We start from the raw sequence: 144,179 nt of genomic DNA, 5'->3' as shown, positions 1-144,179 counted from the left end.
GGACCTACATGTGCAGTCAGGACAGAACTGTCACAGCTAACAAGGAAGCATTGGATGGAGTTGACCTTACCTCCAGAGGTTGTTTTGATTTTTTTCTCCATCTGGAGAGCAATGCTGGGATCTAATATTTATCTGAACATTCAGGGAACACTCAATGCTTTGTCAGGACTTGGTATGAATACTGAATTCTGAAAAACTTTGAGTGTACCATGAAACTGGAAAAATTCAGTTGCATGCTGAGAGGGGTGCCTGGGATGGAGGGTAAAGTTATAACCAGGAGTCATAGAAACCATAAATCTTGAAAAATTGTTGTTTGACCAACAAATATTCTTCCCTTGATGTCCATTAAATTCTACAGTGCAGGCAGTGCTCGAAAACTCAGAAGTAAATGTGTTACATGCAGACCAACCTTGATGGTAAGTACTTGAAGAGGAAAAAACCCTTCAAAGAAGATGATTAAAGGCTTAAATCTAAACTGAGATGTTTCTTACTTAAAATTAGGCAGATTCAGAAGGAACCAGCCACTGTTGAAGAGAAGGAAAATTTCTCTAGAGGAAAAATGCCAAAGCTTCTTTGTCCGAGTCTGGCTCACACTGGGAACACAAAACTGTCTGGAAGATTTCACTGGCCACACTGTGGTTTGTACCCCACTCTGACGGAGAAGAGGTGGAGATATTATAAAGCTTTTAAATATCTCACTGAGGGAAGGAAGGCTTTTGATTTCCCATAAAGGCCCTATGCTTAAGAAACAATCACTTCACTCAGACAATCCAAATTTCCACTGTCCACAGAAGGAGCTCTGATGAGATAACTCTCACAGGGCCTGATTGACCACATGCTATTGAACTGAATAGGGTAGGAGATTGATATGATATGTGATGATATGATTATATGACCTATTGACATCTATCCTCTTTCATCTCTCCAAGGCTGTGAGTGAAAGCATAGTGCTGCGTCACAAATTTCTCCTGAGAGCTGCACTGCTGTTAGGCAGGTTACAAACACAGGGAAAATTGTGAAGGTCTGTTCCTTTTCCAAAGCCAGCCATAGGCAATTGTTGTGCTTACTGTTGAGGACCTCATGTCAGACAGGTTTTGTCTCAGGCTCTTCATCCACAGGTCCTCTGAAGGGGTCAGGGAGCAACTCTGCTTTCACACAATGTGTGTGCAGTAAGCAGATGGTACCACTTAATTTCCCTTCCTCCTTCCACTCTGCATTGATTGTGTTAGTGACACGGGTGGGAGCTAACAAATAAGACTCAGTATTGTTAAACCTGAGCCAATTTCAGCTGGAGAGAAGAAAGCAACTAGAACACAGTTCAATTTTGTAGTCTTTGACTACTTCTAGCATCTACAACTGTTAGCAACCTGTGGGGGTTTATATCCCCACCTGCTGCCCAAAGTCTATGTAGCACCAGCTACCTTTTCCTTTTCTGTTACTGTGCCTTAGCTGTGGTCCTTTCTTTCATAAATAAATGTAGACCATTGACTAATTTATGGCCTACAAACATAACTGAGGGAAAGCAGAGGGGAAAGTCTCACTGGATAGGTAAAGATGAATGCCAGTCCGACAACAGGAAGTCATTAATCAGCTAAAGGACATAAGTTAACACATCGCTTGCCAAAAGCATTTGAGATTTCCATTTGTCTCTAAACAATAAAAGGCTTCACACAGTTCCCTGTGCCATCACAACTATGTAAGTAGATTTCTGCAAAGATTTTCATGTTGTTATAAACTCATCTACTCAATTATGTCAACAAGCATACAGCAGATAAAGGAAGCCCACTGTACTTGGAACCCTACAGATACACAGGGATAGACCTGCCACTTAGATCCACCCAGAAACTGAGTAAGGTGTGTTAGTTCTTAGAAATGGCACTTGAGCGGCAGTCCAGGAATTGTGCTGACTACTTACCTGTTTGCAGAGGGAGCCAAGGTGTAAATGTTGATGGGTAAAGCCCCACGAGACTCATATTTGTCCCTTTGTCACATTACTGGAGCTGTTGATGGCAGAAATAACTCAAAATGAAGTCTTACTCCATATAAAAGAAAGTTTATCTAGTCAGAGGGACATCCTTTATTTGCTTCTTGCCCTTGGACCAATATATCAGTCCTTTCACTGGGAAGAGACTGTGATCTTACAGTGACTTTGTAACCATGAACAGCAGAGAAAGGTGCAAAAAACTAGGACTCATGTCTCTTTCTCGGTGATGTTCTGTCACAATTTTCCAAGTAGGACTCAGATTTCTAGGTTTCTCTTGGATTACATGTCCCTGAAAAAAAATCTCAGAAGCAAGAACAAGCAGAAAATTGGCTGCAGTCTGAGAAGTAAAAGGGAGGAACTTTTATAGCCCTCTTCAGTTAAGGTGCAGACAGCAGTTAACCCTAAGTTTCTCTCCCCTTGCACATAAGGGGTCATGGGTAATCACTTATGACTAATTGCACACTTGTGTCAGAGAGATGCCTTTTCACATCTGGTTCAGATAATCCCACAGTCCTGAAATGTTCCACCAAACGTTGCAAAAAAATACAACCTGTGCAGTGTAACAGCTGGCGGATGACCTGAGCCTGCAGACTGACACCTAATAACACATTTGTACCCTGCAAGAAGATCTTATTACAGCATGGTCATTTTACATGATGAAGGATTATCATCTTCAGGATGAGAATTCCACCTTTAAAGTAGAGCCATAAACATTTGAGGAAATGCTGACTACAAACAGACCAATGTGCTATAAAGCCAAATGCCAAACTTGGCAAGGGAGGTCAGGACAAGGAAAAAGATCCTCATTATGAAGCTTGAGTAGCAGCTTCCCAGTCAGGGGTCTGAACTTTCTGACACATCCACAGCTTCAACCTGCCCCATGATTCTTTTTTGTAAAGCATCTCTTACCCACCTCAAATGCCTCCTTCCTAATCTCTCTACAAAAAGGTTAAGAACAGTTAGATATGACATTCCACATACATGAAAATAGTGATTTTTTTTTTTATTCCCAAGGAACTTGTGTTGCAGATTTTCAAATGGCTTAACCAAGATGTCCTATACTTCATTCACAAGCGCTGACCACACTTTGCCAGTCCACTGTCTGTGTTTTTAATTATTCATTAATAGTGAACTAATTAGCTCTCTTTAAAGTTTATGACTTTAGTGTTTCAGAAGTTTGATCCATGTATAACTTCTGTGGGTATAACACAAGCAGTATGCAACATGTTTTGTGCCCAATCTCAGACTGCTGAGTGTCAGTTCGTAGCACAACCCTGCACACATGACATTGAGGAAAAGTGCCTCTCTGCACCACGAGCACTCTTCCAGGACACTGAATTACTAATGCAGATGTACCCTTTGAGAAAAGATAAAAAGACTTCCCTAATCTCCAAAGACACAAGCAAATAGCCTTCTCAGTTTTAGAATACCTGTCTTCCAAGATAAAACTATGTTTCTACAGATAGTATATTCAAACATATATAAAGATTTTGTAGTGTGTCAAAAAGAAAAGTGACAAAACTGATGGAATGTTTGACAACTGTGAGGTTTTTTTAGCTCCGAGGTCTCAAATGTTCAGTTTAATGATGTGGGATTTGTATGTTCAGTGGACTCAGTGAACTATGATCACAGTGGATGTCTAGAGCTACAGAAGTAGCTCCAGAAATTTTAGTATATGTGGTTCTGTATTGCAGAGACATAGTGAGCCACACAGCTCAAAGCTACTTCTCCTTTGTGTGTTCTGAGAGTAAATTCAAGCTGACTTACATAATTAATTCTTGTCAATTCTGCAGCCAGGACTCCCATTCTAAGCCTCAGTGTTTTAAATACTTTAAAAAGATAATATAACAGCAGATATATAAAATTCTGTACTGGTCAATAATCATGAATTTTGTGAAAGTGAGAGGAAATCATGTGCAAAGACTCTTGCACATTAATAAGTTAATAATAATAATAATAATAATAATGAGTTTTAATAGTGTTGAAAATAGGGAAAGGCAAAAACTACATCCAATTCCAGAGAAAAGGTATAGCAGAGAGGAAATAGAAATTAAATAAATCACCAAAAGTGAGAAATGAGAAGATGTACTGTAGCCTTCAGTTCCCTCTACTCTTCCTTTCACAAAACAGTCCTGCTGGTTATACAGATTTTGCTTGTGTTACAGATTAAGAAGGCACATATATAAAAATACACTAAATCCTGAAAGACGACCTCGTCTGACTTTAAGTACCCAAATTGTCAACCTGTTCGTCAGAGTACTACATCCTTTAAGCTATAAGGTCAGCCTTGACATGTTAGCTAAATAACCCATTTAACTCCCTGGTGTTCTTGTAGAAGCATCCCACATTTAATTTATCTACCTGACATAGAGACATATGAGAGCACCACAGGAGAGCTCTGACTGCAATGCACCTGGCAGGTCCTTCCTCCAGAGAGGGGCAAACTCCGGTCTGTACTGACACCTGTCATAGTCCCAGGATGCCTGATCTGGCATGCACTGAGGCTGACTTCAGGCCACCCCAATTCATGGGCTTACATTCACACAATTTGGAAAAAAAGACATATTTGGGTTTGAGTCCAAAATAAAAAATCAATACAGTCAGCAAGACTGAGCATTGGAATAAGGTAAGATGTTCTACTCAAAGTTGGTTTTATTACTTAAAGTTAAAAAAAAAAAAAAAACCACATAAAAAACCCACACACACCAAACAGAGGCAAGATTCAGTCTTTTCTAGTAAAAAGTATGGAATAAAGGTACAAATTTTTGGTACTATTTTCTGTTTTCATGAGAGGCCAATTACATTTAAATGCAAAATGTTTCTGTTTGCTGTGCCAGATACTGTTTCATGGAAGTGGAAGGCCAGTCCTTCTAACCAGAGGAGAGGGATCAATATCTGGTGAATGATGCTTCCTTTACAAGACCAATAATATGACTCTTGGAAAAAAAAAAGTGCTTTTTTTTATTAGTATAATCAGGAATAAATTCCGCTATTTAAAAGACTTAATGCTAGAAGAGCCAAAGTCATTGCAAAAACATTGCACAACATGGACAAAAGTAGATCTCCAACGCATAAATAGAAACCTACATTAATGTAACCAGCTGGGAGTTCCATACATCCTCCAGCACATGGGCTGTATGTTCCACAAATCATGAACTGCAGATGTAGGATAAGTCCTAAAAAGTTTATGTTAGGTGAGAGTCCACTTTATGGGTAGCACTGGCAAGACTCCACAAACCAAGTCAGTTTTGCATAGTGAAATACACTCCTAGAAACAAAACCCAGCCCTAAACCATAAACCATTTTGTCAGAGCTACACACCATAGACTAAGCTGGAGAGCAACACCTTGTGCATTTAACTAACTTAAAAATATAACAAAAAAAACATTTAGAAAACAGTAAGAAAAATTAGGAAAAAAACCCCTATGTAGTAGTTATATAATGTAACAAAAATTCCTGCAGTTGGGACCCTGTTCATAATCCTATCCCTTCAGCAGTCCTGCTAAGGCAGAACATGCTGGCAGTTCCAAAGAGCGCACATGTTTATTCACATCATATTGTGCACTCTACCTCTTATTCATGCTGGAATATTTTATGTCTGGAAAATAGAACCTAAAAGGCCATGAAGGGGGCAGCTCTTAAGGCTTTGTATAGCAGAAGGCTGCATGCAAACACATGAGACACATTATCAGCACCTAGCTAATTCAAAGTTCTTTTGCTTACAAATTCTAAAAACACAACATATCCCAAGACATACTAAGATTTAAAACACTATTTCTTTGACTGTTGTAAAATATGATTTTCCTTTTCTTCTGATCCTGGAAAGGCAATGCAAGGGGAAAAAAATAGCATAAAATCACAGAAAGGTTTGTGTGTGAAGGGACCTTAAAAAGCACCCAGTTCCAACTTTCTATATATATGGACACCTTCCACTAGATCAGGTTGATCAAAGCTCCATCCAGCCTGGTCTTGAACACTTCCAGGGATGCAGCATCCACAGCTTTTCTGCATAGCTTGTTCCAGTGTCTCACCATCACAGTAAAGAATTTCTTCCTAATATCCAATCAAAGCTTGTCCTCTGTCAGTTTAAAGCCATTACTTCTTGTCCTATCACTAGGTGCCCTTGTGAAGAGCCCCTCTCCAGCCTTCTTACAAGCTCACCTCAGGTATTAGAAGGGGCTCTAAGGTCTTCTTTGGAGCCTTCTCTTCTCCAGGCTGATCAGCCTCAAGTCTCTCAGCCTGTCATAGGAGAGGTGCTCCAGCCCTCTGATCATCTCCATGGCCTCCTCTATACTTACTTCAACAGGTGTCCTTCCTGTGCTGGGGACTCCAGACCTCAGTGCAGCACTGCAGGTAGGGTCTCACAGAGCAGAGGGGCAGAATCACTTCCCTTGCCCTGCTAGTTGCACATCTTTTAATACCTGGGATATGCTTGGCTTTCTGGGCTGAGTCATGTTGAGCTTCAGCCAACACCCCTGAATCAGTCTCCTCAGAGCTGCTGCCTATCCATTCTCCACCCAGCCTTTATTTGTGCTTGGGATTGCCCTGACTCAGGTGCAGGACATCACACTTGGCCTTATTGAACTTCATGAGGTTCACATGAGTCCAACTCTCAAGCCTGTCAAGGTCCCTCTGGATGGCATCCCTACAGTCCAGTGTGTCAATTCCACCACACAGACTGGTATCACTGGCAAACCTGCTAAGGGTGCACTCAATCCCACTGCCCATGCTGACAACAACAAAACAAAAAAAAATAATGAAAAAGCTAATGATGGCTTAATACAAAATTATTACAAAACTGGGTGTCCTTTTCTGGAACTATACAAGTAAATAATTCCATCGTCCATTATGGCCTTTTTATGCTGTGCTAATAGCAAAGGCAGCATAAATTTGCCTCAAGAAATTCCTAGATTTCAGGAGTGGCAGAGAAGCAGCACAGACAGAGCCATGGTGCCCTGTTGCACTGGCAAGCTGGGAGGATGCTGGTGCAAGTTGTCATTTCCTCAAACTACTCTAATTTATGCCCTGGACTAGTCCCAACTCCAGTTCTGGCCCAAGGTGGTTTTTTTTTGTCATGCTTGTCTCCCTGGAAGTGGAGATCTTGAGCCCTTAACCAGCATTACCAGCATTTTAGTTGGAACTAGGAGCAACTTCTTGATCTCATCCATGTTTTCCCAATTTGGATTCACAAAAGGAAATTTTAAAAACCTTTATGAAAACCAGAGACAGGCTGGAAAACTTTAAAAAATGTATGTTAGTCCCAGTGTGTCACCAGATGACACAAGCAAAAACGACGCACCACAGCCTTGGTCACGATGAAGAGACTAATTTATTTTTTCTGACTCCAATCTTTTATAGTTCTCAAAAGATGCCAGTGGATTGGAGGGTGAACGTGCCACCTCTCCAACGACACTGGACAAACTACCTGTACATCAAATTTCTCCGCCTCTATGAAAGAATGCAAAACAATAGGTTGTTTACAAAAAGTTGTGTGAGAAAGTTCTCTACAAGAATGTAAACTCAGAAGGCTTTGGAAAACTCTTGATAACCAGGGCAACACCAGTGGGTGTTCACTTGTTTTGTCTACAACCACAATATATAACAACATAAATAGTAAACTCCAGATTGACATACCTCTCAGCCATAGGCGTCCTTGCTGAAGTAATCAGATAAAATATGGATCCAGGTTCATGCTCATCCTTCAAGTTTTGTTTAGAGGTATTCTTAAATAGGTTTTACATTGTTTCCCCACCCTTTGCCCTAAATTTTGGGTACTCTTGGCAGGTAGATTGGGTTGCTGTGGGAATATTTGCAGTGGAAGGCAGAATTTTTTCCTATATATTCCTGTTGAGACCTTCAATAAATTAAATTGGTGGTTTTGAAGTTTTTCTGCCTACTTGCTACCATAAGTCTCTAAATAGAGCCTCTATAGTTTTTTCTGTATAACCCATCTTAGTGTTTATAAGGTGGTAGAAGTTGTGGAACTTACCTGCAGGCTTGCCAAGGTCAGTGTATGAGCATAGCTCTGCTTTATTAGACTTTGGAAACATTCCCATTTGGAGGTTCATTTTCAAATGTATAAATCTCAGTTGGTAAAATACCATGACCTTCTAGCAGCTTCTAAGCAAATACCTACACTCACCTCATACATCAGCATAAATTTAACTCATATCACCTTTTATTCCTCCTCCTTCCACAGCTGGTCCAGGGTTCAGTGGGAAACTGCTGAGTTTCACATCTCAAGGGAGTACTTTGCTTTGCAGTGGTTGCCACTGTACCAGTGTGGCAAGAGCCATTTTTATCTCTGTGGGCTCTTGCCAGAAAAGAAAAAGATCCTAAAATTACTCTGAACTCCCAAAAACAATTGCTATAGCAAATTATTCTGAACTATAGAAAATGTGGAAAAGAATTGCTCTGCTTCTTCTCCTTACAACCGAAGGCAATGAGATTAATTTTTCTTATGTGATTTCTGCAGAGCTGCTACCCATACATTCAAAGAAACTTTGGGGGGAAAAAAAATCTAAGACCCGTTTTATTTCAGCAGGTGAAGAAGAACAGTCTGCACCTTCATGCGTGATCAAGGACTACTGCCCTCTGTGATGGCTCTTCTCTCTACCCCAAGAAAATCACACTACACTTCCCTTCTCCCCAGACTTTAAAACTCCCTCGAACTCAGAATCATCCCCAGAGAAGCTCCAGAGCTACCCATAAATCTTCTTGGAGGATGTACAATACAAGCCTTGTCTACTGGTACCAGCTAGTTTGGCTGAGGTGATCCTTATCTGAGCCAATTCCACTAACTCCTTGGATGGTGGCAGTCTCCAGAGGAAGAAAGACTGCAGGCATCTGCATACTTACTCAGAAATTCACATTATGTAAAGGTCCATGTTGGTGGGTGTTCTTGTCAGGATCACACTCAGCTAGTTCATATCAAGTGTGACTGAAAATGTGAAAATTCTACCACATTGCCTCTTGAGCTTGGAATTCTTCCTCCTAAATCTTGAAGATGAGGTTAGATCTTACCTCCAATGATGGATAATTTTATACAATCAGTTAAAAAATGGAATGCTTGCACCTTTTTCACTTCCAGAAACAAACAAAAATAGAAAGAAAGAACAAAAGAAAGGCTCAAAAAAAAATGGTAGCTAAGCAATACAACTAAAATGTTGCATTTACAATCTCTTTATTGCCACCTATAACCCAACACCCAAAGCCCTCCAGTCCTTGGGACTGAACCTGCTCATGATATACCATGGGCTACCTCCAATCATAGTGTTGTTCAGTGCAAAATACATGCTTTTATGATCAATACAACTGTGAAAGAGGGACAAAGGACAAATGCATCTATTAATTCTCCAATGTAGAAACCATTTTTATTCTATTTTTCAACAGCATTCTAGTAGAATGTCTGCTTATAATAGCAATTAAAAAATGTTGGGAAATAAAAGAGAGAGATAGGAATAGAAATTTTTTTATAAAGGAGGTAAAGTAAGAAAAAATAAAAGAAATTGGAAGTGCAGAAACCTACAAAACACAGGAAACCAAAGAAAGGAAAGCAAGAGGGAAAGGGGGCAAGCATTGCACAGGAACACTCACAGCCAGTGTAAAGACTGGTCAGTAAAAGTGTATGCAAAGATACTTCTAAACCTTTGCATGTGCAGGGAGAGTAACGCTAAAAGTGCTGATGAGCTGAGAGAAGGTGATTCTATCAGCAAGAGCTCTTGCTCCTCAGACTGTGAAGTTTGGAGTGGGAGCTCCTCCACCTCCTCACTGCAGCCTGGAACCCACAACCAGCTACCCCAGCCCACCAGCCCCACACAGCACAGTCACTGCTGGGGGACCAGAGCCCTGTGCACAGTCCCACACACGCAAGCAGAGAGGGAAACTTGTGGTCAAAGCTGTTCAAAGCATTCTTTTCTGAAAAGCTTTTATTTTTAAAAAGTCCCAGAAATCCAAGTCCCCTGCACTATTCTATTTCTTCTGCCTCCTATAAACACCAGCATACACTCAGTGTTGTGCTGAGAAGTGCACTCCTACTATTTTGAAAAGATTAATTTAAAGCCTTCCAGAATTCCTTAAAATCAAAATACTCTCTGACCATTACCCTGTCGGAAACATTACAGTCAATTGCCTAACAGCAGTATTATGGATATAAAGCAAGCAATAGCATACTCTATTAATTAGTTTACAAAATGCCATGTACATTCTAGATGTTAAAAAAAGATAATTTCCTACCCAAAGAAAATACTTCATGGCATAATGACAGCACACTGGGTGAAAGTAAAGAAAATGAAAGTAAACTGAGAAAGCAAACAGCAAGAGAGGCACCATTAAAACACAAGCCAGACATTCTACATTGGCTGGGGATAAAGTGGGAGACAGAATAATAGGCCTTCTACTGAATCTACACAGCTCTTACAAGAAAGTTTTTAATTTAAAGCCAGTTCAATTCACCATAGTTAAATCTCACTGAATTACGGATTCATACAAGCCAGATATTTGTGCGCGTGCTGCTGCTTTTGTAATTTACACTCCAGCCCTAAGTGATCACTGGATCAGCCAGCTGACATATGGGAAATATTTGCACAGAGCTGTGACACGGGGAAGTTTGTGGTTTAAAAAAAAAAAGGAGGGGGACACACACACACACACAAAAAAAAAAGGTGCTGTTAGTACAGAGCCTGTACCACTCCAGCTGAGTGAAGCCAAAGTTTCACTTGGAAGTTTTCCCACCAGAACTTCCATCCTCTCAACAGTGTTAGTTAGAAAAGTCGTTTGCATTCATAATGCTTTGCTTTCACAGGAAGAGAGACCTATTGCAGCAGAGCAGCAACTGCATCTCTCTCTAAAAACCTACGTATTCAAAGAAGTATTACCAACTGAAATATTACTTAAATGAAAATAAGAGTTGTCAGGGGAACTCAGATGTTGAGCTCTACTTATGTTTGCGAGGTCTATCTAAGAGGAGAAATCTCAGCTGCTCTCACTAGCAGTGCTGGCAACATATTCAAGTTTCTTTTCCTTTCCTGCTAACAGTGCTACTCTGCCACGCTGCAGTGCCAGGGAGTGCCAAAGAATAGCAGCGCTGCCTCCTTAGCCAGGCTCAGATTCCAGCTCATCCCAGTCACCCATCATTAACCACTCCAGGTAAGTTTTGCCACAAGTCACCTTGAGCTGCAAGTAGTCTCTGAGTACGCACTGTGCAATCGCATTTCTCCCTCCTGCTGCTCTCTGGGCATCTTCAGATGGAAATGTTTGCTGTGTTCAGTGCCTGCCATGCTGCAGTTTGCTGCTACACACTGTTGAACTCATGCCACAATTCAGGCCAGAGGTGGCTGGCTTTCAGTGGTGGGAGAATTAACACATTGTATAAACAAGCGAGGCTGTAAAGCCCTTTTAAATCCACCTGAATGATAACTGATTATGTAGCAAAGGAGAGAGAGTTCACATTCAGTTTTTCTTTTCTGGTGCCGGGTTATGTTGCAGAAAAGGCACAATTCTGTACCATGGAATACCAGCTCATTTACATGCTTTGGGCCTCATCCTGTCTCATTTATTCATATTACCTCAGGAGGACAGGCACAGAGAGAGGGGCTGCAAGCCCTTCAGGCTACATCTTTGCCAAATAGGTTTTTGCCACTACTGAATTACTTCTAAGATACAGCTTCTACTCATAGAACTAGCTTTTAGTAGGGAGAAAACTGCTCAAAATTCTTCCAATGCTCTTCATGCTTTAAAAAAAAAAAAAAAGATTTGACACTTTATGCACGAGATGAACCAAACCAATTCATGGAAATGTACATCCCATAACTAGGGAAAGTATTTTGTTACCATTGGTGTTAGTAGCTTATGAGAACTGACAAGATCACAGCCCACAGTGGTGTGGCTAAATGCCTGCAGAAAGAAAAAGGCTTTTGTAAGTTTGCTGGAAAGAACCTACTTGCAGCCCTGACTTCTGGCTGAAATGGAAGAAATGTTCTACTTTCAAATGTGAATCAAAAAAATATTGCTAGCATATTTCTCTTCATCAGCCAAATGATTTGTCTAATAAATACATTTTTTTGCTAATTCCTCAGAGGATGACAGCTGGGTGGTAGATTTATACAGCTAAGAAAAAATTTTGAGAGGAATCCAGGCATTTTGAGGCATCTGAACTTTTCCAAACTTCCAGACCTTTAGAGCTTCATTCCTCACTGTTAAACACACAGTAGATCCTCTAACCATGTCATTACAACGTACCATGAATAAAACCACCCAAACCCTACACATTTAGGAATGTAAATCAATAATATCTTGCAATTGTATCTGAGGTAAGAGTCTAAAATGAATTACTTCTGAACATTCAATGGTTATTATCAAGGATATTCTTTCAGGATTCAGGGAAAATATGGGAGAGGGGGGAAAATGGCATAGTCTTTGGCACTCTCATTCCCTTAATTTTTTTAAAAATAAGAACACAGTAAATTTTTTTAACATTTTCCATTGGTTTCCTATAGGTAAAGGAGGAGTAAATGGATAGCATGCTGGTGTGAGGCAAAGCTCAGTACTAGAAATCATTAAATACTCAAATTAAAATTTTTCATGCTGGGTTCAGAACTTAGGAAAAGCTATAAGGTAGTATTGGCAAGAGAATTTTCAAAAAACAAACTAGGACATCCTCCTATAAACTGAACAACTGGGATAGAGATGCCCACATTTACATGTGAGAAAGAGAAATAAAAACCAAGGAAAAGATCACGACACCTCTGGCCTCACTGAAAGAAATATTATAGATGTGGAAGAACCAAAAGGCACCAGGATTTTCAAGTAAGAACCACCTGCGTTTAATCTGAACAAATGCAAGCAAATACATTTGGATCACAGGCAGAGTAAATAAAGCCTTTTAAGTTGTAGCTCCAAGTTTTTTTGTGAAGGGCTGACAGCCTGCAGAAGCATCTGTAGAGGAGTTCCAAACCATCTCAGGAGGGCTGTGTTGAACAGTGTGCTCACAAGCATGATCATGTCAGAAAGGGGTGATTAGGTAACTCCTACCTTAGGTACCAAGAGCAGCTGAGCTCTGGAAGCACAGACTCCAGTGCAGGCTGTTCAAGCACAGCTGAGGATCAGCTCTTCTCTGGGGTGTTTGGTGTTCACTCTTTGTTGGCTACTGGTATCCAAACAGATTGATAAAATGAACAGATTTTGCCAACAGTGCTACAATTGCTTCTTCAGGTTTGCTCAAGTTCAACTACTGGTATGGATTACACTGCAGGTATGCACAATGAAAGTAGTTCAGCACCAAAAATTAAAATAATAATAATAATAATAAGCCAACCACGGAAAAGCAAGAGAAGTCCCTTGGCTAAGTGACTAAGGATTGATAACAGAACCATTTTCTGCAAAAATTTTTCCTAGCTCTGAAGTCAAACAGCAAGGACAGACATACATCTAAAAAGACATAACCCACATTCCATAACGCTTATGTTTTGCATCCTTAAAAATATCCTGTCGTTTTTACCGCAAATATTAATTCCTGTCCTAAACACTCTGTAATCTTGCTCTGTGCTTTTAAACAGCAGCCATGTTTTGACACAGGATCGCTGTATTCCAAGGGTGAGAAAAATCAATGCACTACTGTTTAAGTGGTCTGTAGACTGCTTTGAGAACCAACCAGCAAAAGTGCCCTGCATTTATTTCATTATTTATTGTTATTGTGCAGAGGTGGCTATAAAGTCTGCTGGAATTCAGTCCCCATGTGTATTTGATTGCTGGGCTCTGTGCATGGACAGAGGGCACCTCTGTCCAATTAGGGGCTTTCCAAGGGAACATGGCATAGGTATCCACTCCAGGGATTGGGTTTTATTTACTTTGCTTCTTAAACAGAAATATCAACCGGTTTTCCATTGCAGGACCAGACCTGGCGATCCTCATTCACTTTGGAAGGCAAAAGAAATCTTTTTTTTTTTTTTTAAATATCTGCTACACAAAGAAGTAAAATACACAAAAGTTCCTCTTTGTCAATATCAGTAATACGCATACTAAGAAGTACATAAAGCTTGCACATTTCATAAGAACAACTAATACTTGGTTTCCTTAACAAATACATATCTTTCATATAAATCTGGCCAGGGATACATGATGCTGAGAACATCTCAGATCTCATGGATTTATTAATAAGTTATATATTCTAACTACTACATTCTACACCATGAGTTTTGAGTAACTTGTTGAAAATCCCACTTATATCTGTACTAGAGCTAGAAAATTAGCTTGTTTGTCCAAATTAAAGACCTGATCAGCTTTCTTTTACAGTGATAAACATTTGGAAAAGCAGATTGGATTCCATGTCATTCCATTCAATTTCATTACAGAAATCAAATCTGTAAATCTTTATTTTTCTATTTGCAAAGTGCAGCTGACAAAGAACATTTCATACAACCATGTTTTTTCATGGTCTAATACTCCAGAGAGTAGACACAACTCTAGTGACAAAGTGCTGTCATCTGACTGTCATCGCCATCCTCTAGCATCTAAATATTAGCAAACTGCCTAGGAACTCACCAAGAGATAGGCCACAAGTCAGCAGTAACTACTGGAATTAAGGATTCTAAGATTGCCTGCTTGCTATGTAGGGGCTCTTTTAAAACACAGGATTTCTGGAAAGAACTCCTGGACTCTCACCTTTAGGCCAGATAAACTTGTAAACCCTCTGACAGAAAGGGAGAAGCATCAAGAGATAAAAAGGGGTATGAAATTTCAAGACATTTTAAATTATTTTCTGTTATTTTTTTCCTCAAGAAAGACTTATGTTCACGGATAGAGATTTTAAAAATAGCTGAGTGACTTCCTGGCTGAGGCAAACAGAAAGATACAATTCAGGGTTATTGGCTGCCTAGCAGACATTATATTCTGGTTTTCTCTGTGCATTCGCACAAGTATTTGCCTGTATGTACACAGTCATAGAATCAGAGAATATGCTGAGTTGGAAGGGACCCATCAGGATTGTCAAGTACAACTCCTGGCCCAGCACAGGACACCACCAAGAATCACACCATGTACCCAAGAGTATTGTCCAAACACTTCTTGAATTCTGCCAGGCTTGGTGTTGTGACACTTCCCTGAGGAGCCTGTTCCAGTGCTAAACCACCCTCCAGGTGAAAAGCTTTTTCCTGATATCCAACCTAAAGCTCCCCCAACTCACTTTCATGCATGTCACTGGGCATGAGCATGAAGAGATCAGTGTCTTCTCCTCTGCTTCAGTCCAAGTTGTGAAAGTTGTGACAGTCTTACATCAGTTAATAATGACAGTTATTTTGGTGCCCAGCGGTTTAAGGAAGCCACTGCTTATTTCATCAAATCCTACCCAGCTCTTCAGATAAATCACAACTTTAAATATTCAGGTACTTTGCCACTCAGAGGCTGAATCCGCTGATTTCTATTTCATTAGTATCCATTTATTGCTGCAGCATATATTACAGTTGTAGCGAAAACAGTGGCTTTTCTTGTGGTTTTTTTTTTTTTTTTTTTTTTTTTTTTTTTTTTTTTTTTTTTTATTTCAGAATACCATTACCAGAGGACTTGGGAAACTGCTGAGTTCAATCCCATACAATACTATGCAAAAGAAATTAATGCACCTTCCATGGGTGTTGGAAGAACACAACTGTAGAAAAACCAGAAGAGCAGACTATTTGAAACAGGCTGAAAAGGAGAAACCTGCATGGCTTCATGTTTTTCTTAAGGCTACATTTGCATGTCAAGATTACTCTACTAGATGTGGCTACTGCTGATATTTGAGACACAATGCAGAATCCATGCGAAATCCCACTAGGAAAAGGGACCAAAGCTGTTTTCTCTTTTCTGTGCTGCTTAGGCATATTCACTTGGCTTGAAATAATCAAGTAAATTAAACAGATTCTTCATCTCTGCCTCTGCCTTAGCTCTTCACTCCCAAAGCTATTCCCAAAGCCAATTATATAGAATCTTATAAGGTAAATATCCCTAGTTGTATAAAAACAAACTCACTACATGCTGTTTATTTTTATGAACTGCTAAGAATCACAAGAAAAGTCATCTTCTCAAAACACACTCAAGAACAAAAAATGGTCATATGAACGTATCGGCAAAAAGCTGATACAAAAAATTAGAATTTAAATCAGTCACAGCACTCATAAAGAAACAGATTTGACTAAAAACATTACTTAGTCAATGCTTCCCAGACTTACATTCTCAAAGTAGCACTATAATTAGTAGAATGTAATGCTAACAAGGAACATTCATCAAAAGAAAACACTGTAAACTGAAGTTCTTTTGGTCACTCACAGTTAAATATCCTATTTGAACTCCTAATTCCTCAATTTTTACTCAGACAAAAGAAAGGATATACCTCACTCTCTGAACCAATTTTGTCAGGGATTATTCAATAAATGTTTATGCAATGGACATTAAGGGTTTTGAGGGAACTTTCACAACCCTTGTTTCCTTCTTTTACCTTTGAAGGGAGGCACCTCAAGTCAGATCCCATAGGCAGGGAATACCAGAACCTAGGCTGCAAAGATTTCACTTTGTTGTAGTAAAGCTGTAATGTTACGTGAATTTCCTCAGAGCAGGGCTCACAGGGAAAGCATGTGTGGGGTCCCCCACTACAAAGGAAAAAAATAGAAAATCTCCAGTTTGAAGGCTCTTGTGGACTCCAGGATTTCACATCCCACTGAACGTGTCCAAGTGACCAAACTCACAGCTAGAAGCAGTAACTTAATCCCCTCTTCCAAACACATTTTGGCAACATATGGAAGCCACTAAGTGGGTTGCAACAGATAAGTGACCACACATAACAAAATGAGACTCTTCAAAATAGATGTAACAGACTGAGAAAAACAACAAAAACCAGAGCAAATAAAAGAAATTAACAGAATGAAAAGAAGGCATATTAGACCAGGCCTGGAAGGTCTGACTGGAATCCAGTTCACCTTATTTATATAAAATTTTGTTTGAAAAAGGATGTCTGATTTCAGCAGACCCATCAGCTTTTACATGAGCATGAAAAGGGTTTATAGGAAACTAGTGTCAGTGTCCAGAGCTGGTATCAGAAAGTCCAGTATCAGAGCAGAAAACTTTCAGCTGGCAGGGAGACTGAAGGAAGTGAGTTCTTGAATGAATAAATCCCTGAATAAGTAATCTACCTACTTAGTACTAATCGGAGTTAGTACAAGAAAGGAGAGAATCAAATCCATGCCTTTCTGAATCTAAATGGCTTTCAATAGAAGCACACTGCACAAACATTTATAGAAGTGACTCACTGCTTGCTCAAAAGTTTGTTTAGGAAATTATTGTCTTACTTGCAGAGTTACATTTTAAGTAGGTGGTCTCCCATTTTTGAATTAATATTTTTTTCCTTTTTTTAAAGGCAGCTACACAGCCCATAAAATGTTAAGGCTAGTCTCAAAATCTTGCTATTCTGTGCTGTTTAAATAGCACAGCTCTAGAAACCAACACATTTTGAACACATTACCCACCCACATTACTAGTCATTAAAGGAGCAGCTGTGTCCCAAAGTCTCATGCAGACTGGAGGAGTTTGGAGATCCCAAAGTCAGTGTGGGATCAACTGACCCACATTGCTCCTCATCTGGTGCACTTACATGAGAGATGAGGCCACTGTTTCAAGCACACCTCACCACCTCCCTTTGCTTCATTCTTTGTGATTTTCACAGGGTGACCTTTTCAGTCACCTGCACATTTTAGTTTAGAAGTCTTTGTTTGTTTTCTGAATAGCTCATATTTGTGGCTCTCAAGCATGTGCCCTTTGACTCCATCTCCCCAAAGGACAGTCATTTTGGTCATACCTACTTGCTTTTCCTAAACCACAAAACAACACTCTGAGTCTTATCATCAGATGGTTACTTCTGCTGCTAATCTCCAGACACACACCTCTCTACATCTGTTGCTATTCTGTCAGATCTCTTTGGAGTTGTTTGATCATTTTCTTTGATCATAACCAAGATAGATTTCTTTCAGATTTGGTCAAATCAAAAGGACTTTTTGCTTTTTCCTCTTCTTAAAAATTGTTTTAACTGTTGGAAACTGCATAATTAATAAATGTCTGCTTGCATGATTTTGAAAAAAGAGGGTAACAGTGCTGAGTGCCACCAGAGATACCTTTGGGTATCCACTGGTCTACAATAGGAGAGCCATGTCTTCCCAGGGACACGAGACCTTCAAAACTTCTGTATGATGCCTGAGAGTGCCACAGAACTGTCACACCCACACCCTACGGAATCCTTATAACGTGGGTACATGTGGCTGGGCAGCAGAACCAACCTCTATCACATACATCAGGCTTTCAATATGCCATGCAAACAAAATAGACTCAGAGCTCTCATCCCAAAGAGTGTACAGCACAAGAATTTATGGCTGCAAGACTAAGGTGTAACATAATGTCTATTTACACCTTGAAGATTTGTGAAGGTGTAAACGGGCCAGGAAACAGCAGTTAGTACAAACATTCAGAGAATAGGGACAGCAGGCTCTAAACCAGAGGGGAAGACAGTTCTTGACAGGGAGTGTGAATCTAAGGGAAACATAAAGGAAACTTTCAGAGGGGTTGGATGGACAGATTTTTAATAATTCAGAGGAAAGGCAATAATCATCTGTGGTTAAATTAAGAGTTTGTCAAAGCAACCTCCAGATTTAGAAATCTCCCTGCAATTTGTGGATACTTCAGATTGAAAGATTGATTAACACAGATGTATGTTTTATGTTGTTATGTGTAAACACACATATACAGAATGTCTTTTTTTCCTTTCCCTTCAGGTTCTTAAAAATCTCAAGAGACAGAGAAATATAAACAAATAGCTTTTACAAGTTAGTTTTACTTTGAATAAACCTATAGTGGAACACAAAACTGAACCCAAAAGCCTAAGTACATGGTCAGCAGAATTTCTAAACCCTAAGCTAGAATAACCCATCTCCCTAATATTGTTTTGTGCATAAACTCACACACATATGTTTAAGAAATAGGATTGAAATATCAGGACTCTGTTCTTAGCTATACCAAAGCTTTTCTACCTGACACTAAACATTAGTTCCAGTTAGCTTAAATCATCACAGCCACATTGAAATCATTACTCCTAGTTAGCAATTATGTGTACAATCTTCAGACATGAAATTTATAGTAAGCATACTAAGCTGAACTAAAAAAAAAAAAAATTCATATTCTGTGTCTGCATTTGACATAAGATGCAGTAATTTTTTTGCATTAAATAACACCCATAGGAAATTTTAAATTATTAAGTTAAAGACTGTCGCCTATCACCCTTGGTTTTTCAAACAAGCTGACCATCTTTTGCTTGCACTGATTTCAGCCAGAGCTGCACTCCCTTAGTTTGTATGAAAACTTCACACCCATGTAAACACAGGAGTAACAGAGAAAATAAAGACAAAGCAAAACACATGAAAGGACAGAGCTGAAATAGCTATATATTACAGGAATCTAAATTTGATCTTCTTTGTATTCAAATTGACATTGAGAAGGAAATCTTGTCATGTTTTTGAAAATAGCTCTAATGGTAGCTGTAGAAAAGCTGTCAGAGGTACCTGGCCTTCTGCTGCTGGGTCACTCTTGCAGAAGATTTTTGAGCCAGTTCAGCCTCCCACTAATAACAAACAGATGTACTTAATGCTACTGAATGTAAATATTATTCTAACACACTTTTGCCTAGTTTTCCATGAGGCCTTATTTTGAACTGCACATGCTTGTGAATCCCCCTGACCAAGGGTTCTGCAGGTGGCCTATCTCACAGTGCCATTAGAAAGTTAATTACCTACAAGGGAAGTTTAAACAAGTTGTTCCAAAAGCAGTGGAACTAATAAAGCCTGGTTTCCTAGAGATTTGTGGCTTGCATCATTCCCTGCTCTGTAATGCTACAGTCCAAGCCCCTTTTCCATACTCCTTTGATAAATTCCCCTCTCTGTGATCCACAGTGCTCTCCTCCACCCCTCCTGTATCCATCAGCTTCAGGTCAAGCAAGAGGCACTGCTTGTTTCTGAACACTGTGCATTCCAGTGGCTTGGTAAGACTATGTCTGCTGAAATTTTTCCGTCCATCCATGTATAAATGTCTTTCTTAGCTCTAGTTGTCTCATAATAAAGAGGAACTTCACAATTTTGAGAAAACATTGGCACTTAAATCCAGTAAAAATGGCCAACAAGTTAAAAAAATTCTTTAGAATAACAAACAAGTCAAAACAACTGTACAGAACAAAAATATCTAATCATACACAATGAATTTTATTAGATATACTCCTTTAGAAATTTAGCTGAAACTGCCCCTTCCTCTCATATCATCTGTGTATATTTTCACATTGGTTAAAAGGACATTTTATCTTTTATCTTCTAAATAGTATCAAATCTTTAAGACCATTCCAATCACTGTCTTCATCTTAAAGATAATTAGGCCTACAGAAAGATAACTGCACACCTTCCAAAACTTACCAAGTAACATGTAGTACTAAAATTAAAATGAGAATTTTAATTTTTTACTGCTGCAGGGAATGAGATTACAGACCAAACCATTCTCAGATACCTGAACTCTTCAAGGACCGAAGTGTTTTATTTCCTTTTGATAAGCCTGTCCCACAGCTCTCATAGCATCTTTTCTTCACTAAGCAATGGTCTAAAAGTGTAATTTTCTTGGACTTTCTACTCAGTCCTCCTTATGACTGTTGTGAATACCATGGGTCTGTAATCTATACAGTGCAGGTTTCCTAGCCCCTCACTCACAGAGAGATTAGACTTTTACAAGAGAGACCTTTCTTAATAGCAAAAATAATAAATGCACCTCCTAAAATAACATCTGTGAATCTGGACCAACTCACCCAAAGATATTTTTCTATCACCCAGTAACTATAACATGCATACATATTACTATCCCTGAGCTCTGTGGGCCCATTTTGATTAATCTTTCCCCAGGACACAGAGCCTTCCAAACTATGAATCACTTTGCTTGATTTTGTCTGCACTTTTCCATGTCAGCAGTTTTCCTTCCCCACCACATGATGACAAGAGCAGCATGCAGCATTTGTTGACTGCCAAGTGTTACACTCACTGTCACACAAGTAGAAAAGGCAGTGGAAACAGATCAGCTTTGTTTCGGGATGTGCAGGGACTTTGTAGGCATCTCTAGCTTTATCTAGCAAAATACAAAACGTCTCTTTCCAAACATTCCCCAAGATTCCCCACAGACTGTATGAACATTTGAAGCAAAATCGTTTTGTCACAGGTTGGTATGACACAGCTCACAGGAGCTCAAGTGGTCACTGCGCACTTGCAACACCCTAGGGTAACACCCATTTCTGTAGGCTGATTCCATCTGGAGAGCCTGACCAGGAGCACACCTGACCTCCCAGCACTCTTACATCACTCTCTTTAATGAGCATACAGCTGCCCAGCTTCTTTCCAATGCCTACCAGTTTCATATCAGCTTTCCCCTTTGAATCTTTCCTTGCCCCCATTTTGATGTGCTGCTGACTCTGCAGCAAAGCTACACCCTTTTTTTGGTGGAGAATATGTTAAACACTTTTTCATTACAATAGTCATTAAAGATCTATCATGAGTCAAGCCTTTGGTCAGGACTTTGTTTGTTCTGCATGAGAGTTTCAATGGAACTTGTTCCAACTGTGTGCATTCATCTTACAGCTGATGAGAGACACAGGGAGAATTTTGTTTTGACCTACCCAAAATAAACATTTTTAAGAAAAGAGATACAAAGTAAATAGCAAAAAGACTATAAAATATTGAGGAAACTTGGAATATCTTCGAAGATTACATAGTGCCTTCCCATGTAAAGAGATTACTTTCTTTTCAAAATCCTCTTTAAACCGTAAATTATCAAATAAACATCTATTTCAGTCATTATTTAGAAATTTAAAAACAGAAGGATAAAATTACTACAGAGAACTATTAAAGGAAGAGGAGATTAAGGTTCTAATTAATTTTAAAATTCATTCTAGCTGAAATTTCTGGTAGGATATTGTACAGAAACAGGCAGCAGCAAAAGTATCTAACCCTCTGCTCAGGGTCTGGCAGAAGACAAGTCCTGGGATGCGCTGCAAGCCCCAGCCAGAGACACATTTACCCTACATATCACAGTGTCCTACTCTTCCCCATGTTCAGGCAGATCATCTGGTTCTGCCCTGGTGGCTTGTGATCCAGCAAGGACAGGGAGGGAAGGTGTTTTCCCTTGCAGTTTTTCCCATTTCTTCAAGGAAAAAAGAGAGGCCAGGGCAAGGAGAAGGTGGGAAGAGAAATGAACGCCTAGTTGTTCTCTGCAAGGGCGGCTATGAAGAAATAAACAACTCACATTACTCACAGGAGGGGGTGAAAGGAAAGTGGAGCCAGTCTGCAGGAGCTGGATTTTCCTGGCTCCAGCAAACCCCTCCTGGAGTAATATATTGAACCACCTCACATCCTTTGCTCCCTTATCTGAATCAAACTGTCCACTTGCAAGAAGCATTTTGCCTTCCCTCGGAGATCTGTCCCCAGCTGCTTCACACAGGTCAAGGAACAGAGGAACCAAGAAGTCCAAGGCATAGACAGACACTCCTCAGAGAAGGAAAATAGCCACAGGAGTCACAGGAGTGGGAAATTGCAGTACCATCCAGGAAAGAGATGGGAATAGGCTACGCTGTTTGCAGAGAGGTGTCCTAGCTGTAAAGTTGCCAACTTTCCTTTTGACCTGCAACAGAGTTAGTGCTGTGGCTAGCACACGACAGGGAAACTGTGCAGGGACTGAGGAAAGTAAAAACACCACTTCTATTTACAGCACCAGATTTGAGATTTGAACGGCAGCATGGCAAACTGGAACACACAGTGCATCAGCTGTAGTTTCTGCAGACACAGATTGTTTGAACATGCTTAATCCAAAACTTTTTACCAATTTTGAGAGGAAACTAAGAGAGGCAAAATACACATCTTCTTAGAGGCTTACATTTTAAATATACAATTTCAAGCACACAGAATGTTCAGAACTCTACATATTTGCTTTGAAACCCATAGGTTAGATGATGCCCAGGCTAGAGCTCTTTTCTTTAAAAAAAAAAAAAAAAAATTCCAACTCACAGTTTATTTTACATTCTTCTGCACTCAGTATAACTCTCCCATTTTTTTTTTAGAAAGATTGCACACTACCATCTATTTCTTTATGCTTGCAGTAACTAACAAAATGGGATTGCAACCAAACTCACAAATTGGCATAACCCCCCAAAATTATGGAACATACTGTGAGTAGTGGAAACTTCTGGGAAACACTGCTCTAATATGCAACCACCAGATGACTACACAACACATTTATAACTGTATTAGGAGAGTAACTTAAAATCTGAATATAAGCATTGTGATGAATGATGGTATTTGAATTGTCTTAGAAGACAGATCTCTCTTCCACTGAAGATACATCATAGGTGAAGGATTTATGGAATTCACTTTTCATTCAACCCCAGTTTTTCTTAAAGCAATACAGAGGCACACACAAACTCCAGGTCAGCCCTGAAGAATTGCAGCCCAATGGAAAGCAGTGGCAATGCAAACTGAACAGAGGACCTGCTGGGAGGAATGTTGGGAGCATTTTGCAAGGGCAAAACTCTGTGTGACCCACCTGCTCTCAGGTCACCTTGGCCTCGTGAGTACCTCTAACACCAGCCTCTCACCCATGACCTCATTAGAGATTGTCAAACTAGGAATCCCACATCCAGCTCTCAGGCAGGAGCCAAATTACAGCCTGGTAGGCAAATGGACAAACTCATCTCTCAGTCAGTTTCTTCAAACCCATTGTTTGGCACCTTTATTCAGTGTCTGGGGTGGCTTCTGGCCCCTACCTTGAATTTGGGAATTTCTCTTCCAAAGAGTAGAGCCCAGAAATCAGGCACAGATAATGCACAGGAACACTGAATTACCTCTTTACATTTGCTTACCAGTAGATAGATGACTTTGGTGTCCAGCTCCATTTTTTTCAGACATAAATTAGGCATCAAGAACCTCAAGATTCACTGTTCTGCAATAAAGTTAGATCTAACCACCACTGAGACTTTGAAAAACATGATAAGTTTCTTATCTCTGAGTTGACTTTTGTAATTTGTTTCCTTCAAGCCATTTTGGAGACAGGCATGTCAGAGTACCAAGCTGAATGAATTTGCATCAGCTGTGTGTCTCTCTGCAGAGCAGCATAAAGCAAACCCTCACTCTGTCAGAGATACAGAGATTCCAGATCTCCTTTCCTGCATGATCCATTATCTCTGCTAGTTACATTACAGCATTGTCAGATATCCCAATAATGACCAAGGCTCTTTGTCTAACATTAGGATCCCATGCAGGAGCTTCCCACTTGTTGGCCAAAATTTACAAGAGTGGGCTTTGACCCAATTCAGTCTTACATCATCCACTGCCTAGCAAATTTATAGACTTTATTAGTAGGCTCCCAGTCTTTAATCACAATATTGCTGTGCTTCAGCTAACCAGAGTCCATGCTACGATCATCAACATTGTACTTTCCAGAAAGAAAATTTTCTGGGAGTCATTTTGCAGTCTAGGGCCAGGAATGAGGCAACTTGCAGTAGTAAAAAAGAAAAGTTGAAATGTAGCTCCACTGGAGCTGGCCAGTGACCGAAAACCTGAACATTCACATACAAAATCCTGGCCCTGTTAAAGGCAATGAGCAATTCTCACTGATTTCAGCAAGATCTGGATTTCTCACAGATGCATTCAGAAAAATGTTTAAAAAACTCAGCCTCGACACTGAGTCAAATATTCACATTCCTGCTTCTGTAAAGAACCAAAATTCTCTCAATCCCCAGAGCATGAAAACCACCCCCATACCTAATGTAATTGCTTTTATCTTCAAAAGCGTGGCAACTAGTCCAGAAAATGGATCAAGAGGCTTGTTAAATGTTAAACAAGTTACACTCTTCTCTCTCTCCCCTATGTTTCCTCCTGTTTATTTTAAAAGGGAGCTTTATAATCCAAGAACCTAATTCCCATCCTGCAATGTTTCCAGCAAATGAGTTATGGGGATTACTAGGCTGATAAAATACTTACAGGATTTCAGAATTAGTTTTACCTTTTCTAAAATCATCAATTCTTAAAATAAAGTAAGAGGATTATCCGGTGGAAATGTGTTTTATCAAAAGGAAAAAGACTGCACCTATATTTAGTCCCATTCAATACATACAGTATCAAAGGAGTACTGTAAGTAAAACTCTTAGACAACACTATATAAACACATTATTTAAGCTACATTCTGGATCTGATTAATTGTAACAGGAGATGAAATGTTAACAACTTAAGAATCTTCACTCCCATTGACACATATAGAGTATTTTAAAAAGTACTATAATTTTAGAGTAATAAATAAGAGCTCTTGCCTATATTATGTGGACATTATCTTTTGATTGCTTTAAGGTGAATGCACAATACAGAATTTTTATTGCAGGCTCATTTGGTAAAAGTTGCCCATATATGGCAGCTGAGAGAACCAAAGAGGAAAATTATGTCCTTTGTAAGAACATTTAATTCACAATGCTGCTCTGTTTTTTGTATAACAGTTATGCTTATGACAGGTATGCATTCCTGCAGTACTTACAATGTGGTTTTATATGAAAAAGACATTCATATTCATCCTTAGCTGAGAACATGTCTTGCGTTGCTCTGAGTGTTACAGTAATCCTGTTTCTTAAGAGAATAAGCCAGGCCAACTTTCTCAGTATTTAAAGTCCAAATTCAATTTGTATCCTTACCATTTTGCTTCCAGCTATTTTCTCAAATACTGGAAAATTTCCACTAAGCTCTACTTCTTACAAAAATATATTGAATGTTTATTGCCTGATAACAATTACAGCAATTTTCAGTATGATTAGAACTGCCACATCCTGTAGTCACCAATTTAAGTGAAAGGAAAAAACCAGCTCCAGTCCAAACCATAACACAGATAGTCCACACTCACTCCAGATGAGAGAGAGCAGAAACACAAGCATGTGATCCCAAGCTACCAATACAGGCTTTTATATATGCCACATATCACCTTATAAAATTCAGTAATGGAAGTGAATCCTTTATTTGAGGTTTCAGCTATTTTCTTTTTTCCTTCCCTTTTTCAGAAGCAGACATATTGGCCCAGAGTTTCATTCTGAATTAACAGTCAAAGTAGTCAACCTTTAAGATGGAAGACTTACAAGGAAAGCAAGCCCAGCATTTTGGAAAAATTACATCTGTAAACTATGGCTGAAATCTATTTCTATGAGTTTTCATGGTGCACAATCAGACTTTTAGGAGAAACACCTTTTGCTTAACATATATGAGTCTGGCATCAACCAGCAACCTACCCCTGTTGCAAGAGTTCAGCAGTACCCAGACCCTGAATTTGGGTGACTTCAGGTCATGAAACATGGAAGGAACAGAGGAACAGACACACAGCCTTGCTTTTACTCTTGCTTCAGTGTCACATTTGAATCAGGAGGAGGCAGAATTTGTACCAAGTTACCATAGCATTCTGGTAGCTACAAAGATAAGTCATCTTTATATGTCACTGTATCCACGCTTCATTTAAAAATGGATATCAGAAACCAAATTTGGTCTTATGTGTTCTGATGGCTGTAATAAAGAACAAAGGATGTTCCAAATTCAAAATGTCCACTTCCCTATAATACCTATCCCACTTTATCCCACTTGAGTTACCACAGGTAACTCAAATACAAGGTTTAACTTTTTCATTTGCTTTTCTTCAGAAAGCAGCAATTGAATGGTTCATACTGTTTGTTGTTTGACTTGTTAAATATAAAAATTTTTTCACCTCAGAACTAAAGTTTCAAAACAAACTTACTTTCTGTTGGAAACATGGGGGAAACAGCAAAAAAAAAAAAAAAAAAAAAAAAAAAAAAAAAAAGAAGACACAATGTTTTATCTTGAAACTGGTTACAGAAGAAAAATAAAAGCATATTTCTTTAAAATTGCACTACTCAAAGTAACCTTATTCTTTAGATAAGTTCATTTGTTTTCCATTATATGTTGCTGTTTTCCAACAATAAATGGGTAAGCAGAATATATCTAAGGAGATGTAATTGTCATTTCCAGAACTGACAAGGGAATAATTTAGATATTTGATTGGTGTCTGAGCTCAAACGAGCAGTGACTCAACCAACTTCTATCTCCTGAAATGAGCCTGAAGACATCAGCCCTGTGCTATTGCCCCAACCTCTCCTCTACCCTCCCCAAAACCATCCCATAGCACAGTGACATCACCAGGAAATCACCCCCTCTGAAACATGACCTTTCATTTCAGCCCCTCCATTATCTTCTTTGCTTCCTGAAGTTTCCATTCCTCGCCAATTCCCTTTTGGTCCATGGGCATGCACCATGTTTTCTTTAGACATTAACCTCATGTGTTGCATCCCGGAGTTTGGGTTTAGATTAGGGTTTTTAATTTATGTTAAAATAAGTCAAGTTCTGTAATCCCACGTTTCCCCCGCGTTGTTCCCCCCCGCGGTTTCTGGCCCCATGCCCCCTGCTGCCGGCTCTTACCCCTGTGCCGCTCCTGTAACCACCCTGCCGTCCGGCCCCGGGAAACCCCGTGCTGGCCACACGATCCCGCTCAGCCCGCGGCTCGGTGCCCGCCCCTGCGGGGTTCTCTGGTTGGTCGCTGTTGCTGGCGTCACCGCCACGGCAGCCGCCCCTATTGGCCGGCAGGCCGTGGATCCTCTCGCCCCGCCCCTCTATAGAGCCCTATCCCGCCGGCAGTCAGACGCCATTTTCTCCCATGCGAGTGCCGGGAGCGGTCGCGTCTTTCCATCGAACTGCGCCACGTGACCAATAAACCGTTCCTGCCAAGCACGGAGTAAATGGACAAATTCCTTCCTCTTTGCCGGGTCCCTAGCGCACGGTAACAGAGGCTGGCCAGCCCACGCACCCGAGACACGGAGCCGTGTCCGGGAACCCGCGGCAGCAAACCCCGGCAGCACGTGGAAGCTACGCCACAGCCGGGCTCCCAAGAGCCGCGTGCAGCCGGGGAGAGCAAAAACCCACGCCGCACTCATGTTTCCTCAAAAACATGCAATTCAGAGAAACCTTCAGAAAGAAAGGCAGATAATATGGTAAAACTCAGGAATCTGGGGTATTTTGCATTCTTTGTCTTACTGCTGGGGAAGGCAATTTGCTGTAGGTCTGAAGAGGCACTGTATTATTCATTGGCCTTGACCAGCTAGATGCATATAAATATTTCTGTATGGTACCATTTCAGTCTAGATTATGCTTAATATTTCAAATGTATATCACACGGTTAGGATGGTTTGTGTAGAAAATGGATATGAAATGCTACAATGATGATGGCAGCATTAACTGCATGGAAAACTATCAGTTAATTTTTCTACATTAATTTTAATATTTTTCAATACTGTGTCAGAATGATTTACCACTTCAAAACAGCAAGTTGTAAATACAAAAAATATAACTCCTGTGAATAAGCAATTTTTAGATTTCAACTGCATTAACTTTGTAAGAAAAAGGCAGTAAACCTTCCAAAATGTTAGGTGATGTTTCTAAAAACATCTTTGTTGCTAAGGAGCTTAAACATATATCTTTTGAACTTGCACTTAAGCAATTATGAAAAATATCAAAGCAAATATGCAGAAATGTAAAGTGTTGGAGTCTAACACCTGAACTAAGTTCAAGCCCTGTGGAATATGTTCATTCTTTTAAACTTAGCTCAGGATTAACAAGTAACACAAGTGAGAGCCAGGGTAAAATATGGAAACTGTCTTATTGAGAGATGAATGCATAGTACAAGCTTACAGAAATAGGTCTGGACTTTTTGCTTATATAATGGGTCAACCAGACAAAAGCTGTAACTCCAGGTTAAAGGTACAGATTTATGAAACAGGTGCCACCTTCCTTCTTTTCCTCTGGTCCCAGAGCATTTCTAACACAGTGGAGTTTTGTCTGCTGCTGATTTTGACTGCTATGTCACTGTAGTGACTCAAAGGATGGAGCTCTAATTCTTTAACGTGATGCAGAAACCTTTGGGAGAGAACTAGCCCTCCAGCTTTTTTACATACTCCATATGTGACTCATAGCTAATAGCAGTCCCCTGTTTTATTCTCCTTTCTCAATAATGCTCAGAAAAAAAAGAGAGCATATTTCCTGTCCAGCTAAGCCCAAAAGAATTATGATCTCTTTGGCCTTCTTAAAAGCAGGACAGGGCAAGGAGTCCTTTGACTTTGCAGGTTTGTGAGTCCTGTCACAAAGACAACAAATCAGCTCAGAAGGCGTAAGCAGTGGTGCTCCATTTGCTGTGCAGTTTATCCAAGACTGGCGTGCCTGGCCCTGAGACACTGGAACATGTGGCTGGACCGTGGTCCAGGACAGCCTCAGAGTGCTGGGCTCACAGGCTGGAAGCCCTTGTTCTGCCAGCTGCTGCACAGCCTCACCCCAGGAGGCAGGATCCCAGGAAAAGCAGGATCCCAGCCACTGTCAGCAGAAACAGGTTCACCCTGTTCATTTCAGCTACAGCACATTGCCACAAATCCCACTCACTGTGTGCAGGTGGCCAAGTGCCTCCGAATGCACAACCTGCTGCAGCAAAAGGTAGAGCCCTGTCTGTAACTGGAAATGGTTCTCCACATGGCACAACTCAGCAACGCTGAGTGCAAGAACACTTGGATTAGGTGAGACGAGTCTCCACCTTGGAGCACTTGCTGCTGTCAGTGTACATGAAGTGGTTGGGTGATGTTCTTAGACAAACAGTTTAAGTTCAAGATTGCTCTGTGTGAAGACTGGATTTGGACTCACTGATCCTAAGGGGTCCCTTCAAACTCAGGTTATTATTAATCCAAGGAGCTGGGACTGGGGTGACTTTGTGGTGATGGAAGATGTCTTATTCAATGTTCTAGTCCAGTAAATGAGCTTCATATGATCCTTTCATGACAGATATGATTGACATAAACCCTGCAAGGTCTGTAATTTTTAAAGGCTGCTTTTAAAGGGAACAAACTGCTGAGAAGTAGAATCAGTTGGGACAATTGTGTCCCAGTATAAATATTTTGCTATTATATGTGGACTGTCATTAACTTCTATACAAATGAAAGTTTCACAAACAGAGGTTCCACCTCCTTCAAAAAAATAAAAATAAACAACTATGGGTGAGCCAGGGTAAAATTCACATTGTAAGCAACAGAGTTCAATGTGCTAAAAACCATTAATCATGCTGAGGTCAACCAGTGCTTCACATATTTCCTCCCCAAACTCTGTCTTGTGGGTGTCTGTCTCCTAACAGATTTTGTATTGCTGAGTTGTAAAGCGTTCCTGATGAATTGTTTTTGGCACTCAGTCCAAAGTCTTGAAAGCCCAAGTCCTTGAAAATAAAAAGCAGAACCTTTCTTTAACATCACTGTTGGACACCGCATTGGAACACACTCTACATTGTGTGCATAACAGGAGAGGAGTCTATTGCCTGTGCATTGGTTTGTCTGTGATACCAGGGAGGCACGAGGCTATCAGCAGTGTTATAAAGCAAAGCCACTAGAGAAATGAAAGCACATTTGAAAGAAAGGCTATTGATATTAAATTTATTCCTCCTTTACCCCACTAACTCTGGGACTTGTTGCTGCCTCTTTTAACTCCCACCATCAGACAGTGATCCAGTACATTCTTCCTGCTATCCTGTTATTCTCCCTGCCTTTGCTTAACCTCTCACTCTCATTAGTTTCCTGACACTTCTGACAGAAATGTGCCTTACTCTCCCTCACTGTTTTGAAGAAGAAATGTACAAAACCCATTCTGGCTTCCATCCTTTTATCCTGCCTTTTCAGCAGTTGCCATGAACAGTCACCCTGAATTCTTCCTCACTGACCTCATTCTTTACCAAGTCCAGTCTGACTTCTCCCTTGAAATTTCATCCTTCCAGATACAGTGAAGCACACCTCCTACCTGAATGAGATGTTCTTATTCTACCTTTACTGTCCCTCAATATTCATCTCTTTCTCATGCTTCTTCTTACATCCAGCCTTCCTTTGCTAATTGTGTTTTGATTTGGCATTCAACACATCTTCCTTTTCTTTCCAACTTTCAACAAAGAATCCAAACACTCCATCTTCTGCTTATGCCCCTTCTCTTTCAGTTTCCATACCTTCCATACTACCTTAAAATTGCAAGTCACACAAATTTTTTGAGCAGAATAATTTTATCAGCTGTGTAGTAAAGAGTCAAATTCATTACATTCAAATTCTGTTTTGTATAGTACTGAATTCTGTTATTCTGTAAACAGCAATGTTCCTAGACTGCAGAGAAAGCAGAGCCCCTCTTTTTCTTTTTTTTTTTTTTTTTCTCTTTCTATCATATAAAATTATTGTCTGAGAACTGCTATGGTATTTTTAAGCAATAAGTATCAAAGCAATATATAATTCACTGTCATATGGCACTGTTATGATACACTATACAGTTATACCTCATCTACACATACTCTGTCATAATTTATTTTGTCCTTCAGAAGACCACACAGAACTTTCTAAGTTGTCCATAATAAATAACATAAAGGACAATTCTTCTATTCTCAGAAAAATAAAACTTCAATTTATATTCCCTTTCAGATGTAAAAATTATAGTATTAATGTGCCTCGTGGCTGGGGGTTTCAGTGTGTTTAACTACGCAAGCTAATTTTTCTTAAAGCTTGCAACTGGATTTGAAAGATCATTTCTCTTTTTGTTTTTACAAAGGTCAATAGGAATCTATTCCTGGATTTCAGCAGAAGCTTGATCAGACACCTGTTTTCTGTGATACTCAGCTTCATTCATCACTGTTATCTACTATTTATTCTTCACCACTTGACTAGGGTTGTGATTAAAACACAACTAAATTAAACAAGTCAAAGAAAGTTAAGAGACTTTAAAAATCATGGCAGCTTTAATTAAATAATAAATGCAAATAACCGTTTATAACATAATAAAAATATAGTCTGCCTAAGAATTAACAAATTGTAATGAAGAAAAATGTAATGGAATTCTGCAGTCTTCATTCCAGCAGGAATTTGTTTAAATACAGCATACAATCATTTAAAAAAACCGGTTATGGATTGTTCAATGGGATTACAATTTCAGCTATGAGTGTAAAAGCATGTTAATGTGAAGATCATCTACTTCATTCATGCAATTACATTCACTTAGTTATTCCACTTTTTGTTGGATTATTTCTCCATGTCATGTCTTGTCCTTTTTCACCATTAAATTCTCAAAATTGGAATATTCTATTCCATGTTTATAAATAAGCTAGCACAACAGGACCTCAGTCCTGGTTATGAGATTCAGAAACAATTCAACTTCTAATTATAGTGATTTCATCATTACTCATGGCCAGCCACAAGAACAGTCCCATTAGCTCTAGTTAAATATGTCTGTAAACAGTATTGCTGTCATCCCCTTGTTTTCTTGTGATAAAAACTATACAATAAATGGATGCTTTGAGCATTTTAATTTTATCTCTCATGTACAAGAGAGTATGTTTTTATATAGCCTCTTCTGTCAGTAAACTGAATGTACCATTTATTTCTTCATGGAAATCGCTGATCGATGCTCCACCTGGAAATTGCTGAGAAGGGCTGTGTTGGCCTCTAACCTCAGCTGCCCCAGTATCTGCTGGGGGTAAGTGGATGCAGCAAAAAAATTTCTTGGTCCTTCAAGCTTGCCCGTGGTCTGATTTAAAGCAACCCACGCCACATCTGACTGGCTGTGACCCCAGAGGGCTGCCTGCCAGCTGGGATCTGCCAGAACATCGTGTGCTTTGGACATTCCCCTGTTCCCACAGTAACGTTTTTGTCGGGGGCTGCAGGGAATGTGCTAAGCAATGAGAATACCCAGCTGAGGAGACGCAGCAGTTTTCCAGACATCTACAATGTAGAATAAAGGAGCTCAGACTGACACACTCCAAAGTTGTTTGCAAAAGCAAACTCTCTTATTCCAGTATTGAAAGATCATACCATGCTACACCAGCTGTGGCTCTGAAGGAGAGAAGGGTCAGAATGTTGCCTATGAAGGCATTTCTATTTTGATTTATAGGATAGCTAAGATGAACAACGCAAAATTGCAATTGTATTCAGACACAGAGCACTGAAATAAATCCAGATAAAGAGATCTGTGGTTTCAGGGCACCATTCTTTTTCGAAGCAGTACTATCTATCTTGTCCACAATTTTATATGTACATTTAAAACTGTCCATTCATGGAAAAAAATCATTTTTATAAAATCAATGTATATAAGTAAGTGAGATATATTAATGAAATATTTTTGCACACCAACTATCTTTGCAAGGTAAGATATATACTTGGGATGGGCCTGAACCAATATCCATCAGCACGTGAAATTACATGTTTCTTAAAAATAACTTTTTTTTAATGAGTCTTAAAAGTGAGGCTCTGACTGCCCAGAGCACTTAAAAGTCCCAACCCATTTTCTGCGAGGAAAACTACCTTGGCTCATCATCTGCTCGTTCACTTCCTGTCCCAATCGACTACCCAGAATTGCTCAGCAGCATTGGGTGGTTATTGAATTCTTCTCCCATCGAGCATGGTGCTCCGGTGCTGGGTTTCTGAAGCTGTGAATAGTTTTGCAAATCCCTGATGAAATGCAAAAAGCACTTTGGGGGAAAGTTGATAAATGAAAGCTCCATAGAACTTTTTTGTTTAGCACAAGAGCTTAATGGAGCATGATCGTGGTGGGTGGTGTGTACCTTCCATGGGGGGCGAGGAGCAAGCCAGAAAACAATCTTGCTGAGAAGAAGGAGAAGGCAGAAACAGTAAACATGCAGCCACAGGTTTTGTAAGAGATGATTTTTGAAACAAGCATATTCCAGTATGCAACACATATTTTCTATTGCTTTGAAATTGCATCTGCTTTTTGTAAGATTATTATGTAAGAAAAGCCTATTGAGTGTGTGGTTACACATTTTCTACTGACTTTACAAATTGTTCAAATTTCAGTATTTGTTGGCTTCATTATAGACCAGTGTTATTACTGGCAGCTACTATAAGGTATTATAAAAACTTTTTTTATTGTTACTATGGTGTGGCATTAAGGATCAGAAACTCATCTGAAATAAGTGGAAGCTGAAAGGGCAGGAGTCAATTTACATTGTATTACATTTTAAAATCTTACTAAAATAAATTATATTTTCCCAAAAGGTCAAGGTACAAACAGATCTCCCAGATGTGTGATGGCTTCTGAGGTGTCCCAAATAAGAGCCTTCTGTTTCAAACCAAATCCTACCTGATTATTCTGCTCAGTTGAAGAGGCTCCCTTTGACTGGCCTTTGTGCTTCAGCTCACTTCCTATCCAAGGCACTTTCTGGACTCATTTAGAGTTGATCTTCCCCCCATACTTTCATATTTTCTATTGGTTTTGATCTCGCACTAACTGAACACAGATTTTTCCACCACAATCACCCATAAACATACACAGTAAGGAGGAAGCCACAGTGTGATGAGCCATGCACACAGAAGCTGAAGGGTTGGCCTAGGTCAAATCAACAATAACCAGCCCTATTCTAGACAAATTGCTCACTGCTGGGTGAGATGTTTCGTGTCACATTTCTGCCAGTGTGGCACACTCTGACAGGCAGAGGAACCAACAGATTTCAACCAATTGCTTATCTAAGTGGCTGCTAATCTAATTTAATTGCTCAACTAATTGCCCATCTGAATGGCCGAGCACCAGGCAATCCTGTGTCAGAAATGCTGGCTTCTTTGTAGCATCAGAGAGGGAACACAGAGAGCATTTTGAGGAAACTAGATAATCAGAAAAAAACTCCATTCCCAAATGAGATGGGTTAAATCTGTTTATGGCTTATGTTTTTACTTTGTTTCATCAGTAAACTCAAACACAAAAAATTGCTTTATAAAATCTCCAATTGTACACTCAGGTAAGTGTTTTCCTTCAAAATACTAAACTAGAATTGTAGAAGCATGTGGACAGCATGTGGAGTTTTAGGGCAGCAAACCTGTGCCTACATTCATCCTGATAAACTGAGACCACAGAATGCCCCTATATTAATTAACAAGCAGGAAAATTTCAGGCTAAAAAGAACGAACACATACGAGAATGCTACACAAGCTCTCAATTTGGAAACCTCTACAAAAACATCAATTTTTCTGTCTTTGAAAGAAAGGTGGTCAAAGAACATGAGAATTGTTTATAATCCAAATGTTCTGAGTATGTGCAGGGCTTCCCTAACTTTTCAGTGACACACCAAATGCAGGGGCTGAACTATTTCACTTCACAGAGTTGCGTTAAGTGCTTATGTCAGCAAAAGCCACCGCACACCCCTGAGGGCAAAACTCATCAGGTCTGCTCTCAGGTCAAGACATTCAGAAAAATCAGGTTTAAGGTCAAATGTGGTGGGACAAAAGGACAGAAAACAAAGCCAAGAAGCCAGCAAAATGAAGCTTTCATCTCAATTTATGGCAGCACTATATGCAGACTACTAGAAAGTATACATCCAGTTTGCTGTGTTTTACTGGAGGAAAGGGAAGGTCAGTCAGAGGAGTGCATGGCTTTCTGCAGCATTACTAGCCTGAGTAAATGTCCAGTATAGACTGGTTTCACTAGATTTGACATAGCATCTGTAATACAATCACTTAACAGCATTGCCATTCTCTTAATAAATTGCCACAACATCAGCTCCATTCTTGGGTAAGGACACAAGACCCTCGCTGAGCCCACTCTTCATAAACACTACACAAGAGAAAAGATGATCTCTCACCCCTCTGTGTCACACTGCAGTGGTACAAATAACAGGTTATTTTGACACCTACTGGCCAACTCCACGTACAGCATTGTTAAATTCCCAAATTCCCAGGCTTCGACAGTGCCAAGAGAAGGCAGATGTTTAAGCCAGATCCAGTACAGTAAAAACTATTTTTCTTTCCTTTTAGGTTTTTTTTCTACTGGAAGTCAATGTATGATTGGAAACTGTAAAGATAAGACTGGCTGCTAAATATCCTAGGCCAGTCTGAATCACAGGTTTACTTTAAAATAATTTGAGAAGATAAGGACAGGAAGAGGATAGGAAGGAAGAAGAACACAGGGACTGGGAAGCAGGATGCTTCTTGGAGAATGTAACATTTACTTTGTAAGCACCAGTGTGGTTAATGGCTCTAAAATAGCTCTTAGGCATTGAGGCATGAAATCCATTGCCAGGTCCAGGTGTTGAAAAAGGACTTGACTGATAAGAAAAGGCTGGCCAGAATTGAGAGCACTACCAATGATATAAACAGCTGTCATTTGGGGGAAAAAAGGATTAATCACCACTGGAAGCTAATCAGAACACCATTGCCCCTGAACACTGTTAGAGGATTATAGTATCAGGATCCATACAGAGAGAGGGTGCTGTTATATTACAAGTCAGTTAAAATACATCATGAAAGTAAAACCTGTGGATTCAGGAGGAAAAGATTAATGAACCTTCCAAGATTTTGACACTGGGAGTCAAAAAGCATGGTTACTGTCAATCTGTCCTGACAGGCTGACATAGGTAGAGAAGCAGTAGGTGCAGACACAAAGTGATGATTCTGCTTAGTTGGATCTACAAAATGGAGAAATCGTTAATTATCAATACTCTTTGAGAGAGGAACTGAGTGTGTTCATTTAAGCACCGATCCCTGGATTCTGCAATCTTCTTTGCAAGAGCTTCCACACTCCACATTTCTCTGGCTGTGCAGCTAAACAGAAAAGGGATCCCACGGAGCAAAACAAAGCAAAGTTCAGAGAAATACTCAGTTGAAAGAGAACAAATTTTGCATCTTTCTGCTTTTCCCAGCCAGTCCTTTGGATTTAGCTACACTGTAGAAAGCTCAAGCAACAAGTCATACCATATTTTTTGCAAGTAAGTAATACAAGCAACATATTGCAAGAAAACAATAAAAACATACTTTCCAATTATTTTTTTTACCTATGAAATTTAACAATCAGCACCATATATCACATTATGCACAAAGGAGAGGTGAGAAATGGGCAAAATAATAGATTCTAAAGTGTTGAGATCTAGTACTACCCCACCTTAGTCAGCCAGACCTGGACATGCAGCAGCTGTTCAGTTGGAACACTGAAGAAGTAAATTTATGATAAGAGATGGAAGAGTTTTTCCAAGCTGAAAAATCTTCATGGTGAACATTTGTAGTAAGAGGGATCAAAGTCTTAAAAAGTTTTCTTTCTTCCCTCTCTTATTATGCTACGGGCAATTTAGTTTCATTGTGCCATTAAATGGAAACTTGTCCTCCATGGATAAGGAAACTGGTTTGGACTCAGCATGGTGATTGCCCATATAATACAGAGTACAGAGATTTTCATACAAAATTCTGCCCTTCCCAGTCCTATTTTTTATCACTCTCAACCTCTATTTTTTTTTTTTTTTTTAGAGAGAAGCACTCCGTTACCTTTTTTTTGCTTTTTTTTTCACTAATTTTTTCCCCGCCCTTTTACCATACTCTTGAAATAAAACATGAACTTTGTAATGTTGAAGACTGAGCTGAACCTTGAAAGTGATGATATCTGAACAGGTTTCAAATTAGACAAAATAAATTCTTCATTCGGTTGCTTAGGAAAAGATATCAACCTGTTTAGAGAGATGTGGGGACTGACTTATGTTTTCAAACAGCACAGAATGTCTTTACAAGAATTCTGTGCAGCATTTGGGATACTGAATCATTGCAGAAGGATTTTGTACCCCACAACACAGAGGGGTCCAGTGTTGAGAGCGCTCATACAGAGTTCATATTTTACATGGGACTCAGAGGATATAGTCATTTTTGAGGCAATCCGTTTATCAGTTAATATCACCTCTGCATGGTTGCTACAAAAAAAAAAGCAAAGCAAAGCCAAAAATGAAATACTATTAGAACATTTTTAAAGTTTGTCCTTATCTGGAAAAATGTGTCTCTTCGGGCTGTTTATCCCACTGAGACAGGGAACATTTTTTTGCTCTCCTCTGAAAATTATAGTCCCAGTAATGTAAAGCATTGTGGTGAGAGTGATATGAGCATAAGTACGGATATAAGAGGAATTCCAGCAAGAGGATTTAGCCTGTGCCTGTAAGCAAGGGCAATTGTTGGCATCTTCAGAGTAAGAGATACTGACTGCAGTCCCTCAAGTGTTGTTAAACACATTTTTCTTCGCATTTGACTTTGCTGCAGGGAAAAAAAGGGCTGGGCATGGACATCAGTGTGTTAGGTGTAGCCTGACCCTGAGCAGAAGAACGACCTCCATGACAGAAACATTGCAATTCCAGTACCAGACAAGAAGGTACGGAAACTGCAGATGCTCAGGGAAAGTGTAAAGAAAACTGAACAAGTCATCTTGAAGGACAGCAATCTCAGTGGCCAGGCTAATACTCTTTTTGTAGGCTTCTTGGGAAAACAGAATTTTAAGAACTGATATTTAAAATTAATCTGTATGTAAAGCCAATGGCAGTCTCTCCTACCCAATAAAACAATAAGAAAAATTCTTGAGTTTATGCCCTCCAGCTAATTCAGCTAAAGAGCTAGAGGGAGCATCCATTGCATCTTGTTTTAGCAGTGCAGAATCAGGGTTCTTGAAACTTTATACCAACAAATGATGAAGCTAAAAGTCCCTGGTAGCCATTGAGCCTGAGGTCAGATATTCCACAGCTGCACTCCAAACACAGAAAGAACTTTTATCTTAAGCTTCCCATGATACTTCAGATGCCTTAAGCAAAATTCTCCCCTTTCACATGCACACTGGGTTTCATCTCTACTAGGTTTTTGCTCTCCTCCTGTGGGCAGTTAGGGGGATTCCCACTTGAGCAGAGCAGGCAGACAAGATCTCTTGATTCCTCAGGGAAAGAAGTTTTATTTTAACAAGGCTGCCCAGGAAGATCAGAAGGGATATTATTAGTATTAGTATTATTGACACATTCAGCTCCCTCCAGCATCAAGAATGCATGTAGCCATTCCTGTTACATACATGGACGAACAGGAAGATTGTGAAAAAAATTTGTGGTTTCATTCCCCTACCTCACCAAGATTTTATCTCCTCATTGTATCATTAACAAACACACTACACTTTTACTGGAAAAGGAAAGATACTGTGCTGTATGTTAACACATACCTGAGTGTAATAGCTTACACCCAAAAGCACTTAATAAAGCCTTTACTTCCAGTGATGAAGGCTACATGCAGGTACTGAAGAGAATGAGTACAGGGATAACAAGGCTGGAGTAACACTAGCATTAGTGTTGCGTGCTACTTGCTGTGCAGCTGTAGTTTGTATAAATAGAAAGAAGCCATGTGTCAAGAGAGGGGAGAGAAGAGGGAGTCAGTAGTTGGCCAAACTAAGGCGATTTTGCATCTGTATGGATTGCAGATATGTATATGGGTAAAACGAAGGAAACCCCAGAGCCCACTTTTCTTTCCACTAACTATCTGGCCTCTGAACTCTGATCATCTGCTCCCCCTATAGCTATAGTTCTCCTGCCTTGTTTGAGGATTTAATTTCAAATTATACATGTGCAAAACCAGACTGAAATCCCATTTTACCACTGGTTTGATCACTACTGCCTGAACTATAATTCTAAAATATAGTGACTGTAATGTAGTTATGCTTCTTGTTTGCTCTTTGTAGTATAATAAGATACAGAAGCCAGGAACCCACTGTGTCAAGCACTGTGCAAACATATCCCTGTACAATTCTTCCTCCATGAGTTTACAATTTAAATACACAAGGGTTGAACTATGTTAGCAATACTGCTACTGCAGCGTTGCATTATTTTTCCCAGTCCCAGGCAGCTCCGGAGAGCCCGGCTCAGGTGCTGCTTCTCGGCAGGACCGGTGCTTGCCACAATTCCCGGGCGGTTCTGCTGCCGCGCGCCGGGGTAGGGCTGGCTGCGTTCTGCCATCGGCGCGAGGGGCGAGATGAAGAGGGAAGGAATTGTCCACTTCATCTGCCTGGTTGGCTGGAAAGCTTTAATGGCCGCAGGGAGCTGCAGTGGAGAAGCCGTGGCTTGCTCTCAGTGCCACGTGGACGAAAATGGCCCCAAACAAAGGAAAGAATGAGGTTTTATAGGGGGCAGGCCGAGAGAGGCGGAAGCCCCCCTCGCCCAGTGGGGGCAGGCCATGGGGGAGTGACGTGGACCAGGGTGACCAACGGGGACGCGGCAGGGGCGGACACGGGACTCCGGGGCAAATGGGGTTGCGGGAACGGGGAAACAGATACTGAACTCTCCGGAGTGGACAGGGAAGTGGTTACAGGACTGGCACGGTGAGCTCCAATGGTGAGTGACCAGAACGGACCATCACAGGGGGGGAACACGGGGGGTGCACGGGGGTACACAGAACCGGCTAACTAAGATATAGCAGAACCCCTAATCTGAACCCAAACCCAAACCGGATGCAACATGCTACTTCCCTTTTTTTTTACTAGGCTCTGAAAGACCTAAGCACTAAGTTGACTGTATATGTTATAAATATTTTCTAAACATTATTTACCCAAAAGGCAGGATAGCAAAGTACAATGTAGAGTCACTTAAAGCACACATAACTTTCCCATTACTCTCCCTTGCAATCCATTTAACACAAACACCCACTATTGTTTTCACCTAACATATTTATGTTAAGTATTTCCACCAGAAACAGAGCTTCCCTTTAACTTCAAGGCACCATTTGACAATCACCTCATCCCTTTCCCCAGACAGCAATATCTTCTAACTGCCTCATTTCAGACTGTGTTTTTTTTCCACACCATCATAAGTTCAGCTGAACTTCCAACTAGACATGGCAGAATCCACTTAAAAATATTTCTGTTGCAAACTAATTTCTCCTTGCTACATTTAATAGAGAGCAGTTTCTGTACTGTGCTAAATTACCTTTTTTGTCTTAGATGATGCCCAAAGGTGGCAGGTCCTGTAGGGCCTACAACCGAAATGGCTCCAATGGACAGCGTGACATGGAAACAAAGCTGAAGTTTATGATAAATATAATGCCACCTTCACTTCTGAATTAATTCCATCTTCTTCTTCCCAAATATGTAAAACACACAAATATGTGTGTTTCCCAGTGCATATTCTCTTTCCACCTTTAAGCACTACACTTGAATGAGCAAGGGACTGGTTCTGTTTTGTATCTCCCACGGAACTGAGCAGTTCTGTGATTTGTGATGAATATGTGAAAGTGAACAAGGCAACGTACCACCTGGAGTTTCCATTGCAGACCACTGACTAAATTCATACCCAGACATTAAGTATTGACTTCCAGAGCAGACTGGAATAGTTTCTCCTTTGTGACCCACTAAGAGACCTCTTGTAATTTAGCTTTTTTCTTTCAGGAATCATATTTAGACTTAAGGTTTAACTAGTTGATTGAAGTTGTGTAAATTTATCTCTTGATGGAGATTCTCACTTATTGTAAAAATATATATTTCTTGCCCTGTTAGGGAAGCTATTGCAGTTACAAATTATTTAGAAGTAATTATAATGAAAGAATACCCCAGAATCATCTTTCTGTCATATGTGCATTGCTCAGAAAAATTTTCTACATTTTAAGCAGTTTACCCTTATTGCCATCAGTGGCTTCATCTTCATGTATTGAATATTAAATAACTGATTCTGGTGATTAAAAAGATCCAGACATTTATTTAATGGACTTCTATTTGCTGAAGAGGCTACCATTTTAAAGCTATTCATCATGTGTTAAGTAGTTTATTACATGTAACTAGCTCATTCAGAATTCAAGGAGCTTTGATTTCACTAATATTAATATTTGTCCTAAGTTACTATTAATGATGGATACCAGTTTGAAACATTCTCTTTTCCTTTATATATATGACCTGCAACCACCCAAGCTGCGAGCCCACTGCAGATGCACCGAAGTATCCATTTTCTAGTTACAGTCATGTCTAGGTTTTCCTCTTTGCTCTATACCTTATCAAAACAGCTGTAAGAGTTTGGTGAGAAAAGAGCAATCTGATTTTATTGTGTATTCTAAATAGTTGACTACTCAGCCAAAATAAACTTTGGCCTTCTAGTAGCTTAAAGGCAGTATTGGCACATGTAAAACAAAACACACAACAATACATACCATGATGAGTGCCAGATGTTCATGGCGAAAACACACAGCTGTTGGGCTTAGATCACCTGAACTCATTTTAAAGCCAAAGACAGCAGTCACCTTTGTTGAGCTGTCAGATTAACAGCAGGACTGCAAAGACTGGAAGCAAGGGTGGGTCGTCTCAGTTACACTGAAGAATGCCAATTTATGCCTCATCAGCCAGCTGTCATGTAAAATTCCTTATGATAGACAGAACTAAAAATAACCAGTTTGTCTTAAATGCAGTTGTGTACTTTGAAATAATCTAGTTGTAGGTACTCTTCTATCAGAAGTTGAATGTTTCTCAAGTTAACTTGAGAGAAAAAAAAAAAACAAAACACCACAATTCTTCTGTTCTTCTATCCAGAAATATCATTGAGCAGTTCAGAGAGAATTTATTCGGGAAGACTAAATATCACCATGCCATGAACCACAAGCAAATGGACTGCCAAACCCCGAATTCTATATAATAACAAAATAATAGTTAGGAATTATTATTATTATCATCCTACATACTCAAGAACAAGATAAATATTGGGTGTTACATATCTCTGATATGGAGCTTCAATAAAGATTAATAGATTACAACAAACAATTAGACTATTAAAGGTGGAGTTACCCTATTGCTGAAAGAAACTCTGGCAAAACAAGTCCCCAGAAGAGCACTTCCCTTAAAAGGTTATAACTACAGGATTTTAAGTCATTTTGATGAAAACCAGTTGTAAGACTAAACACAATATTCCATTCCCAGCTCTGAATTACAGTAAAAGTAATAAATATTCTCCTCAGTTTTCTGAGCTTTTAAACAGCAGGATTGTGTATTTTGTAAGGATTCAGGAAGTACAGTGTTTGGATCAGTGATCTAAAACTCTGCTAGTTTGCACAGACACAAACATAAGCAAACTATTTGTAAATGACAATAACCAAATGAATAATCTATTTTTAAACCTATTTGTTTTGATATTTATCCTATGAATGTATTCTGTGGAAGGCACCTAAAAATCGCTTGTGTTTACACTTGTTTTAGTTCTTTCTCTGAAATTCAGTTGGGGCCAATTCCACAAGAATGTTTATCTGTGTGTTTTATTTTCTCATCTTCTTACTATTTGACAAAATCATCTTTTGCCCTTTTTAGTTACCTTAATACATAAAATAAAAGTCCTTTTGGCAAGATATTCTTGCCCATAGTCAGTAAACTTAAAGATGCACTTCTGATTACATAAAGAAGCAAAGCTTGAACAAAAGCAATCTTAACTGGCAGCCATCATGCTACTTAAGACACGAGAGTGCATTTGGGATGTTTTCTCTTACTGAAAACAAAAGTAAAATTCACATGGTGCTAGTTCACAAAAGATTTGGCTTCCAGGGTCCACACCTTAAATTTCTTCTCAGTGTCCACGTGCACGTCCATGATGAATTTCCCCAGGACAACTCTGTAAATGGTAAAATTATACACTTAAGTTTTTAAATTTTGTGTCTCTTACTTAAGTGGACTTATTCTGGCCTCACTTAGAACCAATATGCTGCAATATATGTCTGATATGCAAATTAGGTCATGCTAAAAAGTTCAGGATGTATTAAACATTTTCTGAAAAATTTAAATCAGTCTTTATGGCAAGACTTTATGCAAAGAATCTATGAGGCCCATCTGCTTTGCATAGGGTATGAGAGCCCATGAGATTCTTATAGTCTCATATTCTGCTATTAGTTAAGGACTTTATTGCTTCCTAAATAAATACAGCAATTCAATCCATAAACTTACCACTGTATAACATATTTGGTAAGACAGGCCTGACATTCTCCATCTGAACATGTGATCACCAGAGACAGGTGAACAATTCTTCCTTCAAAGCACTGTATTTCTACATGTGCTGAAAGAAACATCAAGAAAAAAAAATGAAACTATCATAAGGAAACATAACAAATATCTTAAATATTTTCATTGCTGTAAAATCTCACAGGTGGTCTCATGGAAATACCCCCTTTTTATTAAGTCTAATAAATTCAATGCTTCCTAAAGTTGTAGCCTCAACTGAAGAATTTAATTGCTAAAATAGCACAAAACATTTATTCACACATCTGGTTGGAATTCCTTTTCTCTGACAAATTTAATCAGTGTAATTATCTCTTTGACAGACACATAGACAAGGAGAAACCTCAACAAGATACATGCTTCAATTAATCTTTCCAAAAATTTGTATAATCTAACAGATGGATCAAACTTTATGCAAGTATTTAACCAAAGGCTACAAATCAACAGTGACATGTTTTCTTTCAGGCAAAGAAATTAATGTTGTTTCACAAAGTCAGACAAAGGAATTATTAATCTTAGAATAGTCCCCTTCCTCATAAAACTATCTACTACATAGAGAATATTAATGATACAGCATTCTTATCTGTGGCAAAGAAAGGATAGGCTTAATATGTTGTTAAGTAATTTTCTTTTATTAATGTAAAGAATGTCATAGCTTTGTACTGCAGCAAATTGATTCACAGTAACACTGATGAACAAACAGTAAAACTCCCCAGGAGGCAGACCCCACAGTTACCATCTAATCTCACAGCATCCTGTCAAAGTGACAGAGTGACAGCACTCCGTCAAAGTGACACTGCTCTGGTTTCATATTTTTCATTGCATTTTTAAAAATGCAAAAAAATGTGATATGAAAATAAAATTTTACCAGGGAAGGTGGCAGTGTTCTAGGAAAAGCTCCAAAAGATGATTTGTGCTGTACAGGAGAGAGGCCTATGTCACTGCTGACCCTCCCTGTCACAGATGTCACCACAGTACTGCCTGTCCCTGGCCAGGGAGCTTCTGCTGCTCCAGCATCCGGAGCATTGGCACCAGTGGGGCTGGGCACACCTGCAGGCGGCTCTCTGAGAGCTGCTCCGGGTGTATCGGCTGAAAGCCTCTCAGTTTAGATCACTCTGGACCTCCCAAGCTGCCCTCAGAAGGAAAAGTAAACTCACAGCTTCTCCCCCACTAACCAAAACACACAGCAGCTGAGGAGCCGTGGTCTGCAGCAGGTCACCGTGTCACCCCCCTCTCACTCTCCGTGCCCCCGTGCACCCACCTGGCCATGCTGACAGCAGCACTCGAAGCCTCAGCAGCCACGGGAGCTCCTGCCACCCCCCTTGAGGAGTGACACCGGCAGATCTCATCAGGAAAGGTGTCTTCTTGCAGCTGAGTGCCTGCAGGCCCTGTAAAGATGATCAGAACTGCTGCTGCCTTGTACACAGTTGTTGCTGTTCAGCTGGGTGCTGGCATCTTCCTACAGACCAGCTCAAGCAGCTTCAAACAAAGGGAAGAATTAAACTTGCAACTCTCTTCTGCTGTGGGAGTGAGCACCATAGCTAAGAGGAATGCCAAATCCATTCATTATTTAGGCAACCTTCAAAATGAAGCCTTATTCCTCAGCAGAGCATGCTACCATGCTGCTGTCACAATATGCCTTAAGATTGGTACCTTGGAGTGCCAATACTTCTTACTCTTTTAAGCACAAGTGAGAAACCACAGGAAGAAATTTTGTATGGCATAAAAATATAGTATCTTGGTTGTGACCTTCAGCATTCTGCTCTGTGAGAAGTAATAGGAGCTTTGACAGCAATTAAGGAGCTGGCAACATGCAGAGCAATCCAGACAGTGTAATGTAGAATTGGGTGGGAGCAAGAATTTCATTTAAATCTTCCACTTGTTAAATACATCTTTCCATCTGTCTCTGAGTCAGCAGCATCCCCCTCAAGGATGACACAAAGCTCAAGAGGAAACGAAACTGCTCCAAAATATTTTTGAACTTAACCTATCAAGCCAAAATTTAAAACCATCTGAGGTTCACTCACTCTGAAAGAGAGGGTGGGGGTATTCCTTTCTGAACCATGAGTGGACTTCAAAGGTATACTCTTTTCACTTCAATGTGAAAAGCAGACCTAGTCCTCTAAAGCTACAAAGCCCTAATGCCCTTGATGTCTTAAAGATTATTTCAAATCAAATCAAAATTAATACCAGATGGGGAGGGGCAAGAAGGCCAGAAGAAGTAGAAAAAAAAAAAAAAAACACTGTTTTATCTGCAGTTATTTTTGGCATTTCATAGAGGTACTTTAATTTCTTTACTCTTTAGTCTGCTATGACTAACAAATTCCAAGCTTAACTGGTAGTGACTATTGGCAATTTTGCTCGCTTGTCAGATAATCACAGCAGTTAATTTTTCCAGATTTTTTTATTTCATAGTGCTAGGCAAATACATAAAAATTTATTTGCAAATACTATTCCCTTGTCAATTATGTCTTTTGCTTTTTCACTGCACTGCTATTTGCAACCTGCTTCTTTACTTAGGCCCTGGATCCTGCTGGAGCTTGTGGACAGAACTTGCAGCTCACATGGAGCCAGGCAGTGGGATTGTGCATAAATCAAAAGCTATCTCATGTAGACCATGAATACATGTGGTCAAACTGCATTTAGAGGAAAAAAAAAAACAACTCTTACTTCACAGTGTAGAAATAGCTATTACAAATTCAACTTGGAAACTGAGAGCAAGATAGCACATTTTTCAGTCTTATGCTTTCCATAAGGAAACAAAAAGAATAATGTGCAAAACCAACAAATGATCCTATGGCATGAAAAACTTGCAGTAACCAGCATAAGAAAAAAACCCCATAGACTAAAATTAATTTGCACGGATTACTGATGGAACTTTAAGAACATGAACTCATTCCCAACACAACCTGTTTGTGGTAACTTGGAATAATCTTGAGGGATATATTTTAAGAAGATGAAAAGGTCCCTTTTTACAATGTTGCTAGTTCAATCTAACTGAAAACCCAACAAAAATATAGGATAATTTGCTTTAAAGTCTACTAAACTTCTCTTGGCAGCCTTGGCTTCACCATAGCTTATTTACTTATGCATGTATATTATATCCAATATATATATTATACTATATTATATCTATAATCTAATCTAATATTAATATAATATAATATAATATAATATAATATAATATAATATAATATAATATAATAATCAAGAAAGCCAATGGAAAAGCATTAAGGCTCCAAAACCAGAAACAGGAAAGTTAACAATAAAGGCAAAGTTGCCTGTTCCACCACAGTGCTCTCTGCTCATGCCTGTACATTTTGACACCATCTCCCATTACACAACCACTTACTCTTTCCCCTAGAAAAACTCTCACCCAGATACTGGATATTTTCTCCCTCCCTCACCCAGAAAGGTGTGGCACATTCTGTTACTTACTGCCTGAAAGCCTTGCTGTGAGGGCAGGATTCATTTCCTCAGTGGTGGATGTGGTGTTGCACATCCCCATAGTAACTGACTGTTGCAACCACGAGTGTATTTTCACAACACCCCTGTCTCCATCCTCCATCACTCTGCTTGCTCTCAATCCCTTTGGCAGCCCATCACCTTCCACAGTTTCATGCCCCAGTCACCCAGTTCCTCAAACAATCTTGGTCTCAGCCACACCTAGAGAATAAGGTTTCCATCCAAGTCATAACTCCAGCAAAACCAAAATTTAGAAAAGTTGGGGTTTAACTCAGACTTCCTTGAATTCCTTCTGATGAGCTCCTCTTCAACTCCTGAAGACCCACTCGAGAGGAGAAACAATTCCAACAACCAAAATTTAGCAAAAATTTTAAAAACCCTGTGCAGAAAATTGGAAGGGATAATTTAACGTGGTGAATCATTACAGAAGAAGTTGCAGCAGCTCTGCCAATAACTTTTATACAAGAAGACACCAGTTTCTAGGAAAAATAAATTTGAACTGAGAAAAAAAAAGAGCACGTAGGGTTAAAAACACCCCCTGGAGTAGAGGGAAGCATTCACAAAAACCACTTTCAAGGTTAGGTATACTTGATTCTGCACCACTTTAAGGACCAGTTCTCAGCAAAACATGCCAAGGAGAGAAAAGTAATTTTATAGAAAGCAGGCAACATTAACAGTTGTAGTGAGAAGTGTTGTTTATATGTATTTTCTAGTTCAAAAAGCAAAATATATTACATATTCTGATTTGACTCTTGCTATCTTTTCAGATTTGAGTTTTTTTTAAAAAAAAAAAGTAATATGAAATGACACTTCATTACTGGATTTTTCAGGGGGCAGGAGTAATGTTTAAACACAATGTTAAAACTTCTTGTCTCTACAGTAACTGAAAAAAATATTTTTGTAAACTTTCTCCCATTTGATGAGTTGGTCACTCACAAACACAAATCCAGATTCTCATTACTAAGGCCGTGTTCCTCTGCATCCCTGCCTGCAGGCTCTCCTGGAACTGACAAACAAAGCTGCATTACAGGATGTGATCTGGATAATTCAGGCAAACCAGATGTGGGTGCACATCTGGGACCAAATATATCTCTTCTGACTATTCCAAGGTTGAACTCAATGATCTTGGAGGTCTTTTCCAACCTTAATGATTCTATGATTCTATGATCATTAAGCACCAGCTCCTAAGAGGAGACCATAGAGCTGCATGGGGAACATTACACTAATTTAAAACTTTTCTGTCGTAAAACCTAATGGTCTGTCCTCTGTCAGCCTCTGAACAGCTGCCTCTCCAACCCTCAGAGTATGGCACTGTCTCTGCCTCTCAGAGTTCACACTCTGAGTGCAGATGCTTGGGGCCAAGACTGGTGGCCTTGGATCCAAGTGCTCGAGGCTGGAGGCCTCTCTGCGCTCCCTCAGCCACCGCTGTCCCCTGGAGCTCCCCTGCTGAGGACAGCATTGCAGCTGAGCTCCTCGGATGTGCTCCCACAGCCAACACCAAAACATTTTCATTTATGTAGACTGAAAAATGCCATGGCAACATAGACATACCCAGCCTTTCACTCTGCAGTTTCAGTTCTGGTAGCAAATCTCTGTTACAGGCATGAACAAAACTAACCTTTTATCAAAAAATGTATACGAAAATCCCACCTGCAATGTCAGCTTCCAGAGAACTCACAGCAGTCAGGAGCATTCAGACTCTACAGGAAGCCTCCCCACCTTCAAACATCATAGAACAAGCCAGATAAATCTTTTCTACTTGCAGCTTTAAGGGCAAGTACAATATGTCAAGTAAAAAAAAAAAAAAAAATTAGCCACGTGTTGAAAAAAAAATGGACTGGGGTTTATTTCAGTTTTATCAAATCCCAGTAAATTTCTGGAACATTTATTCAGCTGTTCTGGATAAAAAGTAATATCTTAAATATTTTGAAGTATCATCAGATATAAGACTCTCTCATAAATTACAAATTGAAAGGTCAGTGACTCTGTGAGTGTAAATGGTAACCAATTAGAAATCAAAGGCAGCAGTCCAACTATTATGAAATCCATCTCCTGACTCTACTAAGAAGGAGATTAAGTAATGTGTAGCTCCATGGATAAACTCTTAGTCCTTTAAGCATCTATTATTGATTAAAATTTAACAAATGTTTTGAATGCCACATCACCTTAGTATAGGAACAACCTTGAATCAAGGACCCTCTGCTTCTTGTCCATAATTACTTTATAATTAATACTTTATAATTGCTTGTAGTTTTAACACTTTCTAAAAGAGGAATTCTGCAGGTGAGGGACATAAACCCTCCTTAGGGTAGTACCAGGCATCTCCTTGGGTTGTGATGTGTTGATCTGAAGGAATAGAAAACTTGTAATCTCACAACACAACAGGTACAGATTTCCTGAGCTGTTGCTGTGTGTCTGTAACAGAACCAGGGAGAAGTCAAGATCTCCTGGCCCTGATCTAAGAGCTCTGTCCATGGCCCTCTTTTTAAGTGCCTGATGAACAGCATTTAACCAGAATTCCTTTCTGATGGGGATCTGCCTAGGTGCCACCATTTAGCACTGAAGTAGGGATTTTTTAGGCAATAACACAATAGTTCCTGTACAGTCAAGGCATCCTCTGATCCTAGCAGTGATGGCTCAGGCAATGCCACCAAACATGACAGTCATGTCCCTAGCTCTTGCCTCCTACTAAGACAGTGTTGCAATGCCACCATGTAACTTCTTCATGTTGTACATATATTGTGGGCATTACTATCCACACTGCACATGAATGTAGCATTTTGAAAAGCAGGAATTTATGGACAGACTCCTTTTGCTTTCCCTGGGAACCCAGGAAGCCTTGTTTGGCCTCCACTTTGAGAGATGGAAACAGAAGGGCTACTCAGCCTTTACCATCTGAATAAGTAATTTTAATGATCAAATCCAATGTCAACAAGCATCACAGATCACAGAAGAGTGGATTGCCTTTGTCAAAATCCAACCAGCTTTTTATTTCCACCTCTAATGGTGCATCTGAACCTCTCTTCGCCCTTATCTCTCTGCATCCATGTTTGGCTCCTGAGTCCTACCTGTAAGGTGAACTCTTTGTGACAAGGACATCATTTTTTTCTGCATTTGAACAGCATCAAGTTTTGCTAATTCCAGGACAATGCTGGTGTTTTAGCACTTTTTGATAAAGATAACAAATAGGTATTTTTCTGTTTCCCCTAGCAAAGAAACAAAACCATCCGAATCACAAAGAGGAATGTCTAGATTTGATTGATTTGACCAAATGTATATAATTTACATGGCATCTTCACTTATGTGACATAAACATTTACATACATGACATACTCACATGGCAAATACAAATTAACAGGCTATTCCTAAGGAGTGTAGTTTCCATACATACAAGCAGGCAACTTCAGCATTGGTGCAGGTGGGCATACTGACATTAGTCAGTGACAGCCATATGCTAAACACATGATTCTCCCACATGGCTGTTCTTGATCCAGGAACAAAACTATACAAGAAAGTTTCTAACCAGCATGTCATACATGCCATAAAGTTACACTCCCTTCCTCAAGTCACTTTTTCACCTTCAGAAGGAAGAAGAGAATAGAAAGGTACACTGGAAACTGCAACTGTTCCTTTTGTGAAAAAAGTTTCCAGAAAACACAGGGAGGAATGTAAAGTGTTTCTTTGCAATGGATGTCAGATAGGCTGAATGGGGACTCTGTGCATGTCCTCTCTCTTTTTTCTCTGCTGTGGTTTGTACACTAAAGAGGTACAGAAAATGGGTAGGTCATTTTGTGCTTAAGGTAATCATCTTTTTTCATTGAAATTTATATTTAAAAATAAAACACAAATTATTTTATATAAAAAGAAGTTAAAGATATAAATTTTCAAAAGCTGAGGTAACCCTAGCCCTGGAATCAGATGCTCAAGTACTCATCTCATTTTAGGCATCTGAAATGTCTCCTATATCGAACACAGTCAGACCTGTCTTTTCATGCTAGATGAGGCAGCTGATAAAAAAAAAATCTTGAAAATCAATCTGTTGTGTTTATGCCATTAACAGCAACATGAAAGGAAAAACAAATGATGGTATGAATATCTAGGAGCCTAGGAAAGGATGTGTTTGCAGACTGGCTTTCTGCAGGTGGAAGTGATGTCAAGAGGAGGTCATACAGTTGTGAGGAGGATGAGTAAAAGGTCGCTTGTCTTTATAACTTTTGGATGGCCTAAGGACTGCAGGTTATAAAAGGGTATACATTTTCCCAGTTCTGTGATTCCATGAGTTGTATTCACTAAACACTGACCACTGGTGCCTCTGTGCTCCAGATGTCACCTCAACCATGCTTAAAGAAGGCATGCCAGGCCACATTGATCCTGTCTTCTAATGATCCTCCTTCCACATTTTTTGAGCTGGATCATTTTCCCAGTTTATATTATAACATAAATAATTGTACTGCCTTAATGACAGTGAAGTGGAGGGAGGATTTGAAATACTGTAGTCTGATACTGCTGTGAACATCCAAGTGCTTTGGTGAAATGACAATAAGAGTTGGTTTGCATTCCTATTCTCCAATCATCTTTCCATTGCCCTATTTCCCACTGCAGGTCTTATTGCACCACGTAAATAAAAGAAGGTGAGTTCTGGTCAGGCATGCCATTTTTGCTCCTACAGCAAGCAACAACATTCCAGTGTTCTGCAAGGCTCCTTGGACCTGCTTTATTTACTGAATCAATGTAGTCAATATAGCTTAAGAGAGAGTTATAGATAATATATTGCAGGTATTTCCAGGTTTTAGCCACGTAGTCTAATATGTGCTTCTAGCAGTACTGAAACACTTGGCTTAAAACAGTAAATAGAGATTGGTGAAGAGAGAACCCAACACCTAAAACTTTGCTAGCACCAACTACCAAGACACTCGTTATGTGCCAAAGTGTATGGAGGCTCCCATATATTTATATACACAGAGATGTACGTGTGTGTGAGCAGTACAGTGTCCTGCTAAAGCACAAAGGGATAGAAGAAACAGCTCAGAATGATTGCTGCTGAGGGTGGCTGCAGATGTGAAGGGCACAACAGAAACCACTGCTCCAATGAGTGGAAAGTAAAAGAAAAAAATAAAACGTGGTTTTGGTAACTTTTTGGTTTTTACAAAAATAATTAGGGAAAGGAAAAGACTAGAAAAAAGACTAATTTTTATCATTGATTTAAAGGAATCCCAAGACTGACTAAAGTGATTAAGGCACACTTAAGCAAAGAATTCAGCTATTCCCAGGCTTTGCCAGAATGCCTCAGTGATCACTTGCATTAGCCTTCAGCTGCCAGTTGTGTGTCTTCAGAGCAGAAATAGACATCTTTTAATGTTTATGGCTTCCACGATGTAAACAGTCAACTAACCTTGCTGGATAACTTTCATAAACTTGGGCCTATTTGTTACCTGAAATACACCTTGTCCAGGTCGTCCCAAATATTTGGCTACATGAGGGATACCATCAGACTGTACACTTGCACAATGGAAGCATTGACAAGAATCCTAGAAAATATTGCTTGATGCCTCCCATGTCTAAACAAGGAACCAGTCAAAGCTACCACTCCAGCACAGTACACAAGCAAGGACATTCCCACAAATGTCCACAGCAGCCCACTGGATGGAGTACTGTGGTCAGCCTGCAAAGAGTTCCAAGACACAGACAGCTTAAGTGGTTTGTACAAATGCACACAGGGAGCATTTGCAGCTTCTCCAATTCAGAGCCAAAGATTCTGCCAATTTCCATTGAAAATGCTGGTCTGGAATGTCCAGTTCCCAATAAATTCAAAGACATTGTCATCTGAATTTCTTGGTGAATAGGCACCAATTAGACTAGTAAGATCCTATAAACAGGCAAAATAAGCCAATTCACCAATCACCAATTTTCATTGCCTAGAACTTCTACCACACTAGGGAGTTAGGAGTAGAGCAACAATCACAAAGACCAGAATTATCGTGAGCTGCTTATAGCACCCCCTTTGAATGGATACTACAGCACCGTACTGAATGTTCCTCAGAGAGTCAGCTAATGAAGTGCCTGCACAAGGATCCGGATTCAGACTTTCTCAAAACTGCATCAGAAACTGTGTCCAACCTGAATCAGTATGCTTAGTGAGTCTGCACTGCAACAAGCTTCTCAACCAGAGAGGAAAAGACTGCCCACAGAAGGAGGATGCAGAAACATCCAACCTGTTGTCACAACTAGAACAACTACAGTAAGTTTACACCCACCTGAAAAAAATAATAATCGTAAATTTAAAAAAATCAGTTGGTGTCTTCCCCAAAAGACAGTGGAAGACATTCAACTGCTGCTGACATGTACAAATCAAACTAATTGTATCTCAGTCAATTAACTTACACTTTCCTAACTGCAGTATCTGGCTGAAGCTTCTCCAAACCTGCTCAGCTGCACTTCAGTGTCACCACTGTCACCTCAGTCTCCGCTGCTGGGGACCTGGCTGGCACCAGGTGCCCTTGACAGAGGAGATTGGGAAGCCACCTCATCACCTCAGCAGCTGACCATATTGAAACAGAGTTAGACTCTGAACTTTCAAAGGTTGGTTGTTTAGTCAGAAAGATTAGCAGAACCACAGTGAAAATAAAAATTTTAGAGAACACCCTCTTTAAGACTCTTGATTATATTTAAGCTTAATTGGCACAAACACAAGTTACACTTTTAACCAGATGAATACAGGCTTTTTTGCATCCCTGAATTTCTGCATGATAAAACCAGTGAAGAGGTTCAACTGAAAAACTTCCATTTCCTTTCTTACATCAGTGTGTGATTCCTGGGGGATATTATTCGTTTTCTTGTAGTTTATGCTTGGTTGTGAGCTCACTCCCTGTTATAAATGGGTTGTCTGTATAATTGTTACCAATTACATGCAAATTGCTCCTAAATGGCACAGACAGACCATTTGTGCCAAATGTTGGTTTACACTTTGCTCTCTTTCCAAGACAGTGGAGAGATAAAAAAGCAATTGGATTGATGAGTGGGATGTCAAGATTTCTCTCCAGTTTCCATTATGCAGTTAAACATTGCCTCACCATTCTTTGACAAATACTGGAATATTTCCAGAAATCACTTAATTTTTTCCAAGATGGTGATCAAATACCTCCCCAAATCTGAGTAAGAAGTACCAGCTCTTGTTTATCCTCCATGTCAGATCTGTAATTCAGACACTACAAATGGGAACTTGATATGTTTTCCTGCACAATCAGTTGGAATTCAGTTTGCAATGAGACTTGTCAAGGGCCTCCAGATTCTTTTGTTTCTGATTCATTATGGATCTGAGAAGCATTTGTTCCAAAAACAGCAACTTGCCCAATGTCAAGTAAATGTTCTGCTCACAAAACTGAATCACATTTCAACTTCTATTTTTTCAATTTCCCTATCATTCATGCTAGAGAAAATATCAGAAAAACAATTGATCATATGAGAAACATATTTTTTCCTTTTTTCTTTTTTTTTCTTTGGGAGTGGGTTTGGTTTTAGTGGCTTTAGTGGCTTTATACCCTTCACAATGGGTAGAAAATTTAAGAAACAACACTGAAATTCCTGAAAGAATTTTATCCTCAAAGGCATTTATTTCAATGGAGCCAGAATTTCTGTGTCAGCAAAGTATGACAGAATGTATTTAGCTTCAAGTGTGTACTTAAACAGCATAGACTTCAAGGGAACTTAAATACATGCTTAATTTTGAGCATATGCTTAAGTGTTTTTGGTGAATAGTATTGAACCACAGCATTCACCTCTTTTTTAAAGGAGAGAATGCCTTCCAAAGCAACATTTACTTTTCAGGGCACAGTGTGTGTTTTTTAAATCCTCCTTTGATGTTTCTTGGTCTACTTTGTTTTTAAAAGCTCACCAGAAATCAAAAAGGATTAGTAGGTCATGATCCTCCAAGCTACCTGGTATAGATCAGCCCAGGAAAGGACAGAAATGGAGTTTAGCTAGCAAAGAAAAAATGCTTGCCTGAAGCAGTTTGAAGGACTTTTTCTGAGGCACGAATAAATTAAAACTGCTTTGGTATTTTGTTTTCTATTTATAATCATTATCATTTAAAGAATACTTTAAATAAGAACAGTAGAAAGCAGAATATAGGATATTTAACAAATCATAACAACCAAATATGAATATTAATGTGTATTAAATATCTTCAACTATGCCAGTGATATTTCATACAACAAGCAGTTTTTTCCACTCATCCTTAAAAGAAAAACTTTCCTGAACCAAAGTATACTTACCAGTTTTCCTTTTTAAATGGGGACTTGAATTAATATTTTTTTAAAGCCTTGATTGCTAGTATGACATTACAGAGTAGAAGTAGAGGAAGTCTTGAAAGTGATATTAAAAAAAGATCTGGATTCCTACTTCCTCCAGAATTCAGTGCTCTAAATGTGGTATCTGAGCAAACACCAGCTCTTGACCTCAAATCTATATTCTTTGCTGAGGTTTGTCCACTAGGATAAGGACCACTGTGTAGCAGTTAAATACAAAACAAACCTGAAATTTGTACCTTCTGAGGTTTGGTTCTGACCAGCCTTTGAAACAAGATTGCTTTCAGTCCATCGGTTATTTCAGCACTTGACATCACCCCCACATAAAACAAGGCAAATGGCCAATTAGCTAACTGGAAGTTTTCCAGTTCAAAATGGTGCCAAAATGAATGAAGATGAAGTGGAGTAGAAAAAAAAAAAGAGTTTAAATTGGCTGAACAGTCAGCTCTCTATGGGAAGCTGAAAATAGAAATCAGTTCATGGAACTCAGGAGCTTCACTATCTTCTATTTGGGGAAGATCAAACTTCGGCATTTGCAAGTTAAACAGGGATCCCCAAGGCTTCTAGAGTACTTTATAAAAAGAGGTTTTATACAGGACCTGTGTATTTTGCAAATAAAACTGCAGCAAATTAAATTCTAATCACATTCTATTCATAGCATCTGAAATCAGAGTATAAATTTGCTTCCTACAGATAATTATCTGGACTGGAGTTTTAATCTTATACATATGCCATTACCCCTATGCAAACATGGATAACTTTTGGCTTTTTCTTTTCAGCAACATTCAGCTATTTTGACATTTTAAGTGGTTATGAGTTAGTTTTAAATAAAGACAGCCTAAAGAAATCAGATTATATGTTAAGAAGTAGTATTTGAACTGAGAAAGAAAAGAATACAGCATTATAGAATAACATCTTTGCTTGGGAAATAATGTGCAAATTCCAGCAAGAAAAGTAGTTAATCATGCCTGCTTTGTAAATATAACTTCTATAGAAGTCAATGCATCTATCAGGCCCCTCATACAAACTGTTAAGCTACATCATAAATGCATGTAAGTATTCTAAATAGGAAAAATTCCCCTGCAGAAAATTTCCCATTATTATAAACTTGTTAGTTATGTTACACAACAGCACATCAATTTTCTGTCAAAATATTAGCAGCACAGTACAGTCCAAGTTAGATATACCAATGTTTACCTACTAAACAGTACTCTCTACTATGACTTTGTAAAAATGTCAAGAAGATCATGAAGCAAAGATTATAAATTTCTGTGGAAAAGAAACCATATTCCTGATATAAAATAAATGTAAAAAGGAAAAATACAAATGCAATTTATCTAAATTGCCATTCTCAAACAAAAGCAGAATAACCAACTTCAAATATTACTGATATTTTTCTTTAAAAATTATTATAAAATTTTGGATATCAGGCTATCAGCTGTACCTGCTGACAAGCAAATTAGCTTTGCATTTAAAAGAAGCTGCCCTATGCAAAAGTCCTTTTCTTCTAGTGAAAATCAAGCAGTGGTTTAAAGAAATGGAGGTTTTCAGATGCCTAATGATGCAGATAGATAACTGACAATTGTCAAATTCCTCAAACGAGCATATTTCACATAATTTGGTAGTCACCTTGTATGTGTCTAAACATAAAAATAAAAGTCCAGTTAAAAAGCAGCTTCATGTGTTTTTATGACTTTTATGAATTGTCAAAAGAACAACGTATTCAGAGAGATCGTGAACTCATCACAGGTTCTGGCACTCACAGCATCTGGTTGAAAGGAAAAATAATTTCACGCTGTTGTTTGTGAAATAGATTCAATTTGATCCAAACTTTAGAACCACAAAACACAAGAAGTCTAATAATGCTTCAGATCTATGTTTTAAAAGCACTGATACTCGACCATGCAGCCAGACACAATAAACCTACTGGTATCCACCACATCACAGAGACTGACCTTAGCAAGGAGCTGAACTTAGCAACAACCTTTAACTGCAGAGCTGTTACTGAAATGATTAGTTAACAACAGCTCTGAGCAGGCAGATCACTTCACCAGTGCGCATCTGTGTAAGATCAGGGCCTGAACTTGTTTCATCCCTTCATCTGGCCTCAGCTTCAGGAAAAAAACATGTTTCACTTGTCCCAGCCAACTCCCCATGTCAGTGGACATTAAGCACATGTCACCTCACTTTTGGAGAGCATTGCATTTTTTTACTTCATAACTGTTTGCTGAATTGCCCTCCACCAGTTCTCACCTTGGAAAAAACTTTTTAAGTGCATTAATATGGCACAATTCAACTCTACTATACATGAATCACATGAATCAGTAGTGGTGAGACATTACTTACAGAAGGCAACCGGACCCAGAGCCCTTACACAGCCCTTCTCTGAACAGATTTGTGTCTATCCCTCCAGTCACCAGAGCCCTTGCCTTCCCTGCAGGACAGTGTCTATTCCCTCTCTCCATACTGCTTAGTCCTCCAGAATCATCTCTAACCTTTCTGCTCTGCCTGGAGGAACTTGTGCTGTAGCACCAGCAACAGCAGCATTGACTCTTCAACCATAGCTGCTGCAGCACTTCAAAGGCAGCTACCACAGCCAAGGATTTAGACTGCAGCTGGAATTTGAAGGCTCAAGGTGGGGTCCCCAGGGCTGAGCAAAAAGAGCAAAGCTCATTTGTAAGGATTAAAAGGTGGACAGGTAATGGATCTCTATGGGGCAGGAAGGAGAGGGAAAAGCAGAGAGAGTGGAAGTCAGTATACAATACAAAAAGCTGAGGAGGTTAAGAGGGGCAGCAAAAGGAGGGGCTGAGGGCACAGAAGAGAGATTCCTGGTTAGCGTAAATAATATACACGTATGCTAGGGAGGAAGAATGAGGGCAGTCTAGAAATATAAACAAAAATATATTTAACATAGCAGTTGGTGAAGAGATCAAGAGGAATAAAATACAAAAGGATGTACAAGTCAAAGACAACTAGTAAAACAGGCACTGAGAATAAAAAAACTGTGATGAGACCAAGACATAAAATCCATCTATAAAACAGCTTGTACTGGGATACATATAACATTTTTCATACTACAGGATACCCAAAATGTAAAAGCAAATTTTTTTTATTATTCAAGGTGATAATAGACTCTGCATATGAAGTTATCAAAAAACATTTTCTTTTGAAAAGTAAAATTACAGAAATTTTTAAAAGAAAAAACCTAAACAACCCAAGAAGTTGGATGTTTAAGACCATGCTACATATTACTTGGGAAGCAGGACCATGAAAATTATACACATGGACTAGAGAAAGACCACAGCCACCTGCCTGAGCTATGTTGTGCTCAGCTTCTCAAAGGGGGCAGCTCTTGTCAATATTTGAACATACGAGCAGAGCTGAGGCCACAAACACACCAAGAAATGTAAGGATTTAAAAAAACTTTCCACCTGCCTGGGAGGCCATAGACTTGTGAACTGAATATTAAGAAAAACTCCTTGAAGAGAAGTTCTCATCTGGTGGTGGTGGAAGTGAGTTCTCCTTACAGTTGCAGTTAACTATACAGTAAAGCGATGTAGTGGGATACGAACCCCATGGGAAAGAGCAAGAATTCACACTAGAATAAATAATTTACTGCAAATCACACCTACCTTAGTGTAGCATAATTTCTCAGTATCTCAGCTTCTTAGAATTTCCCACACCTGAATGCTAAACAATACACACTAAGTCATATCACAGAGTTATACAATTATGTGTTAAGCTAATAAATAGGATTTTTTGCCATCTGCAATCTTTTTTTAACATAGTTAAAACAGATTAGCTGTTTTGTTAAACTACTAATTGTTTAATTGTTCCAACTAATAAGCACTTGCTTGAACAGCTTAAAAGTAACATTCACTTGAAGAACCTCATAATTTTCACTTGTGATATACAAGCCTCCTTCATAGCCTCATTACTTTCTGAATCTCCAAATGTTTCCTTGTAGTTATTAGAAAGCACATTCTAGAGTTTAAACAGGAAAAGATTTCTATTTTGGGAATTGAGACGGCTTAACTTTTTTTCTCTCCTTAGCTTTCTGTTCAGATGTGCCGGCAGAGAACTGTGTGCACTGCTAGAAAAGCATCAGGGGAGAAATGTGAAGATCACAGAGCACACAGCTTTTTATTTGTCATTTATTCTAAATTCAAAAGAAAAGAGTACCAGGCCAAAAGTCATTCTGTTAGTTATTCAAAGTGACTGATGCTAATTGATCTGTCAACAGTTTCTAATGCATGTTGAATATATCACTCATCATTTACAGAGCAAACTGTTGACTGAGATTCATCCATAAAGACATATAAGTCTATCTATTAGTGCAAGAAGTAATGCTGATGTGGTAATAAAAATACACAAAAACACTAGCATTTTTCAGAGCATCCATGGAGACAATTTGAGACTTCAGAGAAGTAACTATTTTTATAATAACAGCTTTATTTCAAGCACTGTTTCTCACTGGATACAACTTACATTTTGTGCTAAGTGTATATATATTAATGGAACATTTTCAAAATTATCCCTAGATAAAATATATATTATGTTTTAAAATTATTCCAACAACAGCTTTTCCAAGTAACATTTTGCTGAGTGTTAGTTCAAATAACTTGAGAAAAAAAAATTTAAAATGCTTTGGCAAAATACCCTTCCATGGTGATGTCTTTAAAAGCATTTTGAATGCAGGGCTTCCTCATCCATTTTTATTCTGGTATCAGTCAAATAGAGAGGAGGAAACATAAACACCGTTATACAGGTTCATTTAAATATAATTTTAAAGAATATAGACTGAAATTTTTCAAGTGTGTGGTTTGAATTTGAGCCAGTCAAAAAACGGCCTGTTGCTTCTTAATGGACAATGGTTCAACGTGTTTCTGAAACCCCTAATGGCATTGTTGTGCTGGTCCCTGTTGAAACAAAGTTCCTGGCATCCCAGAGCCTGTGTCAAGGCAGGAGGGCTGCAAAGGTACCAGGCCAGAGAAGAACAGTGTGGTCACTGAACTGCACACATTGCGCTTCTGGAAGGATTCACGGTTCTTGTCACAGGCTCCTGACTGTAGTTGACAATATCTGCCTTCACCACTCTCTGTCATAAAAGAAAAGAAAACACAGTAACAATCAGAAAATACAAACTTCATACTGGCAAAGCATTCAATGGGATTTTTATGAAACACAAAGGGAAAAATAACAAAAAAACAAGTATTTTTTTTTCACTACCTTACAGGAAACCTTATCAGGTGCTAATTCTCATTGTAATTCTAAGTTTATTCATGCTAAGCAGAAGCAGAAGATAACCTTGGTAGGTTATCACAACACTACAAAAGGAGTAGAACTTTCTTGCTAAAGCAGTGAATACAGTTTTATTTCCGTGAAAACTTTATTGTGTGAGAGTAATAAAACAGAATTTATTTGCAAAAGTTGTGCCATTCATTCTTTAATAATAACTGCCTAAATTTTAACTGGAAATTGTACCTAAGTTTTTTGTAACTGGAAATTGTACCTAAGTCTTTTTGTCTTTACTCCAAGCATTTCATCAGAAAATATGGACAGAATTCAAAGCAAATTTCAAATACAGCCACATTTTAAAAAAGCTTTGATAGGCATACTGGCTAAAGATTACATTAACATAAAAAGAAGCTCTGCTTACTATATTTATTCTCTAATACAGATCTAACAGATCTTACGCATTCTATTTACAAAGCATTTGAATAAGACTGATGCTCTCTCCTACATTAGGAGACAGAAATGTATCATTTTGCATCCATTTCCATCTGAGACAGCTATGTAATATTTTGAATGTACAGCACTGAATACAGTAACATGAAGAACTTCAAAGTTTCTACAAACTATCTGATTCTTAGAAACACTATGTAATTAATTGTACACAAAGTTCCACAACAATATGTTGAATATTACATGTACTTACACATACAAAACACAATCTTCCAAAAGAACTTACTTTAACAGTTGTTACTTCATGTAAAAGCAATGCAGCTTATAAAAAAGAAACAAACCAAGTTTTCCATCAATACCTGAACTACTGCATTGAGCAGACTTTGCTCTGGCAGTTGGAAGTGTGATGTTGGTTATCTTCTTCAGGATATTTCACTAGTTCTGCCCTGACAACATTCTGTTAACCATGTATCAACATGATGGATAGAGGGCAAGGAGAAGAATGTAAAAAGAAAAGAGAAGGAAAACAATGAAGAGATTAATCAGTAGTTGAAAAGAATGAATGGATAACAGAAGATTATGCAGAAGCAAAATGAAAGTGCATTTTCAGGCCTTAGGTAGATATAAGAGCAACACCTCTGGCTGGAAGCAGCACTCAGCACCAGGGATGCTTCTCGAGCTTTTTCCAGAACATGCCCTCTCAAAGCACCAAAGTGAAAGGCTCATACATGCAATCAGCAAAAGTGTATTAAGGCTAGAGAAGGGACAGATTAAAAAGGCAGGGAATTCAGTGGAAGAAAAGATGACAGTGGCCTATTGCTCCTTTAAGTCAAAGATACTTAAATACTACGTTATCAGCTCATAACAAGTGCATTAGCCATGCACATGCTTCTTTTCCATCACATAACTATCACATTACGCCTAAATATATAATCCAAAAGCAGTGACCAAATTAACAACCTCATATCAAAATGCTCTAAGTTTTGATAAAAGGTTCCCATTTTTCCCCTTAAAGACAAACAAAACTGTTTTCTTATTATTAATACAGGTAATGGATACAGAGTTCTCATTATTAATACAGGGTCAACACAGGGTTCATGCAAAGGGAAGTAAAATTCATGGGAAAATTTCATTCAACATTAACAGAAGAAGCAGCAAAGGAGGTAAGTCTGCTATGAAAGATACCCTAAACCAGTTTAACATTTTGTCTTAAATACTTCAACTTTCCTACAATATATTTTCAAGGTTAAAATGAATTAATAAATAATTAAATTATATTATTTTAAAGGAAACAATATATAAATTGGATTAGGAATATATAAACAGTATACATTAAAGATTACCTCTGTAAATAAAACCTGTATGTCAAACAAGCAACAATAATTGAACAGGCTGGTAAAGGACTTGGATTTATTAGCTGCTTGAAGTACTCTTCTTGAGCTTAATTCATCACTTTCATATTATCTTATCTAGTGGACAACACTCATGATTTACTGGACTCCTGGCCTGATGTTATCAAGAGAAAGGTTGCCAAATCCCATGTAGGGCAGTAGTAGGAGTTTTAGCATTAAACAGCATTATCTGACCTCACAGGACCTAGTTTCTTCATACCAATCTTTTGACTAGAGCTGAGGGGCAAAAAAAAACCAAAAAAAAGGTCTTGCAATCATTAGGCAATTAATTGTTCCTCAAACATTGGTCTAAATCCCATCCTGTAAACATAGGCAGGTTAGTGACCTATGCTTAGGTACACTGTAGCAAAAAAACTGATGATCATAAATGACTTGGATTATCTAATGGAATTTCATCCAAATAAGAGTTTAAAAATATCATTGCAACATTTCTTTCATTAATTTTTTGGTAATTAAAAACTTGGGCCTCTTTGCATCGGATTCTACATCATTGCCATGGTTCAAATCACTGTCAATAATGAGAAATAACCTTTCTTGGTCAAGGTGCTCTGTATTCCAGATCTGACTTATCTGCCAAACACTTTATTGTACAAAGCTGGCACACACACACTGGTCTGCTGAGCCGGTATTTAGCTAGAGAGAAAACTACACATCACTTACAAAAATGCTAGCTCTTGCCACTGCCAAGGAACAAAGCTGTACCCCATGCAGTTTTTACACTACGGTTGAAAATAAAAGCTACAGAAAGAAAAACATTTCATTAATAAAGGAGTTATTTCCTCACATTTCATCAGACCCTTGCAATTTAAAAGGGAAAGTATTTTGAGGACTGAAAACAAGTCAGAATCTACAATTTTCTTATTTTGGAACTGTTCTATTTCAACTTTCAAGTCATGCATGGAGAGTAATCTAGTTCTTTGTTTCACTACAGTTTTGTCCAAATAAAGGTCTGATTAACAGTCATCTCAGCATGTTAACAGACAAGGTTTAGTAACTCTAGCTGAGATAGTTTAAAAACTTACCACCCCCAAATGTCTGTCCTATTCCTCTGCTGGAGATCATTGCTGCCAAAGGAGAGCTGGTGGAATGTAACGTGTACTTGCACCTCATCCACTTCAGCACAGTCTGGCAGCTTGTCTTTAAAACAGCTTTCAGCAGCAGTTTAAGCTAAGCTGCTCAACTTCACCCTGATGTGGCCAAAGCACACAATCACCTTCCATTTTCTGATTCTGATGTGGGAGCAATACATTCCAACAAAAGGGCAGCAGCAAATAGGTTGGGCTGCATCAATATCTTAAACTGCTACAGCTGTTTTCTGAAACAATGCAGAGTAAATATAACTCAATCTCTAGGGCTTGTTCTTGCAGTTAATTAACAGAAGTTGTGCTGCTAATTTGAAGGTGACCAAGAACCTCATATACTTTTCACAAGAGCATCTGCAGTTCTGCTAGTCATAAAAGCTCAAAAGTCATGAGCCAAACCCCACAAATTCATACAAGTTAAAATAATGTGTTTGGGATTCCTAATACTTATTTGTATCCACCTATGAGTCACATCTAAGATCTTCCTAGACTGTAACAATCATAACTGACTCTAAACACAAGAAATAAGATCTTCAGTCACAAAATCAAGTGCTAGAAATAATTTTAAAGCATATTCTCAATACTAGACAATAAAAAATACACATATAGCATTTGACTGTTGGCATTTTACACAAATTAAAAGTATTTACTCTTATATTTTGCTACTGCCTAGATTGAATGAATGTATCTGATGTTCTCTGACAAAAAGATTGAAGCAAGAACCATCTCAGTTTTCAAAATAAGGAAATTTCACACTAAACAAAATATGGAAAACTCAAATATATAATCCAGTGTGTAAATAGTGCACATTTCTAAAAACCAAAATCCTTATGTAAAGATTAAATCCAAGTCAACACTTGTATAATTTACAAATGAGTCACATTTACTATTGTCTTGTATTTATTAGATTCTTTATACCATTTACTAGCATCTGTCTGTCCACTGAATTTTATAGCCCAGTAGCTAGAGTATTCAATGTCTAAAAACTTTAAGAAACACACATCATATAATTGTCCCACGAGTTAAGCAAGACACGTGCCCATTTTAGAAATGGAAGAGGGAAAAACTCCCACCACCACCACACTGGAGAGACCTACATCTATCATACATGTCTGTGGTAAAACAGAAACCTAATTATGGCATTGTCCTGTAACATCACCTCCTTCCAGCCAAGAGACCAGCTCCATGCTTTTGGCAAACAGCACCTACACATCACTTTAATTAGGCTTTTCTACAGCAGACAAATGAATTTCTCTAAAGAGAATTTATCTTCCCAAGGATATGAAAGTTCAAGTTTTCACTCTCCAGATTATGTAGAGGCTTTCCCCTTTCTAGTCTTATGAAGTAATGGGGGTATTTGGTTCCATACAACAATGAGCCTAACAGACATTCCAATACAATTCTCATTGGGGAAACTCTTACCATCCCTTCAAAATAACCCTCTCAAAAGGAGCAAAGGTTTTGCTGATAACAAAGAGCTATTACTTGTTTGGAGTAGATTGAAATTATGCTTCACTAACAGAATTTTGCAAATTAAGCATCTCACAGTCTTTAGCTACACACACACTGTTGCACTACGTAGTGACTTCTGCTGTACCTGAAAGGCAACATGAAGTTTCTTTTCTGTTCAAATTAATTTACTGGCTTTGTTTCTTCTTTTGTTGTTTTTTTGTCAGTGGTGATTCTTCAGAGATATTTTTTTACTTTTTTTTTTTTTTTTTTGATAATCAGAGCCTGGATTCACATCAATAGTAATATATACCACAGTATTTAATTTATGCAAATTAACTATTTACAGGCGCTAATACAACTTGTGTAATATCAACTTTGACTCATATATTGCCTATTCCATTGATCTACTCAACAAAATTAAAAGCTAATTACAATACAAAAGTAGAAGGAAGCCTACTTAAATCTGATACCAGTTTGACATAATTATGTACTGTTGAACTGGGGCTATATGGAGCTTCCTACTTTAAAAACAACCTAAAAACATATCCTTTCTTTAGAATGATACAGTTTTCCATATAACCCTATTATCAGTTTCCTTTAAATTTAAGGTATTTGCACACCTTTCTACAATCTTACACCTGAGTTACAGGACACCACTTACAGCACAGAGAGGTCTAGGACTGATATTCCAGTGCCTAACTAAACAACCAAAGAAAAATTGAAGAGCTCTATGTGCTCAATTATTTAGAGGCAAATAATCACAAAGCTCAAAATAATAGATGGATGGTACCTTAGTAGTAAAAGAACATTTAAAAGACACACTTAGTATTTCTCTGCCTATAAATTACAGCTTTTTAAAATTAATCTGCTTGTTAAGTATGCTCTGTAAGTTTATTTTACAATTTTACTGTTTGCAATACAGTTTTCTAGTTAACCACTTCAACACAGATTGCAAACATTGCTGTGGCAAAGCACTTTCAGAAATTACATAATTATTGTATATTTCAAAAAGAAGGAGACCAAGCTGTACATAAGAAATGCTTTGCCATTTATTTTAAATAAACTTTTTGACTTATTTTGTGGTACTGGTTTAACACTGCTATTGAAAAGCAGATCCAGGATATTACACCACTAAAATAGCAACATTTGGGTTTGCTAAGTAAATTTAAATAATTGTAATCTCAAATGTCATTACACAGGGTTGCCTCAGTAGTATAATCTTTCTTTTTGAGGTTTCTGAAACTGGGTTGTAGAAAAATTTTTCAGTTTAAACCCGTGCATATAATATCATTAATATCTTTAACTATGCATACATATTTAATCTCTAAACTAATCTTAAGTGCTATTTCTAAACAAATATTCTTAGAACTAAAGCTTTTTCTTCATTTTTGAACATGTTTTTTCTTGTTTCAGAGAGTTGATCATGGTGGATAAGTAAGAAATTATCATATTTCAAAAAGCTGTTGTGAAATTGAGTAATTACCTTCAGAAAAATAGATGAAGATTTATTTAAAGAACAGTTACAAATCCACAACAAGATCACTTTTAATACTAAATAAAATACTAAAAAAATCCATGTATTTGTGGAAAATCACCTGTGATTGTTCCAATTCTGCTTTGTTTAATTTGATGCCGAGTATGTCAGCAGCAATTCTCTGAAAACACAGGAAGACCTATGGAAAGAAAATAAATTGCATTTCGATGATTAAAAACAGACATCCTTGAGGTTCTTTCAAATATATCAAACCATTCCTGAACAGTAAACAATTATATACAAAATTATGACCTGTGCAAAACAGATCTGAAAAAAACCTCATCTGGTACGTTCGATTTTGTTTAAAAATTTGAGAAAATAACTCAACAATGGTACAAGGAATGAACAGTATGCTGGATTGTTAAGCAAGACTTCTACTTTGCCTCCAGAGACCTAAGTTTAAACAAGCTTTACACTACCCACCTCTCAAATACTGCTCTCAGTGCTATAAAATATGAATAAGGGTATTCACTAATGTTTAGCTCAAAAATGTATTACCAGTGTATTGTGAAATAAGAGATGTAGGTTTCTGAAACTGAGAATAACAGAACTGTGCATCAACATTACCAAAATCTCTACTACATACGTCCAAAAAATAGGAGTATGAAAGCGTTCTGAAGAGTCTTACAAAACATACACTGAACAGAAGTATCTAGGATCAAGCAGGATGTTGTACAGCCTGCAGCAGCAGCCTGGCAGAGTTAGACTTTGAACATGGTTTAACACATAATACTGGGTAGCAATGCTGTTTTAAATAATTGCTTTAATTCATCTTAAGACAGTCCACCTACCTCACTGTTTAGGTAAAACTGCATTTTAAATGTGATTAAAGAATATGACACATGCAAGAGGAGCAGCTTAAGTGTGCGCTGCTGCTAAACACTGTATTGCGAAGCTACAAGTTATATTTTATCTGCAGGGCCATTAACGAACATCTGAGCTCACCATCTAAATACCTAACAAACATTGGTTTGCATCATGCAGCTGCCACCCAAAAAAAAAAAAAAGATCTATGTACATGCTCACCACCACTGTCAGTGAAAATTAAGAAAAATACTATTTACACAATCTCTTCTAACACCCAAGATGGAAACTAGAAATAAATTAGTGGCACAACCAATGAAGTGTGGTTGCTTCCAAAAAAATTGCTCTTTCTCTAAACTCCTTGGTGTAGTACTGGTCTGTTCTACGAACATCTACACAACAAGGAAGGGCACACTGAACAGAGATTCTGAGGCTCAGAGACCTAGTTCAACCCACACCAAGCTCTCAGGTGCTCTGAGCTACATCATCTGCCCTGAGGACACCCTGCGCAAAAAAAACATCAAGCACATGTGCAATGCTTCAGCTATGTGATTTGGTGGACAGTAAGACAGTAATAATAAATCTTCCATTAATTTTTTTTGCCCTTGAGATGACTTTCAGAATTTTCTATACACACAAAATCATCTTTTTCAAACAAGTCTGTTGAAAAGATCTGATGTAAACAAAACAAATTTAACTGAGTAAGACTGTTCTAGTCTATATTCACAGTAGCAACGGATGCCTCTTCTTAAATCTTAAGTCTAGGATAAACACTCCATCTTCTGAATGATCAGTGTGCAGCAGCAGTGAAAAGGATAATTCAAATTTCTATTGAAACTAAAAAAGAACAATTGAAACTACTTCTTTTGTTAGTAGATATTTAGGCAGAGATTTCCTGTTAATGTTTCCTAGGCATGTTCAGATTTACTTTTGTTTTTAAACACTAAGCTATGAAAAGTACAATCACTATATATAGTGGAATGCCGATGTAATTAATGACTTAATTAAAAAGCTGAAATAAAGATTCTGTCATAATTAGCAATGATAAATGTATCAATTATAAAAATGAACTGATTTTGGTGGTCTCCTTGAGAGAAGAATACATTTTATCAGATGCACATTTTACTAAATGTAGTATTATGATTTCTTTCTTCTGTTTCTAGCATTAAAAGCCTGTATTTTCACACTTAAAACAAAAAATATGCCAAGGTTTTAAAACAAACTATAAAGAGAATCAGGACTCACTGCATTTGTAACAGCAGTATTGTTATACTTTACAGAAAAACTATTATCTTACAAAATTGGGCAGTTCACTGCACAAGATTCATCAAAGACCTTAAGAAGTGATTCCATTTGTGGACTATACTTCCATGTACTTGACCATGGCCTTGCTATTCAATAACATTAAAATAAAGTAAGCTTTCTTGTCAACAGTAATATTAAGGAGACAAATACAAGATTGTTTTATGGGAATGACAAACTCATTAGGCATGAGACAGAAATCAAGCAAAACAATACAATATGATTTAATTTGACTGATAGTGTCAACTGAAAAAGAATGCTTTCTTTCATATGCTTCCAACTAAAACAAATAACCCAGTTAGCTCAGAGTCAAAAGATTGTTCAAAAATGTACTCTGCAAAGCATCTGGTACAAATGCCAGAATGTTCAAATTTCAATGGAGCTGCAAAGGGAATATCTCTCATGGCTCAGGATTCATATTAAAATCTTTTATTGCAACAGGGTCTTGTCACATTATTTACCAATTGTTGGAAAATTCTATATTGATTGTCTATAGATGGGACTCCACCTGGAATGAAGAAATATACTTAACTACAGGCTGACAGCAAACAGAGATTTAGCTGGTCTCAGTTTTCATGTTGATGTATAAGCCAGACCATTTCCATTAAAATCTGCATCTCAAACTGAAAATCAGATGAGAAACCACTGTAATTTAATAAGAATAATACGCACTCATACAAAATCTACTTTTCATTCAACTAAGGAAGTTGAAAAAGGGCCTGCAGCACTCTGAGTTCTCAACAGTTTATTATGTGAAGTATAATAAAACTGCTGCATCTCGAAAAAAAACAACAGACATCCACAAGTTTGGGGTTTTCTCTTACTTACAGAATCTCCTGTCTTGGCTGACACAAAATGGCTACTGAAGTTGTTCTCCTGACAAAATCGCTGGTGCTTGTCAGCTTTCACTGTGCGAATATGCTCCAAGTCAACTAAAAATAAGTTGAAGAAATGAAAAATTATTACACTGGCGCCCATTTAGTTACTCACCTTAGAAATTATTCATTGGACACAGATCAGATATAATACCTTCTTTTACAGGTATATGCAAATGCAAGTTTCTTTCTCTCTATAATAATTTGCTAAAATGAAAGCAATTAATTATATCAGACTAATTTTATTTGCAAAACTAAAATGAAATTACAATTAAAATTTTATGGCCAAATGCAACAAATTCATATCTCAAAGTACAAATTTATTTCTGGATACAGTCATATACCTTGCAATAACTCTGCTGCTAGCTACATACTAAAACAAGACAGAACTAATATTCCATACTCTGCTTGCAACCAAGATGTATATTGGCGATTCCAGTGTAACCTGAAGACTTTTACAAAATAAATTCACCAAGCACATCTGAAGCAACGTATTTTTCCAAAGTAAAAATGTAAATAAGTTATAAAGAATTTTATTGCAGAACATGGCAAAGCAAAAATGTTCACTATAATAAAAAAATTGAAATTGACTGAGTAAAAGCAATGATGCTTAGTTACTCATATACGAGGCTTTCAATTCCACAAAGGTGTGGTTCAGAAAATTTTAAAAAGTAAAATGCACATTTCAAGACACACACATATTTTCATTTTTATCACTTTACAACCATTGGAAGCAGAGTAAAGCTTTCAAATGGTATTTTATGCTGAAAAGCACTGGTTGCTCCCAAAATCTCACAGAACTCAAGTCTTGTGCAGGTTTTATTGTGTACATTCCAGTTTCTCCAATCTGATCCTGAGGTAATTCGAAACTATATTGAATAGTTTCTCTTTTTTTTTTTATTGCATTACGGTTCCTATAAGGGTGTTGACTCAATGTAGTCAAATTATAAGGCAAATATATTCAGAAGGATTTAAAGACAAGCAGGCTCTTTGAGTTAATACAGGAAAAAAAAACTTCAACTGATTTCCTGAGGAAGGGACCCAACTGACTTGTAAAAACTTGTAAATTTGCAAATCTAGTAAGCCTGTATAATAGTGTTATTTGATTATCAGCTGAAAAAATGCTCTCCTACTACATAAAAGGCTTTATTTTTAAATGATATTGGAGGTCTTTAATTTGTAGGCTCTGGAGATTTTCTCTTGGAGATTTTTAGCCTAACAGAGGATTCCTACACCCCATTTATACTGCTTAGCTTGGTTAATGTGGAGTTTTTGACACGTATTACTGTTCCTTGCACATCAGTAAGGCCTTGTTTGTAAGAACAGGCCTAAAATCATCCAGTTACCACAGACATTAATTTGTGAAGGACTAAAATACTAAGCTATTAACACTAATGTTTCTAGTATAGTTTTTCCATAATACTAAACATCCACTATATAATAAAGTTTCATAAAAAAAGGGAAGAACAAATACATTTACTAAAATAAAGCCCGAAGTCAATAACAATTTTGTTAAAAACTCATGCATTTAATTTTTTTTCTCTGAAAAATAACTACCAAGATAAAAGATTGACTCTTTTGAAATGCCTTTAAGAATAAAATAGAGTATACTGCCTAAAACATTTCATTATTAACTATTATTTTTATGCTTAACATATTAGTTTTAAATGCAGCTTGGTAAAAACAACAGTAAGAGTACTCTTTCGGGAAAAATAAAAAATGTATTTTCTTTATTTTCATTTCATTAACTTTTAAAGGAACTTTAACCCCACCTCCAGATTTCACTCATTATATTTCTCTGATTACACCTGAACTCAAAAAACCTACACACAATTACAATACAACTAAATAAATAGATTGATAGACAGCATTTACACCATATTCCTTTAAAATACCACGGCATGTTTACATAAATACATAAAAACAAGTTCACTAGTTACAATCTCTCTCAAACTCTCTTTCCCAGGAAGGAAAGAATAGAGAGTGTACAAAGAAAAGAACAGGCTAAAAGGTAGATGAATTGCCAGGGAAAAAATGCCACAGCCATATTGGAAATCACCTTCAAATGCCTCTTACTTCCTATAAAGAAACATCTATAATAATATATGGTCAGAGTATATACTTTACTACAGAAGAGAAATTAAAGCACATGAGATCATAGAAACAGACTGAAAGTGAAAAATAAAGGTGTAATTATGTTTTTGAACTTTGTGTGCTTCTCAGTCCTTCTCCCCAGTCACAAATATTTCACTTTCTGCCTCCTAAATTTCAGGCTGTCTGCTCTCAACTGTACAGGCATTGTCATGCCAGGGAACTGCCAGGTGACAGTCCATGTATGCATTCAGAGCCCACAGAAAATGCCACGTGATTCATGTTACGTTAGTTCTTGGTGAAAAACGGCACATTTTTAGCACAAGAAGAGTTTCAAGTGTTAATAAACATTTAACTACCCAAAACTTCAGTTGGAAGTCAATGAAGGCCAATGGTCCTAAGTCCTATTCCTTTGCATTGTCCACAGGCTAGGGGCATAATCATAGAGTCACTGAAGATCAGCTAAAGACAGTGAACAGTTATCCTCCAGTCCTTTTTCTTTAATATCTGACATTGGTCAGCTCAACAGGCAGAATTCTTAGCACACCAGGAGATAAGTCTTGTCCAGCTTTTATTTAGACATCACAGCAAAAAAACTTTAGAGAGAGCTTTGGAGGAGAAAAATGATTTTCTGAAAAAGATGTTTATAAGGAATGCAGGGACTTTATAGACAGAAAACTAACAGCTGGCCAATGTGGGCTCATATGATGAGCCAATTAACAGCAGGAATAGGTATCTTGGGATGAAGAATGATATGAGAATGCACTTAAGCCATGAAAAGTTTAACAGCAAAGACAAATAAGTTTTGGATAGAAAGAAAGCGAGTAAGATACATAAATACTGTTTGATTTTATAAACCAGGAAAATGATCTTGCAGAATATTCTAAATGACTAGATAACATAGCAATGGCCAAGAAAAAGGAATTATTGAAATTTAGATACAAAATGAGAACATTTTAATTCTGGTAATGGCTATGCTAGGCCATATCTAACAAAGGTCTCAAAGAAGGAATCTGCAAGATTTGGCCACATATCAAACACAAACATTTAGAGAAAGGCCCAAAGTGAAGTTTACGTGCCAGATGGTACAGTCATCCTCTTCATCTTTAGGGAATGAGAAAGAGGGTAACAGCAGGGCAAATTTAATAGCTTCATTTTTACCAAGCAGAATATAAACTGATGGCTAGAGATTCACGATGGGATGGATAAAGGAGACAAAAGACACAAGTTTGAAAAGTAGAAAGAGATTTAACTATTTGCAAACAGTGACACTCTACAGAACACAAATGTTACAAACCAGTATTTTTGGTTGAGGGCTTGAATACAAACTCTCCTATCTGCATTAAAGTATGTTTTCTGATCATGAAAAGCTAATGAAAGCCCAAGATGTGTAAATGTTGGAGAATGCAGTGAGGATATTTCTTTGATCTATCATTCCAAAAATTCTAAATGTCTTAAAAATGGGATCAACAGGCAGAAAGGACAGTAAAAAGTATACATTATGAAAGCAATACTTAAAATGTCAAAGGAGTGCACTGCTAATTCCCTAGCTGGAATGGAACTACTTAATATATTTGCATTAAATTGAATACTTACATGAAAACTTGTATCAAGAGGAGCAGAGAGACATCATAAGCAATGGGGGAAAGAGAGGGAGATAGTATTGTTCCCCCAACTAGCCTGGCGAGGACAGAAAAAGGGGGCTCATCAGCCTCCAAAGTATATTCAAAGTCCCTTTCAAAGAAAAGGCATCCACAATATAGGCTGTTGCAGTTTTGCTCATTTTTATGCCTGAATACACACTAAAAGCCTTAAGTGACAACTACAAAAAAATATATGGCTAGCAGATACTCTCCAAAATTTATTTCCATTGCCTTGCTTATCCTCTAAATAGCCCATCTTGTTGGTTCTCTAAAATAAGACTAAACATTCATCTTTAAGCTTTTCTAGTATGAAGAGTCATTTCAATTACACTAGCAAGATAAACTGCTGTTCCACAGTTGATACACACCTGTATGTACAGGTATCTCATAAAGATACCAGAACATCAAAAACAGATTAGAAACTTTGGGAATTCAGATGCAGCTCTCAGCAAGGCAAACAGATCCAATGAAAATCTCCCCTTAAACACTGAGCAAGCATAGATCAGCATCTGCTGTTGCAAAAGTAGGTAAGACTAAAATGCTTGCTTCTCGTGAATTCCAGGGAGTTCAATTTTGATTTATAGGTGAGATTAAACAGAGATCTAGTGAGGTGAAAAAAGAAAACAGAATCTAGGAGGAAAATATTGAACTCCCACAGAAATCCCAAGGATACTCCCTCTAAGGCATTCCTGAAGACTTCTTGGAAGAAAATGAACTCTATCCCAGCCCAAACCAGCAGAGAAGAAAAAAAAAAAAAAATCCACCTGTAAAAAGAACACTGCAAGTGACATTTCAAAGTAAGTTTCAGTTATAACCGGAGAGACTTGATTAGGTTCTATCTTCAGGTGATCTATAAAAGAATTTTCAATAACTACCCTTCAAACTGCTATTATACACCAACTATTTGCAGTGAAAATCTCATAGACAATGGTAAATCAAAATGGAAAAGGAAACCATACTCAAATACTGCAAGGCAAGATATCTATCCTATGATTAAAATTTCTGAGGAAATACTTGAGACAGCATAAATTCTTCTTCAAAGTCAAAAGTCTATATGAATTTACTTGAGAAATTAAGTCACTGAAATTTTAGTTTATTGGGCTATGACAAGGGAATGGAAAAACCTTAAAAAGTACTAGATAAAACACAAATGAGTGCTTTACAATCTACCCACAACCAGCCATTCAACAGCAATTCCATCCTGATTGAATAGTTCTGCTGCTTTTGGCTCTGAAACCGTTAGTGGTAAATAAATTAATGTCAAAATTGTTTCTCTTCCACTATTTAGATGCTTGTGTTATTCCATAAGTTAAAAATGGCCTGCAATGAACCACACAGCACTACCATGCACAGACTATCATTTCCATTCCACTACACCATATCTGGTGTAGCAGATATGCTTAAAAACTACTTTAACTCAACTGCTTCTCTAAAATCCAGGAGCTAGGACCAGTATAATTAGCTCACCAGTTTGCTGCAAGAAGTGTGATATCTAATCCCAGAATTGTATTGCCTTAAAATTAAGGCAATAATACATGTAACAATTTACCCAATACAACTGGTACAAAAACAAAGCCAAGAAGTACTTTAAAATATGTAACATCAGTCGGAAGAATGATGAATGTTCTGCTTTTATCATCTTTCAAAAACATGTAAGTAAATAACTGCACATACTCTAAAAAGACAACAGAGCATCATTTGTGCAGAATGTAAAGGCTGCTACTCCTTTTATTTTTCTCTCTTTCCCCCAGGACTGCCAGTCTCTTCTTTCATAACATCACAGCAGAAGAGCTCCATGTAAAATTACAGGGATTTTTAAGTAGGAAAACATCAATTTTGCATGAATCTTCCTTTCAGGTAATTTTGGAAGAAACACAAAAATTGTCTGTAACTCATACAGGTACTTCCAAGCAGCTGAGAAACTAGTGACAGTACTTGCTGAGGACGTATGGACAACTGAGTATAATGCACGTGAAGCAAGTCTGAGTGTTTAATAGTTTGTTGGGACTTCCCCTGGATCATGAGATTACACTTGCAAACCGTAAGCTGTTTTCAGTGATTATACCAGTGATAACTAACCTATCCACTTTTTAAACCACATGCATGGAAAGAAATGAGAGACAGTTTAGAGTCTCAGTAAAGGGATGCCTCTTCACCCAAATCTGACAATCTTCTGCTTTCAGACCCTGAATTGTAAAAACTGCAAGGGATTCTCTTGCAAAGGGGCAGTTCTCTTTAAGATTAACTCTTTTTTAATTGATAACGGTATTTTCCATTAAAACTGGTAGTAACACATAAATGAAATTACAACTCTCTGGTTTTTTACTTATCTTACATATTATAGCTATTTCATATTTCAATATAACTAAGAGTAGTTTTAAAGTTATGAGTAAACATCTTTATTAATCTATGGTACCACACAAAAGTATGTTCTTTTATAGTATGCTGTGAAAAATGAAATATAAATCTTTCTGCAAAGTATTTGCAGCTGTGCACACAAGGTATACAATTACATAATGTTTAAATAATGAGCTATCACGATTAGCCCACACAGACATGACAAGTAAAATGCTTTAATAATTTATTAATTTGATTTACATGTGCTTAAAATTATGTACACATTTTCTCTTCTGAAAATACTCCAGGGTCATTAAAAAAGGGGTCTGTATATGACAATGTCTTTTTCATCCTATTTGTCCGTATAATTTCTGACTGATTTCTTAAGAACAAAGCTAGCTGAAAACCTAGCAGTCTGAGGACAACAACACTGTCATATAGCACTGTCCTCATGCAGTGCATGCTGCTCAACAAGTACTGTCAGTTTAATTCCAGAATGCGACGGTTCTGCTTCCTCCATGCGTAAGCAAACATGTATGAAAAAGGGAATTAAAAGAGGGAATTCTCCATGAGGTGCCAAATATTCACTATTCTAAAAAATAAACCAGAAATCAAGCTGAACACTGACAACAACATTCTAGGCAACAGGACTTACTTTCCAGTTTATCAGACCTCTATCTCACAGCATGTCAACAGAGAATAGCTTAGCATGGCCCATTGCTCTGGCCAGAAAGAACTCCCTTTCAAGCCTCTTCTGCCATAAGCAGTATTATCTGGTTTTAATTCTAATTCTACCATCAATCCAAAGAAAAAAGTGAAATAAAAAAGGGCCCATGGAAAAAAAAGTGAAATAAAAACTTCCCTAGTTTTTACTGCACAGCTTACCAGCAACCTCCTGCTTCCCACTAAAACATGGAGCTATTTCATTATGTCTTAGGTTTTAGTGTATTTCAATAGGTTTCTTAGAACTTCAAGAAACTGCACTTTCATTTTCTATTTAGACACAAAGGTTCTTTCTGCGTAAATAAAAAAAGCATCTAATATCTAATTATTATCCAATATAATCAGATTTATACAGAAATAACAATAACTTAATTTGCCAATGAACTGTACCAGGTCTGCAGCACTACCAGACTTTGTGTATCAGCTAGCTCTTTGAAAATCTGTTTTGATTTGGTACTTCTAAATTACTACAGCACACATTCTTGAATATTCAATCCCAAATGTCAGAGTGCAAACTGCAGCTTTCCATAGTTAATTTTCTGTTAATACTTTCAATCTTTTTCTCACACTAAAATTGTCTAACTGCCAAGAAAAGAAAACTCTTTCATGGAAGTCCTGAAAACTATGCCCCTACTCTGATTTAAGGAAGCTCAAAAGGAAATATAAATATAGTTCCAGTACATATTTTCTCAGTAATTTTTTTAGGTTATCAAGAAAACATCTAGAGTGTTGATCTGGTTATACTCATGTCAGACAAACTACATGTCACATTAACTACCTCCAGGAAGTTATTCCAAACACAAAATAAACTGTTTATGCCACTTCTCAGATAGATAGCATGACAGATTGTTATTAATTGAAGACAGATGAAATACATTAATTTGATTGCAAGCATGTGTTTACTTTCTCACTGTCATGTACACTCTACTGCTGATGCTTTCCTATGAGGACATAGTAACAAATCAAATGTTGTATTAAAAGACTTGCTAAGGCAGAATAATAGGTGGTGCTGCACTTTAAAAACTACACTTAACATTTCCAGCTACGACAGGAAATCACTGGTTTCAGAAAGCAAAAAAATGATAGCTTAAAAACTCTAGTAATTTACACAAAACACTGTAACACTTCCTCCTCTAAAAAAATTAAAGCTATCAGCAAATATGTTTCTCAATTACAATGAAGAAAAATACAGCTTTCTAAATGACAAATCTATGATCTGAGTGCCTTCCAAAAGACAAATTCCTACAGATACAAGACATGAAAATGTATGCCTAATATGGGAAAGGAAAGGTGAACAATTCTTAGGTCTTAGTTTCTTAGGTTCTTAGTTAAAAACAGAAAGCCATCATGCCTGTGAATGAGGTTTGCCTGGTTTTATGCACACGTCTCATATAGGCCTCCACTTATTTGTACAAAGCTTATGTGGAATTATTAAAGACACAAAATCTGAGCTTCTTGGAATAAGAATATTTCACACATTAAAACCAAATTGATGAGGCTGACAGTTTATTCCAACATGGGAAATAATAAAAAAGAATGTGTTTACCATGACAAGTTCTCTGCTTGGCATTTATGAAAGTAGCTGCAGTTATTACATTAACTTCACTTTACAAAAAATATCCCATATTAAATGAGACTTTCAAAATTACTTTCAAATACTGTTAAACAATAAACAATTACAGCACTTCTGCTAAGGCTCTAAAACACAGTGGTTCTTGAGCATCTTAGGTTAATGAGGTTAACACTTGCAAAATTTAAAATAAGCTTCAACAGAAAAAATCAAGAAGAGCAGCCAGAAGTAAATGCCTCCATCTCAGCACATTAAGTGCAGCTAACTACAGAGGACACAGTGTGACAGGATTCTTGCCTAATAACAAGAGTGTTTAATGTCTGGTAGTTGGCAGGTCATTTTTAAGATGATGTTAACATTTGCAAATACAAACAGCAGGCATATTTTAATACAAAAGTAAAATTTCTTATGAAGGAAAAAAACAATACACCCAAGTTTCTTTTCAAAACTAGGATGACAGATGACTGGCTTACACAGCTTAAAGAGACAGTTAAAGAGAAAATAATTTTTTCTCAGCTAGACATTTCCCATTTTCATTTTTAATAAATTCTTGGCAGAAATTCTTGCAACCATTTCTCATTTGACTGAATGGACTAAGACTACACTGACAGCTGGAATCTGATCTCTTCTGTTAGGTACCTGTACCACTTACCCTTACCCCTAATGCTGACATTTTTGGAAACAAGTATTCAGAAAAGATTATATTATTAAACTAACACAAATTTGAGTCACTTTGAATATTATTTTAGGATTAAAACATAACTGGAACTACTCTACTTTTTTTTTTCTTTTTGAAAGGGTAAGGCCACACAAAGCAAGAGAGGTGGATGAAAGGCATTGTTGACTTTCTCCCCACCCTGCAAATCAAGTGGCAAAGTACACTGAAGATCCATTGAGGCAGCAGACAGTGAACTCAGAACACATTAATCGAGGCACAAAGAGTTTAGTTGTGGTGCACACACCTCTGTGCAGATGATTTTATGATGTATCTATGTTTACTGCAGTGTACAGACCTAAACAAACACATCCTTAGGGTAAGCTTAACAAATCAAGTGGGGCTTGAAATGAATGAAAGAACATGAAATACTTCTGTGTGTTCTGGTATGGAGAATGAACAGCCTGGCTTCAGCAAACTAACGCTACTCTCTCAAAAGTATCATGTCACAAGACTTTAATGTTCTCTAATTTCACACCTTTGGTTAACTAGTTTTTACTTTCCACTCAGAAACATGTCCTAAGATTACAAGCTCCTCCTGGGGAGAAGACAATTTGCTCACGGTTGCTTTTTATCCAGTCTGTCAGATTCTTATATGGACCTAGTGCTAATTTACAAACCCTTTACAATTAGTAACAGATCATTTGCTGACTAATTTGCTTCCCAGTAAATTAGGCAAACACCATTCTTATTTTTACAAAGGAAAACTGAAACACATATCAAAAGATATATTTAATGCCTTGCTAAGATCATAGGAAATTTCACTGAGCCATCAATTTACTGCTTTGCGCACCAAATCAGCTTTCATCTTCTTGTGTTCAGACTTCCTAATCTTTGTGCCAATGAGAAATTTAAGTTATAAAGTTAAATTAAATGTGTTAATCTAGACTCAAACATCTTTATGAGTGGCTATTTCTTAAAGACAAGGAGAAATGAGAAAAAGCCTAGGACAGGAGAACACAATCCAGCTGAAATTTTTCTTGCTATATTAGTTCAATTATAAAAATCACAAGGCAGGCACAGTGACCAGCACAGGACAGGAACACAAAATGTTTATTGAATGATGCTGAGAAAGCAAAGCAAAGAAAAATAAGCTGTGTTCACACAAACCATAATCCCCAATGCCCAATACCATGTAGATTAATTCCAGTCCCCACGGGAACACTGAAACACTGACATTAGACATGGATACATTTAATGAAATTATAAATTATACAGCAACAGCATTAGTGTAACCATCTCTGAGAAAAAGAAATTCTGTTAATGAAGAACCATAACTCAAATACAGTAGAGCATGAAAATATGTAATAATTCTTTTCTATCTCTGAAACTCTAGTTGCAGCATTTCTTCTCATATTCTTAAAATTTTCTCTAAGTAATATATATTGTATTTCACTTTTTTGATCCAGCATCCTTCATAAACACAGCATACACATAGAAAAAAAATCAAGTTTCAAGTGAGACATCATGTTCTAATTGTTAACATTTTAGCAATACCAACAAGAAAAAAGTTAGACCACTTAGAATGAAGATTTTCACTCACCAGTCTAAGACTACCCTTTATAAAGCAACATGTAAGAAACACAGAAACATTTGATTCATAATCTTTTAAGAGTATTTTTAACACTGCAATGGCTGCACTATATTTTTTTAGTGTTCATATGCACTACTACAGACAAATTCATTTCCAGGTGCCTAACTTCAAAAACCACATTTCTTTTTAGATTAGACATTACTGGGTTTGATAGTAGTTTCCAAAGTTCCCTGTAATGAACTTCAATGACTGCCCCAGCACTTTAAAACAAGACTTGCTGGCAGGAAAAAAAAAAAAAAAAAACCAAAACTCTTCTCTAATTCAACTTGAAATTATTTTTATCAAGATTACTGAAAGTTTTTTAAAAAATGCTTAGATTGATTTAGCTGAGCTACTAGTGACAAACTGCTGGGGTCAATAGCTTTTTTCAAAAATAAATTTCCTCCTTATATTATTAAAGGTATGTTTTAGGACAGAGGTTTAAAAACAAAAAGCCTATTTTCCTACTAATCCAAATAGAGCTGCCCATTGTTTTGGTTGAATTTAACAATTCCAAAAGGTCAACAGAGTGTAAAAAAAGATATTATAGTGATGTAATTTCTGAAATTCTAAGTTGAATGAAGTGTTCTTTAGTGCATTATTGAAGACATGAAGTTGCAGTGTACTAAATATTCAGAAGATGGTGCTAGTCCAATATATCCACAAGCCATGTGTGGATCAGCTTTTCTTCATCTCTTTCAAATATCTTCTCTAGTTTTCATGTATCTACTACATCATCACAGAATTTATCAATACCAGGACAAAGTATAGTCATCATCATTCAAGTACTAAAAGGGCTACTAAATGATACCATTCTAAAATTCATGAAGATTTACAGGATTGACAGGCATAAAATATAAAGCTCACTATAATTTCAAAAATTCAGGGTCTTGCAATCTTTATGAAAACTTATATGACATTTCTTACATCCTGACTTCAGTCACTCACATCTGTTTCCTTCTGCAGTCACAGTTTCAAGACCTACTGATGCCAGCACCAAAGTTTGGAAAGTCTCACCTGTCCCACTCCTCGCTCTTCATCCCCACCTTCATGCCAGAGTGGAACTATTCTCTCCTCACCTACTTAGGAGGCCATGCAACTCCTGTGAGCTTACGAAGCTCAGTGAGCTGATCCATGTTAAAAATAGCCATTTCTTTTTGTCTGCTCCGTTTAACCCAGATCAAGTCTCAGATCGGATTTCCCATGGAGCAGTGGTGTAACTTCAAGCTGCAAACGGGCTTCACCACAAGGCCAACCAATTGTAGAACTGCAGCCTCCTTGAGCTTGCAAGGGCTGAATTCCTTCTCAGCACTGAAAAGGGCTGGCAAGGTGACAAAGTCAGTCTCATTACTGCATATGAAATACTAATTTTTTCATATTATTAAAGGCAGATATCTATTTATTAAGATATGAGATGCAGTGTGTAGCTATAGACAGAAATCAAAACTAATTCCATCTGCCCTCCCCCCACCAAACCCCTACAAAATCTTGGAATCAATTTCCAGTTCTGCCTATTATTCAAACATTATACAGCCCTTTCCATACTAAGTACAGTTGGACAAATACTTTCTTCCAAAAAATAGTAAATCTGGGCATATTAAAACATCAAGAAAAAGTCTTATCCTTACCTAGCAGTTCCTAAAACAGTGATTTCCAAATAATGTATAGGAACATATCTCAGAGTAATCTATTTCATGAAGCCATAGAAATGAACTATTAATATCAAACTTACTTCTATAAAAAGCATTTACCTAAAAAACCCAATTCCTCAGAGGGCCCATGTCAGCATTCTGGATGGCTACTGCTTCATCCATCTACACAGACTATTTCCACAGGTATGCTTCTGTTGACATGAGGCCAACAGCTATATTTGGCTGTCCTCTCCAGTGTGATGCTTTTATCCAATACTTTGAATTACTTGCTCCTACCAGAGCCAACCCAGGTTAACTCCAGGGCCCTTCCATGCCTGATTCCTTTGTGGTTCCAGCAGATGCAATAAGGAGTTGGAGACAGTTAGTGCTTCTCCTACATACCCCTCTGGGAACTCCCCCACAACAAAAATTATAAATGAACATGAAATCATTCACTGGGATATAAAAGCAAGGTTTAAATGCTCAAAGATCAGGCCAAGTCAGTATTACTGTTATTACAATAAACCTCCAACATTAAGCAATTTCAAACATCAGTTCTTCTTCCAAAATTTTTCAATGTAGAGACAAGATTGGCACATATCTGAGAGAAATTACTCAGTTACTAGGCAATTTATTACTGCTTACTGTTCCATGTGTATCAAATCCTGTTTAACAGCAGCCCAGTTTTTCTTCCATTTGGAAGCTTTTGTAACTAATTATTACTAAGCCAAACTGATTTCAACTGGCAGTTAAAAAATTAATAGTCCAACTGAACTTTATATTAAATTACTTTTTATAAGAAAAAAAAAGTGAGGCTGCTTAGTAAATAAATATAACATACTTAAATTAACTACAGAAGGAGAAATTAAACCCAAGCACATTCAGATCAATGGCAGTAAATTTATCAGCTAATTCTTAAACTGAGCCACAGCATTTCAAAGACTACAAAGAACTGAATTCAAACTACTTATATTTAACAATATGATGATTTCAGAGCAGACAGTAGAAATGGAACAGTACAAACCTCCTACACATTTGCCAACTCACATACTTCATTATTACAATCTAGTCATACAGGCAAAAAACCTACCTGAATTTTAATCAATACATCAGTTGGTTCATCACTATCTTGAAGAACTGTTTCTTGCCTCTGAGCAGAGTGAGCATATAGCTCATTTTTCCCTGATATAAATTTCTATCATAATGTGAAGACGTGGTCCAGAATTTCTTTAGCTTAAAAGAAACCTATTATTGATTCAGATATTGAGGAAAAGCTACAAAAGCCTTTTCCTAATCAAATTTAAAACATCAAATAGTGGACACACTAAAACAGATACTTTACTGTATTAACCAGTCTCAGATGAGCAGAGGGAACCAAGTCATCAGGTTAGCTATAAGGGACTGAACAAAACTCATTAACAACCTTGTCCAAGACTTTAAAAGCTATATAATGCATAAAGGAACCAAGGGAATAAGAAAAGTACTTTATACACAATTTGTTTCAAATGAGGGCCCATGCTCTTCTCAGAGCTAACCCAGCCATCTGCCTTTGCAAAGCAATCCTACTCCCTCTTATTTCTCTCTCACACACAAAAGAAAAAATAGTAAAATTAATCAAACCAATCTCACACCAAAAAGACTTTCATCAAGAAAGTAGATCATTCAGCAGAAGAGGCAGGCCTGAAATCAGTTAGAAAAATTATAGTTTCTTTAGTAGTTTAAGCTAGTATAATTGCAAATCAAAGGGATGATCCAGGCTTTTCCTGGGCTACTGGCTGAGCACTTCCAAAGCTTCTCATGTGATAGGACCACTGCAGAAGAAAAGGAATCCACATGTTCATTCAAAGAAGAGCTCCTCTTTGTTCTGTTCATTTGAGGCTAGATTAGTGAACAAAACTGACTCCATGCAGTGTTACCATGACTGCAGATGACAAAAGTGAAAGTGGGTGAAGTCAATCACAAAACCACCTCAGACCAGGCTGTGTTGTGGGAAATACATCACTGAGAACAGCTAAATTTGAATACAATTATGCACTCACATAAGTTTTTGTCAGGAATCATTTTGATTTAAAAATATTAAGTAAGTTAGGGTTCAGCTGGAACTTCATTTTGTAAACTTTTTAATGTTTCTTTTCTAAAACTTCCTAAAACCAAAGGTAATTTTAAGAGTTTCTGCTTCAATCAATTTTTAACCTAGAGAAATCAGCTACATCTGACTTAAAGCAGAACTTAGTTGCTGAAAGTGTATTTTCCCAGACTATTTGGTCAGTCATGACCTCAAACAGTGAAACAAACCCAATCTAATTTTTATAGTTTGGAATCCTCAAGGATCAGTAGTACTTCCTTTTCTAGGTTTGGAAAAGTAAAGGAGAATTTGCATCAAGAAGCTAACAAGTCCCTTGCAAATAACACCAAGATATTATCTACTAAAATTTTAGCACAACCCTGCTGATGACCTAATTTCTTTGTGACTTAGAATACTCCTCCTCTTCTAATATACATTAAGAGTTTCCACAGGCACAATTGCCATGGGTGAAGTGTTCTAAATTAGGATAGTAAATCAACTTTTTTTGCTAATGGTTAAACATTTGTTTAGGCCATCACTGACCACTCTGACAAATTTATGTCAACATCAAAATTCCATTTAAAACATATTAATAAAAAATATATTAAAGAACACATTAGATTATTAGAACTTTTCAGTATCATAATTTTCTTTAACATAGTCTAGGCAAGACACAGGGTTTTCAGAAGAGTCTGTGAGATTCACAGTTGAACCAGTTTAACTGGTTAAGAGCAGATACTTTAAAGAAAGACCTTGAAGGCCTAAAATTTATCACCAGGGACTACTGAGTACTCAGTACTTCTCTTTGTCCCCCAGACTTCTTAATTACTTTATCCAAAGACAATTGTATTGAAAAATAAATAAGACTGTGGAGCAATCACCAGAATCCAGATCACATTCTCTCACCTGTTCTGTTCCAACCAACCAGGTACAAAGTAGTACACACAAATATACCTACACAGCCTAAGGCACTGAGGTCAAAATTGCAAGGATGTGTGGAGGTTTTTTGTTCACTGTCCTAAAAGGTTTCTTGGAGCTTGGAGTTGGGGGAAGGAGTTGTAACACCTCGAGAGAGTGAATTTGTTTTTTTCTTTTAAATGAGGTAGTTGAAGTCCACACCAGCAACTTCCCTTAAAGAGCATTCAACAGCAGGAACTGAGGCAGGAAAGTAAGAAACAGTACAACTACAGTGATAACTCCTTGATATATGCCCCACTTTGAGGCAGCATGAGTTCCTCAGCCTGCCACTCCATCTCCAGGTTGCCAGGAATACAGCTGAAACATTTCATAGCCTCTGGTGGGCCAGCCCTTCACAAGTCTCTGCGGTTCCTTTCTGAAGCCATGTGCACTTCGGGCTTCTACAATGAATAGGACTTCAACAATTTAGTTGTTCACAATGTGAAAAAGTAATTTAATCTGTTTATTTTTAGCTTGCTGCTTAAACAAAAGGCATGATATTTCCTTGAGTTTGTATTGAAAAGATGCCATATTCTCTACCCTTTCTTTTCATGGTTTCATACACCCATTTGTCTTTTTCTGACTTCTAGGAAATTCAATCTATTTTGCCCCTCCTCATATAAAACCTTTTTCATTTCTCTTGGCATCACTGCTCTCCTTTGTAAACTGGGATCATCAAAACTTTTCTTAATTCTTGAGGATAATTCTGAGATTCACACTGAAAATTCTAATCCCAGTTTTATCAGAGCTTTGCAGTTTGACACCAGGGATGCACATTGTGTTAGAAGGAAATTACTCACTTGGCATTTTGCTTGTCCTACTTGTTTCTTCTTTTCATTTCAGAAATGACAGAAGGAGATTTGTAGGGAATTCAAGCTAAACATAAAAATGAGATATCCAACAAACTGGAAGTGATAGAAAAGCTTTTTAGGTTCTTACTTTCTAATAATATAAAGTCAAAACATACTCAGACATATAAGGAGAAAACAATGACTAAGTAACTTAAAGAATTTACATTGCAACCCAACTCATCTTCACCAGTTGCCCATGCAAAGCAAACAAGGGCATATTCCAAAGACATGTGTTAAATGAATGTAACACCAAACCTTTGAACAGGAAATATTTGGATGCACACCATAGGCCACACTGTTGGGAGCAAAAGTGATACTGAAGGTATTTCCACAAGTGTGGAAACCCCAACACAGCAAAGCACTAAGCACCAAGACCAGTGACATCACCAGTTATGACAGGCTATAATCTGCTAAGACTATAAGCCAACAGACACCCCAACAACCTCAATAAAAAAAAAAAAAAAAAAAAAAAAAAAAAAAAAAAAAAAAAGAAAAAGAAAGAAAGAAAATTGCAGCTTTGAAGAAACTTCAGTAGCATCTCTGCTGCCGCACAAAACATTCAATGACTACACCTGAGATGTTCCCCAACTGTCTGAAGACAAGTCCACATCCAGATGCATGCTCTGAATGAGCACTGACACAGTAAGCTCAAGTTAAGTGAACTCAGTATGGCCCTAGCACAGGGTGGGACAAGTCACACCTGCTCCAAGTGCCACCAGACATCTGGGAAAGCTTTGCAGTGACCATGTATCACTTATGGAATAGATCAGCCAGGACAGGATCAAAAAAAAAATTGCTCAAACAAATCCCAGAGAAATGTATACATAGATATTAGGTCATAGAGCATTTTACACTCTAGCCCCACAACCCCCAATATCAGTAAAGACAAAATGTTCCTGAAGGAACGACTTCTTGTTTTTTCTCTTTCAGAAGGCGGATTGAACAAGGAAAAGTCTAAATTTTGCCTCTTTCTTTTAAATATTCAACATCAGATAAACTCTCTGCCTGTTTCTGCCCAACTGATTTTAATCAGATTTAGTAACCTGGACTAAAAAAGAGAAATCCTATGATTACCTCAAAATACTTAAATCATGAGCAGGACTATAATGCCTGCAAAATATGGCACAAGGGAAGTATTACGCTTAGTCTTGGAACTTGGGAATTTCAATGAACAAGATCCCTCATTAGAATCAAATGGGGACAGATGTACTTACATGTGGGTGGGCATGGGTGGACATCAGCCCCTCCAACCTCTCTAATGAGCAATTTCCCCAGATTCAAAGAAAAATTTCATAAAAAGTTAAAGAGAAATGGCAACTTGCCTCCTATTACCACTGGCCTAACTGCTTGGGCTGCTGGTTCTATAAAAAAGGTTTTTTTCAAAGAAAATTATTGTTAAAAGCATTTGGCTGAAAGTGAAGAGCTATTGAAAAGTACATTCAAACTGGCAGCTTGCTCTTAAAATTCCCCCCACCACTTTTATAAGTATCGTTTTGCTTGTGGCTTTTAACAGCTGTTCACACACGTCTAAGCTAGATGTGAACTTTTATTTTCCCAAAACTAAATGGGAAGCTTTAAACAGCATTTGATTTAATTTTTTTTTAATTAAAAGTGGAGGTTAAAAGGACTGTGGAAATGGATGATGCAGCTGTGCTGATGCTAGGGAAAAGAATTCCAGAACAAGAAGTGAGGTAGAGTAAACACAAAAAATAAGTTTCCCTACACTAAGTGCACAGCACACTCAAGTGATTTTATTAGCTAAAGAGACGTTAACTCTATGTTTCTTCAGAAACTTTGCAAAATTAAACAAAATTGTATTTTTCAAATATAATAGAATTGTGATGTCTACTACACTTTTCCCACGGACCAATCCTAAAATTCACAGCTTCCAATGTTATTCACAAATTCATTTAGAAACTCAAAAAACTCACACACTCAAGTCAGAACTAGCTCATTTATATTGCCATATATTTACTGGTTTGGTTATCAAAAGAATTGACCTTCTCTTACATTTAGATGTCCTCTTGGAAGAATTAAACATTTAGTCACATTTGCAATGCTACTGAGAGACTGAAAGATGAAAGCAGGCATTCCTAGAGGCACTTTTTAAAGTACCAAAGCAACTACTGGAAAACTAGGCAATGGTTTAATCCCATTTGAAAACCCCACCAGACAGTAATCTACATTTTTAAGCACCAGCATACTCACAAAAATTCTGCTTTCTTGGCCTAATTACTTAATACGCAGCACCAAATACTAAATTCTAACAAAAAACCCACAAAAAGAATAAAAATACCACAGCTTATTTCTACTTGTACATGTTAAGTACAAAAGCACACTATGACAATATAACAATTTTGGATATCAACACATATTTAAAGGTCCATTCTACTAAAGTTCTTACAAAAACATAAAAGCAGCTGTAAGGCAGAAAATGCATAGGATTATGAAGGAAATGCCACATTAATTCATGTGGATTATGTACCCTGTAGACTGTAACAGTTCCAAAAGAAATCTTCTTCAGTACACTAGTAGAGCTACTACTTAAACCAAAAGAATTTAGTAGTTCATCCATCAAGTTTATTCAAAGCTGTTACATACAACTTCTATAAGTTGTCTAATAGAGTAAAAAAGTATGCAAAGTAAGCCACATGTCTCAAAACGTAACTAGTGAAAAAGAAAACAAAAGGAAAAAGAAAAAGATAAAGAAAAGGAAAGGAGAAGGAGAGAAGGAGAAGGAGAGAAGGAGAAGGAGAGAAGGAGAAGGAGAAGGAGAAGGAGAGAAGAAGGAGAGAAGGAGAAGGAGAGAAGGAGAAGGAGAGAAGGAGAAGGAGAGAAGGAGAAGGAGAGAAGGAGAAGGAGAGAAGGAGAAGGAGAGAAGGAGAAGGAGAGAAGGAGAAGGAGAGAAGGAGAAGGAGAGAAGGAGAAGGAGAGAAGGAGAAGGAGAGAAGGAGAAGGAGAGAAGGAGAAGGAGAGAAGGAGAAGGAGAGAAGGAGAAGGAGAGAAGGAGAAGGAGAGAAGGAGAAGGAGAGAAGGAGAAGGAGAGAAGGAGAAGGAGAGAAGGAGAAGGAGAGAAGGAGAAGGAGAGAAGGAGAAGGAGAGAAGGAGAAGGAGAGAAGGAGAAGGAGAGAAGGAGAAGGAGAGAAGGAGAAGGAGAGAAGGAGAAGGAGGAGAAGGAGAGAAGGAGAAGGAGAGAAGGAGAAGGAGAGAAGGAGAAGGAGAGAAGGAGGAGAGAAGGAGAAGGAGAGAAGGAGAAGGAGAGAAGGAGAAGGAGAGAAGGAGAAGGAGAGAAGGAGAAGGAGAGAAGGAGAAGGAGAGAAAAAGAAAAAAGAACCAAAAGCCTGGTATATTGGGCTGATGAAGCAACACTTCCTGGTCATCTGTAGATGAAAAGAAAATGGACAACACTGAGAGCATTGCCTTTGTACCAAGTACAAGGGACAAGGTGTAAAGAATATGAAGATGAAAAAGTGGAAGAAGAGAGACAAGTAATCCAGCCTGGACAGTAGAGCCTAACAGAGAGAGGCAGATGGAAAATTACAGTGATGCAGTCATTTGCTTGCCTCCCTCGTCCACCCATGTACAAGAGGCTCACTATAAATATGAAATTCTGAGCTAATAAAAAACAGAAATCTAGAACATACTAGTCAGGTCCAAGAAAAAATATTGCGACCTGGATCCCTTTCTTGGTTTCCTCTGGGACAACAGCTTCTGGGATATTGTCTTTGATGATATGAAGCCTTGATTTCTGTTGGGTTAGTTCCTTGCTAAATCCAGGGCACAAATCAAGTCAAACAAATGAAACCCCAGTCCCAGGTGAAACATTTTATGCAGGTGCATAAAAATTACATTTGTGCACTTTAACAAATCAAAAGCAGAAAATAAAAATTCACCACCAGTAAACACAATATATAGCAAATACAGCATTAATGTTTCTGACCCTTCTATTAAAAAAAAAAAAAAGAAAACTGCTTTAAGAACTGACATTAATATACTGGACACCACTTGCAAATAAAATGATTCAGAGTGCACTAATTCATGTGTTGTATTAGACAAAGCAGAAAGGAAACTTAATTTCCAGAACTATGAAATTATTATAAGTCACTTTATGTTTTATTTCCTAATAGTACTGTCCTCAGCACTATAAAAAAACCTAATTATAAGAGTATCACTCAATGGAAAGACAGAAGGAACTGTCAATGACAATATACATTTTGCTGAAATATAGTTTCTTAATATTCCACAAGTGAGCTGGAGAAAAAACTGGCCAAGCAACTTCAGAAATGGATACACACTACCAATATGACAGAGATTCACCCATGCTATAAAATGCTCCAAAATGGATGGCATAGAGATAGAAAATGCCTTGCTACTACAAGACATTTCTTTGTCCAAAGGATATCAGATATCCTTTATTTTCCCTACTGTCAGTTAGTATAAGCCTAAATGTATAAGAAGGTAGCTCCCAAAAGGTACACAGAAATGTTCCTGTCCTGAGAATTCTCGGCTGGAAGTGTTCCCTTCAGATTAATGAAGCAAGAGGTAGAGAACAAAATATTATGACCTGTGCTGTGCAGACCAAGCCTGATTATGCAACAAGGCTTGTGGCTAAAATCTCTGAAACAAATCTAGGTCACGCTGATGTCAAAACCCAAACACCACCACTGACAATGGAACTAGACACTCAGTTTTAAACTTTTGATTTTTCAGTTCCCTCTCAAAGCAGATCAGATCTTAAAGCTTACACTCACATATCTGTCAATATGACAAAAAGAGTAGGGTACTATTCCATGTAAACATCACAATTAAAATAATCTTTTTATGATCGCTTATTTCAAATTTAAGAGATAAGGGGAGTTAACAGTTGTTTCGGTGACTGTGAAAGACTGTAAGTATGCTTCAATTTTACAGAAACAATGAACAAGATATTTTTCTGTCCAGTTTGCTCTCCAGTGTCCTGCTTCATTAGTTCATTGCCATGCTGTAAGCTGAAAAATATGAAGGAAACTGAAGTCTTGTTTCGGTGCTTTTGAAGGCAATAAGACTGCTTGGAACAAGTGAGGGTAAGTGTATATGGTGGGATTGTGACATTGCTATAGAACTCTTTCATGAATAGTAATTACTCTGCAAGTGTGTAAAGCAGACAGGCCCAGTTGCATAAGGCTCAATGCAAGTTTTATGAACTGTAGAAAAGCATGATTAGTATGGGGGGAAAAACATGGTTCACACTTTTATTGTAAAGAACATGAAAATCGCAGAGAAACTGCCAGAACAGATGTTCATAAATTGGGCCCTTAATCTGCAGCACTTTCCAGGTTTTAAGCTATATCCACTGGTCTGTAGAACATATTCCTCTCTTTTTAATATAATTCTTCTGTTTAGTTTTTTTAATAAATAAGTTTATGACTTTAGTAGTGTTGCCAGCTGTTCAATTTTGATTTATTGTCAGAGTCTGCTTTAATATATAGTGGCTTTTGTGGCTTACCCATATAGATTACATTTTAAGCTTCAAGATATCACTATAAAGCAGCTGGAAAAAGTGCTGGCTGTGCTCAGAAACCAGCATTATTGCCCTAGTGATCAACCACTGAAACATGCAACTAGACCAGTAACCATTCTCTAATAAACTTTTGTATACACCATCCCAAAATAAAACTGCAATACTTACAGTGTAAAAGCAGGTCATCTTAACACATGTACTTTAAGAAGTCAGCCCAATAAAATTGCTAAATTATTAATTAGGCAGTATATTAGCTAACAGTAGAGATCTCTACAATGACTGCTCTTTATTCTTTCCTTATATTGTTTCCTTTACTTCTACTGTGCAGCTTGAGACAACTTAAGAAATAAAAGATTTTAGAGCTGCTTTATGGAGTGCTTTCTAAAAATTTTTCTTAAAGCAGTACTGAATATTACTGGGAAAGAACTGCCAGTACTCTTCACACTGAGCCATTTTCAACCTCACAGAATTACAACACAACCAGGCCAAGCTTCTTTTCTCCAACATCTGCAAGTACACAGGGTAATGTTATTAAAATAAACTACCATAACAGTATACTTAGAATTAAACAATGAACTAAATTCAAAAACTCTGGAAATTCTCTAAAGTTGAACTAGTTCAGAACTATCAGTCAGAAGGACTAGGGCTCATATACTACACTGAAAATTACTTTTTCTGCTCAAAAAACTAACTTTCTAAAAAAAATTCCAATCAAGAGAACCAAACAGTTTGGTTCAGAAAGATCAGTATGGTGCCTTGTGAGAGGGATTTTTTTGCTTGTCTTACACTGCTATTTTCTCCCAAGTTTAGATTTGTCAGTAGGACAGTATCCATGGTGCACTACTCTCACAAAGTCCTATCATACCTAAGGGGAAGGCCTACCTACATCATGGAAGATATAATGGGAAAAATAAAAACTAAACCAGCCTTTCTACCCATAGCATCAGGAGCAAAGTCTGTAGGAGAATGAAGAGAAGCATAAAGATACACATCCCATGAGACATCACAGTGGCATCCCCAAAACAAAACATATCAAGCTCCTGTAAATGTATGAAGTAAGGTTTTAGGAACTCTGTCCTATCAAAGTATCAAAGGTGTGCTATCTGTACAAATCTTGGTTTTTCCAGCCTTCATGTTAAATTATCTACCACAAAAAAAAAAAAAAGCTTGGTTATAAAATCCACCAATTTAAAGTTGTCCTCAATACACGTCATGATTATACCCCTGGATTTTTCCAAAGCAAGCCATTCCCAAGGCATTTTACTGTTCTGTGTGTTCCATTCAACTATTTAGGCCATAGCTTTTTTTTAATTACTTTTTGTTTAGCACATGAAACAAAAAGCAATAGTCCTGATGGCAGTTTTTAAATGGTATGACCTAGGTATGACTGAGTTCTCCAGTCAAAGTCAGAATGAGTTAATGTTACTCCTCTTTCTGTACACATACTTCAAAACTTTAATGAATTCTACCATCTGTAGCTTTCTACATACTAATATTAAACCAGTATGATATATTCCTCTTATGACATATAATTAGGTAAAAAATATTGGACAATATTTACAACCAAAGAAAACCCTCATAGTATACAGATTAAAAAAGGTAATCCAGAAGAATATTATAAACTAGAGGCTAACATGAAAACACCAGAGTAAACTTGGAGTAGCTCACTAAATGTGCTCTAAATTTACACCCACATAAACAACAAAAATTTTTATCTTAAGTACTACTTCTGAAAAAAACTAGAGTTAAAAAAACAAAAATATGTCATGAAAATTTCATAGGGAACTCAGTATTTTTGAAATAGAAACTATGTGCAATGTACATAAAGGCCTCCTCTTTTACAACCTTATTTTAAATAAATAAATTAGATTATGAATTTACCATTCATCATCACTGTACTCTACCCTCCTCAATCAACACATTTCAGTAAATCTTAATTCATTTTTAACTGAATTTAATGCAAAGTCTTAGACCTCTCCTTCGAAAACAAGCATATTTTGAAGTTATCCTCCAAACCACAATGACTGGAAGCACAGAGTGTAAATAACAACAATACTCCCTGCATTTAACCAACAGGCTTATCTCAGTGATCTGTTTGATACTGGCTTAGTAGTTACTCCCATGGTAACATCTTCACAGTCTCATATTACACACATATAAGGAATGACTTTTTTTTTTTTTTCAAATACCATTTTTCCCCTCAAAAAAACATAGTCTATGAAATACACTAAAGTAGAATGCAGAAAAAAACTGCAGCACAATTGGTACCACATCAAGACATACCTTCTCAAATAGTGGAACAATGAAGAACTCCTAAGTGCTTAATATGCTTAAAGCTCTATCAAAAAAGCCACACATTTAGCAGAGTACACATGTTCCTGTACTGAAATGGGTATCATAAACCCTCAGAAATGGAGCTGTAATTGTGGGCTAAACTTGGAATGGTACCATTAATTTCCACTTCTATTGCAAAACCCCAATAAACATGATGATGTCCTGACAATTACACAATATACATACAATGCATTCCCTGTAATTTTTCTTCTTTGTTCTTCAAACTGCATGCACATCATTCACACTATACCACAAAGAAAGTGAAGGTTATCCATTATGATTATTCCCCATATTGGCATAGACTATCCCTCATTCTCAAAATTGAACTGGAATAATAACTGCTTACTTCCAATAAAAGTCCTTTTTGTTTTGTTTTGTTTTTTTTTTCTTTTGGTAAATTAGTAGAAAATGTTGAAGTTTTCTCTTCTGGTTAGGAATAAATTTCTCTACCACACTTTCTGCTCATAGAGTATTAAATATATTCAACTACTACATGCATTTCAGTTAAAACACTGTACAACTGTTACTACATTTATCAGTCTGACTCTGAAACTCTGAAGCTTTAAAAAAAGATTAGTTTACTACTTATCTAGATTTTAAATAGAAAATAATGCTACAATAGCATTTGTCTTTTTCTCCATTTTGTCCAAAATCCTAATAGTAATTCCCTATTCACACTCGAAATTTGGTTATCCTTTCTCATCAACTTCCTTCAATAATAATATATGAGAATATATTTCCACAGTAGCTAATGGAGACATTCCTACAAATCAATGCGCTGCAGTGATACAGAAATAAAAGCTTACTTCACTGTAATGATGCTTCCAGACTTCCCTCAAGTCAGGTGGTTACTTGCAGTTAATGATCTGTGACATACCACACAAGTAGTCCTAAAAAGACTTATTATCCACTGCATGTGCAACAATATTTGCTTTATGGATGGCTAAATGAATGAAGACATTCAATGTAACTGTAAAAGTAAAATCAAAAGAAAACTTACAAGTAACATGTTTTCTTTGAGTAAAAGAGCTGTGAACATTTTCCATTAATACTTAACCTTTTGCTGGAGCAGTGCAACCACATATAATGCTTGAATCCATAAAGCTCAAGAGCTGCTCAGGGTTAACACTGATTAACTACCCCCAATCAAATGTTATAACTTTTAAAAATTTCAGAGAGTTTCCCTCCACTACTGAAATTGAAATTGCATTTATGTCATGTGGCAAAGGTAGGAGCAGGACAACCAGCAAAGAAAAGAAATTCTGCCCTGTTTTAAAAACAGGTATATTTTTTTCAAACCAATAAAATAGACATGAATTTGACTGGGTTTTAAAACTATGTATATTATGCTCCACTGACTTCTATTAATATACTAATAGAAAAGAATAGCAAATTAACCTAAAATAGCTCCAATCCAACATCACAGTATCTCCCATGACTCTCAGACTGTGCAGACATTCACACATTTTCTGTTTATAATTTTTTTCATTTACTAGACTCAGCTTTTGTCCACCATATGTCCACCGTAGATTAACTATTCCCTTAGGTACAATTAAGGGCTTTCCATTTGTTGTAAGAAGACCTAAGTATGAAGGACGCAGCCAGAAAAAACATTTCTACCTAAACCAAAAACAGAAGCACATTCAGCCTGAACTATAGTTTATGCAGCATCTTTTTTTATTGGGCGTATGTCTACATTGCTAAATAAACCACAGACAAAATCCATGGAAACAGTAAGAGATCTCTCAGCATTTCATTTGTGTATTATTATAAAAATATGATACATATACTGTTCTAACCTTTGTATTTATACACTTTACTTCTATTTGCATTTTTCAATGACATCTCTACAGATTTTTCTCAATTTAAGCATAACTGTTAGGGAATGAGAATATATTATTTACTAGTACTTCTGTAACACTGATGTTTGAGTTCCAACTACACTAACAGCTGTCTACCAGGTCCTTGAACTTGGTTGTGGTTCTTGGTTAGTCATAGCAGGCAAAACTCAAGTGCACAAAACAAAATCCTCAAGTGCAGCCACATGATTTTACATGTAGGAAGAAGAAATCAGTTTATTCATTCTCACTAAAATAAAAAAAGTGTAGCATAAGAACTGTTTATTAGTTGGAATAGTTCATGACTATTCTCACTTCCTTGTAAAAGCACTGTATGACCCTAATGAGAAAACATTTTTCCTGCAAATAGTTTGCCCAGATCTAAACTGCCCTGGTTCAAATGAATGCAAATTCATTGATTTTTACAGAACTACACCTGTTTATGTCAGGGCTCTGTCTAGAAGTACAAATCTCAAACTCAGACAAGTAGTACAACAGTAACATATCTTCAGTGTGCAAGTTGTGTGTATTGTTCAGCTTCAACTCTGTAATGAACCCCAGACTGCAGCAGAACACAAAGGAAAGAACAAGCTCACTACTAACTAAAGCTATCTGGGCTTAATTCAGACATTTGATAAGGATTATTATTAATTATCTTTTGAGTAGTATGAGAAAAAGGATTCACCATCAAAAACTATACTGTATACATGCTTCAATAATGGGTGCAGTACTCTAAGAAAGTCCAGAAGTCTAAAAAATTGCCTTTAACTGGGTTATTTATCAGCTTCTGTGTCCACTGCCTTCTCATCCAAGATCATTTAGTGAAGTATTCTGAAAGAAGGCTTGAAGTAAAGCATGAGCTGATTTGCAACCCTTTGCAACAGATACATTTATCACAGCAAGTCATATAAAGACTGGAGCCAGAATGGAATACATATGCACAGACGCTTGTAATCCTTCCTGCCAGGTGTCTTCCCTTCACAGACCATACAATATGGCAAGGTAAATATTACACAAAAGCAATAAACCTTCCTTTTTTTGTTCTTTATAAAGTTTTGTAAGCTCAGATCCTTTCCAAAGAACAGCACTTGAGGCTCAAGCTTTATCTACTAATCACAGTTTAGCAGACTTGTCCACATGGCAATTTAAAAGACATAATTAAATAGATCTCTTCAACATGGATGGTACCCAGCACTATTAATGTTAAGCTAAGCATGATTTAGGATCAAAATCTTGCTAGACTAATGCCTTCTCAGACAAACAAGGTAATTTTTTCACTCAAAAATGTGTGTGCTCCTAGGTTGCTCCCACTGCTAAACTAATACAGAGCACATTGAGACACTGGATTCAAAATATAATATTATGGTGAATAAAAGATCATTTTCACCTGTGGTTTTCTCTTCCATTAATTTAAGTTTCTTGTTAAAAGTAATTTTTAATAAGGTTACCTGACCTTTGAAACAAATCCATAGGCCTGCAATTTTCTATTAATCTTACAAGCTGAGTGTTGTTGAGACAAACACTCTATATATATTTTAAAACGGGGTATCATTCTACATTTATTCAAATGAGTTGGTAAAATGACTGTAGCACAGGACAAAGTTTTCTTTTTAAGGTAGTCTCTACATGTAAGTAGTTTACCCTCCAATCCCAAGAGCATGTGTAAGACTCAGATGACCAGACCTGCTGTTGGGCATAGAGAAACTTTAGTTTGATCAGGCATAAGACTCTAAAGAACAGGGGTCTTTGCATTAGCTGCTCAACACTTGTCTTAATTACAGGTGAAGGACCTTAAAAGAGCAAGCCCATGGGAAGCAAGAACAGAAAACTGGGGGAGATTAGGAGGGACAAGAGAATGAATGCACAGCTCTGAATTTAAATAAAACAGATTATCAAAGTGAGTATCAATTAAGACATTTTCTAAATACAACACAGGAGACTAAGTATATAATGCAGCAACAGAGTTAAAAAGCAGAGTGGGCAAGTCCTATGACCAGCCAGATTCACATTAGTACATAGAATACCAAATGTTAATTTGTATCTCGGCTGGAAAATGTTTCTTTCTGTGCTCAGATAAGATAGGTAAAAACATTTTATGTTGTATGTAAGGGCAAGTTAAAGGGTACACTAAATGTAACCTTTAAACTTCACAATGTAACAGCATACCACTTCCTGTTCAGAGATAGCACTCCAAGATCAATTAATCATAGCTAAGACGAACAAACGGTCAACATTCTTAATTAGTGTTGATGCATTCTCCTCTGCACCCCCATCTGTCATGAAGATTGTTTATAAATCTGAGTTATTAGTCTTTATTGAGGAGTGGATCTGGTTAATATCTCTAAGAACAGAAATCATTCTTCTAGCCACTACACACTGGTACCTGATAATTCCTACCCCCTATATAAGCTACAGATAACCACCGCCCTAAGACCATCTTGGTAGCTATAAATCAAAATGAGTATAGCTCCCATGCAACCTGGGTTAATTTTTGTTTACAATATATCCACTGAAAATGCTGGTATGACACTTGAGGAGACTGCTTATAGATTAGTACAGAAGAAAATATATAAAGCTATCAAGGTAGAAAGGAAGAAAACACATCAATCATACAAAACATGGTAAACCCTCTCCAATTCACACTTAATGACTAGAAGATCCATTGTGATCACTGAACTTTATCAATACCTAATTTAAGCAAAGATCCTAAGTGCACAAAACACTTCACTTTATAACTATAGTCTCATTTATACCATAGAAATCAAAGTATTTGACAGCAACACACATACAAAGGTTTTGAGTTATTGCATAGAAACTCTAAAACATAAGTTTAAATTAACAGTAAGGGTTACTCCTCAGTTAAGAGTGCAAAGCAAGTGGCACTAGCAACACAGACATAAGCACACTTCAAATATACTTGGTCTTCAATAAGAATAAAACAACACAAGTTACTAGGAAAGTCAAATTTAAGAATAAATATCAGCTGTAAAGTTCAGAATTATTAAGATCTTATGACTTAGAATTAATAGGAAACAACAGTTCTACATTAAATTTTATAATTCCTTCTGCTGTTCATCAAATGCATAGACAAAAATCTGTGGAAAAACAATTGATAATTGAATATCAGTGCAGAAAGCAGGTCTGGGCAAGATCTTGATTCAAATCAGTCTTCTACTCTCTCTGACCAAATGTGTAGGACAGGCTATGGAAGAAAAGAAAAAAGGTACAGGAAGGAAAAAAGAATGAAAACTGAAACTAAGCACCTAGAAGGAACTCAGACAGCTTAAATAAAGTCCTGGTTTTACAATGGAGATAAACATTTCTGAAGCTCTTGCTCCCCCAATTATTTTTAATAAATTAGTGGGCAATGAAACTTCTTCATTTAAAAAAAAAATAATAAACAAACCCAAAACCAAAAAAAAAAAAAAAAAAAGTGGGCAAATAAAAAAAGAGAAGTGGGAAGCTCCAAAATTCCAGAATCTAGGTGTCAATTCATACTGCTCTACTATTTTCAAGTAAATCTCTGATGGATGAGATACCAGCAACTGATTGGAGCTTTTTAAGTAGAAATTACCTTTCCAATGTTTCATGAGTAAACCTTAACCTCTTAGAATCACAACAGGACATTTTAATAGCTTGACACCACTCTGAAGCTAATTATCATGCTTTAAACAGACACAGCAGCTTACTGTGCACATGCTGCTAATCTATTGCAATATTTCACAATAAACCAGAACAGTGAAAACAAGCACTGATTCATTAAAATCAGCTCTGAACAATTTTTCAATTTTTATGGAATACTAGAGAAATCCCCGCAAACTTAACATTTAACAAAATGACTACAAATTGATACTAGAAACCACTAATAAATTACCTATAAAACTACATGACTTAACAGTAGTAAACAATTATGGACCATATACTGCTATGTATCAAATAATTTGCTTTCAATGACAAAATTACCCAGGGAAATTATTTTCATTTAATAGAATTCAAATGTACAGTTTTCTGTATCATATTGTAGTAGGGAAATATTTTTTGTTTTTTTCCTAGCTATAGCTTTTTCCCTAGAGAGAATCCAGGTACATCTCCCCCAGAATGGAAAAAAATACACATATATTTCACACAGCATTACTAAGAGAAAACAGACAAAGGAAAGCCCAAGCAACTAACTTTAAGCCAAAGTTTCAAAACAGGCTGAGCTTCCAAATTCTTATCAAGGTATCTAAAGACTGGCCCAAAGCATTCCAAAAGCTATGAATGAAAATAACTGCATTCTTGGCAAATTTTAAAAGCTTTTATCAGAAAGAAAGTTAAGTGTTAGAATAACTTGCCTGTGGATATTGACATTTCTAATCTTTCAGTGAGCTTACCTGGATATTTTCCTAAAAGACATGTACAGCTCAAAAAAACCAAGTAGAATCCTGAGACAGAAACCACTCACTGGAGTATTTCTTCTGAGTGATGCATGAGGTCAAGTAAGTTCATCAATTCATCAAATGGCTTTTCCTGGCTCTTAACCTATTATTGCTCTTGCATTGCATATGAGTGTTTTATCACTTACTAAGTAAAGAAGTTGAACAGACTTCTTAATAATTTGTTAGTACCAGTAGTTTTATCTCTTCATAATATGTGAGAGTCAACACCATGCTTCTATATAAACACCTTGCTTTCTATTTATGTAACAACAGAAGCCTACTATTAATTTTTTAGAATTGGGGTGGAAGGCCTCCTAGAAATTCTTATCCTACTACAGAATTCAGAAAAGCAATGTACTTTCAAAGTCTACTTTTTATCATGCTGAAATAAAAATAAAGCAAAAACATCCCTCTGTAAACAGTGTCCCCGGCATGCTCAACATGTGCAACAGCAACAAACATCCCTAGCATCACATGAAATCAATATTTTGCTGCTTTTTTTTATACACAGCTTCTTAAGGAAAAACAAGGCAGCAAGCAGTTCCTTCAGCTGCTATTTTCATAAAATGAAAGCCCTTTCACTAGTCAGTGTCAGCATTTGTCTGAAAACTCAGCTAGGAAACCAGATTCTATTTCCAGATGCTCCCAAGGAAACATCTGATATTAAAGATTTGTGGGCATGCATATGCGAAAAAAAACCCAGAAATAAAACACCTCGAAGTTAAAACCAATGTATCATTTTCTACACCTTATGTGCCACTGCAGCAAAGGAACATTGTTTTATGTTATGTTACAGTGTATCTTACCCCAACTACTTAGTAAGATTTGCAGAAGTCCAAATTTAGGGCAAAATAGAAACCAATGAAAAATATTTTTCATTTGAATTTCAACAGAATCTGTATTATTGACTCTGGTCTGCTAGAGTACAACACTGTCAGTGTTACGCTTTCAGAAGTGCTATTTATATATTGTAACTCTAAGACCCTGTCTGTTTTCTTCACAGGAAATTAGTCTTTCATAATTAATGTCATAAAATGTTACAGCATCACTGTAGCAATACTACAATTAATGGTTCTGAGTGAAAGTGTTGTCTCTACATTGTTTTCAAATTATTTTAAACAATTCTAACTTTCTGGATAAGGTCCTTTTCTCAGGTTTGTTCATAACATGGTCACTGTAACACAGAAACAAATTATTTGGAAAGTGAAAAAAAAAATCAAATATTTTTTCTGTTGTTCAAATAACATCTATATATACTGCTTAAAAATTATGCATCCGCTTCTACCACTTTGATTCTAAAATTTTTATATGTTGCTTTTATCATCTTCAACAGAAAAATGGGTAAGAAAGCCAGGATCAAGATATCAGATATGCTAATAATAATGTTTGTGTAAGATTTTTTAGTTGGAAATGGAAATTAGGAAACTAAATGATGATTATATAAAGTGACAAAAATATTGTGGTGGTCAGAAGAAAACCATTATATCATACGTGATCACAAAAAGGAGGTTAAAAAAATCCCAAAACAACACAAATCACCTCATGTGATAACATCTAACAACTACAGATAACATTAAAAAACAAGTCTGATAAGCAACTCCCAAGTATTATGCCTAATGCATAGTGTAATTTTTTAAACACATACCAGTAGTTAATCCATCAATCTCTTAACATATAGCACCATGAAATACATCTTTTATGACATCGAGAAATGCTCCCCAGTTCTCCATTCCAGACACATGCCATGGCTATATCCTGGGGCCCTATCAAATTCAAACATAGGCGACTGATCACCCCAGTCCTGCGTGCTGCTCTCCAAGCAAAGAGGACACAGGGAGAGAGGCTGCAGGCTAGGCAAAGCATGATGCAGCAAGTCCCATAACATAACCTATCTGCCCAGAGCCATAATCCTGAAGTGTACCCAAATATGTCATCTGTACACAGCAAAAATACACAAGACAATATTTAGTTGCATTTTGCTAAATATATATACCTTATGTCATTTCTTGAATAGCAAACCACATCTAGAGTATTTCAATTAATATTTAAATATAAGTAACTTACTTTTATTTCCAACCAAGGCCACAAGTGGCTGTGTTTCTGATCCTTCATTCACTTTTTTTACCACATTATACCAGTCTTCCAAATTTTCAAAACTCTGGCCATTGGTAATATCATAAACCAAGAGAATGCCCTAAATAAAAAGGCATGTTTAAAATGTTATAGATTGTAAAAGAATTTAACACTGTAAGATTTGCATCAATCTAAATTATTATTGTCATAGAATAGAGCATTAATAAATAATGGCATCATATCTTTTGAGGCTCAGTTAAAGTAATTATAAATGTCTATACTATACACATTATTACAGTATTTCTCCTCCATTTCATGTGTTCCAAATGCACGTTTCAGGAAAAAAATGGCAACACAGTCACAATTAGAGCACAATTAGTTATATCAGAACTACTACAAACTGCATATGCTTTATGATAAACCCAAAATAGCATTACACACTAACAGGGAGATAAAAATTACACTGGAGAAGGTCTTTTATTTTAACAATTATTAGTTGCAGTTTCAATGTTCCCTTTTTTGAACAAAAAAAGAAGGAAGTTCAATTTTACATTTCTGCACATTGTCTGTCATCTTTCTGCTGTCTTTTGGGGATAAAGGCCAGATTCTGTTCCTACAGTGTTGTAGAAGATAAGTAAGAAGTATTGGCAAGCTTTAAATTTTCAAAAGAGAACCTAAAGACATGGTAAGCACTCAAAAAGGAGTCCCATATATTTCTGAGGTTTTGGGCCAAGCTAGAGGTGACACAAAGTGGACACTGCTGATGTTTCCTCAGCACAAATATCCAATATTATAAAGCACAGCCTATCAACAGTCCAAATGTCATCCCTGTCTCCTCCACAATTTTAAGATCAACTCTCAGATCTTATTGAGTCTTCTGCTCCTGCTTTCCACTACACCCTAATAAAGTCAGTATCTTGTAAATGGGAAATAAAGTCAGAATTGGTTTCAATCACACTTCTTCTCATGGAGTTCACACCTGTCAAAAAAACTCTACATCTGCACACTGTTTCTCATATGAAATTTTCACAAATATTCTGAAAAAACAGCATGATCCATACAAAAATAGCTGGCTCAATGACTTACTGTCAATAGAAAAGATTTTTCAAGTTTCTTCAGGCATTTGTCTGGGCCCAGTTTTAACTGATAGTTAAAAGGAGTGCCTTAGATCATAAGGAGAGCCTTAGATCACAAAACAGAGTGTACACTTACTTAATCATTTCACATTTGGCAACAAGTTAGTATAGACAGCAAGACTACTTGAGGAGAGTTCAGATTTTATGATGACAAACAGTGTAAAAATAATAAGATGCAATTCAATAAATACCATGACAGGTTCAAAGGAAACAATAATCAAGTCCACAATAGGAAGCATCTGGCTCTGTAGCAGGTTCCATATAATATGATCAAGGATTTACAGCTCACAGCTGAATTTGCCGAGCTTACTTTGCAAATATCACACTGGCCTAAAACATTCCAGGTGAAATAATGCATCCATCTTTGGACACTTGAAGGTCAAAAAAGGGTACACTAGAAGAAACCAGTAACAGTGGTTAACAGTCATAGAAACCATGACTGACATGAAAAAAGTGGGAAAAAAAACCTGACTGCTTCAACAAATACATGACTTATGGTACGCATGATGATGCTGGTATAAGTTTCAAGAGAAGATAACAGTTCTCTTTATATATGCTTTTATACATAGTTTGCAGAAGTCACTAAATTGGGAAGACCAGCCAATATGCCCTAGGGCAGGGTTACCACAAAGGGGTATGTAGACATGCTCATGGAATGGATGAACAGCAACCTTTCAACATTCACCAAGGATAAGTGCAAAGTCCTGCAGCTCAGAAGGGGTGAACAATACAGGCTGAGGGGAGCAATATATGACTGGCTGGAGAGCAACTGAAAATGACCTGCAGGTCTTATCAGACAGCAGGCAAAATCCAAGCCTGTGGAGACCCTGAGAGGCATTTCCTGGGTTAGAGAGACACAAGAAGTTTCCCTCAAAAGCTGTTTGACTCCACTGGCTCTTTCCCTTGTTCCTATGTCCCTCAGCTAGTCCCTCTGTATTCCCCTATTGGCCCTCATCTTTGTACAGCCCAGATACCACAGTTCAGCCCCTACCTCTTGATACATGGGGACCTGGACTCTCCCGATGAGTCCTGCCCTTGGACCCTGAACATCTCACCACACAGCTAAATTAAACATCTGTGGATACTATGCAAAGGCCCTTTTTGCTTCCTTACCCTGGACTTTACTAACAGCTATTTCAGCTGCAACATTCCCTGGCAGCAAGGATGGCCAACCTGATCCTGGGCTGCATTAGCGGAAGTACAGCCACCAGTCCAGCAAACTTTTCTACTCAGCACTTGTTGGATCATATCTAAAAGAACACATCCAGTCAGAACATATCTTTAGGCCCCTCAAGACATCAGTAAAGTGGAGTAACTTAAGCAGAGGGCTAGCAAGATGATCAGAGGCTGGAGCACTTGTTTTATAAGGAAGAGCTGAACAAACCCAAATTCTTCAGCATGGAGAGGAAGCAGCCCTGGGAGGACCTAAAAGCAGCCTTCCCATAACCATGAGGAGGCAATGAAGGAGATGGAGCCAGGCTTTTCACAGTAGTGCACGGCAGGATAAAACTCAGTGGGCATAAGTTGAAATCAGAGAAATTCAAACCATAACTAATGAACAGCTTTTTCACCATGAGGAAAATAAAGCAGTTTGACCAGAGGTTGCTCAGTCTCCATCCTTAGAAGTTGACAAGCAGGAACTCAATAGATCCCTGAGCAGCCTAGCTCCAGTTGATCTCTCAGTTGATAGTAGTTAGAGAGTGTTTTACTACCAATCTCCTGACATCCTTCCACCCTGAACTTTCTTACGAATCTGTGATCAGTACAACATGCAGTGAAAGGTTTAATTCACAGCAAGAAGATTATAGTAAGAGTACTAAAACCAAGCAAACAAACAAACAAACAAAAAAAAAACCCTATGGACACTGTAAGAATAGCAAAGCTCTGAAATACACCACCTATAATAGTCCAACAGACCAACACTCAAAAATGTTTGAAGGTTCTAGAAGTCATTACAGACGGATGGCTTTGAAGGAGGGCAACAGATCCTACTGAGATCCCTCCAACTCCTATTTTCTTATGACTGCAATACCAATCTAGCTCATTTCCTCCAATGTTATTAACTCCTTGGCAAACTTCAGGTTTTTTTCCTTATATTTCTATAGTTGCTATTAATTTCTGAGAAACAGATTTCATCAGTTCCTTCAAGGAAATAAAGAATTATGACACTTTCCCCTTGCTATCTTTCCTTCTTTACCAAGCAAATCTAATATTAAACATCCACTTTCCCTCTTCCAATTTTGGTGCAATTTATTCCTTAATATCTTGCATCTCTAAGTTAATCTCAGTTAATTTCTCCTGACTGTTTTTATAACTACCCAAATACCTGGGCACATATGTAATTGTCTCAAAATCTAAGTTTTGCTCTAGGAAGGACATACTTATGTTATTAAATGCTCAGTGGAAAAGAAACTCAATCTAAAGGATAAGAATGGTAAAAGTTAAAAAAAAAATGCCAGCCATAATGCTGGAAGTTGTAAATGAGGAAGGAGCACACAGCAATGCTTCTTTCACCAGCTGTTGAGTTGTCTCACAAGCTTGCAGAAGAGCAGATTATCTAAACCATCTTCAGCACTAATCAGAGTTTGATGGAGAAAAAATCAGAAAGTGTGAGCATTTAAGGTTAGCCAACTCTTTCTAACCAATTCTTCATCAAAATTCTACTCTGCTTCATGTCCTCTAGACAACTGTAGCCTACCCACCCCTTTGGATGAAAGCGTATTCACAGTGGATTTACCATCAAAGAAATCATTTAATAAAGTCTGCAAGTAGAGTTGACTTAACTTCCTTATGGTCCCTTTCTCTGTGATCTAAAACACTGCTTCTAAAGCACATTCTTTTTGTAAACATTTTTTTTAGTCTTGTCAATATTTGCTGCACCTTCAAAAAACAAAGATGGCAGGTATAACATCATATAGATGCAAAAAAGGCAGCATGGCATCCAGGTCATAAAGAATACTTTCTGCTTAGATTTTCACAACAGCACTCTATATGCAACTTAGTATGATACAGATAATTAATGAAAGACTAGTCACAACTCCATGGCTAAAATTTATTTCATCTTTTTCTTTAATTTAATAGAGAAATCCCATAATTGCTTTCAAAAAAAAAAAATTCATCATATTTTCCACAAACTTATAGTATATGGAGTACAGACCAAGTAGACAGCATAAAAGCTGTTGTTTCCCTATTATGTGTGAGGAATTAAGGAGGAAAATTAACACTGGCATAGTTACACAAAAGTACTGTATTTCCCTGCCATGAGAGAGGTTTGAAACACATGGTAGATGACATACCAAGAACAGCACATTGATTCTCTAGTCTCCAGCAACATGGTGAATAGTCCCTGCTTGCATAATTACACTCTAGTAGGAGAGACATTTTGCCTACGTTAGTGCACATGTGAGTGCTTTTTGTTTAGGAATTATAGAGCATTTTCAAAAATAGGTCACTGGAAACTGAGAATATTGCAGAAATTATTTGCTGCTCCCTGGAGAAAGTAGAGTCTGCAGTACTCCTATTAACAAGCCAATTTATGATGTAGCATATGCCAGATCTTAAAGATAATTTAAACTAGATATGTGGGTAGGGGCAGCAATTACAGGTAAGCTGTGGGAGTGCTTCTGAAAGATTTACCACGCAAACAGCAGCAGCCTTATTTCAAAACTGAAGTGCTAGTATGGAAGTGTTGTAACCAGCCAATATATTTGTACTGATAATCAAAATTTAAGACATGCCAAGCTTATATCAAGATCTGTCACAGTAAAAGGAAGCTGAGGAAAACAATAATGAAAAACATATGTTTTCTTCTTCATTTATCCTCAGCTACCCTTGTCCTATGACTGACTTTTGCATCAAGGAACTAACTTTTAAATTTTCATTAATATTATAAAATTAGTCAGGCCAAAATTCTAGAGTATTTTTTTCTAGTCACAGAATATTAATTTAGTAAAGAGCAACTTAATTGCTGCAGAAATGTGCAGATGAAAACAGAGTTTTTAGCAAATGAAAGCAGCTTACAGTCCACACATACTTAACCACTGCTGTCTTTGCTGATACTGAGGACGTGGTCACTCAAATACATGCGAATAAGTTGCCATAATTGAATTATTTACTCTCTATCAGAACAGCTGTGGCAACTTACTACACAATTACTCTCAGCATCTCTCAATTCTGAGATAAATGTGGTAGTTTTAAATAGCTTTCAGTTAATATTGATTATTAATACCCTTTATTTATAAAGAACAAGGGCTCTTCTTTTCCCCACAGCTTGCAGAGTTCTTCTGCCCCACCAATGAAATTCAGCTACCAAGATAGGATGCAGCAACCATATGAGCAATAAATGAGCAATATCAGAGGAAAAGAATGAAAAATGTGCAGGGAGAAAGCAACTGCTTAAAGACAGAAGTAAACTGCAATTTCTCCAACTGCAACCAATGCAAGTTCTCTTATTTTAAAACATGGCACAAGAAATAGGAGATCTCAATCAAAATATGGCATCTTAACAGTAACCTAATCTATCCTAGAGAATTGATTCATCTCTCATTAGAGAGAAAGAAACCTCCAGTGGCAAGTTTTTGAAGTGAAGTACAGATGGATGCTCCATTTACTCTTATTGATATCCTGATCAAATTTCAACCAAGATCAGGTGAACTGCAGACCATAACCTTTTCAGTTGCTGGAGATTCTTTAAACTTCTATCTCCAGCTGGCCATAGGATTTTAGAAGTAGGCCTACCATACACATAGATTTCTGAGCACAAAAATAAGAATTCAGCAGCTTATATCTCTGAATCTCACAATGATCAGATAGATGGAAATCTACACAAGGCTACGGGCGTCTGCAAATGCTGGATTAAAGGCACAACACATACTATAGGTATGCTGCAAACAATTCCACACATGTACTTTAAATCTGAATTATTTAGATTTGACAAATATACAAACACAATTTCTGCAGCAGATCCAGATCATCTGCTTTATCTGTATCTGTACAGCTTGTGTACTTTATAAATAAGATATTTAAAATCCCAGCTGCACCACACATGCTGACCAAGTGCATATCATAGGCACATACACTTTTTTTGCAGCAACCTTTACTCAAGTTACTTCAATATTTTAAAGGCTCTCTTGCACTGGGAAACCCAAACTGAGCACAGTACTTCAAATGCAACCTCAGAAATCATATTGTACCATGATATATAGCCTCAGAGATCATGATATTCACTTTCCTTGATTTAACTACTTCATTCTTACTAACACAGATCAGTACTCAATTAGATTTGACTGTTGCAAGGATGCATTGCAAAGTCCCATTCAACTGTTTTTTTACCTCAATAAGACACCCATCCAAGGGCTTTGAGCTTTTTCCTCCAAAGCCATTTCACAGAATGACTGAGGTTGGAAGGAACCTCTAGAAGTCATTTGGTTCAATGCTCCTGTTCAAGCAGTGTCACACATGCTCAGAACCATGTCCAGACTGCTTTTGAGTATCTCTCAGGATGGAGACTCTACAACCTCTCCGGTCAACTTGTGCCAGTTCTCAGTCATCCCCACAGCAGAAAATGTGTTTCCTGATGTTCAGAAAGAATCCCCTGTGTGTCAGTTTGTGCCTATTGCTCTGGTTCTGTCAATAGACACTACACAAAAAAGCCTGCTTCTCTCTTCTTTGCATCCTTCCTGCATGGTGTATATATATTGATTAGCCTTCTATTCTCCAGGCTGAACAGTCACAGCTCTCTCAGTCTTTTCTCACAGGAGAGATGCTCCAGACCATTAATCACCTTTGTGGCCCCTTCACTGCACACTCTCCAGTTGATTCCCAGCTGCATAAAATTATTCTGTACCAGGTGCAGGACTTGGCATCTGTCATCAGCTGAACCTCACAAGGTTTCTGTTGGTCCACTCCTTCAGTTGGTCATGGTCTCTCTCAGCAGCAGCCCTACAATGGCACAGTGACCATTCCTCCCCAAACTGGTGCTATTCATAAACTTACAAACAATGCTTTGTTCCACTGATAAAATAATTAGTAAAAGATACAACCCCAGTACCAACCATAAAAAATAAGACTTATAATCAAGCATCAGTAAGACACTGAGCTATAGACCTTTAAACCCAGCTGTCCAGGCGGATTTTCAGTAAATCTGTGGTCTACCCATTCCACCTGTATCTCTACAATTGTAATAATATTATGGGAGATTATGCCAAAGGCCCTGCTGAAGTGAAGGTAATTCACATCCATCCATCTGCTCTCCTGTCCACAGAGCTAACGACCTAACTACAGACAGCAATCAAGTTGGCTGTGCACATTTTACCCTCACAAATTCCATGCTACTGCTTCCCAATTACTTTCTTGCTGTTTTGATGCCCATTCACGGGATTTTTTTATCCATATTTAAAAGGATTTCCCTATAAAGGGAAATCCTACTTGTTCTACTTTGCTTTTCTTCTTTTTCTTATAAAAAGGTACAGATGTTCAACATGAAATAAGCTTATGCCTAGCAATAAGCTGAAAGCAGTGCTTTCTCAAAGTATTCATATCATTTCACGAATAGATGAAAATAGAGACAATTTTATGCATCTTTAACAGGCACTGTTACAAAGCTAATAGAAAAGTGTGTTAGAACTCAACTTTGATGATAAGAAGCCTCTTACAGACACTGGCAATACACGCCAACACTAGGAAAGAAAAATCACCAGTCCATTAAAAAAATAGGGTTAAAATTAGGACTGGAGGAAGATTAAAAACAAAGAGATTGGACGTAGGGGTTTTTTGTTAATGTGATCTGAATTACAAAAAAAAAAAATCAAACTTTAGTCTTATTGATATCAACTGCTTATGCACTTTTGGGCACTGGTATTAACTTTTTGACCTGCTATTTTTGCTAAGAAACGCTGAAGTTTATCACCAAATTCAATACAGACAAAGCTAATAGCCTTTTATTTCCTTCATTAAATTTACTTTGGACATATGGCAACAATTTGTGATTAATCAAATTCCCTCTGTCATGGAAGCCACTTTCTCCTATTGCTTGCTAGATCTGTAACAGGTTAGCAAATTGGGTTTTATAAAAAAAAAATAACATGCTATAAACAGATGCAACAGCTAAAAACATTGACTTTTTTTGAAAGTGACAAAATGTTACATTGACAAGTTTCTCTTTATCCAATTAACTAATAAATCCCAATCTCTTTCATTAGCCATTCCTGTGTTGCATAACATTATCAAATAGCACATGTTATGCCTATTGGTCTCATTACAAACTTCAAAATAAGGAACTGAGCACATTTTAGGATCACTCATGCTAAGAAGTTTGGCATTTATAATACATCCTCCTGAATCATCTCATGACTCAAGATACAGTTATAATACTTAGCTCTTAATCCTACCATCCATTTTAAGTTGCTTTAACCTGAAGATAAACTTAATGTTCATTGGACAGGATTTCTGCAAAAATATTTAGCTACTTGGTTGTCTCTTTTTGTTTGCCCTCTTATAACACCAGTTGCATGTATGAGTTTAATGGTGTAGGATTGCTCTTAATTTCCTCTTTCTACCCTTTCCCCCCAGGAGGCAGCTGTTCTGAAAGCAGCCACTCTATCTACCATGTGGATATCCAAATAGCCTTTACTATTTATTGTGATTGCTTTTCTTAACTCAAGACACAAGGGCTGGAAACAACCATCTGTTCTTGGGAGTTATTCAGTTCTATAAAGGCACACACTTATTTTGCTTTTTATGTCAGCCCCAAAAAATTAGTTACACACCAAAATTAAAGTAGCATATTAATATCAATTAAGTTTAGATTGAACAGACATTCAAGAGTTTTGAGATTCATTAATCAGTCAACTAAAAGCTATATATAATGTATGTATATATAATTTTAAGAACAAAGTTTCAATTAATTTTATATCACTGCTACAAGATATAATTATCAGCATTTATACTGTACCTGAGCTCCATAAATATATTTATCCAGCATTTTGCCTCCTATTGTTTGTCCCCCTACATCCCACACTTGAAGAGTAACATTCAAATTTCCTGGAAAAAAATTAAACAGATATTGTGTAACTTGGAAAATTTAGATACACATATATTCAACAACAATAGCTTGTAACAAGTATACAAGAAACGGGAATTAATTTTGAAACAAAAATGATTGTGTCATCTGGGAAAAAAGTCATTTGTGTCCACCTAAGTTATTAAGATACAGTAAAACTATAGCTAGTTATTAACATATCTAATATTATCAGCAAATAATTGGAATTACATAAAGTATAACAGTCCTGAATAGAAATTATACAACATATTCCACTGACAAAACATGTAAAACTGCACGAAGAATGTTCTACAGAGTGGTACTTGGAACTGAAAGTAGCACAATTAATGCCAACTTATCCACATTATTTCATACTGTGTGTCCCTTCTTCACCCCCTCTCCAAAACTTTCTTACAGATCAAGAAGCAAGGAAAATCTTCAGGACAACTTCATTTTGGTAGTGATGCTGATAGTAGTATACAGTTACAACATTGTATAGCTGACAGAGTAAAAAAATGGAAATGCTGACACACATCTAAGTTGAGGATGCAAACTATGATTACTTCCTCCACTCTTCACCTCTAAGCATGAAGCTAAATTGGACATGATTTACATGATTTACATGTAGTTTCTTCAAAGAATCTACACCAAGAATAGACCCTTTCTACTCTAAACCATTTTTAAGCTATGTTGAAACTGTTAAGAGGTTTTTAAAAACAAAACTAACAAAAAAAATCAGTGTCAATGCGGAATATTTGACATCCTACAAATCATATATATTCTACAAGACAACTCAGCAACTCACAAATCAAAAATATACACAGAAAGGTATCATATACATACAAACACATTGAAGTACACTTTCTCACATTTTGCATGGTAAGAACTGTTTTCAGAACTGTACTGATTACCTGGGAGCACCAAACTCCAACAGAGTAAGGACTGACAAATTTTTTTCTAATCCACATACAACTCACATGACACTTACATGTGTTATGGTTGGACACTGGCGCAATGCCAGCGTCCCCATGAAAATGCACTTTCCTTAAATAAATGCTGTGAGATGTTATCAGGAATAGAGCAGAGCAGGCCTAAGTTTAATAACAAAGGAAAAAAAAACTTTATTAAACTATTACTAATACAGAAAACACATAAACTAAATTTAGGATGAAGACTTTTAAACCACCCCTCCTCTTCTTAATTTTTAAAAACACTTAGCTATGAAACATCACCTGGGATTCTTGATTAAATTACTACCTTTTAGGTAATCTATATTTAAACTATTAAGGGAGAGAGAGAAGTTTTTCTTGCACTACAGACCCCCCAGGAAACACAGCTGCTACTCTGTGTTTCCCTGTCACACATGGCAACTGCCCGGAAAAAAAAAATCTGCTAGTGTGATACTCTCTATTTTATGTCACAGTGCTCTCACTACTGTGCATGGACAGACTGCTTATAGGGCTCCTTTAAGGATGCTTTGCTACGGACCTAAAGATACAACAGTTCAGTTTCTCATCCTGGGACTACAGTCCCCCCCATTTTCCCCTGGGGCCGAGGAGTCTAAAAACAAGAATCATCTTCTTCCCGAAGACAGAGGGTATTACTATTCCCTCCTCAACTTTCTTCGGTTCTTGCCATTCCTGTGCTGTTTGAAGCTGAAACAGGTCTCCCTGGGTCACTACTGCATCCCCCTAAAATGCAGTCTCTATTGCAGGAGATTTTGGTTTAGTCTATGGCTAACAAGAAAAGTCTAGCTAAAAGCTACTTCATCATCTCCTCCTACTTAAATATTTCTTTTTCTAACATCTCAGGTCCTGGACTATCTCTCTTTTACAAATTAAGGAAGAGTAATACTTTTAAAAAGCCTTCATTTCTTAGAAAGGGTTAAACGTTCAGACTCCCTGGACGGCTGATATCTCGGTCCGGTGTTCCGCCGCCTCCCACGCTGGCCATCCCCCCCCTTCTCTTTCTCCTCTGCTGGCAAATTTCCAAGTGCCGCCAGGCTCTCTGTCTCTTTTCTTCTTGGAGAGGGGGGGGGACAAAAGCATTTCTACTTCTCTCCACCCTTCCATCCACAGGAGCTGGCTCAGTTCCAGACCTTCAGCCCCTCGGCCTACCTGGACAAGGCCGCGTGGCTTCCCCTCCCCCACCCAGCTTAAGGCTGGGCAGGGGAGAGTCTGCACTCTCTGACGACTGGAACTAAAAGAGAGAGTTCTCTTGGGAGTTCTTGCTTTTAACCTCCTGTGTTCTCAGAGGCGTGTCTATACTTTTAGTAGTCACTCCAGGTGCCAATATCTAAACTTGACTACTGATTAGTTTGACCCAACTTGTTAGAAAAAATTCACTTCCATGTCAAACCACGACAACATGTTAATACAAATTCTACATACAAATAATCACAACTGCCTATTAATTTTACTCCTGGATTTTAAAAAATGCAACAAATTTCACATCACAACAATTACAAATCGAGTGGAAATGAACACATTATTTTGGCTTGCTAAGAAAGACATTCTTAATTCAATTATTTTATGTAGTTGACAATCTGATTTTACCCTACATGATCCATTCAGCTCTAAATTGGTAACTGACATGCTCACATTGGTTACACAATGAAATGTGCTCCATGGAATGTAGGTGAAAATAACAGCAAATTTTAACTATATAGATGAATATATGCTACCAGTGATATTACATGTACCACATCATACCTTTATAATGTACCTTGCTTTAATCTGGTTAAAAGAGCAAATTCCCAAAACTACTGCCTTGCTCTCAAAAATACAGAGATGAATGTGAAACAGTACTATTACTATTAAGCTACTCTGAGTTTTATGTAATACCAAGAGAATATCTACATGGAGCTTAGAAAACACATCATAAACCCCCCAATTCAATCAAGGCAACCTTTTATAATCAACAAAAAGCTTATTTGTTTTAATAGTTCATATACTATGTATTAATTAATTAATTATTTTAAAAGCTTAGAACATAAATGATTGTAAACAATGCAGGAAAGTCTTCCATAAAGCATCTGGTATGGATAAACTAGTGCATCCACAGTCTGAAAAGACTTTACATCCCCAGTGGGTAAATAAACTATGCAGGCTCAAAGGCTCACCATGCTACAGTATTCTATCCCTATGTATTCTGCTGCAAAGTCACTGTGTCATTCATGACAGTTATTTTTGGGAGGAAAAAAAAAAACTTTATAAATATTATCACTTTCAAAATCAGTAATTTCCAGATGCCTAATTTTGTGTTCAAGTACTCTAAAAAGTTTCAACTTGATTTTTCCTCCTAAGGAAATAATTATGCACAGCATACTGGCCTTAGTATCTGGATAACTGCATGAAATGACCTAAAAATTTTACTGCAGTACGTTAAATTAAACAGTCTAACTGTGACTGTCCAATTAAAAAATCTCCTATTACAAAGTATTTACTCTGCTTCATTAACAACAGAAAAAAGAAACAGGGAAAAAAATATTGGGATGTTCATTTAAGGTGAACTCCTTAATTAGGACCTCACTAACTATGAAATTCACACTGATCATCTCCTGTGCAAAATGCTTAATTTTCCCTTTTTTTTTCAGTTAGGTTCTGTAATATTTGCTTTGTGTTCAGACTGATGCTGGGGAAGAAAGAAGTATGTTAGGATTATTCTGACAAAAGGAAAAACTGCAGGCAATTTACCTAGCAAGTATTTAATTAACAACTGAGATAGTAGCACACAAAGTTTTCTGCAAAAAGTTTGAAATCTTTTATTTTTTTTTCAATTTAACAGGAACATAAAAACTATAAACTTACAACAAAACAAAAAGAAATAAGACAGTTCTTAGAAACAGTCTTAACACTCCAATAAAAATAACGGAAGAATCCCATCAAAATAACATGTAATACACTATTAAGGAAAAAAAAAATCCCCAGCACTTCTTTACTCTGTAGAAAATACACACAGGTGCAAAGCTGAAATACATGAGGCAGCACAGTGCACGTGTGTAGATTGCTTCTGGCATGAACTGAAGCCACTGGGTTGCTGCAGCAGTGACCCTGCAAGAGGACACTTGGTGTACTGGTTAACCTTACTTACAGTGCTGCACAGTCAAAATGGTACTAAAACCACAAGTCTGAACACTTTTTACACCAACGACTTTTAAAAAAATCCTTTTAACAGGAGAATCCTGTTTACTGAACTGCACCCACAACCTCCCATAAAGTATACAACTATGGCTCTTAAGAGTCTCTATCAGGAGACCCTCTGACTAACAGATACACTATTTAAGCACTAAAACCTACACCATGGTTGCATCCAGACTATACAAGATTCTACATCAATAAATATAATGAAACTGATTAGCACTTAAAAAAAAAAGTATTTTGAACAAGCTGCATGAAGTGAATTTGTCATGTTGAACACTAGACACATGTTGAACAACACTGAACACCTTCAAAATTTATCAAAGTAGTTCTGATTTGTATTAAACAGTACTGTTTTACCATGCAAAATATTTACTATTTTCACTGCAAAACTGCATTAGTTACTAAAACAATTGGAGCCAAATGCCACTTTTATTTTAAAAAATAATTTAAAAGAAAACAAAAAAAAAAACCAGGAAAACAGTACTTGTATTTTTTAACTTATAATGTATTTCAGTGAAGCCCAACATAAACTTCTGTGCAATTCTAGAAATCTGTCATTTTAATTTCTGGAATCTTTGCTTATGTTGAAAAAGAAAAAAAAAATCAACTACTGAACCACAGTTGTTCAGCAATTCTCCTACTGAATAAGAGAAATTGAATCCTTTTTCCAACTGATACACACACAATTTCTGTGCAGTGGTATCAATTAACCTGTCAAGTAAATATAGCAGCTATGCAAACCCAGAACTAATCAAAAAATTAGAAAAATCCACTTACTAAAGCAATGCTTCCCATTCCAGTATTTAGAAATGTTACCTCCCTCCCTCTCACTCCCCACGACTAGTCCAGTTTACCTATGAAATATGAGAGCCATATATACCCAAACACATATATAGCTATAGGCAAAACCAGAGTGACAACCTACAGAAAAATGTTTCTTCCTGAATATGAATACAAATGCTACTGTTCTAAGGAAAACATATCTACAGACTTTTTGGTGCTATTTTTACTTGCATTCTGATTTTATTACAAAATAAACTATGAATGAATGAAATTCACACACAATATAAACTATGAAAAAAAATGAATGAAGCAACAGTTGATAATTTTCCAAAGTTTCTACTCAACAAGGATATTTAGAATCCCAGTAATGTACTAATAGTTTCTGTATGCTTAACAGCAGGAAAAAAAAACTTGCAAAATACAAGTTCTGAGCATGCACACTGCATGATCTGTGTACACATTCCACTTGCAAGTATTGCTGTTAAATATTATATACACTGGTGTTTTTAGAGGCATGAGCAGGACAATAAAAAAATTATTATGTTGATTTTATGGAGAAATAAGCACTGGGATTTGGTACTTTATCATTCATCAGATACTAAAAAGGTACAGCAAAATTGCCAAACCAAAATAGTGAACACAGGGATAGTCTGAAAAGATTATTCCATTTCACTTAAGAAAATATATAAACATCATCAAGAAATTATTTGCAATATAATTTTTTAAAAAAGAAGTTCAAGAACTGAATACATTTTCTTGTAACTTCAGATTACAGAAAAAAAATGCTTACTTTCTGGGTTTGCTTCCCTCCTCACCCTTCACAAGGAGAAGACAGAATTACAGAACTTGCATCAACTTTATCAAATGTCACTACAGCTTTTAATGATTACACTAACTTTTTCTAACTTCTGCTTTCTGAATCCAGAAGTAAATATTTCTAATTAAATACTTGCATACTTAGAATATGAGCACACACAAATCAGTGAAAAGACATATTTTAAACCCCAATTGTTCAGAGACAAACTTAACCAGCAATTATTCTTTTTTAATTATTTCTTTGTATTTTCCAGTGTGCTGCAACTGGCATCTAAATAGTTTCTTTGCCATCGTGAAGTGAAACATCTTGAATGCTCAAACTGTATTTTTATGAGTGCCGAGGGACCCTAAATTTTAGTGGTCTATTAAATGCCAGCAATTTCATGCTGCCTTGCATAAAACAGCATTCACATATTAGAGCACTGCAAATCCATAGCTCCATTATGCTTCTCTCACACAACTCAAATATGAGTTGTGTATTTCATTAAAAAATATATATATTTCTTTCAAAACACATATACTTTTTCAATTAATATGTTTAAAGTTCCATTTCATTGTTGTGTGTTGCACTATCCACATGGAAAGTGAGTGCACTCAAGGAGGGATTATAAAATTCATCAATATAGATCGCATTCCTTTTATTTCAGTTCATTGTTTTACTTAGAGATGCAAGTTGTAAATGCATAACCCTATGACACCTGGCAAGAATGTACGAACAAAATATTCTCCAAAAAACCTAATTTACTTTGCCATAAAAATCACTGCACTAAGCTTATTTAGTACACATTACTCTGAAGAATATGTTTCTGCAAGTCTTTCAGTGTTAGTTTTTATTCTCTTACCTGGCAATAATATCCTTTTCAAGAAGAAGTCCAGTCCTAAGGTTTGTTTGTACTGTTTTCCAAACGTTTCTTGAGCAAAACGTGTAGCTAAGGATGTCTAAAACAGAACAGTATCAAATTAAGTTGTCATATTCAACAGCAACAAACTTTATGTTAACCCAGAAGTATGAAATACAGTTAAGCACTTTTTAAATCAATGAATACTAACAGTGTTCATGACAAGCACTCCAGTCAGTTTCAACATAATAACAGGAGGTGGCAAAGGCTACTAATATATGCAAAAAGAAGCAAGATGTGTATTTGCTTTGATTTCAAAAATACTCTAACAGTCCTATTACAAAATATTATGCAGATTTGAAGGAGGTATCATTAGTGTGCTCAAACTGACACAAATCTAGGTGACACCATCTGCACCTGAAGATCTCAGTATTTTTAAAAAGCATTCATTTCCAAAACAAGGGTCCTCCCCTGGTAAGGAACACCATGATCCCAGACCAATTTTCTGGGAGAGAATAGAGATCTATCTGCACAGTGCAGAATCCCACAGGGGGCTCCTACGTGTGGCAAGATTTCTGCCACTGTACATCAGCTTCAGGATCAGGGATTACAGGAACTCTAAAATGGGAAGAGTCCTTTCTTGCACACAGAAAAAAGAAGCTAAACTCATATTATGAATGCACATTTATAGAATCATTCCTTTCAGTAGAAATTTGAAAATTGATTTCTTCAATTGGTATTCTGTAGATTTATGAAAGCAAGCCAATTCACTGTTAACCTAATAAGTTTTTACTATATACAGCTGAAAGAATACACAACTAACCTAGGCAAACCACTGAAGCAAGGCACTTATATTCTGTCAGTAGCAATTTGATAGAAATTTAAGTTCTACTCTCAAGACAAAAAAAAAAAGGGATGGGGAAAAAAGAAAGGGAAAGAAATAAAGAAAGAAGGTCCACAAAAAAAGTAAAGGAGAAAAGAGTGGTGCAATCAAAAATAATTCAGAAGTTTGTATTGTGAAAAAAAAATACTAAATATTAAAAATTATAAAATACTACCAAAATCAAATTAGTGTACACTTAAAAATCTCTTGTTGACATGACTTCTGTAAATAAAAATACAAATCAACTACAAAAAAAAAATCTAAATATTTATTTACATATAATAAGAATGAAAAATACTAGGATATTCACAAAACCCTTACACTGTCAAAAAACTCAAAACAGGCCAGAAGGGTTTTTTCTTGCCAGTTTTCCATTCATCAACCCACGAAGAGATAAGTCACACCAATCGTTACCAGAAATTGCTAAGAATACATTGTTAAATTAGAATTGTTAAGAACCCATTTAGTTAAAAATGCAATATCAAAATAATGCCAACAGTTCTGAAATATAAGAAGAGGCAAGGTCCACGAATAGAAGGCCATAACAAAGATCTAAATTAGGCTAATGTCAAATGTACACAGAAAAAAAACCCTTTTTGTTGCATTAAAATATGATCACCAGAGCTCCAGCATTAACACTCTAGTATGAATAGGCAAACATTTATTCAACTATTAGATTTCCTATTAAGTAAATAAAACAAGATTTACTGTTTTCATGTTTCTATATCATATTTATATTCCTATCACTGGCATATACATAATGAATGATATTTTCATATCAGAAGACATATTTAGGAAACAATTCAATAAGTCAGTGTTAGCCTATGGCAAAATTTTCATTTACTTCACTGAACTCAAGCCCCAAGAGGATTATAAATAAAAAAACAAATGGGGTAAAAAGCAAGTAAACTAGAAATAGCATGAGTATGCTTATCTATTTATATCCCTGTGGAAAGAGGGAAGACCTCAGAGGATGTATCGTGAGAAGATTCTTCTGCCTTTGGTTATGTGACAGTAATACTAACAGCACACACAAAATAAAAGTCAATACAGATTCAGACTACAGTATTGAAAGAGACAGTAGAACTGATTCATTTAATCCCAACAGTTAGCATGTCAAGATTACAATGACATCTTTAATCTGTCATGACCTTAAAGATGTAGATGAGAATAAGATGACTGCAGGAATACACCATTCAGTCTTCTTGAAATTTTGCTTTTTGGAAAAGTAACTAGTGCCTAAATTATTCAATTATCATCTGACTATTATATATTCTATATTCTCCAACACACTAATTTAGATCCTTGTTAAATAAGCAACTTCTCCCTTCTTGTTTTAAAGGCTCAGAAAATATTAGCTTATCATTCTGTGACACTCATTATTCCCTGAGGACTTCTAGAGCTGTTAGTAAAAAGAAACTACACACATTCAATTAACAGCCACACTATAAGAGAAGCATGTAATCAAGAGCATGGCAAAGTCCTCTTAAACAGTTTTTCTCCACTGTGCTCTTGAATGCAAAGGTATTTATAGCACAAAATCATTGACTAACTCCTTCTTAAATTTTTTCCTAATAAATGTTAGAGCTCAAGGAAGGTGTTGGATTACCAGTCTAGAGTCCTCTATTTATTCACAAAACAAGCATTTACCCACAAAATGCTAAGAGCAACAGTTCAAACTTCTTTACAACAATAAACAAAGAAGTTATGTCAATGCATATTCAAGTGTCTCTACAATGCAAATACTCCCTTCAAATCCCAGAAGTGTTCACCGCCATGCTTGCCAGAAAAGATTTTGCTGAACAGTTTTATCTGAGGATATGTTGAATACAATCTATATAAGTATTAATGAAAGTTAAATAATGGTTCAGTAGAACTGTAGTTGTAAAAATAAATAAGTGATCAGTGAACATTTTTGAGAAAGGTTGCATTCCATAAAATTCCACCTCAATGTCAGGGTCAGAAAACAGTATGATAATATGAAGGCCTTTGTTCCTTTGCAGCTCTGTTAAGACAAACAGGCCATCAGCTTGCATAGCAGAATTTCCAGCAAAAATTCCATCGGTTTGGAAGGTTCACACACCTGCCTTAAATACTTCAAAGTGAATGTCAACATCCTATTCTAAATATATTCTAAATATAAATTAAAAAAACTCTATTGAAGGTTGGGGTTAAAAAACCCTGTTAAAAACAAGAAAATGTATTTGGGCTCTAATGTACAGCAAACAAGATAACAGTAAAAAAAAAAAAAAAAAGACGTATACTATTCTAAATTGCTGTTCCTGAAGACCTACATAATGAGTAAAGAGGAAAAAAAAGCAAACAATATCTATGAAATAAGCTAACAAGTAAGTAAATTGAAAGTCACACGGAACAAGCAATTATAGCCAGCTCTGACAATGACTTGTAGGGGAAATCCCACCAATGACAACTCTTTGAGTAAAGTCCTATCGAATTAAGTTTTGAGAAAGCTGTGCCAAAGTGTAACATCATAGTCGTAAGAAAGAAAATTAAACCCAAAATTCAATTAGAAGCAAGCACATAGTTCTGAAAGCCATGAATTTCCATTCACACGTGAACTTTAGCCAAAAATTGAAAATCTACTTTCCAAAAAAACCACATGTATCTATCTTTTCTTTCACTCCCTTCTAGAACATCAATGCCATTATCCAAGCACAGCTATGTTCATCCCTCAGTCATGTCCTATCTTATTGGCAAGAATTTTAGGACAAGCAAAACTAAAACAAACACTAGGCTAAATAATTAAATGCTTTAACTACCATAAAAACACATAACTGTCCAAGCTAATGTCCTTCCATCCCACTGCTAACTACTGATGCAACTTTCTTCACTGAAAAAGAGAAAATAGTCATAACTTCTTGACATTTGATGTAGATCTAGTTGATGCAGCTGAGCCAATCTGCACAGCACACTTCATTCAATTTTCCATTTGCAAGACTCAACAGTGACAACAATATTTTTGTCACCATCTATGAAGTTTTTGAGCCCAAGTGTAACAAGACAATTCAGAACTGGCACAATACTTAAAAATCTGCTATCCTAAAAAATCCTAAAGTAAGCAAGACACTACTTTTTATGCCAGCCTATGCTTTAGCTCCTGCAACTCTCATGCCAGCTTGAGCATTCATTATTTCATTTTCATCATCCATTGTTACCAGAAAAGAAAAGGTAGGATGTTTCTGCTACCATACTCTAGTTCCACCTACAACAGATAGCAAATAAACAGAACCTCAGCACACCTATTTTTTAGGACCTCCCTTCCCATTAACAGCTCTGAGATTTACTTCCAGAGGCACAAAACCCTTTTCAACATTAGCAAATCATAATATTCTATCTCAAAACAGCATCCTTGTGTATTTCAGTATGAAGCCAATCTATGCACAAAAAGAGTAGAAATATCTGGATCATAACATCATTTTTTTTCAATCCATACTAGTAATGTTGGTTTATTTTAATGGAAAATCATTTTGGCCCAGGAAGAGCGGGTTGATTTAAAATCTAGACATGTAAGGCTGCTGTGTGTATATATGTCCTTCCTATATTCAAAATCAAAGAGCCAACTGCTATTAATAATTGATGGATTTTTTCATCTCACATTGTCCCCACTTCTGATTGCTTTTTAGATTGTTTTCCTAGTTTGTCTAGTTCATTAAAATAATCCTCTATTATCTTCTGACTAACCAGTCTTGCTTCCCTCAATTTTGCTTTTTCACAGTTCACCATTACCTTACCATCTCTATTTCACCCTAAGAGTTTTAGAGATTCTACTCTGTCTCACTTCTCTTATGCTTTCTTCCGCTTTTACTCTTCTCTACTTGTGTTTGCTCTAGCAGTGCTTATTGCTATCCTTAAAATTCTAAGTATCCAATTATCAATTCAACCACCTCAAAACAAATTAACAGAAGCACAGCACCCCTCCCTTGCCTCATGGATAGAGCAACTCCTAGCTAGTGTAAGTACAAACATTACCTTTAGCTTGAACTGACACTGATTTGTTTTTAAGCTGCTACCAATCATTGCATAGAACCCGAGTCACATTGCTTCTAAGCAATGGTTGAGGAAAACAGCAAGTTTCTACCCGATCAACAACAACAAAATTTTTGTTGTTGTTGTTGTTTTTTTTTTTTTTTTGGAAAAGAGGGGGCAAAAGAAGCCAAATGTGAATACTTCACACTAAATACAAGATACAGTATTTCAGATATATCCCATCATTTTCTACACACCTCCTGTCTCATGATCCCAGAGTGACAGGAAGAGAAAAACCAACACCTTGCACAGTAAGAGAGAGAAGTATGCTGTGTGTAAAGACCAGCTGCGAACCAGGTGTGAGAGCCAGGCAATTTAGAGCTGAAAACACATAGACATACACAGGTTTCAACAAGTAAGCGTAACGAGTAGACAACAAAAGAGAGGAACCTCAACAATTTAGTCTTCTGAGGTAAAAAATAGTAGTAGGTACATTTTATTCTTCCATTCCATGACCCAATTGCTTCTTTATTTTTACAAGACCTTACAATAAATCTGTGAGTGCTGCCAGGCCATTGGGATGGTGGGAAGGAGCCTCTATTACAGCATCATCTAGGGGGGACAGGAGGAAAAGCAGCCCACCAGAGTATTGCTGCTGCTCATGCCCAAGAACCTGCCATGGAAGCGTGAGATTCCTAGAGTCAGCAGGAGATGTAGTGAGTGGCAGCTCCTGTGAGAGAGGTAGGAACCAACAGGAATATCAAAACTCAAGAATGCTTGAAAATCCATGTTTGGCAAGAGGTCTTGCCACAAGCTGCTCAACAGCAGTAGTGAAAGGATTCTTCAGTTTGAAAGGAAAACTCCTGGGAAATGCTACCCGTGAAGCAGCACTTCAGCTGTCAATGCTGTGCATTTATTATGTTTTCATCACACAGCTGGTTGGAATTGCCCATCTACTGACTCAGATGAACACAATACCACTTCAGACTGGGTTTAGAATCACTGGAGACAAAAAAAATGTTTTGTTTCTTTATAGAGCTCTGAATAAGTAAGTGAGCAAAACCACATGTACTTTCACTTAGAGCTTATTCCTGTTAATGTAAGGCAGTTCATTTAAACCAGCTCTACGAACATTTCCACTTTTCATATGAACTGTTAAGCAAGCAGAATTTCTTCTCCTTGTAGTTTCAAAAGTTAATGACAGAGGAAAGAACTGTATACTTCAATCATACAATAAATTTACTATTTTCAGGCGTATCTCACAAAATTATTCAAGCTACATATGACAATAGATATGTTCAAGTGCATAGTTAAGATCAGTGACTATTTTAAACGGTTAAGAAAGCAGCCTTTCTTTTGCTTTCTTTGGTCTCTCCTTGTCAAAATTTCTCTTTTACAAAGAGAAATTTCTTTGATTATTGTTTGGTTGTTTTGATTATTGTTGATACATAAACTTTTATAAACAGAATTTCATTATGGTGATTACACATAGGGGAAAAAAAAACCCAAAAACATAAAAGTTACAAACGAAAACAGACCCAGCAGTGCCTTTCCAAACTCTGGAACAGTAACTCCACTAGATGCAAACTGTTCTATCCAACTCGGGAGGTTGGTAGCTCTGTATCCGAAACGAAGGGCGCCTGCAGACCCAGCTAAGCGACCTTCCCTGCTCGTCCCTTTGGAGGGGAGCCACGAACCCTCGTGCTCGGCCCCGACCCCAGCTCTCCACGCCCGGGGCACTGCAGCCCCCGAGAATGGCTTTGGGCTGTTCCAGCGGCTCCAGCCGAGCAACCCCTGCCGCCAGCGCGCGATCGGCAGCGCACGGGGATCAGTGGGAAACTCCCTCAGCACAACTCGAATTACTTTATTCGCCACTCCTTTTCTCACGGCTCCAGAAAACTGGATTACAGTCGTGTACGTCTTTTTGTTGACGATACCTCCTCGCGTGCGGAAGCCCCGTCAGAGGGTTTGGCTGCCGGGCACGGCGCGGATACCGGTGGGAAGAGCCCGCGTCTCCCGTGCAGGGCCTGGAGCCGCGGGGGAGCAGCCAGCCAGGTATCGCGACAGCGGCTGCGCGACAGACTGGCAGCGCCGCGGGCTGCTCCCTCCTCAGCAGCAGAGCCAGGGGCGGCGTGAGGGGGAAGGCCGCGAAGGGGCTCGGGGCACCGCGGCGAGGGAGAGGAGCTGCCGGCGGGGCCGGCACTGACCTTGCCAGTGGTGCCGTCCCCCAGCACCACCAGCTTGAGCTGGCGGTCCGGACTCTCCTCCTCCTCCGAGTCCGACATGATCTCTACGGCCCCGGCGAGAAAGAAGAGGCTGAGAGCAGCCGGGAGGAGCCGGGTGCAGGCGCGAGGACGGGACAGAGAGAAGAGCGAGGGCCGCGCTCACGAAGCCCGCAGCAACGCTGGAGCCACCACCGCCATCTTCCTTCGGCGCGCCCTCCGTCGCTATGGTCCGCACGGGCGAAACCAACGACAGCGCTGAGGGAAGGGGGGAAACGGTAAATTGAGGGCGGGAGGTACAGCAACAAGTCCAGCTGCTGCTTCGGGACACACCCACTTCTTCACCCACAGAGTCGGGAGATGGTTCAGCCCGGCTGTCGGCCGCACGCCGCGGTGGCTCGGGCCCCGCAGTGACGCCCCGCGCGGTAACCGAGCAACGGGGGGCGGGGCGGGGGCGGGGCTATGACCTGGCCGCCCCCGCTGAGGGACGGGGTCGGCCCGTGTGGGGCTGGCCGGGGAGGCGGAGGGGGTTTGCTATGGCAGCTACATATAGCAACTAAATAAATAGCTATGGCAGCCAAATCATAGAATCACTGAATGGTTTGCGTTGGAAGGGACCTTAAACATCATCACATTCCAACACCCCTGCCATGGGCAGGGTCAGCTTTCTCTAGACCGGGTTGCTCAAAGCCCCGTCCATCCTGGCTTGGAGCACTGCCAGAGATGGGACAGCCGCAGCTTCTTTGGGCAACCTGTGCCAGTGCCTCACCACCCTCACAGTGAAGAATTTCTTCTTGATATAATCTAACCCTGCGCTCTTTCAGTTTAAAGCCATCCCCCCCTTGTTCTATCTCTACATTCACTTGTATGCAGTCCCTTTCTGGCTCTCATACCCCCTTTATGGGGGTACATATGGGCCTGTACAGTAAGGTCACTCTAGAGCCTTCTATTCTGCACACTGAACAATCCGAATTCTAGGGACTCCACTGCTTTTCTTACACAGTCTCAGAACTTTTCTATCCATATAGGCAATCAGTAAGAAAACTTGTAAAGATAGCACTAGCTGAATTCTGCCAGTGTCCCTTCAGCCTGTCATCTTTCCCATAGACTAAACAACTCCTCTTCAGTCAGTCTTTCCCTCGGTTGTCTTTTCTAGGCTCCTGATTATTCTTCTTGCTTTCCTTTGGCCCCTCTCCACTTTCTTGCAGTACTGTGCCAAAAACTGGATACAGTACTTCTGTTGAGGCCCTGGGAATACTGAGCAGAGTGGAAGTATTACTTCATGTGTCTTGCATACAAGACTTCTGTTTATATATCCCAGTGTGATGTTTGTTTTCCTGACGGTATGACATTGCTGACTCATACGAATCCTGATTTACTAAAAGAGCCTCTGGATGCTCTCCTGTTATTGGCATTTCATACATGTTGAAGCTTTATTTCTGTTTGACTGTAGTACTTTCTGCTTTTCCCCATTGAATTTAATCCTGTTTCAAGCTACTTGCAACATTTGTCAATAAAATTTTATTTATAATGTTGTCCTCCAAAATGCATGCCAACCATCCCAACTTGCTTATATCTGGAAGTCTAAGAGCTACACTCTCTATTCAAAAGTCATTAATAATGATATCCAATAGTACCAAATCTCTTTAAGCCTCTATTTGACATATTTTTCCAGTATGAGTGACAACAATTCTTTGGGCATTGTTTTTATGACAGTTTGAACAGAAACATCTAGAACTCTTTAAAGTGTAGATGTATTTTAATGGATTCAATAACAAGCTAAGAATTTTTAGAACAACTTTGCATAATGTCTGAATAGCAATCATACCTGTTTCAGTCTCTTTCAGGTTTTCTTTATGAAATGCATGTCTGAAATTTCCAATATTACAAGCACACTGTTTTACTCAATCCTCAGCTGGATCAAGAAGGTTCCATATTGATCACATATTCATGTGTTTGTATAATTGAGGCTAAATGCTTTTCCAATTACATTCTGGAAAAAGAAATAAAAAGGGAGGGGGGACAGATACACCATAAAGTACATTAAATTCTAATGGAAACCAAGACACACACCTTTGTCACTCTATACTTTGAATCAAATTAAACGTGTTCTTCATTATTTTCCACTTCAGATCATCTTTTAGCCTAATTGTACTGCAAGGTTTCTCAGCTTGGTACTTCAGCAAGATCAGCATCAGGGCTCAGCTGAACAGCATTTCTCCCTAAGTAGAATCACTGAAACTTCTGAATGAGCTTTTGGGAGACAGAGGTCTCAGAGTGTGGCAGGACAGGCCAGAGATGTTTAGGAGAGGAGACAGGCAGCAGCGGAGGAGTCAGAGCTTATATGTAGGTAGAAAAGGAGGGCTAGAAAGGGAAATCTGTGGGAATTTCTGAGGGTCAGAGACAAGAGTGGGAGTTTTTAGTATTCATTCTTCACAGTCCACATTTTTATGCAACATCTTTGTCCATCTCAAGAGACAGAGCCAGGTACCAAGCTCACCTCATTTGGGTTTAAAGGAATTTTACTTCCTGGCCGCTGTGAATTTTTGTGTTGCTCTTAGATGCCACTTGTTCCCTTCTTCACATTTTCCCCTACAAATCCCAGATAAAATTTTTAGTGCAAGCCATTGATTTTCATTTCTGCTCATGTTTTGAGCTGGCCATCAGAAACACTCTCTTTTTTTCTCCTGTCATTTTGTTACAGTTTATTTAGAAAGCCATTTTTAATAATCCGTTTCAGTTTGAAGAAGAAATAGCACAGGTCCAGTTTTGGTTCCTTTGCCCCTTTGTTCTTAAGTTACCCTGACTAAGCAATTGTGGCATACATAGTCCACCATGTTTGCAAATGCAAACTAGACCTCTGAATATGGAAGGATTTTTTTTAGAATATATTATAAGGTTGTACTCCCTTATACAAGTATCTACAAAAGCACCAAAAATCGTTGCCTACACAGGAAATAGATGTATGCTTCTCCCAAGCTCTGAGAAAAGGTGTGAATCAAGTTGACTGTGGAATGTGCACTGCGAGAAAAAGGAATAGCGTGTGTGAGAGCCTTCAACCTTTTTGCCATCCTCTTCAAGAATGCAGGGTCATTAGCTGCCAAGTCATCTGTGCTGTCCTTACAGCACTTGATGGAAACAACATACTTCTCAGATTGATTGACATGAACTGTGTCCTCTGTTACCAATACAAGACATTCATTTGTTCTGCTTTTTCTGCCCATGCTTACACAGCAATACTCATTCTCTTTTGAGTTTTATTCATAACAATTTTTCTATTTCAAGTCTCTGTAGCTGGGATCTGTGCATACTCCTCTTCTTAAATGTGGAAATTGACATTCCATTTGTTTGAATGAGAAAAGTGTCCTTGAAAAGAAAAACAAAATTGTTGCCACAAAAGTGGAGTGTGCATTTAAAAAGAAAATATATTTACTTCCATTATAATGTTGGGTTTGCCACTCATGTCTGGAGCAGAGTAGAGAGCAGCTGTTAGTTTTAACTGCACTACAGATTTGCAAATAAAATCCAAATTGTTTCTATCATCTCTAATGTCTTTACCAGACACTGTTTTCTTCTGCACTGCTTGATGACTGTGCCTTGAGTGAAACTCAGTGATTAATGTGCCTGACTAGACGGACAACTGAGTGGAAATGGTAAATAATGACTTGTTTTTATACACGTAAAAAACAGTTCCTACTCAAGTTGGAAATCCTTGCTTTTGGAAGGGCATTCTTCCATCTTGCTTCCTGCTAACCTAAGGTCATGTAAGGAGTAACTGTTTTTAATGCTGTTGACTGCAGTGATGCAAACGTCTCTCGCCCAGACACTGCAGTGAACAAGACTTTCCACACAGGAATATGGTTAAGCTGAAGGCCACAAGTTTTATGAACTACATTGCCTAATAAAACAGAGAAGAACCACTAGCCAGCTGTTCCCCACAAACTACCCAGTAAAACAGGGCCAGTGAGGTTCACCAAGCATAAGACTGTGGAGGCCAAGCTAAATGTTTAAGAGAAAGCTGACCGCATCCTCCCTCTGGCAATAGTGACCATGGTATGTGGTCCCACTGAAACTATCTCCTCTGACATTGACTCTGCTGGGGAGGAGAGAGAAATGTCAGCAGTAACTTTTTAATTTGTGTAAGGCGCTACCTTTTTCCCTGTATTGTGGAAAAGGAAATAGCTCACTGACACCTGGCTAGTATTTAAGACATGAGCAGTAATTCTAGCCACAGTTAACATGAAAAATCCACACTGGAAACCTGCTCTCCAGTTGTGTGAATGAACAAACAAGTTCTCTTGTCTTTCCACTAGCTGAATTCACTAATAAAGCCACACCACATTTTCAGTGTGGTAAACCCTTTTTCTCACTAAAGCACACTATGTAACTCAGAGTATAAAGTCCAGCAACAACCAGGCTAACAACAGTTACAGAAAGAGAAGGGGTCAAAAAGACCTACAGAATAAGAAGTAATTTACAAATTAAGTACTTCTAACTTCTACTGAGACAGCCATGCAAATTTGGATTTTCCCACATGAACACAGAGGATCACTGGGAAATCTTGTTTCTTGCCCTCAAACCACAATGCTTGTTGGAAGAATGGAGAAAACTGTCTTTCTCATAGTCTTGACCTGTTACCAGTTCAAAAAATAACTTCTTTATTACACCATGGAAAATCTAGAATTATTTTCCAACCTGTACTGCAGCTTTGGAAGGACCCACCTGAATCACTGGTGTCCTCCTGTTGCATTCCTGAAGGATACCATCAAGCTCCAGCACAAAAGCAGGAAAGCCATGTGCTCTCACTCTTCTTGGAAGTTTGTGCTAAGGCCTGGTGGTTTCATTCCATGTTATGGCTTTACCCTTCCAGTTCTTTCCCTGTCCTGCTGATGGTGGAGTGTGGAAGCAGCTGCATGGGGCTTGGTTGCCAGCTGGGGTAAACCACAACATCCCACCTGACAGAGAAACTTGCACGCAATCACTTGTTCCCCCTCCCTCAGTGGGAGCAGGGAGAATCGGAAGGACAAAAACAAGAGATGCAGGTTGAGATAATCACAGTTTAATGAGTGAAACAAAGCCACACACACAAGCAAATTTTTTCTTAAAGGAATTACTTCTCTACTTCCCATCAGCAGGCAGATGTTTAGATACTTCCTGGAAGGCAGAGCCTCAGCATGCCTATTTGGGAAGACAAGTGCAATAATCTCAAATGTCCACTTTCCTTTCCCTTTCCCCCAGCTTTTTTTACTGTGCACAAAAATTGCATTTGCTTTTTTTCACACAGAAATCACATTTCCAGTAAATCTTCTTCTCTTAAACTATTAGCTATTAAATCTCATCCTCTCCTGAATATTTAGCTACTAGTTTCCAAGTGTATGACTTTGCAATCTATATGGCAGAATCTTACCCTACATCAAGGGTTTTGGGCCACAGTTATCCAGTTCTCTTGGCCCAGTATCTTGAGCCTCTGCTGTAGCTTCCCAAATCCTCTTACAAGTTAATCAGCCTGATCCTGCTTTTTGTGGGCAGCTCTTTAAGAAATGCATTACACATAGTCTCTACCTCTCCTTCCTCTGCAGGGGAGGAATCCTCACACTCTTTCCCTGCTTCACCATGGGTTTCCCAAGGGTTACAGCCTCCTTCAGGGATCTGCCTGTTCCAGCATGGGGTCTGCTAGGGGCTGCTGGTGGATCTCTGCTCCACCATGGAGTTCAACAGAGCACTTGCCCCTCCAAGGTCTGCACTACAGGCTGCAAGGGGATAAATCTCTGCTCCGGTGCCTGAAGTACATCCTTTGCCTCCTTCTTCACTGACCTTGGTGTCTGCACATTTGTTCTTCTCACATATTCTCTCTTCTCTCTCCAGATGCACTTGTGCAGGTTGTTTCCCCCTTCTCCTTAACTCCTGGAGGCACTGCCACTGTTGCTGTTGTCTTGACCTTGGCCGGTGGCAGGTCCATCTTGGAGCCAGCTGGTATTGGCTCATGTTGGACATGGTGGAAGCTTCTGGCAGCTTCTCACAGAAGCCACCCCCACCCCCCGCTACCAAAACCGGGACATACAAACCCAATACACTGTCATGTCTAAATTGCCCATGTCTAAAAAATCTTTCAGCAAATCAACCGTCACATTAATATGACACATGAAGTAAACCTGTGTTGCAATGTACCCTATTTTTCACTTGCCTAGAGGTCCTTATTAACATTCTTTTTCACTCTGAGCTATATGTCAAAAGAAATCCCTTGGAAATACATCAGTTAGAGCTTTTATATAATCTATCAGTCTGTGAAGACTGTGTGAAAAATTCAGAAGACAAACTCAATTTTCTGAATAAATTATTAATTGAAAATTATATTTAATATAATTTGATATTACTATGGTAGTGAATATATCCCTTTCAGCACTTTTATGATCAGCTTTCACAGCAATAATTATTCACTATTGATCTTCATCCAAGGAATCGCACACACATGAGTTGAATGAATCTTGACATTGGAAACCCTCTGCAATCCCCTTTCTGCCAAATCTATACAACCTGTTCAAAATCATATATGTTGCTAGCCTCAAAGGCAAGAAAAGAGCTCCAGGTTTCCTACTTTGACCTCTCCAAATATACATTTATCTCCAACATTAAACTGCAGATGTCATAGTCATGACAGTGCAGCTTTGTGTTCACTGCAGCACATGCCAACCATACTTTCAGAATGCTCAAAGCTAATTAGTTGCCCAGACTCCTATTCTTTATTATAATGGTCATTGTAGAGCCTCTACTCCTCTGGTCCTTCACTGTGCAACCCAATCTATAAGTACTTGGCAGCTGGAAGGTACGGATGATCCAGTACAGTTATCTGTCATATTGTATAAAATTGTCTCATTTTTCTTTGATTGTCCCCCATGACTGTGGAATTTTTTTTTCTCTTTCCCTAGATTGCAATTTGCTGTTTTTAGGGAACAAATATGATCTATTGGTTATACCTGTGTACATCACCTAGTGAACTTAGATCCTCACGTCTGACTACAGATTTTAGCTGCTGTGAACATTCAAGCAATGCAGTCAGGTGTACAGCTCAGTCTGGTGTTATTGGATGCACACTTTCCTGTGAAACGTTCATGGGAGAGGTAAGTTTGCACTGACTGCAGACACCCAAGACTGATTTCCTTGAGCAAACAACTATTTCAGTCCAAACTTAATTTGAAATATCTATGGAGTGTCATTTCGTATCCTCCAACTCAGCTATGTCCTGTTGTTATAGTCTATATAAGATACAGTACTCCAGAGGATGAAGCCTAGTGTTTCGTCCACAAACCTGGCAGCCAGCCATCAGCTGTGCCATTTCATTGCCACGTCAGCAAATGAAGGCAAAGCACTCACTACTCCAGTGTGCTTTGCCAGAAAATGGTCCCCATCTGAATAGCTTAATGTAATATCTTAATCAGCTTTGAAATGTCTTCTGTGCCCAACAGGCATGTGTGTCACTACCCACTGTGGCAGAGAGCTCCAACTGTGTTCAGGAGCCAACAGCTGTAGCAGTTCAGGATGTCACCATCCACACCCTCTCCATGGTTTGCTACCACCATTGGCAGCAATGAACCCACACCTCACCCACACCACACAGCCTCACCTGAGCCCATCTTCATCAGCAACCTAAGCCATAATGTGAGCAATCAGGCTGGGCACAAGTCCCTCCAGCTGCTCCAGCTGCTGTGACATCCAGCAAACTGGAGAGCTGACATCCTGGATGGGAGCTGGGTACCAATTCATTAGCTGGCCTGTCATAGCTCTAATAAACATGCTTTCTTGGACATTATTTATATCATTTAGCACAGTAAAGTTCACAGCTCAGTGTCAATGTGTCACAGCTGGAATGACAAGGAACTAATATTTCTGATAGTTTTTCTGTTCTTCTTTCTTATTGCATATGACAAACTAAAATCAGAACTATCTCCCAATTTTCCATAAGGGACTATGACCAGCAGAATTACATCTCTCGGATAACTGGTTTTCAAACCCCTACTTTGTATCAATTTTCTTATGATGTGGTATCAAAAGTTGTGACTCACTCAAAGTGTTTTTCCTCAATGCTAGCTTATGTGCTTCCAAACTCATTTCTTCCCAGGCAACTTTATATCTTGAGGGCAATTCTATTACTGCTGCCAAAACTGTAGGTGTTTCTGATGGAGATGAAGTGCTTTATGGCATGATTATCTCAGATCTACATCGAGCCAAACCATAGAGGTGTATTAGCAACATGGTAAATATAGAAAATACTAAGGAGGAGAGAGTTAGGAGAAGCACACCAGGAAAAGCTGGAAAAAATCTGTGACAGAATTTGCATATTTAGTACTGTACTCAAGTAGACCAAGAAGAAACGTTACAATTAAGGTTTTGAGAACATGCAATTATTACTAGTGAAAGATTAAGTATTATTTTCTGTTTCCTGAGAATTCCACTACCTATACTTTTAACAACTTATAATGGATCAGTTGTGTTTACCTTACTTTACTTAGGTAAAATTCTTGCCAGTTAATAACACACTCAAATTCATATTCAGTTTGACAATGTATTCAATTAATTGAGAGCTTACTCAGCTTATTGCATAGACTTAATGGAATACTATAACAATATCTAGACTGCTATGAGAATTGAGATTCAGACTTAAAATTAGATGTGGTGTCTCTTTAATCCTTCTCATCATTCAACACAATTTGAAATGTTTGGAGTGATTTTTCTATTCTTACTTGTAATTAGAATACATTTTTTTTAAAGGAAATGTGATATTTGAGTTGTTAGTTTTCCTTTTAAATGGACAAACATACACCCACAGACACAGACACAGGCAGTATGTGTCTGTGACTGCTGGAGCACATCAAGTGAAGTGGCTGGATTTTAGATCCCTGCTGGCAAACACAAACATGTTGGATACTGCGCAATTCTGTCACTTCACTTTGGTTCTTCGATGGCAGTTGTAATCTTCTGAAAAAAAAATTGGTCTCATAAATTTCTGAGCTGTTTGGCCGTGGTCCTGCAGTCCTTTGCCTATGCAAAGCTGCCTTCTACTCCAGCTTTGTTATCCAGTAAAATATTACAAAAGTTCTCCACTGATCTCACTCTATCATGCAAGAACTTTTCCAAGACATTGCCTGCTAGATTTCGGCTTTAACTGGTAGGCGTTAGTATGTTTTCATTTTCCTGAATCAGGCAATGTCTGTCTCAAGAGCAAAACAAGGATCCTTGAGCCAGACTCTTGCACTGCACATGCAAAGAAATTTTTTTGAGATCAAAGGAGAAAATCTGGCTGGAGTGAAGGGTGATATCACTGCTAATCCTGTTTTATTTTCTGCCTAGTGATAATGAAGAGCAGAAAATTTTATACAATATATGCTGTAAACATAACAGAGGGTATGAGCCTGTCAGCCTATCATTGACACGAGACATGCAGACCTGGATCCTGACAAGGATATTTTGCAAGCAAAGGCAATAATGAGGTTTTGAAAAGTACACATTTAAGAGTAATGGATGCTTTAGAGCTGTGCTCCTACAAGTTGTGATTTAAAAGGCTGGAGGCTTCAATTTGAACCACTAAAATTCAAAATGACAGAAACTTACAAAATTTTATTGCTGTGCATTTAATAAAATTTACATTTACAAGCTGTCAGTTTGAAATGCTGAATAACTCATAGTTTAGAACACTGAAAACCAGTTTGAATTACTCTTACAGCCCATTGCTTCCTACTCACAGTCTTTCTCAGATACCCAGAATAATCCATCCATCACACACTTTTTCTATCTCTCTTAATTCATCTTTGGCCCCAAAAATATATTGGTTTTGAAGGAAGGTCAGGGAAAGAAATTCATCTTGCTGCCATTAAACAAAAATAAAAAACCAAAACCCACCCCCCAAAGAAAAAAAACCAAAACCACCTAGGCATAATGAATGAAAAGCTCCCTTTCTGCTTGCCTAATGTGCTAATATAAGAACATTAAGGCTAATGTACTATCTACAGCTTGGTTGCTCTGGCTGTCTGGATTTTTTTGTTAATTTACAGCCTCAATTATGTAGACTCTTAAATTCACAGCATTAGTGGGTGGGAAAGTAGATGGTTAATGAAAAAACACAGAGTAGGAAACTTCTGTTTTATATGTATCTTGGGTAACATTTTTAGAAGAACAAGGATCAAAGATTGTAATTTAAAGAAACTCTCAGGACAGGAATAAATGTACATGACTCTAAGGCACCCCTAAAAATTATGGGATGGCTAATATACCCATGTTTCTGTGGTCTGTTCTAAAACAAAAATATTAAGCCAAATGTTTGGCTCTATATAATAAAAACAGATTATCTAATGCTTTCCAGTGGGAAATATGAGAAAGAGCATTTATAAAGATTCTGTAATAGTTATGAATTATAAAGACTTCCTCATTTTCAATATGAACTGAGACCCCAATAGAAACTGCTAGATATTTATTCACATGCCCTCAAAGGGACTGAGCATGGACATTTTTAATTAACATTATTTGCAACACCTTACTCAAGTTGTTCATTATTAATTTGACATGTTTTGAAGTTCTGACCAGAAAGTTTTCATCACTTACTCTAATAACACCATTCTTACATGATTTTAATACTTTTAAAGGGTTACAGTGATTTGCAATCTGTACTTATTTTAATGAAAAAGGAAAACAATGTTTAAATAATCAAGATCATAACATTAAAAAAAGAAGTCAGGAAACATAAAATAAACTTTGGCATGCCATTAGGCCCTCTCTGTAAGAAAAAACAAGTAAAAAATAAAGGTACTGTTTGACAGCACTTTTGTATTTCCAGAGATGCCCATTTTGTGGCCTTTTCACTCTTTTCAGCTGCCCAAAATGTTTTGACATTTACTACTGGGTATAAAACCTGTATATAACTTCAATTCACCTCCATCTGTCCTCACTGGCCTGATGTCTGTGCCTATCAGTTAAAATTATTAAGATAAAGTAAAATGTCTTTGCCTTGCCTCATTTGAATGATTTTCCTTAGCTTTTCTTTTTCATGAAGTTTTAGCTGCTGAAGCCAAAACTGCATGGTGAGTCTGCATAGATTTGTCTTAGGCTACAGCACTAGTAACAAAGGCAGAAAATATGCAGTAAAATATTGACATGACCTTCATGTTTGTGTCTGCACAGGATAAATAAATTCTACTACTTTCTTCCTAGAGAATGGTAAGCATTACTAGAAGAAAAGCGACACTGGAGAGACCTGAGAGTACCTGAGAGCTGTACCATAACAGAGACAGAGATACCTGCTCATCTTCATGAAGGTCTCACAAGCTCAAATATGTTTAAACTTTGCTCTTTATCTAGGAGCTAAAATGTTGAAATTTAGCCTTTTAAACAAAACGGGCACTTTGCACTTCCCTTTGAGAGCATGTGTTTAACTGTCTCAGCTGCACCTTTTATGTTCTCAACTACACGTTTTCGTTGAAATTGGTTTCGTAAATAACAGCTGGAACTGTAGAACACAAGATGGCAGTGTCAGACGCCACGTACCAGCAGGGGACTGTGGGACGGTCCAGCGGGATCTCCTGAGAGAGGAGACAAGCAAGAAGAACTGAGGTCTTCGTCCTTTCTTTAATATCACTGTGGAACAATTGCTAGGAAGCCGGGAGACCCTTGTGTTCCAACAATACCTAGAAAATACTCTGCAGAAGGAATGAAGATCCAGTATGCTCTGCAGAATAGGTTTTGCTCCACACAATTCACTGAGATCTCCAGGTCTAAGGTGGTGTGTTAAGACTAAGTATTATGTATCTTACAAAGTTATCAAGGAAAAGGGACCTTCTGTCTCTGGAACATTGCTTTTCTTTCCTTATCCTAGCAAAGAATGAACGTATAGGTTATTTTTTTCCTCTTCCCCCCCCCCCCCCCCCAAATTTATAAATCACCAGTCTTTACATCGATACATATAGTAAGAGGATAATCTTTGTCAAAAACATATAGGAAAAATTATTTAGAAGTTCTTGAATGCCACGGTGTTTTTCCTGGTTTTAGGAAGCTCACTATAATCAATGGGGGTGTGCATGTGAAGGTCAGGATGGAGAAGGTCTGAACGTGATCTAAACCGTGGCAAAAGCCCCAGACCGAACCTGCTCGAAATGGAACTGAGTCCAGACGCCTGGCAGAAACTTTAGGGGAAATAATTTTAAAGACTCTTTAATCAAACCTGTATATCCAAAGCAAGGGAAGGTCATTAGCAATTACTGTTCTGATGAATTTCAGAGATTCTTACTGGGGTGTCCTTCATGACTTCCTTAGTACTACCGAGCATCTGAGCCCCAGTCCCGCTCCCACTGAGGGACATGGGTCTATTCCTTTGCATGCTGCAGTTCGGAGCCCCCATCTCGGAACTCCGAGATCCCCCGGCGGTGTGTTTGGAGAGCAAAGGCAATAATGAGGTTTTGAAAAGCACGCATTTATGACTAATGGATGCTTTAGAGCTGTGCTCCTACAAGTTTCAGTCCAGCCTGCCTTGCCCAGGTGAGAAGCCCCACTCCCGGCAGTCAGGCGGTACCTGCTGACACACATTTGCTCTTTTTTTTAATATATGTACTGGGCTGGTGATTTTTTTTTCCCCATCATCTTTACCTCAAATTCGAGAGCTGAGAAAGTATTTTGTTTAATTCTTAGAGAAAGTGCAATAACACCTCAGACATGCCTTGGAAGTTTAACTAGAAATAAACCTCCTCATCAAAATACCTCCTCGGCAGCCGAGAAACTTCAGACAGGCAATCCCTCTAGTCTTTATTTTAAAGTGTATGGACGGCTAAATCCTTGCACTTGTTCGCTTAAACAGGCTGTGAGAACCCATTTCCTGCACCTCAGCTGTCCAAAGCAGGGGTCAGAGTGTTTGCCCTTTGCGGGGCCCTTTTGCTGCTGTGGAAGGTGCAGCAGGGCCGGGGCGGTGCCGGACGGCGGCCAGGCCGGATTCAGCACTTTCCCGGCGATGACAGTTCCCTCTCGCCACACCGAGCCGGAGTCCGGCGGCTGTGGCACTGCGGTGCCCCCCGTCCTCATCCCTGTCTCGCCCGTCGGTCCTCTCGCCCCAGCGGAGAAACGAGTTCATGAGTGGGTTTTGTAGAGGCACTCGGGGGGAACAGCCTGGGGACTTATCTCACCAGGGGTACTGAGAAGGCCCGGCTAATGCCCCGACATGCTCCGATGTGTGATCTTCACCCTTCACCGGTAATCACCATCCCCCCTGGCTGTCCCACTGGAAACACGCGTGCCTGCGTGGACCTGTCTGGGCTTCCCTGTCACTCTGGCTACTCATCGGGCTGCGTCAGGGAGCATTGCAATGCGGGGCAGAGTAGCACAACAGTCAGGACCTGACTTTTGCTCCCTCTCTGCCCGTCCTTGCAACTGTGACTGGGGTTTCCATAGTCAGTAATTCCTGACGAAGGGAATGTTTCATGTGACTCTTCAAACGTTAATGCAGCAGAAATACCCAGGGATTAAAAAAGCAGAAGACGCGTGCCACTCTGTAGAAACGTGGAGTTTCTGCCTTGCAGCACTTGGGCACGAATATTGTGCCACTGACATTGCGGTGGCGCTTCCGTCGTGCGGGGATTAAAGTCAAACAGCGGCGGTTTCATTCGTTTATGCACAATAAAAAAACCAAAACCAAACACAACTAAACAAACAAACAAAAAACAAATAAACACAAACAACCCCGAAGAAATCACCCAGGGTGAATCTTCACATTTCCTTTTCGCCAAACGAGACCCAGTACTGGGGTGAATCTGTCCACAGAGCGTGTGAGTGCCCCGACGGCCAGGCCGTGCCGGACGACTGGCTCTGGGGCTGGGATGGAGGCGCGGGGCTGCCGATTCTGCTTCCATTGCCTGCACCGGGTCCCACAGAGACACCTTACATCGTGTGCATCTAGTTCTAGGGGAACTGCGGAGGTAAATACCCCAGGAAACGTGATGGAAGCAATGCAAAGGCACTGCGCGCCCTGTGTGCAGCTAAACCTCCCCGTCACGCTTTGCTATCTCTTCCACAGAGGACAGTTTAAGGCCGTGGGTCGTGGAGGATCGAAGCACGGCTTTCCCGGCCGTGATAAGGACAGCGGGAAGGGAACAGCCCGCAGGGACGGTCCTAACTCGCGGATCAAGCCGCTTTCCATCTGGGATTCCTCTGAGATGTGTAAGCGCCTCGGGGCGAGCACAGCCCCGCTGCCCCGAAGGGCAGTGGGGCGGGGAGAGGAGAGGAGGGCTCGGCTGCTCCGCGTGGGACTCGCTCCGGGCCCCGCCGGTCCCCCTCACGCACAACCACGGCCGCCGTGCTGCACTCCGGGGGCTTGCAATGGCGAGCAGCCGGGCTCCGGCGGCCTGGGGAAGGGCCGGGGGTGCCGGGGGGTGGGTGGCATCCCAGGTGCCCTGCTCAGAGGAGAGGGGCTCGCTGCAAATGTCATCAGGACCTCGCCGCCGAGCCCGGCGCATTTCAGCCACATATGGTGGGTGGATTTAGGTGTCAAAAGCCGGCGAATTAGAAATGGTAATTGTCCGTCATTATGGGTGAAACGCGATCTATCACAACAACTGGAACATGTCTGGGCGCTAGCAAAAATAATTTGAATGATTAGCGATCATTATGGATGTCAAGCCGCGTCCATTAAGTTGTATGAAGAAATTATCCTTGACGTGCGAAATCAAACTACAAATACACAGTCCTGGCATTGAGAAGACCCTCCCTGCCGGGCCGCGGGAGGCCGGGAGCAGCCCCGCGGGGCACTGGCAGGGCCCGGGAGAGGCACTGGGACTGCTGCGCTGCCGGGGCCGGGCCGCCGGGAGCTCCCGCCCCGCTGTCTGCTACGGCCGGTGACGAGAGCTCTGCCGCGAGCTTGCATGGCCCTGCTCATGGCGAGGGGATAGGGGACAGGCTTTCGATCAGTCAGAGGAGGTTTTGCAGGGACTGGGAGGCAAGAAGCAGAGAGCCGAGCGGGATGCGGCAGCGATGGGAGGTTGTCGCGAGCAGCCAGCAGACATCTCCCGGAGGGGCAGGAGAGAAAAGATGGGGAGAGCTTCTGGAGTATATCTTCTGCCAGACACACGCTGCATCCCGCATAGCTGCTCCTGTCCTTGGTATGAGGGGATGCCCGGGGACCCGCTCTCCCGGTCCCGCGCGGGTGCAGCGACCCCGGCCCCTCCGCGTTCTCCAGCCCTCAGCCGCCGCCCCCGCTCACCCCCGCCATGCCTGCCTGGCCAAGGGCTTTGCCACCCCACTGAAAACAACATTCTTCCCGAGGCGAGATCGGTTTACAAGTAGTTTCCATATTGCAAATCTTGCATATATTATTTTCCAAGATAAAAATGTCGGGGGTTTCCTTTTAAAGTTCGCCCCATAAAGAGGGCTTGCAATAGATTCTTTTCTTGCACCTTCTTTTCTGTTCCTTTTTAGTGAAATAATTTGTTCGCAAAAACGAAGTGGTTATTTCAATATCTTTCGAAGGTATTTTGGGTAAACTGTATTATTGTGTTCCCACGAGCCATGACTTGACATGGACACCTAAACACAACTTTCCAGTGGCCGCGAATCCACGCAGCAAAAAGCAAAAGCTCTTCGCAAAGACCGAGGAAACACGTCTGCTTCTTCCAAACATTTTTTTTTTTTTTTAATCCGGGAAGTTAGTAAAATTTCAGACAAATTGAAGGAGCCTTCACAGTTGCTTGACAAAATCACAGTCTGCACCCCTGCAGAGTGGGGTTTATAGCCAGCAAATGAGCACGTGTTCTTTTCTTGTTCTGGTCGCTGGGAAAATGTAGTACGTTCATAGAAGTTCCCCCTTTGCCACCATTTTCCATTCTTAACTGAATAAAGATAACCTCGAATCGTCTACTGTTCTTATTATTATTAATAATAATAATTATTATTATATTATAATATAATATATTATAATATATATAATATAATATATTATATAATAATATATTAATTATATATTATATATAATAATATATTAATTATATATTATATATAATAATTATTATTATTAATAATAATAATAATGAAGAAGAAGAAGAAGAAGAAGAAGAAGAAGAAGAAGAAGAAGAAGAAGAAGAAGAAGAAGAAGAAGAAGAAGAAGAAGAAGAAGAAGAAGAAGAAGAAGAAGAAGAAGAAGAAGAAGAAGAAGAAGCCAAGTAAAGACTATTTGTCTTTTGTGGTCATTTTGAAGTACTGTGCCACCATGCAGAACAGAGTGGCAGTGCCGCCGCCTCGGTAAATCCGTGCACGACACGAAGGAAAACGTCCCCGTGGCTTTTCGGGGGTGCCTTCAAGACTGCGCACCCCGCCACACCCCTGCTGCCGCCCGGTATCGCAGTCGAGTGCCTAAAGGCAAGTCCCAAACACGACCTGTCCCTCGCTTTCGCCCCTGAACAGAGGAGTCCGGCACAAACCCCGCCACCGAGTTCTGGCTCTACCGACTGCCGGCAGAACCACCTTCCCTTTCTCCTCTTCCAGTTTACCCAGTTTTATTCGTACAGTTTGCAAATCTGTATTATTCCCGCACAAGCCAAAAATAATATTAGTCCTCTCCACGCGCATTTCATCCCTAATTATCACTCAAGTCCTTTGCGACACAAAGCGTTTCTCCGGCCAATTTAAGCGCGGCGCAGATCCGTGGGCAAAGTGATTTACCCCGACCCGGGAGACAAGCAGCGGGGGTTTCGCCGTCAGACGACTCTAACGGAGAGCGGATCACCGCTGCTGAGCGGGGTCCTCAGACCGCCGGAGCCGACAGGCAGAGCCGGGCTCTGAAGCAGCGGTCAGAGGTGTTTTTCAAGAGCCGTCACCGCCTGCAGGATTTGCTTTCACCACAGAGCAATTTAGGAAACAACGCCATAATCCGCGCCCCCGCCCCGAGCAGCGGCTCCTGTCCCGTGAGTGCTCGCCCCAGCGCCGGCCCCGGCCTGGCGGCTACCCCCCAGCCACCCCTCTGCCCGGCCACCGGCGTCCCTCGCAAGTTGATACCCTCCAGACCCGGAAAGCTGAAAATCAGACCCGACTTTTCCTTTTCACCCGTTTTATGGTTTTCTACCATTCTTGTTCGGTGTGGAAGCACTGTTTTACTTGTCAATCGGCCGCGCATGAAAAGGTTGCTTGTGACCTTCCTAGCTCCCATGATTCTTTTCTTTTTTTCCTTACTTTTTTTTTTTTTTTTTTTTTTTTATAAAGAAAAAAAGGTTTAAAATACCTACAAGCATTTTAACCATTATTAGTATTAGTGTCCCTTCTCTGGTGAGGAGGACATCGTTCACCAGTTCTGGTGACTATTTGCACCCCTCTGTAGACATCAGGTAATCTTTGTGGGTCGCCTTCTGAACTTCTTTCTGTCTCTCCCAGAGCCGAGCCACTGCTGCGGGAGAGATTTCCCTGGCTAGTTTCTGTTTCAGCAGAGGACGTGTTGTTGGCTGCCATCCGTATCCTTCGTGGCCGTGGCCTCTTTACTACAGAATCAGATTTTAGGCAAGAAGCCACAGGCGCACCTGAGAACCACAAAACGACTTAACCTGCAGCTCTGCACTCACTCCCCACTCTAATTCTTTTCGAGGATCACGCTGACTATCGCCAGCACCGCTTGGGATGCCAAACACCTCTAGCGGTTCCGCAATGGGGCAGCAGGCCTGGGGAAATACCGGAGAAGAAAGAGCCGGGGATGGTTCTTCAGTCACCCCAAGGGCCTCGGACCGAGGAGCCAAACCCCTCATCCTCTGCCAGGGTTTTCCTCTGTGGGCCGTAGGACCTGTCTAGGAGGGAACCAGGAAGATGTCTGCGGCTGTGGGTGGAGGAGGGCAGCCCTCGTCCCTGGCCTGCCCCAGTCACCGTGACACCCCCTCCCGGGCCAGCCCAGGCGTGAGCTCGCCCTCTCTCTCCGCTCTGTCCCTCCCTTAAAAACAAACAACGAACAAAACCCAAAACAAAACAAAAATCCCACACTACAAATATTAAACGTGCTCTAGGAAAATGGCAAGCCCCACCTGCGGGTAAGAGTCCGCCCTCTCCCGCGGTCCCTCGGCAAGGAACCGGCCAGCCGCGGTGCGGAGCCGCCCCGGCGCGGGTCGGTGCGGCTGCCCGGGCGCAGAGCGGTGCGGGGGTCCCGCAGGCGGCAGCCCCAGCGGGGCCGGAAGCTCTCGGGCAGAGCCTGCCGGCCCACCGGCGTCTCTGGTCGCCCCCGGAGGAGGGAGGGCTGCCTGTCCCGGAGCGGTGCGGTGTGCCGGCACTGACCGCCGTGACACTCGGTTGGGAAACGCGTCATTTGCTCCCTGGCTCACCTTGCTCCCCGGTTAATCACGTTGTTTCCCGCAGCAGCGGACAACGCGAAGGAACAGTCCACTTTTCTTGTGGCTTTCAGAAAAGATGGGAGAGGTAATAGCCTTGATTATGGGGCCAGGACAAAAAGACCTGCCCTTTATTTTTTCCATCACCTCGGGAAAAGCCAGGCTGCTCGATGGAGACACTACTGGCAGCGCCCTGGATCTCCAGAGGCCGCGAGGTCTGGCTTTCCGGCCGTGCGGAGGAGCACCCCCGTCTTTGTTTTCGGAGCCGTTCCAGAGGAGCGGCTGCCCCGCTGGTTTGGTGCTGCAGACCCGGGAGAGCCGCTGGAAAGGCGGCCGGGATTCCCCGCGGCCCCGGCCCGGGGCCGCCCTCGGGGCTCGTCGCCATCCCACTGACAGGAGAAGCGGAGCGGAAAAAAGCCTGCCGAGGCATGCCGGGGAGAGGCCCTTAACCTCGGGTCACCTTTGGCCCCTGCTCCCGGGAGCCCCTGGGAGGCTGGGCAGGTGCTGAACTGCCGGGGGGGGCTGCCTGTGCCCCGGTATCTTCTGCTGCTTCTCATCTTCCCGGGAAAATGTCGCTGATTTCTACCTGAGTGTGTCTGTGTGTGTGTGTATTTGTGTGTGTGTGTGTATATGTGCGATTGCGGGGGGCGGGGGGCGGGGGCGCAAATCAACGTGGTTTCCTGTTCTATTACCCTGCGAGCGAGCGGGAGGTAGCTAAATATAGGCAGCCTCCCGGCTGCAGAGTTGGACTCTGCGCCTGTGCGACTGTTTAATACACAAACACAAGCGCCAATGGAGACATATGCAAAGATATACACAATTTACATTACATTTCAACAATCGAATTTCTTGGAGCTGCGGTATTTCCCCCCTCTCCCCCTTGTCTTTGC

General features: G+C 38.5%; 1 protein-coding gene across 2 annotated transcripts; it reads right to left on the bottom strand.

The window, feature by feature from the left end:
• Positions 1-60,090: 60,090 nt before the first annotated feature.
• RAB28 (RAB28, member RAS oncogene family) lies at positions 60,091-125,131 on the bottom strand. 2 transcript variants are annotated; one of them, XM_053976648.1, is made up of 8 exons: positions 124,955-125,131; positions 117,881-117,977; positions 111,211-111,299; positions 102,115-102,244; positions 69,758-69,861; positions 66,885-66,962; positions 61,703-61,800; positions 60,671-60,756 (listed from the first exon to the last, which is right to left on the bottom strand). In XM_053976648.1, the coding sequence occupies exons 1-7, from the start codon at positions 125,030-125,032 to the stop codon at positions 61,708-61,710; spliced, it is 669 nt and encodes a 222-aa protein (XP_053832623.1). In that variant the 5' UTR covers positions 125,033-125,131; the 3' UTR covers positions 60,671-60,756; positions 61,703-61,707. The 2 variants fall into 2 exon arrangements, with proteins under 2 accessions (XP_053832622.1, XP_053832623.1); XM_053976647.1 differs by lacking the exon at positions 61,703-61,800 and having other exon boundaries at positions 60,091-60,756.
• Positions 125,132-144,179: the final 19,048 nt, after the last annotated feature.

Source organism: Vidua macroura, chromosome 4 (genome assembly GCF_024509145.1).
Source record: "Vidua macroura isolate BioBank_ID:100142 chromosome 4, ASM2450914v1, whole genome shotgun sequence".
In the NCBI taxonomy this organism is placed as follows: domain Eukaryota; kingdom Metazoa; phylum Chordata; class Aves; order Passeriformes; family Viduidae; genus Vidua; species Vidua macroura.
Note: the sequence above shows the minus strand (reverse complement) of the source record. Positions and strands in the feature narration are given on the sequence as shown.

What these genes read in the sequence shown, in the direction of transcription:
- RAB28 (XM_053976647.1), bottom strand. Translation starts at nt 125,032, where the DNA reads ATGTCGGACTCGGAGGAGGAGGAGAGTCCGGACCGCCAGCTCAAGCTG. An exon ending in GGCCTTGGTTGGAAATAAAA is followed by an intron (nt 69,862 to 102,114) that starts GTAAGTTACTTA and finishes ACTTATTTTTAG; the next exon opens with TTGACTTGGAGCATATTCGC. An exon ending in CAGAATTGGAACAATCACAG is followed by an intron (nt 60,757 to 66,884) that starts GTGATTTTCCAC and finishes CTTTTATGACAG; the next exon opens with AGAGTGGTGAAGGCAGATAT.